The following is a 141,874-nucleotide window of genomic DNA, read 5'->3' as shown; positions in this document are numbered from 1 at the left end:
CTCACACTGAACTACATTGGAGACTCAGCCTGAAGACAAGGAACAGAATTTCCTGCTGTGAAACTTAAAGATTTCTATGAACATAACCCATGGCCAAAGCTTTGTGGACATCAGGTTCTAACCATGCCACAGATGCTTCAGGGGACTGAAATGCATCATTTTCATCCATGGCTTTAATGCATCTTCCAGTCCCCATGCAACAGTACTGCAGACAGTTTTAAAAACAAGAATACCAACATGAGTGATTTATCTTCTGCAGCCAGTACATCTGCCATAACCATTCTGCAGCTTGACACAAAAAAAGGACCCTCAACAGACAGCCCTGGCACTCACGACTCCAAACAGGCAGAAGAAAAGCAAAGGTAAATCTCCCTTGAATATTTCCAAAGACCCATGTTCGAGTCCTCTGTAGCCAAAAACCCTTCCTGTGGCAAGAAGGGAGCCACTGGGCCAGAAGGACAGTGTGTGTGATGCTTGAGGTCATGGTACATGGGTTTGAAAACATCCACCAGGAGCAGAGTGGGAGTTGGATGGATGTGGACCAGAAAGCAGAGAAGAGGAGTCTGGGAATCCTGAGTGAGAACAGGCCTGAGGATGAGGTGATGGGAAGGAACTCAGAAGGGTGAGGGATAGTATCTGTGCTGAGAATTCCACACTGCTCTTCATCAACAACAGAGCACCTCAGGAGAACCGGTCCCCTCTCCCTCAAGATAAGAAGCACGTGCTGCAGCACCCATGGTCCCCCCCTCCATGTGACCCCAGATGCCACATCCTCCCTCCAGGCTCTTTCCTTCTGAGGACAGCAGACCTGCCCACGTCCAGTCTTCTCCATATCTCACCCTCCCTAGCCTTGACCTCCCCCAATCCTCTGCAGACTCAGATCTCTATTTCAGCCCTCAATTCCTCAACCAAGATGGTACCAGAAGGCAAATTCTTTCCACAGCATTAAAAGATAGTTTATAGAAATAATGTTCCTTTAATTAAAAAAAAAAAAACTGCCTAGAATGATACAATTTTTATAGCACATGACAGAATAAGAAAGGTCCAAGCTCTCAGAGAAAAAGGAATCTCTCCCTCTGCAGTATATTCCATGTGATACAACCTCCTCGGGTGAATATAATATATTGACTTGGAAAGTTTAACTTGTAAGGTAATTGGGCCAAGCCAGCCACTCATTCTACTCCAGAGCCCTCCAAAAACAAGCTCTTTCGGCCCAACTCATAAATATGAAGGCAGGAAGAACAAACTTGCTTCGGCTGCTTCTTCATCTCTCTCTTTTTTTTAATATAATTAAACAGTTAGTGGCTAAATTGCATTGTAATTGATTGCAAAATTGCTTTTTTAATGAGATTTAGATACTAGGAAATCGCTTTTTTTTTTTTTTCTTCAATATGCCCAAAGTGAACTTGGTCATTTGGACAACAAATTGTCTCCCTGACTGTCTCCTTGGCTTGTGGGACCCTGAGTCTTAGCAGAGAAGAAGGTACTGGGCCAGGCCAGCTGACCCTCTCACCTCCAAGAGGGTGGTACTTCAGCAACACCCTCCTCCCAGGACCCTCAAAGTAACTTCATCCCCTTCCTGACTCCACCCAAGGTACCTGGAATGTCAGAGCTGGGTCCCTAGATTATCCTGCCTGTCCTCCTCTTTTTTCCAGTGCTCTTTTTTTTTTTTTCCATGCTGCAAGTGGAAGGAAAAGCATGTGCAAGGGCCCTGGGGAAGTTTAGGGGAGAAGTTACAGCAATCCCATAGAACTGAGGAAATTAGGAAGAGGAAGGCAGAGACCCAGAGTGGGGCAGAGCCGCTCTGGAAAGAAGATTTGTCTCTACCAGGAAGGAACTTAAGATGGGAAGATGAGAGTAATGTAAAAGGTCTGTACCTAGAAAAGACCTCCCGCTGGTTTTTGGTGTTTTGTTTGTTTCTTTGCTCATTTGGTTTGTTTTTTATGTGGGCCACTTTTTTAAAGTCTTGCTAAATTTGCTACAATATTGCTTTTTTTATGGGTTTTGGGTTTGGGTTTTTTTGTTTGGTTTTGCTTTGTTTTGTTTTGCCTCAAGGCATGTGGGATCTTAGCTCCCTGGCTAGGGATCAAACCTGCACTCCCTGCATTGGAAGGCAAAGTCTTATCCACTGGACCTCCACAGAAGTCCCCTTACTCTGGTTTTTGTAGAGAGAAGACATTTGAGGGAGGCCACGGGATGTCGTGAAGACAGGCAGGAAGGCTTACAGAGCATCCAGACAGGAAGGACAAGGTGGAGGTGATGGAGGCAGGAGAAACAGACAGATCTCAGAGGTATTTGGGGGTGAAATGGACAGGACGTGACGTGATTGGATCAGGTAGGTGGTGAACAGGAGGGAGTGCGGATAGTTCTGCCATGGGCTGCTGGAGGAGTTGTGAGCAGCACCACTAGCCTGGGCAGTGATTCCCACCCCTCAACCCTGGGCTCCGTGTCCCCTTTGTATAACCAGCACCCTGCCTCCAAATTAGCCCTCCAACCAAGTTCTTTAGCAGTGGAAGTCATTTATTCCTCATAACAACTCCAGAAAGTAGGTCTGTTATTACCCCCATTTTAGAGATGGGGATACAAGCTCAGAGAGATGAAGGAACTTGCCCAAGATCACCCAGCAAGTGGCAGGTATGGGGTTCAAACCCAGGTTGTCTGAGTCCACAGCCCATGTTGTCACCTGCCTCACACAGGTCCTAGGTTCAGCTCCAAGTCCCAGGAGGCCTCGCTCTTCTGCCCTCCTTGTCCCTGAGTTACTGTGTGATCCTCATCTCTCTCATGCCCTTGGGCATCCTCTCAATGACCCTCCCCACAACACTTGAGGCACGTTAGTTTTGTCTCTGTCCCTTACCATCTGTGGCTGAGATGGTGACTTTGGGAAATCCATTCTGCACAGATTGAAATAAAAATTCATCAAGAGGTCTGAAAGCAGTTGCCCACCCAGCATTCAAAAATATAAAGCCCTGCGTACTTCCTACATGGCATGGGGATCAATTAGGGTAATGCTACTTGCTGCTGGATAACACCAAAAATGTAAGGGCCTAACACAATGAAAGATCATCTCTCACTTACCTAAGAGTCCAGTGTGAGTGGGTGTCCCTGGCTGGCAGACAAATTTCCTCCACTTAAGGATTCAAGGATCCCGGTTCGCTCCATCTTGTGTCCCCACCATGCTACAGGGCAAGGTTCAGCAAACATTTTTTGTAAAGGGCCAGAGGGTAAATATTTTAGACTTTGTGGGCCAGACTGTATCTATCACAACTGCGGAACTCTGCCATTGTAGGGAGAAAGTGGTTATCGATGACATCAAATGAATAGAAATGGCCGTGTTCTAATAAAACTTTATTTACAAAACACATATACAAATGAGAATAACCATGTTTCAGTAAAACTTTATTTATAAGAACATGCAGCCGGGCAGATTTGGCCCATGGGCTATAGCTTGATTCCTACATCCAACTGGCAAAAGGGATAAGGAGCCAATAAAGGAATGCCTGCTTCCTAAGCTCTTTGAGCTAGAAGTGTCACACATCACTTCCATGTACATTCATGTGTCGCTGTGTGTGTGTGCGTGTGTGTGTGCGTGTGTGTGTGCGTGTGTGTGTGTGTGTGTGCTCAGTAGCTCAGTTGTGTCCAATTCTTTACGACCCCATGAACTGTAGCCAGGCTCCTCAGTCCATGGAAGTTTCCAGGCAAGAATGTTGGATTGGGTTGCCATTTCCCCCTCCAGGGGAATCTTCCTGACCTAGAGATCAAACCCACCCCTCTTTTATCTACTGCATTGGCAGGCAGACTCTTTACCACTGAGCCACCTGGGAAACCCATTCATGTGTCTCTACCTAGATGGAAATGTAGTCCCTGGCTGGGCAATCACTTCCCAGCAACAATGCTGCACTGTGGGAGGGAAAGCATGGGTCTTTGGCAATTGACTAGACAGCCATCTCTGGGAATTCAGCTACATTCAACTAATACCAAGCCTCTACTATGTGACAGGCTCTGTGCTCCATCTGGGAACACAAGGGTCCACAAGATACTGCTCCAGCCTTGAAAGATTCGGAGTCTAGTTTAAACTGAAAATGCATCTGTTTTTAAGATAAGGTTTCAGCTCTTTTTCTGAGGCTTCAAACAGGTGCTCCAAATGCCAGGCTGAAAACTATGGTCCTACCAGGGAGCTGATGGGAGAGGCAGAGAGCTAATGGAGGCCTCACAAAGCAGGGACCATTGTATGCATTTAGCACGGAATCCTGGAGCTCAGCACAGGGCCTGGCACACAGAGGAGCCCCAGTACTTATTGAATGAATGAATGAATGAACCCCTGGCTCACTCATTTCTAGAGCTAGACCCTGCAAGTTTGGGTGGAGGGAACAGGCTATTTCTCATACTTCACTGGTTTATCATCTACACCAGAAAATCTTAGATTAGCGTAATGTCCAAACATCAAAGAAGAAATTTTCATCCAAACGAAAAAAATAAAAACTTAGATCCATCATGTAGACATTTGGTCTAGGAGAGAAATTCTAGTCTTGCTGAAACCAGCAACCCTAAGACTCTGTGACAATAACAGCCAGAATTCAATACAAATCTTTACACCTGATAAAATGCATCTGTATCCATGAAGTCCTGGGAAAGCCTAATAAATGATGTGAGGTTGACAAGGCAAGCTCCATTCTCCCCATTTTACAGAAGAGGATACAGAGGACCCAAGAGGTGAAGCAAACCCTCCAAGTTCACACAGCTAGAAGATCCCCAACACCAGGTCTGGAGGCCAAGGCTGATTTTGAAGTCAATGAGGATCTATCCCGTCCCCTTGCCTGTGGCTCTGGTTGAGAACATAATATCAACAAAGTACCAATTTCCAGAATTAAACTCATTTTTTTAAAAATGGTATTCCGACTTGTATTTTACCTAAGAAAAGTGGTCTTGAATATGTACATATTTCAAATACGAATAGTTTTAAGAAAGTTTATGGAATGTAGTGCCCTGGGGCATGCCTCGCAAATGAGACTGGACTTACACAAAACCAAGAGACAGGAGGAGGGAGGCACTCTTTTACTATGTGACCTCTGGCAAGTCACTCCCTTGCTCAGGAGTTTGATCTCCTGCCCCCAAGAGGGGCAGGATCAGATGCTCTCTGGAGTCTTTCCCTACTCAAAGAAAAGTGCTATAATCAATTCTCTCCAGGCCTTAGGCCAACACCTTCACATCCCCTTGATAATCCATTCTATAAGCATAGGAGGGAGACAGAGGCATTGGGCGTTCACTTGAAGGAGGCTGGAGTGATGTCCCTTCAGGCAACCTCTGGATCTGAGCATCCAGCCAAAGAGATCTGGAGGGTTGGGGGCAGCTGAGTCTCCACGGCCACCCATGAGCCAGGACATGTCATAAACCTCTCAGGCGCTGGTGCAGGCAACCTGCTTTTCCTCACCCATCACTCTGCAAGGACTCTGACCCTGGATAGCATCCGTCTCTGTCTTCATCTTCAGAAAGTGGTAAGTAAGGTGATTATGAGCTATTGACATAATAATAACGAGCTTAGAATGGAGTGCCGCAGGCAGCAGTGAGGGAAGCCAAGTGGCTGATTCCTCACCCAGACTCCTCCGGGCAGTGGCCGTCAGTCCCCTGCACATATCCTCTGCGGAGCCACCTGGCTGAGAGGGGCGGAAAGGAAGCAGGCCAGGAGCTGGGCTGCTGGGTATTTTCAAACCAGAGCCCGTGCTCCGGTGAAGGAAGCGTTTGACAGAACTTCTCAGGGGTTTGCTCTGAATAGTAATAAGTGGCATGCTGAAGTCAGGATTTGTATTTCTTATTTTTCAAAAGCTGTATTGATGGGAGCGAGCTCACAATACAAACAGTGGTGATTGCAATCACTTGCCGTTCCCATGGCAACAGACAAGATTAAAAGGGCAAACAACGGAGCTGGAACTCTCTTCAGATTAAACTCTCCCGATTTTAATTGCCAGGCAGCACGCTAACACATGGAGTCCCTGGCTCACTGTTTAACAGAATGAAAACCTCCCCTCAGGAACTGACTGGGGACCCTCCAGGTCCATCACCCTGGCCCTCGCTACTTCCATCCACGGCATAAAGCCCAACAGAAGCCAGCTGATAGCTTCTGGATTACCTCCAGGGACAGGGAGCTCATTCCACCACTGGCTGGATATGGTGCCCTTCATTAGGCACCCTGCGTACATGTGTGCATGCTAAGTCACTTCAGTCATGTCCAACTCTTTGCGACCCTATGGACTGTAGCCCACCAGGCTCCTCTGTCCATGAGATTCTCCAGGCAAGAATACTGGAGTGGGTTGCTCTTTCCTCCTCCAGGAGATCTTCCTGAGCCAGGGATCGAACCCGCATCTCCTGCAGCTCCTGCGCTGTAGGCAGATTCTTTACTGCCAAGCCACCGAGGAAGTCCCACTGGGCACCTTCATAGCAGCCAAAGCCCTGGGCTCAGGCTGCTGAAACAAGTATGCAGACAACAGTTGACAACAGCGTCAATTTTAATCAAAGCTAACATTACACACTGTGCTAATCACGGTATTATCTTTGACCTTCTCTAATCCTCACAACAGTCTGCAAGAAGCATTATTATGATTCTTACTTTGAAGGTACGGAGACTGTGGCTTGGGGAGATGAAGGCCAGGGTCACACAACTAGAAGCAGCAAAGCCCAAGCTGAAACTCAGACACACCAGATCTCAGAGCCCATGCCTCTGCACCTACTTCAGTGGAAGGAATCAGCTGGATTAGGAAACAGTTGCCTGCAGGGGCAGGCAGGGGTGAAGATGTGAGGATGTGGGGACAGCTGGGATAGAAGGCACTGGCCCCACCTGCGCCACGGTCTCTAAGCCCCCCGCCTCCTGAGAGGGGAACGCGGTCCTTCCCTGTCTCTGGCTGTGCCATTGTGTCCGCTGATTCTCTGGGGTCTGGTCTGTGGTTTCCAGGGCTTCCCAGGGGGCACTAGTGGTAAAGAGCTGGGCTGCCAATGCAGGAGACACAAGAGAGGTGGGTTCAATCCCTGGGTCGGGAAGAGCCCCTGGAGGAGGGCATGGCAACCCACACTAATATTTTTGCAGGCCACAGTTCATGGGGTCGCACAGGGTCAGACACAGCAGAAGCAACTTCGCATGCAAACAAGCACGCTGTGGTTTCCAGGGCCCCAGGCTCAGCCTGCCTCCAGCCTCCCTCTCCCCTGAGCCTGTGTTCCCTCCTCATGCAGCTGCCCAGCATTTGATCAGCCTGGTTCAAAGCAATCTCCATGGGCCCTGGGAGAAGCAGATCTTTGGAAAAACAACACTGAAATAAAACAAGCATGAATTCACAAAGAAAATGACAATTAAATATGCCACCCCGGGGCATCTGGGGTTGAGCCACAGATAAAAAAGATCTGTTCCCAGACTCAGTCCTTCCATTATTGATTCACCTCTTAGTTATTTATTGTATACCTACTATGTGCCAGGCACTGCTCAAGGCATTGGAGATTCAAAAGGGGTGTGACTTGGATCATCCAGAGTGGGGTCAGGGTGGGAAGAGCTGGCAGACGTGGCCACAAATCATACAGAACAAGGTAAAAAGTGACACAGGCTGCAAGAATGGCCTGGGTCTTTGCCACTGATGCTGAAAGAGGAAGAGGGACGTTTTCTTGGAGGAAAGGGCCTTTTCAGTCATTCATTAATTCCCCCATTGAGCAATGTTTTCGGAGTCCCCGCAGACCCTCTGGTAGGAGCTGGGGATAAGAGGACAGGCAGAAGACCCATCCCAGAAGATGGGATCATAGGCTAGGGGAGAAGATGACAGTAAATGATTAAATGTACCATAAAGTGCCCCAAAGGATAAAAAGAGAGTTCTAAGAATGAGTAGAACATTACACTGACCTTGTCTTGGGTGTTCACACGAAGCGTCCTAAAGGGAGTGACATTGGGCGGAGACCAGGATGATGAAAAGGTACTAGAAGGATTGGGGGTGGGGAGGGGAGGCTGATCGGCGGGGTCTCAGCTGCAAACACACAGTCCTCTCACGGGACAATGGAGGAGCCTGTAATGAGGGCCATTTACAGAGTGAGGGCAGGATGAAGGGAAATGAAGCGGCAGATCATGGTACCCAGGGCTGGGGACAGCAAGAGGCTCTGACCATCTCTGGACCTGAAGCGGGGAAAATGGTCACCAGGATCTGGAGAGAGGAAGTGCAGGGAGGCCTTCATGATGGGGGCTGTTACTTTCAGCCAAGACACAACCAACCCAAGTTCCCCCGAACTCACTCTTTTGCCACAATTTGAACTCCTGCCAAGGCCTCCCACTGGTCAAACCCAGCAGAACCCAGAAAGCAAGGGATCCTCTTGACTTGGCCCCTGTGGTCAACCTCTCAGGGCATGAAGAGAAATAGACCAGAGCTAGCGTGGACCCAGAGGGACAATGGGAACATCTTATCTTCTAAGAGAATCACTCAAGGGTTTCCCTGCTGATGCAGTGGTAAAGAATCCGCCTGCCAATGCAGGAGACACAGGTTTGACCCCTGGTCCGGGAAGATCCCACATGCCACAGAGCAACTAAGTCCATGTGCCACAACTCTTGAGCCTGTGCTCCAGAGCCCCAGAGCCACAGCTACTGTGCCCCATGTGCCCTAGAGCCTGTGCTCCGCAACAAGAGAGGCTTCTGCAATAAGAAGCCCACGTGCCACAATGAAGAGTAGTCCCCACTCGCCGCAACTAAAGAAAAGCCCACGCGGCAATGGAGACCCAGAACAGTCAAAAATAAATAAACTTTAAAAAAAGTTTTAAACACAGATTTAAGAAATAAAAATAAAGGAATCACTCCAGCTGCTGTGTTGAAGTAGACCATCAGAGAACAAGGGCAGAGTAGAGAGACCAATTATGGGACACAGTGTAAAAATCCAAGTGAGAGGAGCTTATGATGGCCCAGACTAGGATGGTGGCAGACGGGGTAAGGAGAAACAGGTTCTGGGTGTGTTTTGCAGGTACAGGTAACAGAATCTGCTGAGACTGGAATTGAAGTATCCAGAGAAAGAAGAACATCAGAAGGACTCCAAAATTCTTAGCTGATAGCTTAGCTGTAGCTACCTTAGCTGTAGCTACCTTAGCTGTAGCAGGATGGGGTGACCGCTCACCAAGCTAGGGAGGAATACAGGTGAATGTGGGGTGGAGGGGAGGGCAGAAGGTCAGATAAGGGGTTGTGTTTTAGACACATTAAGACTAAGAGCTTATTGGATGTCCAAGTGGAGATGTTAAGAAGGTGACTGGCTATGAAGTCTGGAGTTCAAGGTAGAGGTCAGGGCTAGAGACAGGAAGGTGACAGTCATCAGTATAGTCTTGATGGTCAACACCATGGAGACCAGATGAGATTCCATGAAATACAATGAAAGCAAAACGTCAAACAAGGATGTAAAAGGAAGCAGCATTGTGTCACACCTCTAGCTTGGCACTGAAAACATTTATACAGTCATAATAATGCAAACACAAAATACTGATTTACCTAAAACTATGATTGAACTGTGTTAAGAAGGTGGACAAAGTATAGATCTTGGGATCTACAAGTGCTTAAACCCAGGATTCCCAATAGGACAAAGATAACATGTGAAATCTAGAATGTCAGACTTGGTCATAAAAGATATTCCTGGTTCAGAGTAATCCGGAAGTTGCCCTAAAAGAAAGTACCATTTTCTTTCCCCACAGCAGCCCTGTTCAGTCCCTTGTTTGGTCAGATCCTGGGAAAGGAAGGGCAGAAGAGTTCCAATTTAATAAGTGGCACATTTCTGGAAATGTGACTGTGTGTGCCCAGCAATCACTCAACAAATGCAGCTTCAGCACCATGTCAAGATGCTGTGTTTGTTCAATAGCCTGATATCACTGTTGGACACATAGCTTAAGTAATTAAACTGGAATGAATGTTTGAATATGTGTTCTGAAGAATACTTTTAATTTAAACATGCTCTTTCTTCCATTACATGTTGACTGCCAGGAAGTTCATTCTGGAAAGAAGCATGGTTTTCCCCCCCAGTAATTCTGGGCTTCTTCAAGTCTACAACGCTTCAGCTAACAAACAATTCTACAAGGGGAAGAAAAAAAACTTCAGCACTGTCTGATACAAAATGCTATTATGAATTGGACTCTCATTAAGATGAAAGGGGGATGTGTGATTTCAGGTTTTATCATCTTAAACCATTTGTTGAATGGATTCTTTTTTCCCTTGGAAGACACAAGGCTGTGACCCAGTGAGCCCACGGCGATAATGAACAGGCGACAGATAACTCGATTCTTTCACATCTGCTTTCCAGTTTCATGTGTCTCTTTAGACAGTTTGTGTTTTATTTAGTAATTTCACCTTTTCTTTACTCAAAACCAGGGTGGGTGTTTCTTCCCCGAGAAGATTTTAATGCAGTGGCTGAGGGTTGAAGAGAAAAAAAAAAAAAACAAAACCCACTGGTGAAAGATGCTCTATTAAAGTAAGAGTGAAGCCAAAATTGAAAATTGAGAGCTAATCTTTGCATATCTTTGGAATAGAAGTATTTTTAAATTGCCAATTTAAAAAAGAATAAAATGGGCTGGAATAATACAGTGCACGTTGGGCAGTAGCATTACAATTCTAATTAGATGCATTCCCCTGTTTGAGATTTACTTACAGAACAATCTCAGTCTTAGCGGGAAGAAATTCTTATTGATGAATTTGATGGCGACTATGGAATTGTACTTGCCTTGTGGTGGGCTCCAAGGGCAAGTCCGGTAAAACGTGGACTTGGGGATGAAGGCATAGCCCTTCTTCCTTGGTAGTAACCTGAACTCTTATGCCCAGAATGTAATGGAATTTACTGAGAGAGACTAAGTATCTGTGCTTCTGTTTCTTTATTTCAAAGATAACCAAGAGTTCATTTGTCACAATATTGAGGGACTATCTGAATTTTCCACTGGAGGCAGTGTTGCCAGATCTCCCACAACTTCATCTTCATCCTTAGGAACTTTACCAGCTCTGCTGATCCGATTCTTGGCAGTGTGGGTAGATATATATGGATTCCCCAGAAAGTATCAGTATATTGAATGGCTTGAAAGTCAGGAATCTCATACATAATAGGTAAAAGTATTTTACAGGAGGCAATTGAGAAGTGAAAGGCCAAGGCTAAAAATAAGAGGAAGGATGAAATGAAAAGACAAAAAGAGATGGCATCCTGGTTACATAGTTCATGGAGTAAGTGGCTTCAGGGACACTTGGGCATCATCATTCGGCAGACAGGAAGGTGACCATCAGAGAGTTTTAGTGGCAAGCCCAGGAGCAGGGCACATTAACTCCATCCCCATTCCACTGCCCTGTGCTCATTCAGGCACATGAGCCCATCTGACTGCAGGTGGAACTGTGATGCAGGCCAGCTATGTGCCCAGAGATAAAAGAAAAGACTTTGGTGACCAGCCATCTGGTCCATCACAAGGCTTCTTCTACCATAGTTCTAGGCTCCCAAGCTGCTTCTAACTGTCCCCAGGAATAACCAAGTTACTCATCGTGCCTGATGAGGGCTCCTCATGGAGGAGAGAAAGCATTGAAGTGGCACACTCTGACGATCCCCAGCTCTAAATACCCAGCTAACCTGCCCATCCCATGCCAGCAGCCTTCCTGGGAAGCTGGCTTCTGCACACCACCAGAAATCAGTTCTCATCGAGGGCAGCTGTTCTTAAATTAACCAAAACAAGGCAGAGAGGGGAAGGAGCATTTGGAGAGACAGCTGATGGCTTCATTGAATCAGAGGAAGCCTCTTTGCTCCTGCTACCCTGCTGCCAAGCCTCCCCTCCCGGTGGGCCAAAGGATGTCTTTCAAGTTCCTTCTTCAGATCTGAACTCAGGGCTGTTCACCCAGAGATGGGGGCTTCTGATGCCAGCCCCAGGAACTGACAGGACAGCTCTGAGGGGCCAGCTAGAGAAGCAAAGTCCCAGGAAAAGAAAAGGCACTTCTAAAGAGATACAGGCAAAATTGTCAACAGGATGAATAGAAAGTTTTAAGATCAGTGTCGCTTTTCTTGCTAAGAATTCCCCAAACGAGTCCTGAAAAGTAGCTGCAAAAGAACTGAAGATTTGGTGTTGGCCGCCTGCAACATTTATTACAAAAAAGAGATGTCCGGGCAAGGTCACACCATTCACGTTGGCACAAAATATGCAGCAGGCTCCCTGAGGCCACGAATCCCTCACTTCCACACTGGCAGGAGCTGCCAGGACTACAAGACGGCTGTGAAAATTCACACTCACCTAGAGCCAGGCAAGGGTAGGTGCTTCTGCCAGAATGCAGAGGGCACCAGAGCACAGGGCTTTCCGAAGGCAAACATGAGGCTGAGACTGCTGGGGTGTGGCCAAAGGGTGTGCCGAGGTGACCCTGAGGTGACAGCATGGGTAATAATCAGAATAAGAAAAGCAGCCAGCAGGGTTAGTCACTGTCATGGTCAGCCTTTGTAAGTACCTCAGAATGTGTATTTACAAATGTACTCCTACCAACCACCTCGTAAGGTAGCAACAATCATAACCTCCACTGTACAAATGAGGAAACCGGCTCAGAGAGGTTAAGTAACTTGCCCAACATCACACAGCTGGTAAGTGGTCAAACTGGGTTAGGAAGCCAAGCCTGTCCAGTTCCAGAGCCATTGCTCTTGACCTTCATCCTGTGCTGACCTCTACTGTGGCCCTAGAGTGGTAGCAGGAGGGATGATTGCTGAGATGATCTCTGAAAGACCCCAGGAATGATTTTGGCCAATGCACAACACTCATGGTCAGCTTTAACTGGACAACAAAACTGACAACAGCAATGTCCCAGTGTCATATGCAGGAGGACTACCGAGGGACCTCCCCAGTGGTCCAGTGGCTAAGAGTCCACCTGCCAATGCAGGGCACACAGGTTCGATCTCTGGTCTGGGAACTAAGATCCCACATGCAGCAGAGCAACAACGCCCGAGTGCTGCTGAGCCCAAGCGCCCTAGAGCCGGTGCTCCACGACAAGAGAAACCACCATGGTGAGAAGACTGTGTGCCACAGCTGGGGAGGGAGCAGCCCCGCTCGCAGCAACTAGAGATAGCTCATGTGCAGCAACGACGACCCAGAGCAGCCAAAAATAAATACAATTTTTTAAAAAGAGGACAGCCAAGAGGACCACTGAGGAGCAGTCGCCTGTATTTTATGAAAATCACTACAATGCCACCATTCAGACAGTGAATGCCGAATGGATGGAAAAATTCCAGGCGAGGCTACAGGAGTCAGTGACTGCAGGCGGGAGAATTCTGCCCTGAGATCACAGCTAGTTCTGGTTCAAACCCCAGCTCTGCCATGACCTCACCAGGCAACCCTGGACAAGTTAGATAACCACTCCATCTCTCAGATTCCTCAAAGATAAAATGGGCATGGGCAGGGAGGGAAAGAGAGAAGAATTCACCGCAAAGATGGTTGAAAAGATTACATTAACTGAGCAGGTGTGTCATCCAGGGTTTATCAGGGATCCAATAGTGCCCTCAATTTGGGTAATTTGAGGAAAGTTTTAAAAGGGGACTTTATAAAAGTGAGGGCAGGATATAGTGAAACCATATATAACAGTGCAGTATCCTAGACTAGTAACAGCCTCAGGCCATTCCTGCTCTGGGCTTCCCTGCTGGCTCAATCAGTAAAGAATCCACCTGCAGTGCGGGAGACCTGGGTTTGATCCCCGGGTTGGGAAGATCCCCCAAAGGAGGGCATAGAAACCCACTCCAGCACTCTTGCCTGGAGAATTCCATGGACAGAGAAGCCTGGTGGGCTACAGTCCATGGGGTCGCAAAGAGTCAGACACAACTGAATGACTAAGCAAAGGAAGTGGGGGAGGATGTGATAGCCGGAACTCCAAGAAAAGTATGGTTAGCAGAATAATGATCCCCCAAAAATGCGCAGGTCCAAGTAAATCCCAAAACCTGTGAATGGATTACCACACATGGAAAGGAGGACTTTGCAAATGTGATCTTGAGGTGGGGAGATATTGCAGAATTGTTGGGGTGGGCCCAGTGTAATCACAAAAGTCCTGGGATTTCCCTGGTGGTCCAGTGGCTAAGACTCCATGTTCCCAATGCAGGGGGGCCTGGGTTCAGTCCCCGGTCAGGAAACTAGATCCCATGTGCGGCAACGAACACCTGGTGCAACCAAATGAATAAATAAAAATAAATATTTTTGTAAAAAGATCCTTATAAGAGGGAGACAGAGAATCGAAGAAGATATGATGACACAAGCTGGGGTGGAGTGATGTGGAGCCACAAGCCAAGGAGTGCAGGCAGCCTCTGAAACTGGAACAGGGAAGGATGGAATTCTGCCCCAGACCCTCTGGAAGGAACACAACCCTGCCAACCCCTTGACTTTAGTTCCCTGAGACTCCGTTCAGGCTTCTGACTTCCAGAACTGTAAGAGGGTACATTTGTGTAGTTTTAAGCCACCAACTGTACAGCAATTTCTTAAAGCAGTCAAGGGCAACCGATCCATTTGGGGTTGGATGCAAGAGGGCTGCCCTGAAGAAGGTGTGGCCTTCAATCAGTTGGGTCAAGAAACCCCCCCAAGAAACAAAGCAGGGGAAATAAAACTCTGATCTCTCTCCTCTGAAGAAGAAGCTGGGAAGAAGTCAACTGAAGCCAGAGGGGGCTATGTCCAAACAGATCAGCCTCTGTGGTTGAGCACAGAGAATGGAGGTGGGGACCCATCTGACGAGATGAAGAGGTTCTCCAGTAACATGGAGACATGGAGAAACTCCACACGGGCTCACATACTGTACAAGAGGCAGGGGCCACCTGTGAGTCCTGAAAAAGAGCAAATGCCTGCACTCCAGCTGGGAAATAGGCCCACCCAGAACAGAACTGCAGCAACACAGACTCAGATCTGAGGTGTGGAGGGTGGAACTCCTTCCAGAGCTTCCCCGGGGGCGGCAGGGAGCGGGGGAATGCCTTCTATGATCTAATAGGAGGCAGTCTGCAGGGGTGGTCAATTCAGAGCCCACCACCCCTCCTCCTGCCTTAACCACCCATCCCAGCCCTGGCTACCCCTCCCTCATGCTACACCCTTCAAGGGTGAGATTCTGCTGGATGGAGAGGAAAGCCCAGGGTCCCAGGCACTGGCGGTCCCTCCTAGCCTGGCTCTGGCCAACTGCTACTGCCCACAGTACCAGCTGGGGACATCGTCAGGCCCTACCCTGTGAAACTAACATTCACAGGCCAGCTTAGCTGAAGTATGCAGCCTGGCACTAGCCAATAAGGCAACTGTGCAGATTAAGACACTTTACTGTCATCTACTGGGATCTGTAATAACTGCACATATCCAAGACAGCAATGAAGTAAATAGCCACCCCACTCCCCCAAACCCCAAATTGTGCAGTGTACAGCATGCACAATGGTAAGTGCTAGCCCTGTAGATTTTGATAGAGTTCTCAGCACAACTGGATGATAGTGATTGTGGCCTTTTTTTGATTTGTTGTCTGTTCCCCCCACCCCCACCAAAACCATCATCAGTGCCCTCCAGCAAAAACCTCTTAGAACATCCCTCTTGATGAATACACTGGTCTATGCACTGTCGCAGTGAGAGAACACAGTGGAGAATATACTGTTGGGTCACATTTCTACAAGGCTTCTCAATGGCAAAAAATCTGCCTGCCAATGCAGGAGACACAGAAAATGCAGGTTCTATCCCTGGGTCAGGAAGATCCCCTGGAGATGGAAATGGCAACCCACTCCAGTATTCTTGCCTGGAAATCCCATGGACAGAGGAGCCCGGTGGGCTACAGATCAAGGAATTGCAAAGAGTCAGACATGAATGAGTGACTATGTATGCATGCACACACGCATCATTCTACCAAGCTCAAGAATGAATAAAATTAATTTACAGGGTCCAGGGTCTGGACAGGAAGGCGGGTATATTCACTGTCAATACAGTAGCCACTAGGGACTTCCCTGGCACTTCAGTGGTTAAGACTTCCCCTTCCAGTGCAGGGTTGCAGGTTTGATCCCTGGTTAGAGAGCTCAGATCTAACATGTCTCATGGCCAAAGAACCAAAACATAAAACAGAAGCAATACTGTAGCAAATTCAACTGAGACTTTATAAATGGCCCACATCAAAAAAAAAAAAAAAAAAAATCTTAAAAACCAGTAGCCCTTACCCATGTGATGACTGAGCACCTGGAGCTCAGCTGAACTAGGATGTGCTGAAAGCATCAAATATACGCTTCAAAGACTTAGTGAGAACCAGAGCGCAAAGCATCTCATGAATGATAACTGATAACACTCTTGACAGATTGGGTTAAGACATTGTTGCTCAGTCGCGTCCGACTATTTGCGACCCCATGAACTGCAATTTCCTCTTTTATATTTTTAAGGTGGCTACTAGAAAGCCGTAAACTACCTTCACATAAGCTACCTGGTGACCTGTACTATCTTTTGTTGGACCAAGCCCCTCTCAGTCCTTTATGCCTGTGCCTCAGACCTGGGCTGAAGGTCACTCCACAGCAGATCCTTGTGAACTGGGCATCTGCCTGCTGGCTGATCCCACCCTGCCCTTCCTTCAGGAGGGTCTAGTGAGGCGCTTTGAAGCATCTGCAGAAGGTCTGACATTATTAGGACACATGGGTGTCGCACACGGGGAATCAGATCTTAACAATTCTCTCTTCTTTCTCCTCCTCCTCTCTCTTCCTCTCCCTGTTATCTTCCTACTCTTCCTTGCTCCCTGTCTCACCTCTCTACACATCTTTCTCAATCCTCTCTCCCTACCAACTTTCTTCCCTATTTCTCAGGCCACAAAGTGCAAGACAAGCTGCCAACTCTACCCAGTGATGCTGCTCCCCTGTCACCACCGGGAGAGCGATCCCTCTGCCTCCGTCTCTGGGGGTCTCTCTCCCAACTCATCAAGGAGCTGGCAGCCTGGCTGTGGTCATGTCCTGCCCTGGGCAACCAGCCCTGCAGAGCGTAGGACTCCTTCCTTCCTTCCTAACACAGGCTGGGAAGGTGAGACCCACTGGCAGCCCTAACTGGGGCCCAGGGAAGCTGAGCCCATCAGTGAGGAAGCAGGCAAACCAGGGGCCTCATAAGAAATTTGGGAGAACAACAGAGTGTGGGTGGAGATTTAAAAAGAGAGGGGAATCCTAACATGCCACCCAAGAGTAGAGGAAAAAAATTAGTGAGGCAGAAAGAAAAATGTTGGGATGCAAATAAAGCTGCAAATTGTAAGTGGGCTGGTGGAGAAGAGGCTGCTTGCAAGTCGACACATTTCCTTCCAGCCCTGGATCCATCACAGACTCACTGTCGTGACCTTGGATATGCCCCTTCTTGTCTCTGGCCCTCAGTTTCTCCATCTGCCAAATAAGCTATTCAATGATTTCTGAGGGTCCCTCCACATGCAAGAATGGAGTTGTGTTTTTCATAAGGAAATGGTATTTCTGAGCCAGTGGTACAGGGCAGGCGTTATTCTAGTTACTGGGGATGCAGCATAGAACAAAGCAGACGAAATTTGCTGCCCTCCAGAAATTGTCACACTCGGTAAAAACTGCCAGCCTCAAGACTGCTGAGGAGAGACAAATGCTCCACTACATCTTCAGATGATATTTTTATTGGTGGCAGGAGGAAAGGCGAGATTCTTTGTTCATCAGATTCTCGCACTAATGAGAATACCTGGAGTAATGGAGCAATTGTAATTAGGCCAGGAACTCTGCACACGCACGACGGCCATAAATAAGAGCGGGGCTGTGCCTAACCTTCCCTTGAAAGTCCTGGGAAATGGAGGGATGTGGGGGGAGAGGCTGAGCAGGGGGCAGCCTCCCCCAAAACAACAGGTACTTGGAAGTGGTCAAGGTGATCCCTCATTCACAGGCTGATTGACCAACATGAAATTCAAGACTGAGTCTCCAGGAGGAGATGTGGGGAGCCCAGGGAGGAAGAGGGAAAGTGAGGCATCCAGACGGCAGTTGTCAGAGGACTCAGACCCGGGCTGCCAGGCTGTCATCACATGGACAGTGGACATGGGTGAACCCAGGGCTCTGGCACTTTCTATGAAGGGTCTATAATTTGGGGGGAATCAGGAGTCAGGGGAGACCTGAGTGACCTCTCACTTCCCAGCTCTCTCCACCCTCACCTGCTCCTGGACCCCACAGGAGCAATCCTCGCAGGAAATGAAATGTCAGCTCCGCTATTGAGTTTGGCTCATCCTCACCAATGCCACTTACTGAGTCCAGCTGTGAGGCCAGACCAGCCAAAAACCCCTTCCTTAGCACTCCCCCCCACAACCAGAGCTGAGGTTCCTCTGCCAAGGGGCACCAACACTGTCCACCATGAAGCGGGGGTGAAGCACTCAAACAGGGGCACTGATTCATCTCCAGGGCTCATGCCAAGCCTCCAGGAGAGCCCGCGCTGTTGAAGGCTGAACTCTTGGCTAAATGCATCTGACTCAGGTTGCCTAGACAAGGAAGTGGCTTGGCCTGTGACAAGCAGTAACTGGGCATGTGTTATAGCCCTTTGCCAGGCCATCAATTTCAGGACACACAGCAAACCCTCAGATGACCCTTTTAGCTGAGCCCATCTCATGGCAGGGGTTCTGCCACTAGAGGGGTCTTCACTCCTACAAGGGGGCCGTGCCCAGTGGGGCAGGAAAATGCTGACTCTAGTCCCCCTTCATCTGAGCTTGAATTCAAATTCCACCCTTGACTAGCTGGATGGTGCAGCACGTGTTTCCTTACCTCTCAGCTTTCCTTCCCTCCCTCCAGTCTGGAGGAGACTTGATACCTCATCAGCAGCATCTTGGCAGAAAACAGGGGGCCCAGTTGAAGGTACAGCCATAGAGAGTTGAATAAAGGGGCAGGTGAGATGAGGAAACCAGCAAAGAATGAGGGGCACCCGAGGAACAGCAGGGGAAGGACCAGGGGAGGCGCCGCTGCTCTGGGAAGTGGTGGGAGCTGTGGCCCAGAAGGGCTCCTGACCCCCATTGTGACCATAGGGTAAAAGGCACAGATGCTGCTAAACCACAGTCAAGCAAGGAGGGGTGGAAGAAACCAAGACCCAGCCTGACTCTCCTCCCACCAGATCTCCTGCTGGTGCCTCCTGTTTGTCAAATCCAACCAGAGGCTGGAAGGCCAGGGAGCTGGGCCACACCAGCATGGTGAGCTTCTCAAGGGACAGAGCAGACCAGAGAACAGATCTGGGGACAAAAAGAGACCGGCTGACTGTCGAAGGCTCTATAATGACCCCCAAAGATGTCCACATCCTCATCTCCAAAACCAGTGAATAGGTTATCTTCATTGAAGAAAGATACATTACCTTAACATGTGATTAAGTTAAGCATCTGAAGATGAGGAAATGATCTTGGATTATCCGTCGTCATTGTTCACTCACTCAGTTGTGTCCGACTCTTTGAGGCCCCATGGACTGCAGCACGCCAGGCTTCCTGTCCTTTACCATCTCCCAGAACTTGCTCCAGCTGAGCCCAATGCATTCACAAGGGTGCTTGTAAGAGGGAGGCAGAAGGTCCACAAACAGAGGGTGTGTGATAATGGAAGTAGAGGGACATCGAGAGAGAGAAAGTAAAAGATGCTCACTGCTAGCTTTGAAGACAGAGGATGGGGCCACAAGCCAAGGCACACGGTGGGCTCTAGAAGCTAGAAAAGATAAGGAAATGGATTCTCCCCTGGAGCCTCCAGAAAGAAAACAACCGTTCTGACCCATTTTAGGACTTCTGACCTCCAGAACTGTAATGGAATAAATCTGTGCTGTTTTAGGTCATTGTTTGCGGCAATTAGCTACAGCAGCAATAGAAACCTAATACACCTGCACAATACCCAGGGGTCCCTCTGCCCAGCCCGCAGCCCTCTGCCACCCTCTCGGATCACTCTCTGGCCTTGGATCCATGTCAACCCCAGGTAGACAGAGGTCAGAAGGGTGGTGCATGCCTGGGAGAGAATGCCTTGGTTCAGCAGTAATGATTCTCAGAGGGAGGGAGCAGCTCAGAGTGGGTGTCATAGAGAACAAATCTGACTCCACAACTGCTCCCAAACTAAGCCTGAAGACATGCTCTGGGTTGCTCTCTAATAGAAGTGTCATATTTTTCTCCTTTCATTAAAATAAAAAAAATACATCAAACCCTCATATGGACTGTCTGGTGAGAAAAGCAACATGATGTAGAACAAAAAGGCCCAGCCCAGAGGCCGGGAAACTTGGATGCTAACCCCAGGTCTTCCCCAGCTTTGAAGTTTAATCTACAAAGTTTCTGGGCTTCCCTGAGCTTCAGTTTCCCCATCAGTACAAGGGAGTGAGACTGAGGCCTGAATCTACTGGCAGGCTGACTCTATGGTTCTAAACACCTATTCCGTGTCGCCAGCCAGCCTGACCCTGTAGGAGTGGGGATGGTCAGGGCCCATGGAGAGCTGCCACCTCCCAAGCTCTAAGCTTTCTCTGGAAAGTCCACTTACTGGACCAGGAACTACAATCTGTTCTCTGCTGCCCCTTGCTGGCTGCTCAAGAACAAAGCTTTCCAGTGAGATCCCTTGGAAACTGTCAAAAGGGACCCTCAGGAGATGCCCCTGCAGTCTCCTGCATCCACTCCTGCATCCATCCACCTAGACCTGGCCAGCCAAGACCTCCTTGGAGGCACAAGGAAGCCAGTTCAAGGACCAAAGGTCCGGATGGGGAGGCTGCCTGCTGTGGGGCACAGAGTCAGCTCTCCCCATTTCTGCATTCCACGTCTCCAGCACTAGTGAGCTGAAGTATGAGATGCTGTGGATTCTGAAAAGTGGTAATGTTTTCCCATGTGCTGCCTTTGGGTGATAGTAACAAGAGGATAATGTGTCCCTGTTCCCTCCCCACCCCCACCCCACACACACGTATTCACCCAAAAGAAGCACACAAATAAGTGTGCTTTACAAGGCAGAAATTAGCAGGGGGAAGTCTACTGAGAAGGCGCCAAGAGGGCTGGACCAGGAAAGAAGAGAGAGAGTGCAAAAACCACAATTAAGAGGCTATGTAAACCCGAAGTTATGTCAAAGGCCAATTATGATTTGTGCCCCCCATTTAAAAAGAAGCTAAGTGCAGATGAGGCTGGACAAAAGCTGGCTTTGAAAGTCATACACCAAAGTGTGGCTTCATTTTAATCCATTGGATGGTGTGTGAGAAGGAACTACCTGGGCTTTTGTAACAGAAATGTCCCTAACAGCTGCTCCAGTTTTTCAGGGAGGGACTGGGGTCCCGGTTGTTTGAGGTCAACACCCCCTCCAATACTAATGCCAAGGTGTCTCTTACCACACTTCTTGGGGGTCCTATGCCTATTCATTTTTCTTGGACTTGCAAATGTCCTAGGGCATCAGGGGGGAAGACTTCCACGCAGGATGCTTTGGACTGGACCACACAAGGTCCTGCAACACATCCAGGCATCAGTCCAGCTGGGAGGACCAGAGATGGATTGAGATCCTCACTGTCCCCAGGAAAAGAGACAGCGATGGAGACACTGCATACAGAAGACAGACAAGACAGGAGGCTAGCAAGCCTGCAGGCCACAGTGTGTGTCCTCAAATAATGCCTCTACCAGGCTCTTCATCTGTTCTGAGCCGCCTCTGAGATCCAGATCCCACCCAGGCCTTTCTTCCAGCGCAGTCAGGAGCTGGTGAAGGTCCCTTCTGCTCCCATCTCCCAGCACCCGCCCTCCTCCTCCTTCTCTAGCTCAGAGCCTTCTTTCCAGCCTAGGACGTTCCCTCCTTCCATCTTCTGCAGGTCATGATGTCCCGTTCCTCTGACTGCCGCTAACATCTCCACCTGGTTTTCGGACAATACACCTGGCAACCCATCAGACACTGAGCCTGAATCAACCAAAAATCGGTCGACCTTTTTCCTCCACAGTGGAAGGACTTAAACCTCAAATCTTCCCAGTGCCACAAAAGGAAAGAAAAGGAAAAAAATTTCCCACGTTAAGATAGACACTGCCACTCCTGAAACCAGGAATATCCTCATTTTACTGTCTGAGCCACCTGGGAAGCCCTCTGGTGGTCCAGGGGTCCTGAATTCAGAACCACAGAAAAATGCAATCACATTGCACAGCCATATTCATGTAATTGATGTCTATTGATTTGCAAAGTTGAGAGTCAACCAGTGGACAAAGCACAGAAGACTTAATTTGGTGACAAAATGGAGATGTTAACAGCCAAGATGATCGGAGAGTAAAGGTACATCGGATCGGTGAGGGAAGAAGTGGGAGATAGGACGGGAGGTTGCAGCACTGCCACCCTCATCCTACACATGGGAGAGTCCCTGCAGCCCAGTAGAGAGCTCTAGATGAAGTGTACCAAGTTACAAAAGTAACCAAAGAACTAGCAATATAACTCCCCAAAATTAGAAGGAGAAGGAAAGAAGGTGATGCTCTTGATCCAAGAGCATCAAAGCATTCAATTCTCACTTTTCACTAACATGTGGGGAAACTGATTTATACATATTATTCGGAGCCAGAGAAAACTACCAAAATAGCGAAAAAACAAAAACAAAAGACGGGGTCCATTAAAATTGCTGGCTCTAAGGGATGGGGGAGTTTGGGCAGGAAATTTCAATTTTATTCATAAGCTCTTCTGTGCCCTTGGGTGTTTTTTGTTTTTTGTTTTTTTAACCCTGGTCATGTGTCAGTAAAAAATGTTGTTTGCCATATCAGTCAACATAGGTTGGTGCAACCAGCAGACACTACAATCGCCTGAACAGTGAGCCCTGAAGGAACTAAAGATGGAGGCAAACGGACTGCTGACGGCCGGCAGCCGACCCCAGTATGCACCCACAGGGGATTCAGGGTGGAGAAAAGCAGGATACTGCGCCTATGTGATTAAGGTGCATCTCGAAGGAATGATTTTACTAAGTCCAGACTCTTGCATATACATATGTATACTCTCCTATACATAGAAAAGTGCTAAACTTGTTAACTTGGGATATCTGACTTTCTCTAGTTAACATCAGTCTTTTGAAATTCCCAGTACCTGGTCTTTGTTGCAGACGCTCTTGTATCTTGGCTCCTCCCTTACCTCTTAGGAGCAGTCCCTCGAGCTATCTGAGAGGCTGTCTTCTGGCGCGAGTCCTTAGAAAGTCCGCTGAATATAACACAATTCTCAGCTTCTAGGTTGTGCATTTTTTGTCAGTTGACACATGATTTTGATTTTTTAAATTAATTTAAACGTTGAAAAACTGACACTGAAATCCTGACCGACTGCACCAGAATGTCCAGTACCCTGCTGTTGGACTGAGCCTGCAGGGGGACAGTGAGACTGTGGGGTGGGGAGGGTGGAGGTGGGGGGGCCGGGTGGAGGTGGGGGGCGGAGGCACGAGGCTTGGCGCCTGCGCACTAGCCCAGCATGTTCCGGCAGCGCAGTCGCTCCTCCTCGCGTTTCTCCTCCAGGCGGTTCTCCAGCAGCCTCAGCTCCCTCTGCACTGCCTTCTTCATGGACGGCTCCAGCTCCAGCACTTTCTCCAGGTCCGCCTTGGCCTCCGCCTCATTCCACACCTCGGCGTGAGCCCGGGCCCGCACATAGTAGGCCTTCACGATGCCTGTGGGGAAGATCCTGCTGTATCCGCCGCCTGGCCCGGGAGGCAGCCCTCACCTGACACGCGACACGCGGCTGGACTTCACCAGCTAGCGCAACCTTTAACCTTGGCCATGTTGACCCTTAACCTCTCTGTACCTCCGGAGCCCGGCCCCTCCACTATAAAATACGGAGGACTATAATAATCGCAGTACCCACTCCCCTCCCACGGACCCTTCCAAGACCCGGTAACTAATTTTATATTCACAACTTTTTAAGTCTTTTCTTATAGAGGCTCCCCAAATGATACAAGCTCCAGGTCCTATCCCTAAACCTGACTCTTACGGTCGTTATGAGAATTAAATGAAAGAAATGCAGAGAAGTGTGTGGCGCAAGGTAAGTGATCCTGTAACATTCTTCAAACATCGTCTTCACAAATATCGCCATATCCCCCCATCACAGATACTCAGTTCAGTTCAATCGCTCAGTCGTCCGACTCTTTGCGACCCCATGAACTGCAGCACCCAGGTTTCCCTGTCCATCACCAACTGCGGGAGTTTACTCAAACTCATATCCATTGAGTCGGTGATGTCATCCAACCATCTCATCCTCTGTCGTCCCCTTCTCCTCCTGCCTTAAACGTTTCCCAGCATCAGGGTCTTTTCAAATGAGTCAGCTCTTCGCATCAGGTGGCCAAACTATTGGAGTTTCAGCTTCAACAACTGTCCTTCCAACATTTAGGACTGATTTCCTTTAGGATGGACTGGTTGGATCTCCTTGCAGTCCAAGAGACTCTCAAGAGTCTTCTCCAACACCACAGTTCAAATGCATCAATTCTTCGGTGCTCGCTCAGTTCAGTCCAGTTCAGTCGCTCAGTCGTGTCCGACTCTTTGCGACCCCATGAACCGCAGCAGGCCAGGCCTCCCTGTCTATCACCAACTCCTGGAGTTTACTAGGATGTACTTAATATTGTTCTCTATACTGATTGCCCCCCCCCCCCCCCCCCACCTTTTAAAACCCATTGACTGCTCCACACAGGTTTGGTGACTTATTTGTCCTAATTCACCGTAAAATAAAATAACCTCCCACAACACCACAAAGCACCGTTCACCCATCACCTGTGACACCGTTACAGGCTTGGGGAAACTCTGCTGGGTGGAAGATTTGAAGTCTTGACCGGGATTGGACCCCTGCCCCGCCCACACCACCTAGCCCATCTCGCCCCGCCCACACCGCCCCGCCCACCTCGCCCCGCCCCGCCCACCTGGGTGGTGCCGGAGGATGTCACTCGTGTGTTCCAGCACCTCGTAGTACTCCTCCTTCTTCAGCAGACACTGGCAGTAGTTCAGGATCAGGGTGTTGATCATCTTCTCCAGCTTCAGCCACTGCACCTCCCAGGGCTTCTCCTGTCGGGTGGAGAAAGCTCTGCTTCCGCCGCGCCCCCACCCTTCCCCACCGCGGCCATGGCCGGCGCACCCCGCTTCCCATCCCCACTGGCAGGCAGCCTCCCACCTTGGTCTGCAGGTTCCTCAAGCAGACGATGGCTTCCTGGTACTTGCTGGAGGCCTCCTCGTAGCGGCCCAGCTTGAAGAGCCGGTTTCCTTCTCCATGGAGGATGGGCACCGCCTGCATCTTCTCATGGTTATTCAGGTTCCAGGTCTCCCTCTGGTACTGGCTCGGGGACTCGACCTGCTCCAAGAGCTGCAGGTCAGTGACGCAGGGACTCTGGGTGCCCGCAGCCCAGTAGGGCAGGCCCTTTCCCCTGCAGGGGACTGGAGACAGTTTGATCCAGAACATCTCGCTAAAGTCAGCTCTGCATTTTCCCCAGTGAGGATTGGTGGGCAGAACCATGCTTGCTGGCCAAACACAGGCAAACAGGGAAAGGAAGCAAGTGCTGCCTCCCCACCACCGTGGCTTTACCCTAAATCAGAGCCTTTGTGCAAAGTAAGAAAAGGTAATTTGTCAACACACTTTACTGATGATATTCAGAAAATTGCCATGACACTCATTTTGTTAGAACAAGACACTTTATTGCCATCTACTGGAAAATCATCATTATAAAATCACAAATATATATTGTCTCTAATGAGCACCTTAGAGGCGATGCCCTTGTGCAGTGCACAAGCCATGCAACTGTTCAAGCAGACCCTGAAAAGGCCCCTTGTTGATGCAATTCTCTTATTTACTTGTACTCACCCATGTAACCCTCAGGCTGAACCTCAGCCTTGGCCATTAGCTGAGTCCTGCTCTGGTTCGATGCTCTCCCACCACCCCACAGACAGGGGTCATCAGTCACACTGAGGTCCGAGGGAGACAGTATGGATGGTTCCATGCAGTTCTCCCGCTGTTGGAGAACCAGATCGGAACCCACAAACCACAGGGACTGGGGGCTGAGGATGTATTTCTAAGCTTTTGAGGGGAAAAGGAAGTAGATAACCAATAGAAATAAAATGCATCCAAAAAGAAAAAGAATAACATTTTTTAAATGGGTCTCAAAGGGGCTTTTCCTTTGGAAAAGGCAAAGGATGGTTTTTTGGTGGAGTGGGAGGGTCCAATTCCAGTTCTCCCATGGTTTAGGAACCCTTTCTGGTTTTCTAAAGAGGATCTGGGTGATGTCCAGTGACCCGTGGAACTGGGCTCCCTTGATGCTCACTGGCCCCAGTTGTTCTCTGATGTGGGGACCATCCCTACCCCACCTCTCACATCCCAGGGTCACACCTGCAGCAACTCGATTATGAAGATCAGTGGCTGAGGCTCCTTCTGCAGCTCATCCAGATCCTCGTAGCCCAGCGTGTGGTAAGCAAACATGTTGGCCAAGCCACACGTGTGCACGTGCCACTCCATGGGGTCCTTACCCTCCGCCATCTGCCGCAGGCTCCGGGACAGGATGGGGTAGACCCCTGTGTGCTGTGGGGAAAGGTGGGCGGATGGTATCAGGCTGTCTGCTCAGAGCCAGCTGGGCCACAAAGAGCCCATTCTGGGCATCCCCCAGAGCAGAACCCCTACCCCCCCACACACACACACTTGTCCCATGGCTGTTACTATTCATCCAATCACTGCACCTACCTGTATGCAGAATGCTCTATACCTGTTAGTACTTTTAATCCTTAAGATGACCCAATGAGAGGGGCACTATTATTCTCCCTATTTTATAGATGTGGGAACTAGAGCCCAGAGAGGGTAGGTGATTTGTTTAAGGTCACACAGCTAGCAAATGACAGAGTCAGGATTCAAACCCAGCTCCAGGGTCCATGCTGTAGCCACAATGCTAGGCTGCCTCTTGCCAGCCTTTGTGGTCGACTTTAACAGGTTTCTCTCCCAAGGAAACCCTGAGTCCATGGAGCCTGTGACTCACAGGGGAGCATGGAAAGTAGTGGAAAGACCAAGGTTCCACGTCCTTGAAGGCCAGGTTGGTGTCCTGATGGCACTGCTGATTGGCAGCGAGCCTGGATCACTGCAGCCCCGTGAGTTCCTGCCCCCTGGGCTGCACCAGTCTGGTACTGGGGCTGTTGCAGGGGTTAAATGAGATGGTGCTGAGGTAAGGCCAGCTCATCACAACCTCACCCAGCACAGGAACTGGGGTGGCCACCCTCAGGGGGTGGAGATGGGCTAGGAAAATCAGCTGCTTGTCCTCAGTGAGGACAGAGCTAGGATGCCCCACAGACGAGCTCCAAGAACTGCTCTCCTGGGGCCGGGTCCTCAGATAGCCCATCTCAGCCTCCAGCATGGCAACTCCAATAAAGACACACCCCAGGAAAGTGAAGGGGCAGGAACAGTTCAGCTTGGTCTCCAAGCCACCAGTAAGAGGATGAAGGTCACCCCACCCCGCCCCCCATCAGCCAGGATTAGCCCAGAGTAGCTTCGGCGTCCTCATGAGCAAGATGACCAGATGGCAGTTAAGCCTGTTGAGATTAAGCCTGGATGAAGGGAGGGAGGGGCCCCCGAGGAACAGCTTGCTGCAGGGAAGGCTCACTCCCGGCCCACGCACAGCAGCCGCCAGCTCCCTAGAAAGTCAGCGGGTTAGTGCCAACCATGAGGCTGCTTGGACATGACCGCAGACCAAGGCTGGGACCTCAGACCAGTACCACTCTAGTGCCACCAGGATGCTAGTCAGCATGCTGGGCTGTGGGATGCCACCAGGAGTGGGCAGAAATCCCAGGAAAAATATAGAGGCCAGAATTCCATGGCGCCACACCCATCTCCGCAGCACCTCCACTGAGATTGGCCCTGGGGACCCCAGGACCATGCCCCTCTCTGGGACTTCAAGGCCAGAGCCTGGTTCTGTCTGAGGGGCTCTGTCTATTACTATCTGGAGATTACAAGCTGGCACTCGGGAGGCCACATTCAATTCCCAGATTGTTTTCGTTTCATCCTTCACATGGTGGGGTTTTTGTGTTAATGAGTCGCCAGCACTTAAGCATTGAGAGAGTTCACAGACTAATGCAAATTTCTGGTGTGTGTCCAGAGCTCAGACTATCCGGCCACACCAGACCTGCCCCTTCACACAGCAGCCATCTAGTTGGAGATAAGGAGAATCTGCCCCTGTGAATGGAGCAGATAACCTTCAGTCACCCAGGGGCCCTGGCCCCTGTGGAATTTGCATTTGTAACCCCTGGCCTTGGGTTTCCCAGGCAGCTCAGTGGTAAAAAATGCACCTGCCAATGCAGGAGACTCAAAAGACATGAGTTCAAACCCTGGGTCAGGAAGATCTCCTGGAGTAGGGAATGGCAATGCTCCAGTATTCTTGCCTGGAAAATTCCATGGACAGAGGAGCCTGGTGGGTTACAGTCCATAGGGTTGCAAAGAGTTGGACATGACTGAGCAACTGAGCACGCACACACACACACACACTCACACACTCACACTCACATACAACCTCTGGCCTCACTGGACTGGGCGCCAGCAGCAAATTTAGCATAGAGACCAGTATGCTCCCTGGGTGGAAGGGGAAGGCACTGCAATTTAGGGCAGAAGCTCCCAGAGCCCCTGACCGCCCCTGCCTCTTCACGCTTCCTGGCCTGGATGCTACCTCACTCCCCACTTCTAAGCCTGGTGAACTCCTATTCATCCTTCAACACCCAGATCAATGTCATTTTCTTCAAGAAGTTCCTGCTATGATCCTCAAGCAGTTAGTCACCCCCTTCCCGTGGCTCTAAATCCCTCTGTCCTCACTAATTTATATTGTGGTGCCACCTGCCCTGCAGTGTAATTGCCTAGGTGTCTGCTCCTTGTCCAGAATTCAAGTTCCTTGAGAGATGGGGACTTTGCCTGTTTCGTTCCTAACACCTAGCACAGGCCAAACCTGGTGCCCACTGAATGTTTTCAGATAGACAGGCATACAGATAGATGATGGCTGGATGCTTAGTGATGAAAGGATGGATTATGAATAACTGGTTGAAGGGAGGGATGGATGAATTGATGCCTGAGTGAATGGATAGAAAAGTGGATAAAAGATGAACACGTAGGTGAGCACATAACTCTAGGCTGCCCCAGTGGCTCCGTGGTATAGAGAAGCCACCTGCCCATGCAGGAGACGCAGGTTCAATCCCCGGGTTGGGAAGATCTCCTGGAGGAGGAGATGGCAACCCACTCCAGTGTTCTTGCCTGGGAAATCCCATAGACAGAGGAGCCTGGAGGGCTACAGTCCATGGGGTCACAAGAGTCAGACACTTTGTAGTGAGTAAACAACAGTTACAACAAAATAACTCTGGGAAGTGTGTGTGTGTGTATACACGTGCATGTGGGCATGCGAAATCATAGTGGCTGTGAACTGGGAAGAGATGGGGGGTGGGGCTATTGGAAAAACCAATAATCTTTGTGGTGTAAAAATGACCAGCCTGTGAGATGGGCACTCATGTGCATGATGTAGCCAAAAGAACACAGGCCCCACAGGGAACCAAGAACCATGCCCACATTACAGGAATAACAGCAGTTTGCGGTTCTGCAAACAACAGATCAATCAACCAATCAAGAATTTATGGACAGCTCTCTGCACTCTACACTCCTACATTAGCAAACATGCATTCTATGGAGAAGGGGCCCTGTTGGTGACCAAGCTTGTCTAACATATGGCCTAAATGACAAGCACATATGGGTCTAAAAAAAGTACAGGAGCTTTGTAAGCAAAGTGAATAAATACCATTTTAAACTAACTGAAACCACTTAAAAAAGCCGATTTTCTGAAGACTTGTTAAAAATAAGCCATCTTTTAAAAATTAAAACATCAGGATAAAGATGCTCAACTAATATTTGCTAGTGTGAAAGTGAAAGTGTTAGTTGCTCAGTCCTGTCTGACTCTTGGTGACCCCGTGGACTGTAGCCCTCCAAGGTCCTCTGTCCATGGGATTCTCCAGGCAAGAATACTGGAATGGGTTGCCATTTCCTCCTCCAGGGGATCTTCCCAACCCAGGGATCAAATCTGGGTCTCCCGTATCTCCTGCATTGGCAGGTGGTTTCTTTACCATCTGAGCCACCTGGAATATTTGCTGTGATGAAGAAATGAATAATTCCTTGATTGGGACCTCTAGTGGTAGAGAACGGCATTGCAGCCTGTCTAATAACCATAGCAGCCAAAAGAGGATACTGTACAAAGTGGGAACCAGGGATCCATCCCTGATCCTGTTTCCGAGATGGTTTGACCCAGAGCAAGCTACTTTCCTTCTCTGAGTCTTATACCTCGTCATCAGTGAAACAAGGGAGTTAGTCTCTAAAATTCTTCTTAGTCAAAATAATAGCTCCCACTTCTCAATTGCCCCATACCATGGTTTGCCCTAGTATATGTAATATCATGTAATCCTTTCAACCGCCCCCTAAAATGAGGATTTGTTCATTTCTAAATGAGGAAATAGAGTGCTAGCAGGGAAAAGGGGCTTCCCCAGGGTCACACAGTGTCTCTCGCATTGCAGGCGAATTCTTTACCCTCTAAGCCACCAGGGAAGCCCAAAATGTGAACAGTTACTGGATATTAGATATCATTAAGAAATTGTTGAGTTTAAAAAAATATGATAAGGATATTGAGGTTATATTTTTAATACCTTTCTTTTTAGAGAAAGATACAAATTATAGTATTTACAGATGAAATGATACGGTGTCTGAAATGTGCTCTAACCATGTGGGATAAGGAAGGAAAGTGGATGGGCTTAGATGAAATAAGACTGGCCATGGATTGATGGTGCCCGGCATAGGATGATGCATGTTTGGAATTTGATTATACTTTTTGATGACTTTTGTATAAGTTTGAAAGTTTCCACAAGAAATGTTTGTTTAAAGGTAAGTCAGCTTTGCCATTTCTTATTTGGGTCACAGGTCAAGAAGACTGCCTTCTCCGGGTGATTGTTAAGAGTGCCTACATGAGAAAACAAGTTTGTAATGTCAGTAGGAATGGAGAGGAGGGCAGAAAAGTGACCTGTGGCCAAAAATCTCCAGTATCCAATAATCCTGCACACAAGTAAGGGCTGTGAGGTGGGCCCTGCTCCTGTATCCTACCAGCCAGCCTTGACACCGATTGTCATTTTAGCAGCACCTGATCTTATGGGGATATCCTTCTCCACCTTTGGACTTCCCAGGTGGCTCGGTGGTAAAGAACCCACCTGCCAATGCGGGAGACACGGGTTTGATCCCTGGGTCAAGAAGATCCCCTGGAGAAGGAAATGGCAACCCACTCCAGTATTCTTGCCTGGGAAATCCATGGACAGAGGAGGCTGATGGGCTCATGGAGTTCATGGGGTTGCAAAAGAGTCGGACACGACTGAGCAACTAAACAACAACCACCTTCATCTTTACAGTGGCTGAGAAGGAGGAGGCAGAAGTCTCCCGGAAGAGTGTCATTTCACCCTCACTTTCCTGAGACACAGCCGGCGTGCACAGTGCGGGTGGATGGGTGGGGCCTACTTACGATGGTGTCGCACCAGAACTCGGCCACCTCGCTGACCCGCATGGACGTCAGCAAGATCTCCCAGACCTCCAGCTTGAACATGTTCCCGATGATGATGTGCATGGGGTGGCCCACCTGCTTGCTGTCATCTATCACCGTCCGCTCCTCGTCACATTTCATGGTTCGGAAATGAAAGGTCACCTGGTCATCAAGAGAGAAGACCCTGATCAAGACCCACCTCCTAAGACCCCCCAGCAGCCACCCATGTCTCCGATTCCCTGAGCCATCCTCGCTCAACTCCCACCAGCACCCCCACCCAGCCGGTGCTCCGCCTCCTAAAGGACCCCATCCCACTCTAGGCAGCTCTGCAGGTCAGGAGGTCCTTCCTTCAAAACACCCCAGATCTGAGGCCACTGACCCAGACATTCCATCATCCAGGAAGCCCACCAGAGACTCCCGGACAAACACCCTAACCCTGAATGCCCTTCCTTCTCACTCAACATTCGGACTTCAGAAAATTCCCAAAGCCCCCCCCTCACTCCATGCTGAAGTTTAATTTGAAAAGTGTCAAAAACACCCGGGGGACTTCTCTAGTGGTCCAGTGGCTAAGACTCCACCCTCCCAGTGCAAGGGGTCTGGGTTCAATCCCTGGTCAGGGAACTAGATCTCACATGCCAAAACTAAGAGTTTGCATGCTGCAACTAAGACCCAGTGCTGCCAAATAGATAAATATTAAAAAAAAAAAAAAAAAAAACGGGGAGTGGGCATCAATCCAGAGCTACCCAGATGCCCAGGGTGGGGATGAGGGCTGATAATTCCAGGGAGGGCCTCCTGGCCATTTGTTGACAAAACAGAAGAAGGGTGTTTGCAGTGCCCTGTGACCCAGCTAGAATGCAGAAGGCTGCTAGAATGCAGAAGGATTTTTATCTGGCCTGGGGGGTGGGTCCCACTCACTCGGGCTCCAGTGATGAAGTTGGGGAGATCCCCTGTGCCCCCATGCAGGATGGTTTTCTTGATCCCTTCCACATTCAGGAGCAGAGTGGCATCCATGGCTCCAGGTGCAGGGAGATGTCCAGCCCGGCCGAGATAATCTGCTATCGGAGGGTACTTAGGGCTGAGAAGTGGGGATTTGCCCTGCTGGGCGGGGTGTGAAGAAGAGGAATGAGGTGGGGCCACTCCTGGTAGCCTGGGTTCTGCCCCAGCCTCTGCTTCTAGCAGTGAGGCAGGGATCCTGCCTGACATCCACCGGTACCGCCTCAGCTTCCGTTCTGTACCCCCGACCCCAAGAAGGAGGGAAGACAGATGGAGCTTTCTTAAAGAAAACAGGGACTCAAGAGTGAGCAGGAGAGAGGCCACAGGCCAGGAGGAAAGGACAGGGGGCCAGAAACCCCCTTTGCCCTGTCTGAACCTGGGACCCTATCTCAGACTCTTGGTCTCTTTGGAGCCCAGGTCGGGGCCTTGCAGCCTTTGCCGTCCTACTTCCCCCTTCCCTGTCACCCTCTCCTCCCCGAGATCTGCCCACCAGAGGGTGTAACATAAGTGGCCAGAGGGGAGGGCAGGCAGGTTCCTGGCCGGTGTGCTGTTCTTGGTCGCTCAGTTGTGTCTGACTCCGCGACGCTATGGACTGTAGCCCGCCAGGCTCCTCTGTCCATGGGGATTCTCCAGGCAAGAATACTGACGTGGACTGCCATTTCCTCCTCCAGGGGATCTTCCCAACCCAGGAATCGAACCCAGATCTCCCGCATGGCAGGCGGGTTCTTTACCTTCTGAGCCACCAGGCTTGGGAGAGCCCTAAAAGGGAAGGGGGCCAGGATTGGAGGAAGCTGAGGCACCCCACCAGCCCAGCTCCTGTCTCCTCTACAAGGTCTGGTTGGGGGCAGTGGGCCCTCTCATTGGGAACTTCTCAGCCTCGAGCCCTGGAACCCGGACAGAGCTTATTCCCAGCATTTAGGGTTTAAAAGTGAGAAATGATGTGAAGGCATGGTGTTTGGCGCCACCTTGTGGTCAACTTAAGTTGTCATGCTCTGGCTCCCTGAGGCCTTGAGTGAGGGTGAGAGGACCCAGAGCAGCAAAAAGCTTTCTCTTCTTGACCAGAGGCTGACAGGTTACAGGAAGAAGGGACTCGGGATCCTGCCACAGGGAGAGATGAGAACATGGCACTAGAAGCCCAAGAGCCGCGTTCAGAGGGTTGATTCTCTTATTCTCTGACCATGTGGCCTTGGGGATCGCCCTTCCTGTCTCCTTTTTTCCCAAATGGGAAAATCAACCTCTCCTGCTTCCTTCTCTCTGAAATTAAGAAGCCTCCCCCTAGAGAGTGAGTGGGACCCAAAAAACCCAGCACCCCTAAAAGTTTTGACTGCCGTGAGAAACCACTGGCTTACAGGAGGCCAAACCTTGGGCCAACAGGTCTGGGCCATGAACCCAGCCTGGGGCAGCCCAGTCACCCCTGCAGGACCCGTCCCTGAGTGCTCAGAACCTCCCCCTCCTCCCGTGGGTCCAGCTCCATCCTTCTCTAGGGGCAGGAGTTAAGGTGGGGTGGGGGTAAGGCAGTGGCCCTTCTTTTAGTTCCATTCTTTCTGCAGCTACACAGCAACCTAAAGCAGTCCACCTGCAAAGGAGGTAAGACAGGTATTTAGATGGTAAAACTACAAAGGAAAATCAAGGAGATTTTACCGTAAAAGTCAAGGGAGGGAGGACAGAGAACCGGGGCAGGGCGTTGCTTCTGGGGCCTCAGCAGCGTTGCTTCTTCACCCAGCTGATGGTTACATGGGGGTGGGGTTTAGAAGTATTCGTGCTACTAGGCTTTACATTTTAGGCATTTTCTGTCCCTGATATCACTCACAACAGGAGAAAAAGTTCTAACTGGCTCTCACACTGTTCACTCCCTCTGTTTCAGCTATTTTGCAGACAGTCAAAAGGCACACACGAGGATCTCCCCATTGTCCAGTGGCGGGGACTCCACACTTCCACTTCAGGGGGCACAAGTTTGATCCCTTGAGAAACTAAGAGCATGCATGCCAAGCAACACAGTCGGAAAAAAAGGCACACACTGTTGGCTACAAGACCTAGGGGTCCAACTCACAGGTTTGGCCCATGGTTGGTCAGACCGGGGGATGCAAGGGGAAGGGGTTGTTGAAGCTGATGCCAGAGGTTTCCGTTTCACTGCTGAAAAGGAAGAGATGCTCAGGCCATAGCCTCTAGATGGACCTTAGTCACTGCTTGGCCCCCAAACTAACTTCCAAATGGGCTTCATAAAAACAGAACTCTAACAATCCCAGTTCCCTCTGAAAATTCAGCAAAGGCTCCCTACTGCCATCAGGATAAATTCTAAGCTCCTTCCCCAGCCAATGGGATCCTGCCAGCCCTGCTCCTTGCCACCCAGCCCCTAGCCTCTCCATCTTGCTTGACCTTCCTCTGCTCCTAGAACTTGGTGGTACTCTGGCCTCCTGAAATAGACCCCTCTGTTGGAAAACCTCTTCAGTTTTGCCCCCCTAACTCCTCAGCTAAAACATCATATGCTAAGGGAAACCTGCCCCGATCCCCAATTCCTTTTATATCTTCTCATCATCCCCTAGCATCTCACATTCATGACATTTGGCAGTTTAATATCTGCTTCTTCCAACACACTGGCAGTTCCAGGAGGTCAAGTTTACTGGAGAAAGTTTTCTGTTGGACAGGGAGCCCTCAGGGCAAGGCAAGGCTGGAGCTCCTTCTTTTCCTCCAACCTCCTCCCCAAGGGTCATGGATGGAGCTGGACCTAGAAAACCTCAGCCTGGGACCATGGACTGGCTTTTACTTCTTGTGGGGAGGACCAAGAGCCTCTGCACCCACCACTCCTTTCCCGGGAGCCTGCTCCTCTCCGTGCATCTTCCTTCCCACTCCTACGCTCCACCCTCCTCGAAAGGCAATGAGAGAGGCTCCTCATTCAGAAGAAATTGTTTCTTCCTTCTCTCATTGCCATGGAGACTGCTCTGTTTCACCTGCCCTGTCAGTCACGGAGCTGAGGGAGGGGGACCAAAAGTTCCAAGCAGGAAGGGCCTCTGGGGCATCGCCTCCATCCTGACACTTGATGAGGCCATGGAATCCAAGGTTAGGAATTCAGGTTTCAGAGTCAGATCTCCAGGATTTAAGTTGCAGCCCCACTCTCTGTTCCATCTTGGGCAAAACACCTCACCTGTCAGAATCTCAGTTTTGTCATGTATAATGGGAATAAAAATAGCTCCTACTTCATAGTGTTGCTGTGAGGATTAAGGAAGAATAAGAAAAGGAAATGCACTTAACACACACATGTAAGGGCTCGACATATATAAGCTATTGTATCAATGCCCGTGATGTATGTGCCAGGCACTGGGACAGGCAGACAGGCATGGATGGACAATGGTGAAAGATAATCCAATCTGAGAGGTTTTGTTTCCAAGTGCGTCATCTTCCCTGAGTCTTTCCCACACATTCAACTTAGTTTCCAGAAAAATAATAACTCTTTCTTTTCCCTTTCATCTTTCACTGGAAGAGGACATGAATGAAAGTTGCTAATTACAATAACAAATTCAACAAGCATACCAGAAATGTGGGAACAAACACTTCAGATGCTTAGGAAACAACTCAACTGGGAAGAAGTTGAGCATGCAAAACAGATCAGCGTTTTTCAAACCACAGCTCAGAACTCTTAGTGAGCCTCTGAAAAATGAACACAGCAAGTTGTCACCAGCATTTTTAAAAAATGAAATACTGAATAGAAGTTATGTCAAAGCACCTCACACATTGTCAAATATTGTTTCAGGAAGCTTTTGTTTCAGTTACACATAGGTGTGTGTACTAGGGGGGTCTCACCTGGGTCCTGGGCCCCCCAAATATGATGTTCTTTGTGCAAGAAGATCCCTGCCCCCAAATACACACATACACACACACACACATATGTTCTTTGCTTGGTGAACTCATTCTGTAGGTCTCAGCTTTAAGTGACATAGTTTTTGTGTCATAATTCTCTTTGATGAATTGAAGATTGGTTATTTGACTCATCCATGTCCATCTCTCCCACACACAACAGGTTTGAGCTAGTTCACCAAGTTAGTTTACCTGTTTCATTCACCTTTGTGGATCATTGACAGCACAGAGCTTAATCTATCAGACACAGGTAAATAATTGGAAGGACAGGTGAGGGGAATGAGGAAGGAGAAAAGGGGGGTTGAGAGACACCAGCGTGACCTTGTTGGAGCATGTTGGTTTAAGGTGCCCACAGCACCCAGGAGGAGGAGGAGGAGGGGAGCCAGGTGCCGGTTGGATACAACTGTGGGGAGAGGTGCAGGCTGAGGACAGGCCATGTGCTATGCTGGAGAGGCTCATGGACCCTGGTCCCAGGGTGACAGAGTGAATCCTTGCTGCATATAAATGGGAAAACTGAGGTCCCTCCTGACCTCCCCACACCTCCATTTCCTCATCTAGTCCTAGGCTGCAGCGAGGGGCTCTGGAGTCCCTCCTGTAAAGTGCTGGGGACATTAGTGCCTGGTGCACACTGCCTGCGTGCGTGTGCTCAGCCGTGTCCAACTCTGTGCTGTGCTTAGCCGCTCAGTCGTGTCCCACTCTTGCGACCCCATAAACTATAGCCTGCCAGGCTCTTCTGTCCATGGGATTCTCCAGGCAGGAACACTGGAGTGGGTTACCATTTCCTTCTCCAGTCTAACTCTTTGGGACCCCATAGACTGTAGCCCTCCAGGCTGCTCTGTCCATGGAATTTTCTAGGCAAGAATACTGGAGTGGGTTGCCATTCCCTTCTCCAGGGGATCTTCCCGACCCAGGAATCGAACCCATGTCTCCCTCCTCTCCTGCACTGACAGGCAGATTCTATGGCCAGGTGCATAGTAAGTGAGTCGTTTGGATCGGTCTCCTCCCATGGGGAGAGCCCCTTTACCAGGGTGTGGGGGAGATGACACAGAGGTGAAGAACGGGGTTAAGGACTGACCTTCAAGGGACCCATAAGTTGAAACTCGGGAATGGGGGGGTGTGTGTGTGGGGCAGGGGCTAGGTTCCAGGTGAGCAGGGCAGTGAGGAAGGCAGTGGGGAAACGGAGCAGGGACTACTTTGAGGGGGAGGGGGCTTTCCAAATTTTTTAGCTTGGATGCTAAAGGGAAGGAGGGAGGCACTCAGCTGGATAAAGGGGATGGTCAGTGGGACAGGGTTGGGGGGGAGGGTACTTGGAATGGGGGTAGGGACTGAGGGTGCACGCAGTCTGTCCCCTCTTCCAGGATGGGTTTTCCTGGGGGATCCGTGCGGGTGGCAAGTTTGGGGAACTGAAGGGCAGTCTCAGGAAGGCAGAGGGTCACGAGGGAAGTTTGAAACAAAATTTCCACAGCAACCCAAGGCTCCGAGTTCCCAGCCCAGGCTCTTTCTGACAAAACCACTGAGACCTTCAGGCAGGATGGGAGGGACCCTTAGGAGCCGGGGACCCCGCCTCGCCCCGCCCAGTCAGGCCAGCCAGAACCCTTTATAAGTTAAGGATGGGGTCCAGTGGCCAGAGACTGACCGTCAGTAGGTGGCGCCGGGGCTGAGCCGGCGCGGGCTACGGATTCTGCAGGAAACTCGGCCGGGACCCGCAGATACAAAGGGTCCTCTACGCGCGGCTCCCTGCCCAGAGGGCCTCCAGAGGATGAATGGGGATGGCTGGGCCAATCCGAGAGCAGGATTCACAGCCGCTGGCGCAGGGGCCAATCGGATCCCTGGCGTGGCCGCGAGGCGGGGACAGAGCCAATCAGCTGTGAGGACAGGACCAGGGGGGCGGATCCGCGCGGTGTTTCAAATCGACTGGATGGGCGAGGAGCGGCTGTGCTCGTCGTCTGGTCAGCCTTGGGAGCTGTTGGGTGAGTGCGGGCCGAGGCGTGGTGGGGTTCTGTTCAGAAGGGACGGGAGCAGGTGGGATGGGGGACCTCTAGTTAGGACGGGCACGGCATGTGGGGCTTCTGGGTATAGCCGGGTGGACATCGGGATGTCTGGTCAGCCCACCGCCGCGCACCGGGTCAGGGCGAGCTCGTGAAAGAGTCCCTAGACCAGCCTTGGGCCAAGTGCTGAGGTTCAGCGATGGCCGGCGGGTCCTGACTGCCTCCCTCCCAGCCTGAGGCAGATAACGGAAAGTAGGCTGGGAAGAAAAGACAGTTGATTCAGACACTTAGAGCAAGGGACTTGCTGGCCGGCCTTGTCCAGACTCTGCCCTCTCCCAGGCCTCGCTGACCTCACTTCTAGGAAAAATAACTCCTTCCTGCACCCACGATTGACAAGCGCCCCACCCCATGGGCCCCAGGACGGGAATCTCTTCCTTGGTACCCAGTGTCTCACTGGATCCTGGGAGTGGGATGGGGGAATACCTTGCTGATCTCCCATTGATCTCCTCCCCAGGGTCTGTGGGAACAGAACAGACTCTTGGCCAGTCAGATGGCTTCTCGGTGGCCAGCCGTAGGGGTTTCCCTGCGTCGGAGTTCTCTCCAGAACCAGGAGCGGTTGGAGGAGAGTGAGGCCCTGCAGCCTGTAGCCGGCCACCCGGACACCTCCAGCGGGGCCCTGGGCTCCCTGTGCAGACAGTTCCAGAGGCGGCTGCCCCTGAGAGCAGTCAGCCTCAACCTCGGGGTGGGCCCCTCCTGGAAACGCCTGGAAACCCCAGAGCCAGGGCAGCAGGGCCTCCAGGCTGCAGCTCGCTCAGCTAAGAGCACCTTGGGTGCCATGTCCCAGGTAATGCTGACCATGTCCAGGTATGGATGGAGGGATTCCTTGATGCTGAATAATGACTTCCCCCAAAAAGCCCCCAAGAACATAGACTCTGTGAAGACAGGGTTCTTGATTTATTACTGTGTCCCCAGCTCTCCAAGCAACTCCTGGTACACACTAGTGCGTGCGTGCTAAGTCACTTCAGTCGTGTCTGACTCTTTGTTACGCTATGGACTGTAGCCCGCCAGACTCCTCTGTCCATGGGATTATCTAGGCAAGAATACTGGAGTGGGTTGCCATGCCCTCCTCCAGGGGACCTTCCCAATCCAGGGATCGAGCCCACCTCTCTTATCTCTTCTGCATTGGCAGGTGGTTTCTTTACCACTAGCGCCATCTGGGAAGCCCTTGGCACACAGTAGATGCTCAACAAATAGCTGAATGAGTGAATGAAAACTGTTGTGGAGGAAACAGAACATCACGAGACAAGATGATAGAGCTATACTGTGATAGGAAATTGCATGCAAAGGGCTAATTGTGGGGGAACACCAAAAACAAGCTTAGTCAGTGAAGGCTTCCCAGAGGAGGTGACCCCATGGAATTCGCCCAGGAAAGGGGAGATATGAGGAGGTATGAGGAGTGTACAAGACAGGTGAAATAGTCCAGACCCAGGGTTGAAGGAGAGCAAGATGCTGAAGAGAACTGGCAGGAACTTAGTCTGGGTATGGCTGGAGGACAGAGAGCAAGGCAGGGCTTGAGAAGGTAGGGCGTGTGCCAAACATGTTTAGAATTATTTCACTGTCTCCTTGGGGTAGGTCTGGTCTCCCCCAGGCCTCCCCTTTGAGTCTGGGTCAATCTGTCCAGAAAGAGGGTTTGGATTTAGACCAATGCAGGCTCCATGAGCCAGAATGGTTCTGCTGCTGCCCATGCACTTATCCCTGGGGGCCTGAGCTGGGTCCCTGCCATGGACCTGTGGCCTCATGGATTCATTTGCATCCCTCACCCTGAGCCTAAAGGCTTCCTGGATCTGTAGGACCAGCTGGTGGGCCGAGGGGTTGAGGGATGCCCTGAGGAACCAGGTAGCTCACTCCTGGCTTGTCCACACTGACTTTTCCATGTACCGGTCACAGAAGATCCAGGAGTCCTGCCAAAGTGGCACCAAGTGGCTGGTGGAAACCCAGGTGAAAGCCAGGAGGAGGAAGAGAGGGGCCCAGAAGGGCAGTAGCCCCCCAGCTCGCAGCCTGAGCCAGAGGAGCACCAGGTTATCTGTGGCCGCCCCTGCCCTCTCAACCCTGGATCCCTGGGAGAAAGAGTACCACCACCTCTCTGCCCAGATGGGCCCCCATGCCCACCCTTGGCGACGGTCCATGAGGGAGGCTGCCTTCTGGAGCCCCTACTCCTCGGCAGAGCGCCTCTGCTCCCCTAGGTAAGTGGGGTAGTGCCTGCCCCTCAAATACTAACTGGTCCCTGGGGGCTGCTGAGCCCCTCCAGGACACCCTGAGCTGAGCCACATCCATGCTCTGGCTCAGCTCTGCACCCCACTATGGGGGACCTGGGGAGGTCCTTCTGGGCCTGAGTTTCCCCACCTGCCAAAGGAAGAAGTGAGCTTAACTCTGAGAGTATCACAGTCACCCAAGCTCCACCAAAAGTTTTTGAAGCCACCTGGTGGGGGCAGGGGGTGGAGGCTCACCTATCTGCAGGATCATCTACCCTTGACAATGGCCTCCAGCTGTTCTCTGGCATCTGCTCCAAGCCTCTCTGATGACACTTCCTGGAATGGGAGTCTGGGGTGATCAGTTCCCAGTCCACACTGGTCATCTCTGGGGCCTGTACACCAGGTACCAGTCCTGGGTTAGAATAGGTTCCTGCCACAGGTTTCCAGCTAGTGACTGATACGCATGGCTTTTCCTTCTGTCCAGCGAGTCTGACAGTGACCTGGAGCCCCTAGGGGCAGGAATCCGGCATCTCCAGAAGGTGTCCCAAGAGCTAGATGAGGCCATCATAGCGGAGGACAGGTGAGCCAGCTTACCATGCTTCAAAGGACATGGCCAGGAAGGTCCCCTGCGAGCCAGGCCACTTTTTCAGGCAGGTCTCTTGTTCAGACTCTGCCCTGCTGTGTGAGTCTAACCATCTCTCTCCCTCTCTGAACCTCTGCCACATGCCTTGGTCTCCTCCTTGATCAAATACTTAGGCTGGGGTGGTAGTTAAGGACATACCTGGATGGATGTGGCCCCCTGGGCCTTGGGCCCCAACATGTGTCCATCACATGTGACCAGGTACCCGGTTCCTGAAAGATCCACCCTTCCACCACTCACTCTCCGTGGTTCCTCTCCACCATGCCCACCCTGGAACTGGGGAAAGCAACGTGGCTGCTATGAAATGCCTGGTCTGTCTGCTTAGGACCCTGTCCTGGGCCTGGAGCTGCCCTAACTAGGGTCATACATACATGGCTATGATAGGCTCTGAGGCGGGTCCCCGCTGGCGCTGACTACATGCCAAGTGGGCAGTGTACCAGCCACACTGCCAGGTCTGGTCTTGTCTAGCCTGGGTGGGGAGGGTCCCTCAGAGCCTGCAGAACCCAGGACAGACAGCAGCACCTGTCCCCACTGCTTTCCCATCTCTAGTGGCGACATGACTGTTTCTCTCATCCGAGACTGAGGACAGCGCCCTTCAGGTAATGCCCTCCTTCCAAGCCTCTTTCTCAGTGTCTTTCTTCTCCTTCCCCCTCCTCCTCCTTCTTCTCTTCCTCCATGAGCTCGTAGGCATATCTGGAGGCATGTTAAGGAGCTGAGTCTTTGCTGGAAAAAGATGCAGAGTGGATGGGCCCTGCAGAGCTGAAAGCATGCAAATCCTCTGATCTGCTGGGAGCCAGGGCTGTTGGCTGAGCCCATCGCTGATGGAGCACACATGGGGGGCACCCCCAATAGCCACAACCACCTTCCAGAACCTCATTTGGGGGGGCAGTCTCTGGTGTTCCCACTTCCCCTGGGGTATGAAGGAGCTCTGTCTTGCAGGAAGCAAGCCATAGCTGACCACCACGCCCTCACACCCAGGATCCACACCTCCCGGGAGTTCCTGGAGGACCCAGGAGCTGGTGGTGCCCCTGAGCTGCCACAAACAAGGACGTGACTCACAAGGCCCCAGGTGGGGGCTGCTTGGGGGCCTCTGCTCTCCTGCTTCAGCCACCTCCCGGCCCGCCAGGGACCACCGGTCACAGCCTGCAAGCAACTCAGGGAGATCTCGGAGGGGTGGGGGGGAACCATCCATTCTACTTCCCTTTGGGGCTTAGGAACTCAACCCACATATGAGCTTTACAGTTGCGTCGTTTGTAACATGAAGTGCAGATGGCAGGTAATATTTGAGAGCTTGAGCTATGTATCCAGGAGTGGGGTCTACAAAGAGTCAGGCCATATTATCACCAGTGCAGGGGCTCTTGAGAACCCAGGTGTAGCCCTACATCCCACGCAAGAATCCCAGAAGGAGGGATGGGAGAGGTTTCCAGGCCCCAAGATCCTGGGTCCACAGGGACCTATTCTCATTCTCAGCACAGGGCACTGTGAGCATAGAGGGCACACACTATTTAATAGTGATTTCTGCCCTTTGTAAATTATTTAAGAAATCTGTCATTTTATTAGAAAGAAACCAGTGCATGACTTTCCTGGATAACACTGCTTTTTCATAATAAAGACTCTTTCTGGCATCTGTTTGTTATCACCCACCCCGACTCTGAGCCAGCCTGCCCCCAGATCAGGGGGAACACAAGCAATGGGAACGGTCTCTCAGCTTGGTTCAGAGCAAAGCATGTTTTAAAGGCAAATAAGGTTTTTATTTAAGTGACAACATTTGAGAGTTAAAAACCAGCTCACATCAAAATCAAGACCAGTTGTAAAAATCTTTTTAACTTCATAGTGCTGTTTTTGTCTTGTTAGAAATCTCGTATTTTACATTTTCTTTTCTAACGGATTTTTGTACAAGGCAGCCATGAGAAATAGAATAAACCTTTTTCACCACAGAACCATCCACCACAAATAATACTGCGAGTTACACACTTAGGAACAGTCAGACAGACAAGATCAGATGGGCTGCCATCGCCGAGTAAACACACACAAGGACAGCGGGGTCCGAGGGTAGGAGTCCCCACCAGCCCGCCGCCCTACTGTCCCACCCCTCCTTGATGTCACCTGCCTCTCCTTGTGTGATGAGGGTGGGGGACAAACTCTTGATTTTTTTTTTTTTTCCAATCACCCTGTTGGTTTCTCAGCCAGGAGTCAAGGACCCAGGCCATGCCTCGCTGCTTAGACTGAACCCTACTTAGGATTTTTAAGAAAGTTGCCCCATGCCCGGGGTCAGGGGAAGGGGAGGGGACGTTTCTTTTGGTTGAGCCAAAAGAGAATAGGTTTCCAGAGCACTTGGCACCCCAACCCCCCGGGGATTCTGCAGGAAGGTTGGTCATTTAAGGCGGGGTCAAGTTGAGGCTCCGCAGGCAAGGCACCCCTCCCGGGCGGAGCTGCACCTGGGCTGGGTGGGTGAGTGTCCCCGCAAAACCGGCACCACCTCGTGACCCATTTCCACATGCCTCGGGGTCCGGCTTCCATTGAAACATTGGTGCCATGTTTTGTCTGCAGGGTACTTCCAGGGCGTGGGTCTGGGCTCCAGAGTGGTAAAAGTACAGTTTAAAAACCACGAGATCCAACCTCCCCTCTTTCCTAGAGCCCACCCCCAGTAATGTCTGGAATACTGGGGTTCAAAACTTTATTTTCTGTGGCCCAGCACCCAGACTGGAGGGCCGTTTATACAAATGCATGAAAGAGTCTGACTTTTTTTTTTCAATGTATCTGTTGCGGAGCCTAAGAGAGGAGTTGAGATCTTTAGAAAAATGCCATGAGGCTGGAAGAGCAGGCCCTAGCTACAGATGCACCCTGAACCCCCAACAGGGCGAAGGTAGGGAAAGGCAGCAGGCAGGCCATCTATCGGGATAGCCCCCCAGGACTAGGAAGAACAAACATGCCACACAAGAAACAAGGAGCTTTGGTCAGGCGGGAAGATCTGTTTTCCAGCCCCTGGGAGCAGGCACACCAGGAGCCGGAAGGATTCTCTAGAAAACAGCCAGATTGGGGGTCACAGAACTACTCCGGGAGAGGCAGCGGCAGCCCCTCCAGAGAACACAAGTTGGTTCTTTGTTTTTCTCCAACTCAACTGGATGGACAAAAATCAAACAAACCACTAGCAGAGAAAGTGCATATTGGTCACAGAGTTGCCATGAAAGCAGTACTGAAACGAATCTGATCACTATACAGAACCCCACGTACACACATTCACACACACCAACTGCAGCTCCCAAAGCACTGTGTTCAGAATACCTCATTGTACACCTTCCACATCAAGGTGCAAGTCGTCAGAGCCCCAGAGCTCTGGAAGGGAAGGGCTGTGGGCCCTCCTGCTGGGGCTCACGTCCCAGCTCTGACCCCCCACAACCATAGAACCCTGCTCCCCCAGACTCCAAATTCTTCAGGGTCCCAGCCTCTCTTGCTCCCAGGCTGGGGTTCTCAGAAAAAAAGGGGTAGAGGTACTCTTACTGGAGGAGAAGTATCTCACGCTAATTATTTCATCACTTGAGAGTAATACATCAGTGGCTTCTGCAAAAAGGAGATGGATTTCAGAGAAGCAGACTATGTCTGCCTGAGTTTAATTCGGGGTCTATTTTGGAAAGGAGGGGAGAGACTGGCTTTGGGGTGACTATGCCATAGGAGCTGGTGCCCAATGGACAGCCAAGAAGGATGAAATGTTAAAGGAGGGATGGGCCCGTCATGAGCCACCAGAAGGCAGAACCAAAGAAGAAGCTGGGGGTGATCACCCTTCCCTGACAGACTTGCCAGCAGCTCTGAGTTTGGGTGCAGATGCAGCGCTGGAAGTGGAGCTGGAGAAGACAGTTCTCGTAGGGCAGGAGTGAGGGCTGGGAGCCCGGATCCCTCCAGCCCCAGAGGGGCATCGAGCGTGCCAGGTGATTCACAACAGCAGGGCCAGTTGCCCCCACCAGCAGCTGCCACTGGGGAGGACCCTGGCCACATGAGAGCTGCGAGAGGTAGACAGCAGAAGCAACAGTGAGCGACACAGGTGCCTGCTGGGCATACAGACGTCTGGGCCCTGGGGCAGCCCAGCCCCCAACACAGAGCCCGGCTGAAAGAGCTGGACCAGCCTCAGCGACAGCCCGGAGGGACTCAGAGGCGGCCCGGGAAGCACCCCACACGGGCAGGCGTGGGTCTGGGCCAGGGAGCAGGAGAAGTGCAGGAGACCAATGCCCTGGCCAGGGGCTCAGCAGCAGGAAGGCCTGGGCAGAATTTGAGGGAACCCCAGGAGAGCCAAGCCCTGCCAGCCTCAAGGGACGACCCAAGAGGAGGTTATGGGCATTAAACCAAGCTGAGTGGCTGGGGAAAGGGCAGAGAACACAACAGTTTGAGCCAAAATTACATGAACCCCCGGAGCTCTGGGACCTCAGCTGTCTACCTTCCAGGAGCCAAAGAGGGAAATCACTCTGAGCCGAGCTGGGGAAGAGGAGCCACGCCAGGGCCTGCTGGGAGATGTCTCTGTTCCTGGGACACCAGGTTTGGGCATCAGTGCAAAGCAAACCTCTCCACGGAGCAGGGACCCCCCTTCCCAGCAACCCCCGCAGAGGGGCTTCCTTGGAAGTGGTGGGGCAACAGGCCCCCAGAGCCCCTCTCTCAGTCTACGGGGAGGGTATAGATCACTGGGCACTCTGAAGGGCTCTTAGGCCTGAAATGCCGCAGAGGGCAGAAGTGCAGGGCAGCCTAGGAGTCAAAAACGCCCCACAATCTCAGCTGGGGAGACCTCTCCAATTACAGAAGGAAGGCAGGGCCCAGCGAGGGCAAGCAACAGGCTCAAGGGTTCCCGGCCAGCCCAGCTAGGCCAGAGCCCAGGGCCTCAGCCTCACGGCAGACGGCACCAGGCAGGACTCCGGAAAGAGGCAGGAGTGTCCTCCAGGGCTCCGGGAGAAAGGCGAGGATACGGAGGACGAGAAAAGGGGGACAACAGACAGCTGCAGGAGGACAGACCGTCAGCACCAGACCCCACCCCCAACCGTCTGTGGACAGACAACTCAAACACAGGATGAACCTACCGGACATCCTCTCACTCCCAGAAAGTGGCCACTTGGCCACAGGAGAGCCAGGCCCAGGATGGTGACCTGGGATGTCGCCAGCGGGCGGGCACAAATGCCACTTGCCCCCCCTCCCCTCACCCCAGCAGGCAACCAAGAAGCTGCATTTGCCAGTGGCTTTTGGTCCCTGATCCGGGGGCGCCTCCCTTTAGGGCCTGCCAACCATCACTGCCGAAGCCTCCGGAGCTCAGAGAGAAGGTCGACTTTGTCAAACACTCGGGCTCCGGGCAAGCCTGCCCCCGGGGAGTCACACAGACATCCACCCTGACTGGGGCTTGTGTTGCAGGCCTAAGGGAGCAGCAGCGACTGCATTGAGACCTCTGGATCTCACCCCTTTGCCGCCCAGGGAGCCTCCCTGCCAAGGCCAGGCAGGGTCCCTCCCGCCTCGCTGGTTGGACACTTTGCTGGACAGACACGGGAGGGAAAAAGCAGGAAACAGCCTGTGTCTGCCGGGGACAAGGCAGCCCCTCCCGTCCCCGCAGGCAGCCCTGGTGGGCCCCCCACCCCCTGCTCTGCTGCACCGCCAGGCCCTCAGGGCACCGACTCGAACTTGGGGGGCCCGCGCGCCCAGCTGAGCGCGGGCAGGGGCCGCTCGTGGTCCTTGTCGGACTCGGGCTGGCTCTGGGCCCGCTCGGGCTTGGGGTTGGCGGGCGGGTCGGGCTGCTGCACCGACATGGTCCGGCGCAGGTGGTTGCGCTTCCGCAGGAACTCGGGCTGCGCGTGGAGGCCGAAGCTGCCCTTGCGTAGGATCATGCGCGAGCTGTTCTTTTTGGGGCGCGAGCGGTGGCCGGCCTCCAGCGCCGCCAAGTGCGCCGCGTAGCCCTCGCTCAGGAACTGCGGAGGGGACAGGCGTCAGGTCAGCGGGGGCGGGCGGGCCCTGGTCCTGTCTCCTGCCCCTGCCCCCACCAGCCCCAACAATGCCCCTTCCCTGGAGCACCTAGCTTCTCCCGGACCCAGGTTGCTCATTACTCTTCGAGGCTCCCTGCCTGGCTTGGCACAACTGAGTGCTTCAGTCTGACCCATGGGTCAAACCTGGGATTCCCTGGATTCCTGAAGCTCTGTCATCCTTGTCACTTTCACTAAGGTCCCCCAAAGGTAAGTCTCTCCCCTCCTCCAGCTTCTACCCCAGGAAACTTCATCGATGTTTTCCTGGCCCCCACAGTGGCCCTCCTGGCCAATCCCTTCTGCTGGGCCTTTAGAACCTTGCTACTTGAAGTGTGGGCCGTGGACGAGCAGCATCTGCAGGACCTGGACGCTTGACAGGCAGTCAGGCCCCACCCCAGGGCTAGGAATCTGAATGTGTGTTTTAACAAGCTCCCCCAGTCATCCGAGCGTAGGTTAGAGTTGAGAAGCCCTGCTCTAACGGTCCCCACTCTGAGGTCCCACCGTCTCTGCCCTTCTACCTGATGCTCACTCTCAAGCACCTCCACTCAACATGGTGCAAAGAGATCATTATCACCTTCCCATCAATCGCCTGCTTCTCAATCCCAGTAATGGTACTACCTGCCTGGTTACCCAGGGCTTCCCAGGTGGCGCCCGTGGTAAAGAACCTGCCTGCCAGTGCAGGAGATGTAAGAGATGTGGGTTCCATCCCTGGGTTGGGAAGATCCCCTGGAGGAGGGCATGGCAACCCACTCCAGTATTCTTGCCTGGAGAATCCCATGGACAGAGGAGCCTGGCGGGCTACAGTCCATGGGGTCACAAAGAGCTGGACACAACTGAATCAACTCAGCACACATGCACCTAATCTCCCAGGTCAGAACCAAGCGCCATCCTTGACGTTCCGTTTCTCCCATCCTGAGAATCTGATCCCTTCGTTACCAAATCCAATCCATCCTGCTTTAGGAGTGCCTCTCAAACCCCTGTCCTTCTCTGCCCTGCCGCCACCCTACCGCTGCTTCCCTCCCCCTCCCCTTCCTCTGATGCCCCCTCCAACCCCAGCCTGAAGGACCTCTCTAAATCACGAGCCAGACACACAGGCCCTCCGCAATGCACCCCTCCAAGCCCTGCTCCCTCCCACATGACCCTTAGCCAAGCTGAGTCACTTGCAGTTAGTTCCCAGAATTTACACTTGCTCTGCCACCTCCTGACCCTTCATTTTGCTGCTGCCTCTGTCATAACGGCTCCTCCAACCTCAGGCCCTTCACGGACAACTCCTTCCAACTTTCAAAAATCAACTTTGTCCCTGAGTCGGGGTTAGCTGCTCCTCTTTAGGGCCCACAATTCTTTGCACCCCCCTGTCATTCATTATGGCTACTGCCACACTGCACTATCATTATCGGCTAGTTTTTCCATCTCCCCATCTAGACTGGGTGACTTGACATCCAAGTCCACCTACACCCCACACAGGTACCCAGCTGTGTTTGTTGAATGAATGAATGAGCAAATGAAAGAACGAACAGGTGACTGAATGAACAAACAATGGAATAAACCACCTTCTCCCCCTCTCTGCTTTTACTGGCCCCACACCCCCACTTCCACCCACCTGGCACTGGGTTTGGTACTTCTTGGTGGGCCGGCCCACGATGAAGATCTGGGAGGGTGGCAGGCCCAGCACACTGTAGACGGAGATGTCCTTCGTGGAGCCGTAGGCTGCGCTGATTTTGATGAAACACTGAAACACAGGGTAGCTGATGCGGGTGGGGGCAGTGCATCTGCCACGAAGGATTCCTAGATGTCCCCTCGGGGAGCAATGGTGGGGGACCCTTTTTCTGCACACAGTCAGACTCCAGGGCACGGGTCCACCTTGCATCAGGGGCCACTCCCTGCAGTGGCCTCCCCTTCCTAAACCCCACCATTCTCATCCATCAGTGGAGATGGAGGAGATACACACCTCGCTGGGCAGTAAAAGGACTGATGAGATGCACGTGAATGTGCTTTGCCAACTGGGCATCCGCTTGAACAATCAGAGGATGTGGGGTAAGGGAGGGGCTCCCCCAAGGTTAAGGGAGGAGGAGGGGCTGGGGAGGAGGGTGGCCAAGGACTCACCCCTCCCCGGCCGAAGCCTCTCCCCCGCTGGACACTCACCTCCTGCATCAGGTTGCGCAAGAAGATGGCCTTCTGCCGCAGCGGGTCATGCACCAGCCCGTCGGAGAAGAAGATCATGCCCTGTGGGAAGTTGTGCTGGGACAGCCATGACACCACCCGCTGTTTCTGCATGTCCGGCCGCCCCGTGATGTAGAGGATCATGTAGCCCAGGTCCTGCCAGTGCCTGGCGAGAGGATATTGCAGGTTCCAGCCCCTGCCCCGTGCAAGCCACCCACTGCCCGGCAGCTCACACCCCTTGCTTTCCCCCATATTCCCAAAAAGCTGGAGGAGCTGTTCCAGGGCATGGTAGGGGAAAACAAGGGGGACCCCGAAATCCACACCCTGAGTTGAGCCCTGTGAGTCCTAGCCATCTCCCCCAGATGGCCACAGGCGCCAACCGCATGCCCACAGCCCAGCTGGTCCCCCCACCCCTGCCCTCTCTGCTTGGGTCCCCTTCTCCCTGATGCCACTGTCATCACTCAAGTTTCTGGAGCCAGAGACAAGCCACTTGGGTTTCTCCCTTTCCCTCGGTCTCCTTGCCAATCAGCGAGCCTTTGATTCTACCAAGCAGCATCTTCACTCCACCCTCTCACTTTAACTCCACTTCTGAGCCTCAGCTCAGGACTATTAAACTGGTCCCCAAGAACTCCCAGGACTGAGATCAGTCCACTTTTGGCACGTGGATGACTCAGAGTCCTGGAGGACAGTTTCTTGTGCCCATGACTTATTTTCTTCCACTGGACTGTGAGTTTCCTCCAACTAGGAGCTCTTTCTGCATCAGTGCCAGAGCCTGGCCCAGAACCGGCCTCGGAAGATCAGACGGAGGCAGATAGGGAGGGAGGAACTCAAGTGGTACCTCTTCTGTTTTTCTCTTGGCAAAATCCTTTCACACCTCTCTCTGCAGTACAACAGCCCTGGGAGGTTGTTTCCAGCCACACTTCCCACCCTGTCCTAACCTGGCTTCCATCACCCAATGGCCCTGAACTTATCCCTACACACTGTCTGTTCTTGCCTGTCCTCACTTCCTTGGCCTATCAAACTCAGTCCTGTATTTTCTTCCTTTGGCCTTTCTGTTTGTGCTCATCTTTGTGCAGTGGCATGGATTGAAATATATATGCACCTGTCCTTCAAGGGCTGACTCAAATGCCACCTCTCCCAGGAAGCCCGCTCTCCTTTCTCCGGTCAGCTATAAAAAGTCCAGTCTCTTGATTGGCACTGTGTGTTAGCTAGTCTCGAAAGATGGGCCCCCCCAGTGAGCCATGTGTCCCAGTAGTCACACATTTATGTGTTCCCTTCCTCTTTGAAACTGGGCTGGTCCTGGGATTAGCTTAGAACTAATAGAACAAGTGTAGTAGAAAAGACACTGAATCCCAAGGCTGGGTACTAAGAAGGCTTGTAGCTTCCAACTGGGTATCTGGGAACCATAGTAGGCCAGTTACCAGCAGGGAAGCCCATCACCAGGTACCAAGTCTGGCTAGTCTGAAACCACTCAGGCTGGCCACCTGGAGCAGCCACTTGGAGAGAGAAAAAGACAGACCCCAGCCAAGACACAAGATACATGAGTTCATCACCCATCTTGAACATCTTGAACATCCAGCCCTTAGATGACCCCTAGCCTAGACCACAAGCTGACTGCCATTTCTGGAGAGGCCCCCTCTGAGAACCTCCCAGCAGAACCTAATCAATTCATGGAACGATGCCATAGAATAATAAACTACTATCATAACTCACTAAAAATGGAGCCATTTGCTCCATGGTGATTGGTAATCAGAACATAACAATTTTATCCTGATTGGGATCTGAACGCAAGAGACCCATCCTGATTCACTGCGCAGAATGCTCTGACAGTGTTAGGATAAATGGAGAGAGGGAGGCAGGGAGGAACAGAAGGCTGGAAGGTGGTGGAGTTTCTCAAGAACCCTCAGTAAATTACTCCTGCAGGTGAAGTTAGGACTCCTGGCTCCTAGCCCAGAGACTAGTGGAATTCCTAGAGGAAACTAGAAAAACACAGCCCACCTCCCCCACAGCCACTGGTTCCTTCCCCAGAGGATGTGTCCTCTTCAGGAAGGAAGCACTCACCGGACAACGTCCACTGCCCCTGGCCGGACCTTGGGGTCACTTCCCATGATGGACACGCTGGCCGCAAAGGAGCCATCGATGCTGAAGACCACGCACTCCATGCCCCGGGGCAGCACTGTGAGGTAGCTCATCGCGCAGGTCTGGTCGCCCCTGAAAGGTGCCCACCTGGGGGTTAGCTGTGCACTCAGGGTCAGGTATCAGCTTGAGGCCAACATCAGCCCTTGGCCAGGGTCACAGCTCAATCGGGGCCAGGATGAGAGAAACTGGGTGGCACCTCCTGATGCTAAAGCTATGACCACATCCATTTTCCTCTCTCCCAGCAGACAGGGATGGGGCCCAAGACAGCATCCCCAGGACCCCATCTTCTGGACAGACCTGGAAGGGCCATGGAATTGGGTGAAACCACTATGAGAATGTCCCCTGGATCTGACCTGACGACCATCTTGACGGGGTAGACGCCGACCCCCAGGCGCCGGGGCCTTGGCACGCTGTATGTGATGCGCCCACTGCTGTTGGTGATCTCTGTGTCCAGGTGCACCCAGCGGCCGGAGGACGGCTCTGCCATCACCAGGATGTCCACCTGCAGGTGGCGAGGGGGCCAGGGGACTCGCTGAAAGCTGGGGAGGGGGCTGGACTTGGGAGCTCTCTACCAAGACCGCAGAGCTTGGGGTCCCCGCCTGATGCTAGTTCCTGGCTCCCACCATCCCTTCTCTCTCCATTGCAGCCACACCGGCTTCTCCGAAGCACCCAGTCCATCCCTCACTCCCACTCACCCTCCCTGACCCGGGTGAGCATCTCCCACCTCGCGCAGCCAGCCCCTCCCCGCAGCCCTCGGCCCAGATGCCGTCTGGTACCCAGGAAAGGAGGGCCCAGCTTCTGTACCTTCTCGCCGGTCAGAGCCACCATGTCGAGGGGCCCGTACATGAACCTCCCCACCAGGACCTGGGGGCCATCTTCAGCAGCAATCACGTCGTTGGCCCGGTGGTTGGCAGTGACATTCTGGAAGGACAGAAACCAGCTCCACTTCTGCAAGGGGACTTGACCTTGCTTTTTCTTTACAATGTCCTTAGGATGGGTTGGAGGTATGGTCCCCTGTGAAATCTTGCCTTTCTTCCTTATTAACCCCATTAAAGTTTCCAAGACGTGTCCCCACAGAACCCCTGAAGAAAACAGACCCTTAAAAATTTCATATCATCTCCAAGGAGTGCTAGACTCCCACAAATGAGCATCCTCTGCTCTTAACGCTCCCCATGGCCTGGAGCTAACAGCCAGTCCTCAGAGCCTGGCAACCTTCTAGAAGGCCAGACTGGAAACTACGAGTCACCGTCGCTTCTTGCTTCCACATCACGGCTCATATCCAGTAGCCATTTACCATCCATCTTCGCTTAGTGGGCGATTTAAATGTCAAGAGTAGGGAGAACAGTGTAGGAAGCCTCATGTGGCTGGAAACCAGTCACAGCCCTTCTGGCTCCCTTCTTCCTCTGCAGGATCCCCCACCCCACCCCTGACACACTCCAGATTATTCTGGAGCAATTCTGGACATTACATCATTTGTTTGTAACTATATCCCAGCACCCCCCTCCTTCTTCATGCCTGGTTTCAATTCATTCCGTAGCTCCCAGCCTGTACCACCTACCACTCTCAGCCTGGCTCCAAGACCCCAGACCACTGAGTTTTTACAAAACTGCCTACATCGGTGTCTTTGCCCACACCCCAGGTACGTCTCACGTGGACTCTGCTAGTAGTATCTTAAAGGAGCCCCTTATTCAAAACACGGCCCCCATGGCAGATTCATTGTCTTTACAAAGCACAGAACTTTTAAGCTCCTGGCTCCAAATCCTGAGCCTGGCATCAAAACTTTGCTGGGAAACCTTTTCAGTGCCCCCTCATGCTGCTGCCCTTTGAAGCCCAGCTGGTTCTTTCAGGTCAGGCTCTGCAGAGAGGCCTCAGGGCCTTTGCTCACATTGATTCCCCAAACCCCCCTGCCCCCTGACTCTCCACAGCATCCCTGTTCCTCTGTCTCCACATTCCAGTCCATCCACTATGACCTGACTCAACTTCGTCCTCTCCAAGAAGCACTCGGGGACTCCCCAGACACAGTCTCTGCCTCCTCTCAATTCCCACGGTATTTTAATTCAATAGTTCAACAAATATCTGCAGGCACCTCATCCCTGCTGGTCCCTGGGCTGGGCTCTGGGTATGCAGAGAGGAACCAGTCATGGACCCTGACCTGGAGACACTTAGTCAAGTGAGGAATGCAGACCCCCTAACAAGAATTCTGATGACAGAAGATTCCATTCATGGAAATAAACACCAGGAAAGATGCCATAAAATGAAATTAAGTACTGACACAAGCCACAACGTGAATGAACCTTGAAAGCATGCTCAGTGAAAGTAGCCAGACATAAAGGACCACATATTGTATGATTGCATTACATGAAATGTCCAGAATAAGTAAATTGATAGACACAGAAAGATTACTGGTTGCTCAGGGTTAGGGGTGGGAGTAAGGGGCTGTGGAGGGGGATAGTGGCTAAAGCGTAAAGGGGTTTCTTTTGGAGGTGATGAGCTGTTCTAAAATTAACTGCAATGATAGTTGCACACAGTTGTGAATATACTAAGACACTGAATTGCATACTTTAAGTGGGTGAATTGTGTAAAGTGTGGTTATAGCTCAATAAAAATGTTTACAAAAAAGAGTTGATTCATGGATCACCCTCTACCATTTAAGACTATTCTTGGGGTTCATGTCTGAGGTTCCCACAAGACTAGAAGTGCCCACCATAGCAGTGGCTGTGTCTGTATATTCCTGTGCCCCACCGCCTGGCAGAAGGCCAGGGACAAAGTGGGTATGGATGATTGTTTGCTGAGTAAATGAATGTATGTGGACCGAACTCCTTCTCATACTTCAATACCTTGCAGAGGTGACACTTCTTCAGGGATGACCTGCACAGCTTACCCTGACAATCCCTCTCTCCATCTTCTTCCTAATCTGGGCCTCCCTCTACGTCCTGGCAAATGCCACCCCAGGCGGTGAGCCCCATGGTTGTGGGGAGAACTCTTTCCGACTCATGTGCACATCTATAGAGACCTGGCATACAGGTCCATATTCGGCATCTCATCTCCATCTTCAGCGCCCTGGACCTGCACCCACGGTGCTCCTGTGGAGGCAGGCCATGGGGAACCAGCTCACCCATCTCATCTGCTCCGCACCTCCACCCCCACCTCTACAGCAACCATGGGGGCCTTGTCTAAGCATGAATCCCAGCATGTATCGGCATGGAGCTCTATAACCCAAGCCCTTCCCGGCCATGTGGATGCCCCATCCCCTGGGGACAGCCCCACCTCCATGATGCCACAGCCCCAACCCGTAGGCGCCTCCGACAAGCACATACCCGCAGCTTGACCTGGGTCCTCTTACGAAGCCACTTCTCGCGGGGGTTGGCGGGGCTCAGTGCCGCGGGGTCCAGGCCAGCGCTCTCCTTGACATTCACGCTCTCATAGCGCATCACCTGATCAACAGCCCAGCAGGACTGCCAGTCAGGCCGTCTGAACCACTCCCCCTCCTCCCCCTGGTGTCAAGGTCCTCCCACTTACGGCCAGGCCCTTCTCCAGGCCTCCCCACCTCCCAGCCTGGGACCCTCAGGGCAGCCTTACTGCCCACCTGTCCTGACAGCTGGGGCCAGACCACTGTCTCTCAAATGCTCTGGCCCGGGAGCAGCCCCTGCTCTTGACGCCCCAACCCAGGAACCACCTGGGTCTGTACCCATTCACTGCCTTCCCCCCGCCCCCGTCATGGTGGGTGACCGTTATCAAAGGCCAGCTGGAGCCCTGGTCCCAGCTCCACCCACCTGTTCAAGAACATGATGGAGCAAGCTCCCCTGTCAACCCTGCATCACTGGTTAGCCCCCCACTACTGGCTCATTCTCCTTAGCATCTAAATTAGCATCCTGTCTCCTTAGCATCCCATAGAGACTTTGCTGGCGGTCCAGTGGTTAAGGCTCTGTGCTTCCAGTGTAGGGGCTGTGAGTTCGATCCCTAGTCAGGGAACTAACATCCCTCAGGCTGCACGGCCTGATCAAAAAAAAAAAAAAAAAGAAACAAATAGTTGTTTTTTTTCTTTTTTCCAAAAATCTAACAAATAAATAAATAGTAAACATATGTTCTAGTGCCTCTTTCTAGGCTCCATCTTCAACAACCATCACCTGTCCCTGTTCTCCTTGACAGCAACAGACCACAAAAGACTTGGCCTGCACTATCTCCCCTTCCTCACTGCCTCCTCCCCTCCCCCAGCTCCAGGCAGGCTTCTGACCCAGTGGCTCCGAGGAAGCCACTCTTGCCAAGGCCCTGTGACCTCCATCCTGCCCCACTCAGAGGCCCCTCCCGTCTAGTCTATCCACTCTGATCCACCTCTGACCTCAAGGGGTGTCCTCCTCTTTCTCTTTCACTGGCCCCTCCTCTCTCCCCAGAGGGGCTTGGGACTCCTCCCTGAACTTCTCTATCCACAGTGACTCCCTCAATCTGTGATACTGCGATTTTTACTAAGAAGTAAATGTTTCGTCTTTGTCCAGCTTCAGGCACAAAGCTCCTAAAATCCTCGGAATTTCCTAAGCGAGAGGTACAAAGGTGTCTTTTGTTAGGTTAATGAGGTGAGTTGCACCACGTCTCAGGATGGGGCTGGTTGCCAGGAGAACCAACCTTGTAATTACAGCGACTTTCAGTCCCACCCCCACCATCACCACCACCTCCTGCGAAGGGCTGGAGGTTGGAGTTCAATGATCCATGGCCATGATTTAATCAATCGAATCTATGTACCGAAGGCTCCATAAAAACCCAAAAGGACGGGGTTCAGAGAGCTTCCAGGTTGGTAAGCCGTGGAGCTAGGGGACAGTGGTGCCCTCTGAGAGGGCATGGAAAGCCCACCTCCTTTCTCCACACCCTGTCCTTTGCATCTCTTCCATCTAGCTCTTCCTGAGTTAAATCTTTTATGTGCCCAGTCACTTCAGTCATGTCTGACTCTCTGCAACCCCGTAGACTGTAGCCTGCCAGACTCCTCTGTCCATGGGAACAGTAAAGTGGATTGCCATGCCCTCCTCCAAGGGACCTTCCCAGCCCAGGGATCGAACCCGCATCTCTTGTGTCTCCACCTCCTTGGCCATGGAGGGTGCATATGCAATCCAGCCCCCACCTCCCAGGCTCTCTCTCAGTCACTGGCCTCTCTGCTCCACCTATTTGACAGATGAGGACACTGAGACCCACAGGAGAACCGGCGTGATGACTCCAATCTCCAAGTTGAAACATGGGCACATTCTCCTACATGGCATCTATTTAATTTTCTAGAAAGTGCCATGACATTGACCAGAAGCCATATTCCTTACGAAAACGGTTGTCTGTCCAGGTCACTCCCCCCTCCACTTGCCATGCTCCATGTCCAATGTGACCGGCAAGGCAAGCGTTTTCTCCCCGGAGGCTTCCCAGGCAGGGGCGGTGTACCTGTCTCAGGATGAAGGCCACCACATCCGTGGACTCCCAGTAGCTGGCGTGGAAGAGGTGGGGTAGGGCCACGGTGGGGAAGGCCGTGAGGACGTCAGGGCAGTACAGGGCGTAGTCGATGCGCTTGGAGCCCCACCACTTGGCTGTGACTGTGGATCCGAGAGGGGGGTAGGACTGAGTGGCCTGCCCCAGGGCCTTGACCCAAGGGGCAGTGCGTGTGGGACCCCTAGGGTGCAGATCCAGTGGTGGACACGCCACTAGGGACACGAATTTGGAACCAGAGCACTCAGCTCAAAATGAGCTCTAGGAAATGAGCCACTCTTCCTCCAGCTTCAACAACCCCGCAGCCCCCTCGCCCACCCAACTGGCCTCCAGGTCGCATGCTGCAAACTGGTCCCCAGAATGGGGGCTGGACCCACGGACATGTAGAGTCTCACCCCAGGGCTGCTGGTCAGAGGGACTCCATGGGGGAGACTGAACGTTGGGATTAGGGCTCTGGCTGAGGTCAGAGCTCAGACCACTGTCAGAGGTCAGGACCCCTGTCCAGGTCAGAGGTCACAGTTCTCTCTGAAGTCAGAGCTCAGTCTAGATGTCCTGTTCCCCTCCTCCCCGGTCCTCAACAGCCCTGGCAGGGAACCAGTGCCCACCCGGAGGAAGCCCCTCTCCCTCGAGTCCAGGCACAGCCCAGGAGACCCTCACTCACTGCGGGAGGCACCCATGGGGGCCAGGCTGTCCGAGGACTCCGAGCTCTCGCTGGAGCTGCCCTGGCTGATCCTTCGTGCCCGGCGCTGGGATCTCGGGGCCTGAGGGGGTGAGGCAGGGGCGTCCAGCAGCGGCGGGCTGCCCCGGGAGCTGCCCTCCAGGAAGAGGGCACTGTGGGTGTGCAGGGCATCAGCTGGAGGGGGAATTTCACAGTCAAGTCTGCATGGTGGTGGTTTAGTCGCTAAGTCGGGTCCAACTCTTGCAACTCCATGAACTGTAGCCCACCAGGCTCCTCTATCCATGGGATTCTCTAGGCACGAATCCTGGAGTGGGTTGCCATTTCCTTCTCCAGGGGATCTTCCCAGCCCAGGGATCGAAACCTGGTCTCCTGCATTGCAAACAGATTCTTTACCAACTGAGCTACGAGGGAAGCCCAAAATAGAGGATAGCACGCCTGAACAAGGACTTGAACCCTGGACCCTCAGATTAAAATTCTGATGCTCTACCAACTGAGCTATTTAGCCCCGCCTCAAGACCAAGTGGTGGGTCTCAAGTGGAGCTGCCCGGGCTGTGCCAGCCCCATGCTGGGTGACAGTCTGGGCACCTGGGGAGGAGCCCGCACTCCTGACTGAGACCCCTTCACCAGGTACCCATTGGTTTCACATCCTCCAAGCCATGGGCTATACAGGCACAAGTCAGGGTCCCAACCATCACGTCCAACCCCAACAGAGCTGCCGAGGGTGCCTCTGGGACACTGCACCCAAAGCCCCAGCTGAGGTCACAGGTGACAACCACATGCTTTGTAGCACACTCCTCTGGGAGCCTCGGAGGGTTGCGGCTGAGCCTGGACATAAACAAGCCTGGGGGTAAGGGTGCCCTTTGGGGGCAGGAGGATGCCCTGGCCAGAGATGGTCACACTTTAGGATGCCCTTCTCCCTGGTGACTCAGAAAGTAAAGAATTTACCTGTAATGCGGGAGACCTGGGTTTGACCCCTGGATTGGGAAGATCCCCTGGAGAAGGGAATGACTACCCACTCCAGTATTCTTGTCTGGAGAATTCTATGGACAGAGGAGCCTGGCGGGCTATGATCCATGGGGTTGCAAAGTTGGACACGACTGAGTGACTTTCATTCTTCTGTCTACAGAACCCCTCTATCAATAAAAACTCCTGACAAAACAGGACTTTGGAAATTAAGTTTCCTTTAGATGAGGCAGGAAGGGGTAAGCTGGGTTTAAGTCCTGAATGAGATACATGTATGGCAGCACCCCCACCACCACTCCAATCTGGCCCAAATATCTGAACGGGATCTGGCTAAACTTTCAAGGCTCTGATCTCCAAGTCCTGACTGTCCATCCCAGGCCTCCCCTTGGCCGTACCCCAGTCCATGCCCAGCTCACCCCATGTGAGCCCCAGAGGCCACTGGCCCTCCCCCAATCCACCTCACTTGCTCTTGCTGTTCCTCCACCCAGAAGACCCCTCAAACCTCACCCTCTAGCTCTTTTCCACCTGTACAAATGCTTTGAAGACCCCCTCTTCCAAGATGCCCACCAGAGTGACCCACTCCCTGACCTGCACCTCTAGAGTCCAGGCACTGGGAATAACACTCAGCGAGGATCCCAGACTTGCAATCAGGTCTGACATCTCAGTATGACGCAGCCAGGATTACGCTGGCCCCAGACACAGGAGCTAATCAGGGGGCAGAGCCCCAAGCTGCCTCCTGCAGATCAGGAGCTCGCACAGGTGGGCTGCTCCAAAGGCAGGTGAGGCAGCAGTCTTCCTGTCCAACCCCGCCGCCGCACCCCCTCAAGAGTACACAGACTTTGCTCAGGTGAGTCTAGCCACTCTGACACCTGACAGCTTGGAGGGGCTGGGCCAGGCCCCACCTGCGTGGAGCCCAGCCTCCAGCTCAGCACACTCCGACACCCCTGAGCGCCTACCGAGGAGGAGGGGCTGTCCGTCACCCAGCGGGAACCTCTGGTAGCGGGGCACGCTGACAGGTGGCACCAGGTGGAACTTGGGCTCCAGCAGAGGTTCAAGCCGGGAGGCAGAGGGGTCTGCGCAGTGGAAGAAGCTGTAGATCTGACTGCAGGCAGGACGCACCTGGAAACCTTGGAGGGTTGGGGGAGGACACACAGGAAGCCCCTTGAACACCTGCTGCCTCGGTCCTAGGAGGCTCCCTCGACTGCAGCTTTGAGAAACCTACTCCTCTGCTCAAGAACCTGCCATGGCTCCCTGCTACCAACAGGATCAGAGCCACTTGGTTCAGCTTGACCCTCAAGGCCTTGCCAGCCTGCCCCACTCGGAAGCACGACTATAGGCACCCAGCACTAGGGCCGTGATGGACAGCTGCTTTCCATTCTCTATGCCTTTGCTCAAGCTCCCCCTGCTCTTAGCAGGATGTCCTCCACTATTTCCATTGATCAAACTCCTTTCAATTCTGGCCGTCTCCTAGTTGCTACCTGATCTATGAAGCAGACCTAGGGCCCTTCATTCAGGATTAGCTACCTCTTCCTTCTGCCCAGCTCAACTCCCAGACCCGGGGTAGTAAGTAAATTTAGTCTGTCAGAGCCGGCAGAACATTTCTCCCATTGACCAGCAGGTGTCTCCACTGAGGCCTCATCGCATCAGTTCGCCGCCCTGTCCGTCTCAGTCAGGGCGCTGGACCGTCCAGCATTCCGGGAGCCCTAGGTTTCTTTAGCAACGTTAACAGCGGCTGAGGGATTCTGCCTGTTTCCCCTACTTCTATCAGAGCCCCTCCACCCCCGACTTTGTATCTGCGATCAACAGCCGTAGTGCAGGTTGTTGGTAAGCTTTGGGACAAAAGAATTTGGAGGATCCCTGATCCATTGTGCTCTGAGGGGCCTCCAGCCTCCTATATCCTCAGAGTCATTGCTAAACCATCTTCTGGGGCAAATCACCTCTGGGAGTATTTCAGAGGAATGAGGGAGGGGCATTCAAGGCTGTGGGGACCTTGAGAGCAGGGGCGCTGAGGTGGAGGGGCCAGATCTGCAGGTGGCAGTAAGACTGACCTGGCTGCAGGGGTCCTACCTGGGCATTGGGGAAGGAGCGGGAGGGTACAGTAGGGTTTCTCTTCCCAGAGAGCATGACAGCCTGGCAATGGGGCCTGTGATAGGGAGTGAAATCCATTGGGGAAGTTGCCCCACTCTTCCTCCTGCCCCCGCGCCTTTCTTCTTCTTCCTCACCTCTCTTTCCATCTACCCCCAATTCTCTGGTCCTCCCCACCCCCACTCTCCCCAGTTCCAGGCCCTGACACAGTGGCCTAGTGACCCAAAGGCATCTCAGGCCCCAGCGAGCATCACACCCACCATCCAGTCCGGGCAGCACCGTCCTCCGCATGGCCAGGACCAGGCCCAGGGGCGAGCCAAAGAGGAAGAAGTCGGACACCTCAAAATCCAAGCGGCCCAGGCTGACCTCGGGGACCTGGGGGCCCCCAGCCGCTGGGGACTCGGCTTCATCCTTCAGCACATTGGAGTGGATGCTGGCCCAGGGAGGAAGATAGGGGAGTGCAGGTTAGGGGAGGACTGAGCTTACAGAAAGCTGAGCACTGAAGAATCGATGCTTTTGAACTGTGGTGCTGGAGAAGACTCTTGAGAGTTCCTCAGAAAACAAGGAGATCAAACCAGTCAATCCCAAAGGAAGTCAACCCTGAATATTCATTGGAAGGACTGATGCTAAAGCTCCAATACTTTGGCTACCTGATGCAAAGAGCCAGCTCATTGGAAAAGACCCTGATTCTGGGCAAGACTGAGGGCAGGAGGAGAAGGAGGCGACAGAAGATGAGATGGTTGGATGGCATCACCGACTCAGTGGACATGGGTTTGCACACTCTGGGAGATGAAGGTGAAGGACAGGGAAGCCTGGTGTGCTGCAGTCCATGGGGTCACAAAGAGTTGGACATGACTTAGCGACTGAACAACAACAAGCCTGAGGGAGTGAGCACCTAGCAGGGCAGACTGACATCTGAGTTTCAGCACCCAGCCCTCTATCTCTGCGACAGGGCTCGACCCACGACCCACTTGCCTGATCACCAACACAAATTGGTGACCATCTCAGCATCTGCCACCAAGGCCTGGCCAACATTTGGCTAAGGCAGGAGTCAGCCAACTTTTCCTGTAAAGGGCCAGATGGTAAATATTTCAGACTTTGGGGTCCATATTGCCTCCATCACATCTACTTCACACTGCTGCATGGCACTTGGATGATACGTGAATAAACCCATGTGACTGTGATCCAATAAAACTGTCTTCCTTAAAATGGACTGAGCACCTGAAAACCTAAACCTCCTGCCCCATCGTGTTAGTCTTATGATGGCCACACTGAGAATTCCTGCCCTGTCCAGCAGAGAAGCCCAGCCTGGCCAGACAGCTGGGTGATATCGGTCCTGCCAGGATGAGGGCTTTCATGGTAACTCATGTTCTAGGCAACCCGCAGACACAGATGCAAACAGCTTGGTCTTTCCTCCCCTCCAGCTCAGAGGAAACTGAGCTTAAAGAGAAACACACGAGCCACACAAAATTCCAATAGTTCCCACCCCAGGCACCCGTTGCCTCAAAGAGCTCAAGTTGATGTGCAGACCCAGAGCAGGCTGCCAAAAATAGGCAGGAAAACTGGGGACCTCTGGAAACTTTCAGCTGCATTTAGGTACCACTCAGGGTTTCAGAAAATCCAGTGGCATAAGATCTATGAATACATTTTTGTTATTGTTGTAGTCGTTAAGTCCCAGCCGACTCTTTTGCGACCCCATGGACTGTAGCCCACCAGGATCCTCTGTCCATGGGATTTCCCAGGCAAGAATACTGGAGTGAGCTGCCATTTCCTTCTCCAGGGGATCTTCTCAAACCAGAGACTGAACCTGCGTCTCCTGCATTGCAGGCGGATCCTTTACCACTGAGCCACCGAGGAAGCCCCATGAATCCATTAATGGAATGCAAATTCCACCAAAATACGCAAGTTGGAGGAAAAAGGGGATTTTAGAAATAACTTTAGTAATGTGTGCCAGTCCCCCATCGCCTGTGGGCGAGGGTCTGGGCAGTTGAATCTGAATCCCCGCACACCCTCTGCCTCTTGCAATGTGAGCATCTTGCAGGGAGGATGACCACCCTGCTGTTTAACAATTCATATTTCATGTACAGCGTGGTCCCTAAACACATACCAACTACTTAATTGCCAGAGAAACAGCCATCTGTCCCTACACCAGAGGGAAGAGCTAGCTGCACTGGACCAGCGACTGAGAGCCTCCAACTTCACGTCATTCTCCAAATGTGGGGCTTTCTTAAAGGATTTTTCAAGGATGAACCAGAAATGTTATGATTTTACCCTGCAACCTGACTTGAAATGTAGCTACTTCTCTCAAGAATAATCTTTCAGAGGGCCTTTGAATAGTTGGAGATTTAAATATGCAGAGCCTTTGACCTAATAATTCCTCCTCCAGGAACCCATCTGAATAAAATAGCCCTAATACATACCTAAACATTTATGCACAAAGATGTTTCCGGACTGCTGTTTATAATCGTAAAGAATTGGAAAAAAGCCAAAGTGTCCAGTTACTGGGACTGTGCAAGATATCATCCATTCACTTAATAAAACATTATTAAGAATATTTATCAGTATTTTTCATTATATGGTGAAAGACCATAATGTAAGAGTTTTGTTTCTTTTTTCTCTAAGTAAACCCACAGGCAAATCTTCCCTAGTGGCTCAGACAGTAAAGAAATTGCCATTAATGCAAGAGATCTGGATTCAATCCCTGGGTCGGGAAAATCCCCTGCAGAAGGAAATGGCAACCCACTCTAGTATTCTTGCCTGGAGAATCCCATGGACAGAGAAGCCTGGCAGGCTACAGTCCATGGGATCACAAAGACATGACTGAGCTCTCAGACATGACTGAGCAACTAACACTTTCACTTTCACAAGCAAAGCATGTTAAAAACATACTGAAAGGAATTAATACTCCAAAGTGTTAGCAGTGGTGAGAGGATACATTTTCCAAATGTTGTGATGACCTGGTCCTACTTATCATTTGGGTAGAAAGGGAGGAAGGAGGATGGGAGGAGAGAACTGAGGAGAAGGGGGAAAAGAAAAGAGGCATTCCTTCTCACTTGGACTTATGTTCAATACTCATATGAATCCTGAAGAAATACTCATATGAATCCTGAAGAAATACTCATATGAATCCTGAAGAAATACTCATATGAATCCTGAATAAATGGTTGGATGGCATCACTCAATGGACGTGAGTTTGGGCAAACCCCGGGAGATGGTGAAGGACAGGAAAGCTTGGCGTGCTGCACAGTCCTTGGGGTCGGAAAGAGTCGGAAAGACTGAACAACAACAAATTCATTTAACCAGTGTCCATTAACATGTTCCTTCTAGAAAGTTAAACAGTGGGCAGTTCCATGGAGGGACCTGACTGGTCTTTGAATAAAAGTGCATTGCTTACGGCAGAATCTAACACAACGTTGTAAAGCAATTTACAATTTACTGGATGCCGGGTACTGGGAGACCCCGGTTCTCCAGTAACTGGTTGTGTGATCCACAGAAAGTTCCTGACCTACCTGGCCTTTGCTGGCCCATCTGAGAAATACCAAGAACACAATACTAAGAAATACAAAACCCACCTATTTCTGTTCTTTCACCAGATTCTTAAAACCATCAGTGAAGTAGGCTGGGCAGCATCCACCCACTTGGTGAGACCACCTGTCCCATCTCTCTGCAAGCTGAGCGGGTGGGGTTGGCAGGCACAGCGTGCAGAGTCCCAGGTCTGTGTGCAGGGTCCGTGGGGAGTGGCCTCAGTTCCAGCACTTCAGTGCTGGTCCCTGGGCCCCCCCATAGAAGAGCCTGGGGCATATGACTGGTCACAGGCCTCCCAGATGACTCTGGGCCGAGGACGCGGTGCTGGAAGGCAGCGGGGCAGGCCCAGGGAGCAGCTACCTTGATAGGAAGGCGTGATGCTGGGTGATGGCCTCGCAGTCATAGGTGGAGGAGTCGCTCTGCTTCCGTGGCAGTGGCCGCTTGGGCTCTTCATCCTCCAAGGCGCTGGAGACGTCGATGCTGCTCTTGCTGAGGCGCTTGCTGCCGGCCAGGCTGCACTCCTCCTCCACCAGCACCGAGGCGTCCTTGGGGGCCGAGCAGAGGACAGGAGGGCGCTGCGGTCACTCTGGGGACCCAGGACAAATGGACCCCCTTCTCCTAAGATGCTAGAGGCAGTACTTCTTCCAAAAGGAGCGTGGGAGCCACAACACCAAAAAATGGTGGGATTTTAGGCACAGGGCTGTCCCCTAAGTCCAAAGGGCTGACTGGAGGAACTTTCCTGACCTTCCAGTGGTTAAGACTCTGTGCTTCCACTGCAGGGAGCACCGGTTCGATCCCTGGTTGGGGAACTAAGATCCTACTGCCACACGGCCAAAATAAACCCAGAAAATTTCTTGAACTGAATTTAAAAAATGAAAATACAAAATATCAACTTTTTTAAATTATAAAATAAAAAAAAAAAGCAAAGGTCTCAGCAATCCAGTGGGACTCTGGAGAGCTCTCTGGGGACCTAATGCTAAAAGAGCCTTCTCCGGGCTTCAGTTTCCTCACCTGTGATAGTAATCTCCCACCACTCTTGCAGGACTGTGAACACTTGGTAACCTGGATGTCACAGCACCAACCAGGGCTAACACTGCTCCCCCACGAGAGGCCCTGCTCCCTGGGGGGGCTCCCGAGGACATCCCCTCCCCCACCCCACCATTGGGCCCGCACCTGGGTGCTGCTGAAGCTCCCCTTCCGGCTGCTGCTGCCAGGGCTGTCACCCGTGGGCCCCGCGCTGTAGCAGATGGCATCGAAGGCCAGGAGGCCCCCCACACAGTCCCCAATGAGGCACACCTGCAGAAGGCAGAGCTGGGACTGCGGGCCTGCCCACCGCCGCCCCCTCGCCCCACACCCAGCCAGAGTGCAGGCAGCCGGTCCCGGGGCAACAGGAGCCTGTCCCAGGGAGACCCTGAGGACCCCAACAGGGGGACGGGAGGGTCAGCTTGAGGATGGGAACCAGGCTACAGTCAGGGTCGGACTTGGCCACGGATCAGCATGAGCTGAAAATCAGAACTCAGGGAGGGGCTGGCTTCAGTTTTCCTATCTGTAAAATGAGGACAGACCCAAAGATCTCAAATGCCACTCAGGACGTCAGAAGCTAGGGCTGCAGAGCAGCCTGATCTAGCTCTCTCCGGCAGGTCCCAGCCTCTCTCCCGGCAGGGACCAGGTCAGGGAGGTGAAGGCAGGCTGTCCTACCTGCCCACTGAAGCCAATCCCATCGGGGGATTTGAGGAACTCCGCGTACACCTGGTTGGCTCGCTCGATGACGGTGGCAACCGCATCCTGGTACTGTGGGGAGGAGATGGCCAACAAGGGCAGGGCGGCCAGAGGGACTTGGTCCTGGCTGTTGCTGAGACAGCCTGCGTCGTGGCTGAAGGGGTTCAGGCTGCAGACAGGAGGCCAAGGTAAGTCCACCTGGGACCAGGCAGGAGGGTGGGCTTGGAGTTGTGGACGGGGCGAAAGAGAGCACGCACTGACCAGAAAATGGGCCCTGGGGTCGGGGGCTCTTCAGGGGGACCCAGGCAGGAGACAGAGCACCAGCAATGTGTCCCAGGGTGGGGGGCGTGGCTAGCCTGTGATGACTCCCCCGTGTGTCCATCCCGTCCCAGCCATGATATGGCCCCTGGAGTCTCCCACGACAGCAGTGCTCTCTGCACTTTCTTCGCAGCCTCAAAGGACACACCAGTTATGAGGAGGCCACTGGTGTGGGTCAGAATGTGGTATGTCAGGACTTCCCCAGTGGTCCAGTGGTTAAGACTTCATGCTTCCACTGCAGAGTTCAATCCCTGGTGGGGAACTAAGATCCCATATCCATGCATGCTAAGTTGGTTCAGTCTTGTCCGACTCTTTGCGACCCTATGGACTGTTGCCTACCAGGCTCCTCTGCCCATGGGATTCTCTGGGCAAGAATACTGGAGTGGGTTGCCATGCCCTCCTCCGGGGTATCTTCCCCAACCAGGAATCAAACCCACATCTCTTAAGTCTCCTACGTTGGCAGATGGGTTCTTTACCACTAGCGCCACCCGGTGGCCAAAAGGGGGTGGGACTATGGCATCATGGCAGACTTCCTGGAGGAGGTGGGGTTTGATCTATGACTCAAGGAAGTCTTTAGGGAAGCTAGAAAGAGGAGAGAGGGTGTGCCAGGCATAGGGCTCACACACCAGCCATGAGGCTGCGTGTATGGTATCACATCTGTCTTTCTGGGAAGGGGATCCAGAGCCTTCATGAGCTTTGCAGAAAGGTCTGTGACCCCAGAAAGGACTGAGAGAGCCTGTCCTGCAGCATCCCCCAACAAGTTGACTGACTGTCAGCCCCTCCATGGGCTCCCTCACTTCTCTGCCTCCCCCTCTCTGGGCAGCTCAGCTTCATCTGGGACCAGCTCCCAGTGGCCCGTGCCTGCCTGCACCCTCACCCATCCTACCTCTGACCCCAGGGGCATCGGGCCCAGTTGGCTCAGAGGTTCAGCAGAGGGGGCAACTGTACACCCCCCCCCCCCAAGAGCCTGCCCTTCTCCCAGAGTCCAAGCTCAGGCTGACCAAGGACCCAACACTGAACCCAACAGGAATCTGATAGAAATCGCGGAAGGTGACAGGGTGCAGGGCACCCTGGGCAGGTGACAAAGATCTCCTGCTGCACAAGACCAGACTAACAGCCATTCCTCATCTCCAAAAAAACACAAATTAGAGGAAACAGCCCTCAATTGCAGCCGGAGAGATTTTAATTATCTGAGAAAGAGCTCCCTCCCAGCAGTGATTAGGGCTGATTGATGGCCCAGGCAAGATGCTGCCTGGGGGAGCGCTGGGCTCCCACTTGCTGGCCCCTCCAGTGTTCACGGGCCATTTGTCTTCCTGGAGATCAGGCCTGGGCTGGGTGACCCAGCTCTGGAGGTCAGATGTCCTGGGGGCGAGGGGGTTGCTGGGGGACTGAGATTGATTGTGAAGGAACACAATTAACTCCGACTGTTGGAGTGTGACAGACAGAGCCTTCATTCAGCCCAGCTTCCCAAACTTGCTGCAGAGCCAAAGCCCAGAGGGAATCAGGATACAGATTCCAGGGCTCCTCCCCTCTGGATTCTGACGCCCCAAGGGGAGGCCTACCGCCTAGCAGTTTAACAAAAATCACACCCGGGATCTGGGCCATTAACCACGTTGGGGAAATACTGTTTCCTTCCTGAGCTAATCTCCTTCCTTGCAACTCTGATAGAGATCTGCCCAGCCCGTGCTCTGGGAACACAGATGACTCTAGAAGCAGAGGAGACTTTCCTTTCTCCCTCATTGGGGATGTGTGAGACTCCTGCACATCCTCCCCGTGCTCCCACCCCAACCAGCGGAGCTGAGCCCCTCTCCTTTGCCCCTGCTCCACCCCCCAGGGAGTTGGCACCAGGCTGCAGGGTCCCTTTCTACCCTCCCCAAGAGGGCTCCTCTTTGCAGAGGCTGTGAAAGGGGGTAAAGCCCAGGAAAGCGGCACACTGGCCTCCCTCTCACTGCACTACAGAAAGTTCCCGGCTCCAGTCCCAGCCATCCACCACCCGTCCTACCTCTGTCCCCAGGGGCATCAGGGACACATTAGACACTGCTCTGTAGGTGCATCCAGGGCTCCCAACTGGCTGCAGGCACCCCCTTCAACAGGGAGGGCATCTGGGGAGCACTGGGCTCCCGGATCAATGGACAGAATCTCCCACAGGGCCTGAGGTCCTGAGGGCCCCCGGTTTCTCCGTCTGTCCTGCAGAGGTTCCAGGGCAGGTTTGGGTGAGGAGCCAAGGCCCTGAGAGCACACTGCCTCACTCCCAGCCAGTGGGGTTCCCTTCTCCCGCCCCGGCCCACTGTCTGCCGATGGACAGTGCTCCAACGAGGCTGGTGACGCGAGCCACAGCCAATCCCTGAGGCCTACCGAGTGCTTCACACATACTAGCACCGAATCCTCACAAAAACTCTGAGACATGGTGGATATACCATGATCATCCCCACTTTACAGATGAGGAAACAGACAGGGAGAGGTTAAACAACTTCCTGCCCTTCCCACCCCACCCCCAAGCCTGGTTACACAGCTGGAACTCAAGCTCAGGATGACTGAAGAGCCCACGCCCCTCACCAGGTTACACTACTCTCAAAGCATGCCCAAAAATCACCTCCTCCAGGAAGCCTCCCTGGCCTTCTCTCTGAGTGTCCACAACGCCATGTGCCACCTCCATCAGGGCACACACCTCTACTGGCTCTGACTGTGTGTCTGCCTGGCTTTGACTCCTGGGTCCCTGGGCTGTGTAACCCTGGAGGAAACTGCTTAACCTCTCAATGCCTCAGTTTCATTATCCGGGCCAACAAGACCAGGGTCTGCTGAGCACAGCAAGGGAGTCTGAGCTATCTATCACAGGGCACCAGCACCACCCAGCCCTGGGCGGAGGAGGATTCGGTGCGTGTTAATCTCTTTAGACTCCTGCTGACCACTTCCCTCCAGCGATGCTCATGGTCAGTCAGGATCTGACACCCCAGGGAGGCCTTGGCAGGCACCCACCTGCCCATGTGGCAGGGGCAGCCCCTCTGCTTAGGCAACCCCAACCAATCCAGCCAGCCAAAAGAAGCAGAAAGGAACTCACTTGGAGACAAGCGAGAAAGCCTCGGAGCAGATGGCAGGACAGGGGACGAATTTGACGAGGATGTGGCCCAAGGCCGCGGGGAAGTGGGCGCGCGTGACCTTCTCCAGCACGGAGCTGAAGGTGTGGATGTCGGCCACCTTGCAGGATGGGTCCCCCGAGCCCGTGTCCAGGACATTCCCCCCGTGCAGCACCAGCAGGAGGACGTGCGTCTTGCAGGAGCGCTGCGGGCAGCCTTCCTGAGGGGGACATCAGTCAGGATAGAGAGAGAGACAGGCAGTGGGGTGGGGTGGGCAGGGAAGGCAGGGGGCACGCAGAGAATCACACACACACAGGGGACTCTGATGGCACCTCCTGTGCGTTCAGAGTGCTGCCAGGAGGGCAAGTCCCTCCGTGTCAGTGTGGGATGAGTCCCAAAAGACTCTTCCTATTTGTATGGGGGCTGGAAGCCCAAAGGACAGTATGTATTTGGTCGCTCAAGCATATCTGACTCTTTTGTGACCCCATGGACTGTAGCCCACCAGACTCCTCTGTCCATGGGATTCTCCAGGCAAGAATACTGGCATGGATTGCCATTTCCTTCTCCAGGGGATCTTCCCGACCCAGAGATCGAAACCCTGTCTCCTGCATTGGCAGGTGGCTTCTTTACCAGGGAAGCCCAGAGAGGGACAGAGGCCAGCACCAGGTCACACAGAAAGTCCAGTGAGGAGCTGGGGTGGCCAGTCTACCGGCTAGGGACTCTTCCCAACTTGTTGACCCCAGAGGCGGCCCAGACAGCCCCAGAAACCCACCTCATTGTCTTCATGGATCTCGATGCTTCCTTGGGCTGGGAACCTCTGTCTTCTCAAGGAAACCCGGTACAATTCTCCTGTAGGGCGAGGAATGGAGGACTCAGCATCTCCAGGCCTCCCTCACAGAGACTGGACACTTCCTGGGCCCTGGCTGGCCCATGGCCTGGGCTCCCAGGAGAACTGGAACGATAGCATCTGGAGCTTAGAAGGGCCACGCCGCCCAGCCCCCCACCTCCTACATCAACACAACCTAAAACCTTTCTCCTCCTCGGGAAAGGGAGGCCAGCAGTGAGGCCGGACATGAGGTCCCTGAGGCCAGGAGGGGTGTCCCAGAAGGGAACTCTCCTGCTCTTTCTTCCTCCCCAGTAACTTCAGCAGCAGGATAAGTGTCATCTCGTGATTCCCAGATGTGGATGGAAACTTGAGCCAAGCATTCTCTGAAAAATAACTAGAAGAGCTGGATAAACTATTTTTTAAAGATCTGCTTGAAGCCTTCAAAGTGACTGCAAAGCCTTAAATGATGGGACCCCGGTGCAGGTGAGGTGGAGCCTCCAAGAGGCAAAGCCAGCATCTGGAACCATGCATGCTGTCACTCACGAGCTTTGGGGCCAACCACTGCCAGGAATTTTCCTTGCTTCTCTCAGCGGCCACCTCCTCCTCCAGGAAGCACTTCTGAGCATCCCGCCCTGCCTGAGCTCCTGTTCTTCTACATACGTGCAGGACTCCGGACACGACAGCTGCGGACCAAGTCTGGCCCACCGTCTGTTTTTGTAAATAAAGTTTTATTGGGGCACAGCCGGCTCTTTCATTTACGTGTTGTCTGTGGCTGCCTGTGCCACAGTGACAGAGTTAACTGGTCATCACAGAGTCCTTACAGCCAGCAAAGGACTATCTGACCCCTTACAGAACAGTTTGTCTGATCTAACACCCACATTTCTGAAAGCCACTGCACTGGACTCTCAGGTGGCGAGAGGCCTTTAATACATCCAATGGCTCCCTCACAGCCCATCCAGTGATGCCAGCCACAGAGAAATCCTCACCGCCTCTCCTTTCTCCCCATGAGAAGGGTACTGTTTCCTCTGTGTGGCTGAACCACACGGTTGGACTGTGAGCCACTTGTTTGCCTCCAATGACTGGGAACTCACTCACCACTAAAGCAGCAGGTCCTAGACAGGATGGCCCTCTCTCCTTACCACTCCGCCCCCTACCCCCTATCGCGAGCCCACAGCACCCACTAGGAGTCACATCTGGGGAGCAGCCTTCCCAGGGGCTTTGCAGGCAACCCTGTGGTGAGTGGGGGTGAGAGCCCTGGCCAACACGTTTCTGAGTCAACATCTCAGCTGCTTCTGGCCCCAGGGGAGGGCGTGTCTGCAAAGAATTCCAAGTGAGAAGCTTTGCTCAGCCGGGAAGTGCATTTCTGAAATATTGTGTCCTCTCGGACACAACTCTGGTCTAAGGGTAACTGCTTTATGAGCTTGGAGCTGCTGCCCACACAGACAGGAAATCGTTTCCCCGATGATGGAGGGGGTTGCCTTGAAGGAGGAAGGAAAAAAACTTGTTTTGAGGCTGGACTCTGCCCAGCGCTTACTCAGGCTCCTTCAGTGGCTCAGGCTCTTCTGCCTTATTTCTAACATCCTGTAGACCTTGCCCTGGGCTTGGCTAAAAGAGGCCTGCACCCCGTCTTTAGGATAGGATCATAATAAAAGACATCAGTAAAGGACGAATTTTTATTGAGCACATATTATGTCCCAGGCATTATGAGCTTTACAGGTACCATCTCATATAGCCCCCACAGTTAGCCTCTGAGCTGTGGGCCACTTCTTATTAGCCCCATTGTACAGATGAGAAGACTGAGGCTCCAACAACCAAGGTCACTTGCCCCAAACCACACACTTATTAAGACTGAGCGAGCTGCCCCACACTTAGTGGAAGACAATATTTGACAAAGTGGTTCCTCTCCCATCCCCCTGAACTCCACAGCTTCCCAATGAGGCAGTTATGACAATCTCCTTTCTGCAGGAGAAAAAAACAGGAGCACAAAATGTTAAGTGACACCTTGAAGACCAAAGTCCCCAAGACCTCTTCCCACTGCACTTGAAACAGTCTGCATTATTGTAAAGTAATTAGCCTCCAACTAATAAAAATAAGTGGAAAAAAAAATTGTCTGCTTGTGGGAAACCCCAAGAAAGGACATGGGCTGTCACTTCCCCAGAATGAAGGGACCATGTTTCATAGTGCATGCATCCTCGTGCATGCGGCTCTGGGGCAGGTGAACCAGGAGGAACTGGGAGCTGGGCAGAGCTGAGGTCATGGGCAGGAAGCCTGGAAAACCCCTCACTTCTGGGGCTGGGAGAGACCTAGTTGGGACCATGGACTTTGGAGCCAGAATGCCTAAATACAAATGTAGGCTCTTTTTTTTTTTTTTCTCCAATTTATTTATTTGCTTGGCTGCACCAGATCTTTGATGCAGCACACACACACACACACACACACACACACACAGGCTTCTCTTATGAAACGTGGGCTCTAGAGCTCACAGGTTCAATAGTTGTGGCACTCGGGCTAAGTTGCCCCACAGTACATGGGATCTGGGTTCCCTGACCAGCAACTGAACCCATGTGCCCTTCATTGGAAGGTGGATTCTTAACCATTGGACCACAAGGGAAGTCCCCAGCTCTGGTAAGAGCTGGTAGGCTCTTACCATCTGTGAGTTCTGTGCCTCAGTTTCCTCATCTGGAATATGGGCATAATAATAGAAGCTACCTTATAGAGTGGATGATGAGGATAAAGGAACCCATATATACAAAGTGCTTAGGACAGGGCCTGGAACATGGTACGTGCTATAAAAGTGTTAGTAGCTGTTTATTATTATTACTGTGATCCAGAGTGCATCAGGGTGGGTGGGGGGTGGGGCACAGGGCCAGGGCCACAGCTGACACAATGGGGCCAGAAGCTGATGGGGACATCACCGCCTCCACGCTCCTGCTCTGCCCCCAAGTCCCTCCCTGAGACCTGGCAGACTCCCCAGTCTCACTGGGCTGGATGCCTGCTTGCAGTGTGATTACAGAATTAAATACTGTGATTGCCACAAATTATCATAGCGAGGCTATAAATAAGTTGCAGGGAAGACATGAGGGTCCTGCCATCTCCTGGGCACCATGCCCTCTGTTAGGTGGGGACCGCATCCTGTACCCTTGCTGATTACACAGACCAGAGCACCTGCATCCTTGATCTTCCTGTGGTCAGCTCCCTTGGGGCCCACATGATGCTCTGGGCATCAAATCTATGCTGAGCCCTGGACGCAAACAATGCTGAGGCAGTTCCTGGCTCAGAGGAGACAAGAGACCAGCAGGGTTGCCCTCACCATCCCTCACCCCTTCTCTAGCTGAGGGGAAGAGTCTGACCCCCCCCAAGCTGTTTGAAGACAGAGACTTGCTTCCTTTTAGTGCACAAAAGTCAGAGATGCTTTGCTCTAGGAGAGGGGAGGAGGGGAAACTTCGCCTTCCAGATCGGGATTCTGGCCCCTTGAGAGCTGACTAACAGGAGCAGGGTTTCCCCATCTCTAGTCTTAGAAGAGGCCTCTGTAGACAAGCTGAAAGGCAGTCTAGTACCCGTCTGCTGGTATCTTGCCCACAAGGGTTCTGCTCCTCTGAGAACCAGACATTCCTACCACAATGATTGAGGCTACTGGCTCTGAATCACCCAAAGACACAGCTGTCACTCTTCCACACCTTTGCTCATCCTAAGCCCTCTGTCTGGTAAGGCCTTCCTCCTCTGCAGACCAGCAAACTCCTACCTAACTTCCAAGACCCCACTCAATTGTCACCACCTCTGGAAAGCTTTCTGAGATCTACTCAGAGATGGTTATCTCACAGTGTGTGTGTGTGTGGTGGGCCTGGCTTGTTGCTGTGAGATTACTTGTCTATTTCCTCATCAGACTATGGACCACTGGAGAGCACGGCTTATCAGTGGTCAGGACCTAGCATGGCATTTTTGTGAAAACTTATTGCGAGTGAAGATCCCAGGGTGCACATGACCTAGGAGACATCTCTATGCCATCAGCCCCCTAGGAGAAATCAGGATCAAGGGAGCATCATCCACTGGGAGGTTCGTTCCATGGAAGTCTCCAGAGGAGTGCTATCAGGGAACCTCTGGGAATCCTAGAGCAGTCTGGCCTGGGCCTTATCACTCTGCCCCTAGAGGCTGCCCCAGAGCCACTGGTGACAAGAGCTGGCGGCAGGGGTTCCTGGGTGGTGGGAAGCCACATGCCAGGGGCCCCAGGACCTCATTGTCAGGCTGCCTGTTTCTTCCCACTTCCTGTTCATTTCTGTTTACAAGGCCTTACTCAGGCTGGGTCCCTGCCGTGCCCAGATTTGGGGCGGGGTGAGCCCACAGCTGTTTTTGTGACGATGTTTTGTGATGAGCTCTGAGGCAAGCCAGCTACTGCTAAGCCTATGCTCGGCGCCCTTGCCAGCGCTGGCACCCGGACCAGTGGCCCACCCAGCTCACCATGGCTCCTCCTGCCAGTTGAAGAATAGAGGCTATTTTTGCTTAATCACAACCTTGGAAAGGCACGAATCGTGATCATCCCTTCTAATTACCAATGTGCTGCACTGCTCTCGAGACAAAAGCCAAGGTCATCACCCACGCGCTCGGCACCCTAAGCAGAGCGTCACCCGGGTTGGCCGAAGAGTCTGTCTCCATCTCCCCACCCGCCAGTGGGGACCCACAAGGAGTAGATGCTGGCAGTGCCCTCAGGCTAAAGCTGACCACTGAATTTTACCCTCCTTCTACCAGCCCTGACAGTTGCCCTCTCTCTCTCTTAAGTCACCCCCCAGGGTCAACTGAACAGAACTAGGCCCAGCTTGAGACCACATGGCAAGTTCTGAGACATGCCTGCAAAAATATCTAATCCTTTAGAGCACGTTGAAGCACACGCATGGGCAAACACACACACACACACACACGTTTTTCTGGATGAGCCCAGTGGCTTGGCTGTCCCACTCTGATGTGGGAGACAGGAGCTAGGTCTAGAAATGTCTGGGAATATCTAGAGCTTCATTCAGCAGCAAGCAAGGGGTTCAAACTGCAGCCACCCTCCTCCCTGGTGCCCCAGTCTTGGGCTTTATGCAAAATAGCAATCTAGGTGGAGGGGTGGGATGAAGGGCTAGAGGCCTGATAGTGGAAGAAAACACAGAATGTTTATAAGTGGTTTTCTCTGGATGGTGGGACAATGTGTGATTTTTTTTAACTTTCTACTTTTCTCTGTTTTCCAATTTTCCTCTAGCAAACTCGTTTCTTTTAGTTTAATACTATTTATGAATACATCAAATGAATGCAGTACAAGTATGTGTCATATTTACAATAAGGACATTTTCAACACGCTATCATGCAACTCCTGATTCTACTAAATGCAAATACTACAGACAAAACAAAATGAAGTGCTCTGCCCTCTGGGAGCCAAGAGCAGATGAGGGAACGCAAAAAGGAAAAGAAATGTTATGGAAGGAAGGAACAAATGGGAAAGCTGATGAGTGAGTCACCATCCTGCATTTGAGTTAAAAATTCAACTTGATATCACTTGCCAATTCCTCTTCCACTGGTTATTGCCCAAACCTGTGTCAGGGCTGAAAGTACCAAGATGAATCAGATATACAGCAGGTGACTTCGAGGATCTTTTAGTACTTGAGGGTCACATGATCAAGGCCAGGTCACACAACAAAGATCTATGTCATGTGACCAAGCCCAGTCTCGTGACCAAAGGCTGCAAACAGTTTGAGCGAGGGTAATGGGACCCCCTAAAGGTAGTCAGCCTCTGAGGCTGCACACATTAGAGACTTTGGAATGAGGAGGGGTCATCCCTGTTTTGTCTCTGCAGCTCAGGCCACTTTGAGGACATGTTTGGAGCCCAATAACTGGGAAGGAAAGTTAAGGAATGAAGACCAGCCTGGGGAAGAACAGGCTTCATAGGACACAGTGGCTGCCTGCAAATCCCAGCTGAGCTGTGTTTGGGTCATGGAAGCAAAGGTGTGGGATGAATGGGGGTGGGGATAGTTTCTGGAAAGTTCCAAATCAGCACAACTAAGGACATGTTTAACAGTTCAAGAGTGACCCAAAGGCAGGACGCTGCCTGCCCTTCAGGAGGTTGTACAAGTAAGAGTGTAAGTGGTCACTCAGCAGGGGTGCTGATAAGGATTGTTCATCCAGGAGTGGGGGATCTAGAGGTCAGGGCCCCTCCTGTAACTTCTCAACCCTTTCAGGGTCAGAAGCCCCATCCAGTCAGCCTGGATTCATCTGGAGAATGAGGCCAAACCTCCAGGGATACTGGTCTCCACTAAGGCCTGACCCTTGCTAGGGTCTGGGTCCCAGATCCTAACTCTTGAAAACACACTTTTGGCCACAGCAAGGGAGCTTGGGGATAGCTCTGAGGAGCCGCTCCCCTGGGGGAAACCAGTGTGGCCATCTTGAATCGGGCCCAGGGAAGGTTGCAGACATACAACCTAAGAGCCCTTCCTGCCACTACACAGCGATGCTAGAAGAGCTTGGCATCTTCTCTCCTAGGGACTCTCCTACAATAAACACGGTCTTCCTCAAATGTGTCTTAAGTTTCTAGTCCTCATTCAGGCAAACGTCACATTCATCCTGAGGTGTTCTGCCCATTTTACAGATGAGAAAAATGAGGTTTGGAGAGGTTAAGAGAAAGGGTGCGGATATAAACTCAGGTCACCCAGCAAAGACTCTTTCATCCTCCTGAAGCATCACCCCCAAAGGAGAGGGTAAGAAAGGGGTGTTCTTGTCAGTCTTTTAAATGCCTCCACATGGACTTCCCTGCTTGGTGCAGTGGATAGGAATTTGCCTGCCAATGAGGCGGACACAGGTACGATCCCTGATCCAGGAAGATTCTGTATGCTGCTGAGCAATTAAGCCTGAAAGCCACAATTACTGAGCCAGTGCTCTAGAGCCCAAACTGCACGACAAGAGAAGCCACCATAATGAGACGCCTGTGCAACGCAATGAAGAATAGCCCCGGGACTTCCCTGCTGACCCAGCAGCTAAGACTCCATGCTCCCAATGCAGGGAGCCCGAGTTTGATCCCTGGTCAGGGGACTAGATCCCACATGCCACAACTAAAACTGGAACAGCCAAATAAATAAATAAAAGAAGAGCCCTTGCTCGCCACTACTAGAGAAAGCTCACATGCAGCAACAAAGACCCAGCACAATCAAAAATAAAATAAATAAATAAAATGCTTGAATGCCTACACACCACAGCATGCCTGCAGAGCAGCCCCTGGCAGGGAGGAAAAGAGGAGCGAGGCTGTGATCAGGAGCGGAATCCTGCCTGAACTTTTGGGTCCTACTCTCTAACGGACCCCCGTCAAGCCAGCAAAGGAACCCAACAGCACACTCCCCCACGGTAATCCCTTCATACAGAGTGAAGTCAGAAAAATACCATTCATTAATGCCTATATGTGGAGTCTAGAAAAATGGTGCAGATGAGATTATTTACAAAACAGAAATAGAGACACAGAAGTAGAGAGCAAATGTATGGACATGAAGGAGGGAAAGAAAGGGGTGGGATGAATTGTGAGGTTGGGATTGACATATACATACTATTGGTGCACGCACGCGTGTTCAGTCGCTTCCGTGGCGTCTGACTCTTTGCGATGCTATGGACTATAGCCCACCAGGCTCCTCTGTCCATAGGATTCTCCATGCAAAAACACTGGAGTGGATAGCCATGCGCTCCTCCAAGGGATCATCTTCCTGACCCAGCGATCGAAACCACATCCCTTGCGACTCCCGCATTGCAGGCAGATTCTTTACCACTGAGCCACAGGGGAAGCCCCACACACTACTGGTCTATGTATAAAATAGATAACTAATGAGAGCCAACTGCATAGCTCAGGGACCTCTCTACTCAGTTCTCTGCCATGATCTACATGGGAAGGAAATCCAAAAGAGAAGGGATAGATGTACACGTGTAGCTGATTCACTTGGTTGTGCAACAGAAACTAACAACTCATTGCTGGTGAAATCGAAAACCAGTTCAACCTCTGTGGAGGTCAGTGCAGCAAGGTCATCATTCCAGACACAGAATGCCCTAGACCCAGCAATTCCAAGTCCATGTGCAAGATGACGTGGGTACAACACTAACCATCATCACAGTCTTTATGGTATGGACAAGAGACAGAAAGCAACCTCTGTGGGAATTCCCTGATGGTCCAGTAGGTTAGGGCTCCACACTTCCATGTCAGGGGGCATGAGTTCGATCCCTGATCGGGAAACTAAGATCACAGAAGCCACGTAGCTCAGCCAAAAAAAAAAAAGAAGAAAAAAGAAAAAAAGGAAAGCAACCTATGTGCCCACCAACAGGGGCCCGGTTCAATAAAGCAGGCCACAGTGAAACAAAGAAGGATGCTCCCTCGATGTATTCAATAGTCAAATACTCCAGATACGTTATCGTCTGAGAAAAGTAAGGTGCAGAGTGGAAGGCACCGGATGCTACCATCTGTGTGGGGTATATATAAAGCTATATGTAAATGAATATTCATGGAGATGCTCGTGTTTGCAGAGAATATCTCTGGAATGTTCTAGAAGAACGTAGTCACAATCGTGGCTTCTGGAAAGAGGGAGACACTCTCGTTACCTTTGTTCCTTTAGAATTTTATATTTTATACCATGTCTGTGTGCTATCTACTCTAGAGACAGATTAAAAATAAGAATTCTTTTCAAAGGGCACAGAGCAGGATGTTTTGGGGTTTTTTTTTTTTTTTTTTTTTTTGCTTTTTTTCTGAGATACCAATTTGTATGTTCTCCCCACTCCAGCTTCTTTGCCTCTGGGGAGCTTTGTGGCAGAGCTTCCCAGCTCTTGTTTCCAAAAGCCCTTTTGTTCTCAGGAGAAAGGGATTTGAGGAGACAGAGGTTCCTGGAGACTAAAAAGAGATCACCACCCCCTGCCCCAGGCTGAGGGGAGAAGGCAGACCTAGCAGGTGTGCCCACCCAACTTGGGGGGCTGCTGCAAGTCCAGGAAGATAGAGAATGATCTGAGGGGGTCTGACGACCCTGTGCCACAAGGAGCCTGGCCCCTAAGCCAGGAGCCACAGATCAGGACAGAAGGGGCTGGGGCTTGGAGCCCCACAGAGGCCATGAGTGTGGACAGAGAGCTCCAGCACACACATGTGTACCCACACGCTGTTCCCCCGCCAGGGCGGTGGGGAAGAGCCCTGGGGGCCTTGGAACCAGGGCAGGAAGAGGAGGAAAAGGGAAACCCCTGGAATCACAGAGTGGGGCTGTCTCACCAGTCTGGCTGGGTGGGTCTGCAGAGTCAAAATTACAAAGTGGCTTCTAGAAAAACAAATAAACATCCCTGTCTCGATACTCAAACAGCTTTAAAAAAAAAAATAAAGGAAGGGGTGGTTCTTTCACAAGTAAGTCAGTGGACAGTGCAGTACGGGCTCCAAGTTCCCCTCTAGCTTCCCCCTCCCCACTCGCCAATGAGGCTCCCTCCCACCAGATCACCACAGGCCGTCCCTCCACGGCCCCTCTCCTCAAGGCCAGGCTCTGCAGGGTTGGGGGTGAGGACTTTCCACACAGTGACCTTCAGAGCTGGGAGAGGCCCAGGGCATCGTCCTCTGCCCCATGGGTTTCCTCAACCAGAGAATGAAGTCCCACCCACTAGACTCTCCTCCAGTCACGCTGCTTGAGAGCCTTCCTTTTTCTGCTGGAAACCCCCGACAGAATCATGACTAGACTCTAACTGCCCTATAGAAATCTTGTCACGTCAGCCCCCACTGTCCTCTCCTGCAGCTTCCCCCATCCTGACCACAGCCTGTGTAGTCCTCCTGCAGGCCCCATCTCCACCTACCTCTCCACCACTCATCTCACCCTCTCTGAGCTCAACCACAGCAGCCTTTTGGCTGTGTTCAAGCATCTCCTGCCCCTCTTGCCACAGGGCCTTTGCACATCCTGTTCTCTGTGTCTGGACTCAACCTCTCACCCTCTGTGCCCAGATAGCCCCTACAGAAACCTCAGTGTTCCCTCCTCCAGGGGGTCTTCCCTTCTCACTCTCTTCCTCCCAAAAGCACCATGGCTTTCTGTTTCCTGGGACTAATCCTTATACTTTCAGTTTTGTGGTTATTTCACTTGTCTTTCCCTCCTCCAACACCCAGCAGACTGTAAGGTCCTTCAAGGCTGGAACTGGGTTTGTTTTTGTGCCATTTTATCCCCAGAGACTATTAAGGTCCTGGCATATAAAAGAGACTCATTAAATATTTTTCAAACAAGCAGATGAATGAACTAATCATTTGTTCCCGTTTTGTGCCCCTCTGTGTGTCAGAAGCTGCACACGTCCCAGGCAAAGCAGAAACAGCACACAGAGCCTCGCGTAAATGACTGCATCGGTGCTTTGACACACACAGGGCTGCACACTCACAAATGCATGGGCACACGTTTCCCTGCGTGCACACACACACACACACAAATGGACCATGCCAAGCATCGGCTTACGCACACGCACGCAAGAAAAGTGCTCCCAAGGCGGACGTCTGCCACCCTGAGCTCATTAAAGCCGGCTAAATATAGCCCGTCTGCAGCTGTGCTCAGCAAGCTGCCCACACAGGCCAGGAAAAGATACCAGTTACCAGGCAGAGAGTGGGGAGGCCAGCCGTGGGCTGGGGGCTTCATGCACCACACCTATGTGGAATCCTGGGGGTGCCAAGGGGATGAGGGTACGCAGGATGGATAGCCCTTTGGTGGCTGGTCTGGACGTTCAGAGCTGTTCCTTTAGTCCCTGATCGCAGGCAGTGGGAGGTGAAGTCAAGCCACGTCCCCATGACAGCATGGTCATTGTCCCCTCTCCCTTTCCGGGATAATCTACGGGCTCTTCTGATAGTTATTGGGGTCAACGAACCAAGGTCAGCCCCAGATCTGGGACTGGAGCCAGGACACAGCCTGGGACACATTGGGACTTTGTCAGTGTCTCAGGTAGAGGCTTGGTCAGGATGAAGATAGAGGGATGGTCTGGGACCAGGACTGGCACTCAGTCCGGACCACTGTTGGGGTCCACTGAGTTCAGAGATCCATGGCTCACCTTGCTCTAACAAGCAGGCATGGACATGGGCAGACCCACCCCACGCCCCGGGCACTGCCTGCTGCCCTGCAGTGGCCCCAGGAAAGCCATTTGATGACCACAAGTGCAGGGCACATGAGCAGGTCACACTGTACTCCACATAGACTGGGTCCAACTCCAAGGGCACAGTAGGAAGTCCTCCTGTCTGCCTGCCCCCTCCTCCGACCCCCACAGGTGCAGATGAGAGAGAGGAAGTCCCTCCAATTTGCACTTTTCTGTGCACATCCTGGACTGCACCGTTTTTGGGGGGTGTTTGTGGAGCTGGCTCTTGGAGAGGGTATGTGTGTGACACAGGGGATAGCGGCGCACTTCTCCCAGTACCTGGGGTGACCACAAAGGGGAAAAACAGGAAAATGGGAGCTCAGACCAGACATGAGACTAAGCTCTGGAGACAGAGGGGTGAAGAGATCTGGGTTTGAGAAACTTTGGTGGAAGTTTGTCTACCCCTGAGCCTGGCGGGCTACAGTTCACAGGGTCACAAAGAGTTGGACACGGCTGAAGGGACTTAGCATACATGCATTCATCTTCTCAGTGTGACACAGTTGTGATGACTGCAGCCCTTCTCAGCATCCAGGTGTTCATAAAGATCCATGTAGAGCGCCCGGGGCCTTGTGAAGCTGCTGAGAGGGTAAGGGAGGGGGGATGGAGAGAGTGATCCAACCATGGGTCTCCTGGGAGAGTCATGCTCCTCCCTGGAGTGGGACCTGGTGGGCAAGGGAAGGAGAGTTACTACACCCACCAAACCAATGGCTGTGCCCCCAGGCTCCTCTGTGACGATGGTAAGTTCCAGCAGGAAGTGGGTAGACCCGCTCCCTGATCCAAACAGCTGTGAATGGACTAGAGGGCAGAGGCCAAGAGGGCTGGGTCCCAAAGGAATCACTCTGGAAGCCTAAGTCCTTCCTAGCATCTCTTGCTAGCATCTGCGAGCATCCCCTCCAGGGGGCTGGATGCACTGCTCCAGCTTCCCATCTAGCTTAAGAGAAAACTGTGCTTGGAGCTCCTTTTAGAAGTCAGCGTGGAAAGGAAGGGGAAAACAATGTAGAAAAGGTGGGCAGCTAGGTCATGCTGAGGAAAATCTCATCCCTTACTGGAGAGGAATCACGAAAGGGCATCGGGGGTGTGAGTACAAGTCTGCCAGCTCTGAAGGTCTCTCTGACACTCTGGAGGAAGAAGCAAAGTGGGAAATACAAGAGGCAGGGAGGCCAGCATGGGGGGCTGGATTTGTCCAGGAGAGAGACGATGGTGGCTTCAACTGGAGAAAGGATGGGGAAGAGAGCAGGTGGAGGCATTAACTCTCCTGGGGTCAGAATGGGTGCTCTGGGGGTACAATCTGGCTCTGGAAGGTGGCAGAGAAGGAGAAGTCTAGGACCCCCAGTTGTCTGGCTTGAGCTTGCAGAAAATGGTGCCATTCACTTTGTACAGAAGAGTGAGGTTCAATGAACAGGTAATAAGCTCACCAAGTCCTTGAACCCAGCACCACGTCAGTGCCAGAAAGTTTTAGTCACTTAGTCATGTCTGAATTTTTGTGGCCTGATGGACTGTAGCCCACCAGGCTCCTCTGTCCATGGGATTTTTCCAGGCAAGGATACTGGAATGGATTGCCATTCCCTTCTCCAGGGGATCCTCCCGACCCAGGGATCGAACCTTGGTCTCCTGCATTGCAGGCAGATTCTTTGCCAGCTGAGCCACCAGGGAAGCCCTTGGGTGCCAGAAGCGCTCTGTAAATGTGGCTGCGCTTCAGGGCAGTGTGAACACTGCAGGACAGCAAGACAGCCGGCAAAGGAGACCCGGAGACAGAGACAGCCGCAGAAAATCAGAGAGAGCAGGAATGTCAGAGTGGGAAGGGGCTCCACGTACAGCCAGGCTGGAGGCCAGACACAGGCAGAGGCGGGGGCTGTGCAGCAAGGCGGTGGGTGGTGTCGGGGGGCCAGATCTCCTGCACCCCGACCTGAGCACCCGTCTCTCCTCTACCCCTCCCTGGCCCCCCATGCACTGGCCCCCTAGGCTTCCTCAAGCCTTGTTCCAAAGGGCAAGCACAAGCCAGAGGCAGCCAGTAATTGCCAGCGCATCAGTGCAGCTGCAGGAGGAAGGCTGGGCTGCCTGGCAGAGGGGGCAGGATTCCAGAACTCCCCTCAAACCTCCCCCCAGGATCACTGAAGACAGGGCCTTACCTCCCGTACCTGCACGGGAACTGGGGCCCACGCAGGCCCATTCCCCAAACTCCTCCCAGTCTCTGTGGCCAGCTCAGGAGGGTTCCCTGGGAACTCAGACTGTGAAAGTGACAGCAGAGCCCACCACGGGACCAGCTAAGATTCAGCTCCTACACCTGCACCAGTGTTCTAAACTCATCCAAAAGCCAATAATAAGTGAGAGCCAGGAAACACTTCCTAGGTGCGGGGTGCAGACCCTGACACCCACGTATATTACCTCTATGCCCATGGTGACTCTAGAAGTAAAGTAGACATTGTGATCACCTTTCCACAACTGAGCAAACCGAGGCCCAGAAATGTCAGGTAACTTGCCCAAAGCAGCACAGAGAGCAAATGAAGCGGCTGGGCTTCAAATCCAGGTCTGAACCTTTAAAGCTCAGACGCATGAGTCCCAGGGTTTTCTGACTCCTCATGCAGGGCAATTTGCACCACCTCCCACCTTGTTTTTAGTGAGGTTTTGAAAAACCAAATGGAAAAATTAAATAAGATAATATACACAGAAGTAGAACATAAATGATAGAGCATGCTATAAATGTCAGGCATTGCCATTATTCTGTTTTTATTCAGGGTCACAGACATTTATTTTGCCGCAAATCACCATCAACTACCACCATCATATCATAAAAGAAAAGGTATTTGAATGTCATAATGTGTAGACAGGACAAAATTATGGAATAAAAATCCCGTTCTCGCAACTGAATGGGTTCAACATCACAATAAAACACATTACAGAACCGTCGTTTTGTCTCATTGTCAAAAATGTTGGGTTTGTGCTTGGGAATTACTGCCCTCAATGACCATTTCAGCTCTGAAATTCTTCCACGCATCTACAGTTTTTTTTTACTAAACAAAAATATGCTTCAGGAGCAGACGTGGATGACAACCTTCAGCAATATCATTCTGACTAAAATCTATAAGCATGGTATAAAAAAAAAGGCTTTGCCTCTCCTTAAACATGCATTTTTCCAACCAAGTCCGGAAGACACCAAACGTCTGATCAGTGTATTTGTGTCAGTGCAAAACAGAGCTGTGGCTGGCGTCGTGGAGACAGCCCCACGGCAGGTGGCCGTGTTTTTTCCCTTTGAGGATGTTGTGGTTTCTTCCTCCCAGAGGCCCAGGAGTGATCTGGGCTTGGTTTCTCTCTCACATTCCCGATGAATGTGATTAATCCTTTGTTTTTATTCTACGATATTTTGACATCTCCAGGGGAGTCTAGCTGGCCAAGGAGAGACTGCCCCTCCCAGACCATGCTAATTCCTAGAGATAATAAACAGCTCACCCTAGAATGTGCCTTTCATATGCAAACCAACCAATCGTGGGTCCTTCCCCAATCACCTCCTTTATCTAACTCTCACCCACCAAGCCAGTATCCACCCCGCTGCCCAGGAACCTTAGAACTAGAGACTATCCTATAGCCCAGAGCCTGCGACATTATTCAAACCAGCCAGTCCTCAGCTGTCTCCTCTGCCCTGCCATGCCTTTCCTATGGAAAACACAACCTGGGCTCTGGGCCATGCATTCCCCACGCTCCTTCTGCCTCCTGACCAACCTGGTGCTTCCCCCATGGTCCCTCCCCTGGAGAAGTGTAAATAACAAATCCTTCTGTCAAAAGCACTGATCTCTCTGGTCTTCACTCAGTCACCTCTATAAATCAAATTTCCATGGGTAAGGACTTCCCTGGCAGTCCAGTGCTTAAAAATCCCATGTTTCCACTGTAGGAGGCACAAGTCTGATCCCTGATCAGGGAACTAACCCCAGGGAACAGCATCCCATATGCTGTATGGCGTGGTCAATAAAATAATAAGCGTACATATCTTTTTTTTTTGCTTCCTTTTTTTTCATTTATTTGTATTAGTTGGAGGCTAATTATTTTACAATACTGTAGTGGTTTTTTGCCATACATTGACATGAATCAGCCATGGAAGCGTACATATCTTAAAAAAACAACCTTGGGGGGACTTCCCTGGTGGTACAGTGGATAAAAATCCACCTGCCAATTCAGGGGACACAGGTTCGATCCCTGGTCCAGGAAGATCCCACATACCATATGCCACAACCACTGAGCCTGCTCTCTACAGCCCGTGCTCCCAAAAATCAAAAGAAGCCACCGTAATGAGAATCCCATGTACTGCAATGAAGAGTAGACCCCACTCGCCACAACCAGAAAAAAGCCTGTGCAGCAATGAAGATCCAGTGCAGCCATAAGTAAATAAATAAAGGAAGCTGTTTTAAAAAAAAATCCTGTGGGTACATTTTAACACAGACTCCCTCATACAGGGCTTGGTTCCTCACATCCTGTAAGGACATGAGAGAGAGAGAGAACTGCCCACTTTCTGCATTGCCCCTCCCCTTGCCCCGTGAACTTTTTGGCCTGAGCCTTGATGGGGTGGGGAGGGGGCACCCCTCTCAGAGACACCCAAGCCTCCCAACCCCTGAGCGGCTTCATCTATGAACTGCCACTGGATGTCAGGTGCACAGAAACCCTCTCGGAGACCGATGCACCTACTCGGGACAGGCCATGGGAAGCTGGTGCTGTAGGTACCCCTCCTGTGACTGATGGATGGAAGAACTTGGAGGAAGAAAGACTTCAGCCTGGGGGACAGGGTGGGCAGAATGGGCTAAGCCCCGCAAAGTTGCAACCGCAGATCAAAAGAGAGCAGGAGAGAGAAGGAAGGAAAGTTCTGAGCCCAGACTCCCCCAGACACACACATACCCCCGCTTCGTGTAAAACTCAATACTCTCAACAGGAAAGACATCTGCCAGTCCACTCCAAACCTCCAAGAAAGATGCCCTGAAGTTGCTGGGTCAGAAATGGACATCTTTACCAAGTCTCTCCTGGGTCTAACCTTGTGCTCGGCCTCTTGAGAAAACACTGGCAGAAGGAAACTTGGAGGAGTCTGCATCATTGGAAGGGCCATAAGCACCTGGGCGGCCCCACTCTGCAGACACGGCCTCCGAGTTGATGGGACCTAAGGGTCCTGAGCCCAGGCACTGCCTTGGTTACTGTGTCACCCACTGTGGTTCCTGGAAGTCGAGTCACCCGAAAGAGCCGATCTCAAAGGTTCAGAGGGTTTGCTCCCCTTTCCTGTTGCCCCCACCCTCTCTGCCCACAAGCAGAGCCCACACGAGGCTTCCCATGGTCCCACCTGCTCTGCTGGTCTCCGCCTCCTGGCCCACCCCCAGCCTCAGGCTCCGGGGACAGACAGTGGCCCCAGCCCTCTGGTCCCGCGCAGTAGTGAAAACCCTACCACCCAAATGGGTGAGGGAGCTTGGACCCTTCCAAGAAGAAGAGACTCCTGGGGAGTAGTTGGGGGGCACTCACGCTGCTTCTCCTGGAGGAGGCTGGAAGTGCATGGCGTGCTCCCTTCTCCTGCAGAAGAAAAAGAGAGAGGTGAGTGGACACCCCATCACTGTTGGCCAGACACAGGGAGGCCATGGTGGCCGCCTCAGCCCCTCCTGTCTGGCTGCTCCCTCCCTGAGCAGGGGGTGGGCAGAGGGATTCCCCCAGCCCCTCATGCCCTGCCCCACCCCTGCCACCCCCAGATCTGGGCTCTTTATACCTTCATACATGACGAAGCAGGAACCCTGATGCCGCTGCCTGGCAAGGCGGGTCCTGGACACCTTTTTACCTTTGCCTGCTCACCTTCATAGAGCAGATGCTTACGTGGGTTGCTGTCTGCTCTTACTCTCACCCATGAGGGTCACCATGGCCCTGCAGACAACCGGAAAGCTCTGCCTCTAGTCCAGCCTCTTTCCTAAGTCCTTGATCCACATCACCTCCTGGACATCTGTTCATCAGATTGCCCACCAGCACCACAACCACAGAGTGGGTCCTGGGACTGCCCCTCTCCCCAAGTCTCCACCTCAATGAAGCCACCACCTTCTCACCAAGCCTGGGAACCACCCGTGACCCCCTCCCTGTCTCATCCCCACATTCAATCAGTCACAGAACGCGGGGGCTCTGGCTCCTTCTCTCCTCCTTACCCTCTCCTATTTCACCAGACTGGCACTCCCCAGTGGAAGGTACTTCTGTATTGTGCACTGGAGTGTCCCTAGGCCTAGAACTGTGTGTCTCAGTCAATATTCGTTGAATGAATAAATGAATGAAGCACGCGTGCGCTCGCACACACACACACTCCCTAAATATAGAAATCCATCCTGTCTCCTTAAGCTATTGCAATAGCTCCTGCCTTTTTTTTTTTTTTAACATTTTCATAACACTTCAACATTTAATAGAAACTATGTACAATAATTTTTATTGTATCTTACATAAGATAGCCACTACAGAAATTTACATAGGTTAGAAGCACGATGGATGGTTTAGCAAGGCCCAGTCCTGTGGGCTATTTTCTCAGAGGCTATGGGTCAGAGTTCATTGAGGAGAGGAGCTTCGGAGTACCCAATAAGGATGAGAGGCGAGGAAAGGCTAAAATACAGGCTGCTAGACAGAGATAACCAACCACTGGGTCCCTCAACATCCCAAGACTTGGGAAACAGCATTACAAAAACCTCTCTTCACTTAGGCACAGTCTCCAGGACTCTCAATCCCAGCAGCTCTGATGGGAACCACCTACCTCTCCCCCTTGCATGGAGTGGGAAGACATCCACAGCTTGTACACACAATTGGTCCCTGCCCTCAACATTTGTTTGACTGGAGCACTCGATAACCCAAAAGAAAAACAAGGCAGTCTGGGTTGTCCTTTATAGTGAGAGATGGGTCAGAAATACTTGTTGAAAGAATGAGAAATACAAATCCTCCAAAGTCAACTGGTTCCCAGAACAAGCCATCAACTAACAGAAGGGGGTTCCGGCTTCCCATTTGCAGTAGCCACTCCACTCTGAGGCAATGGTGCAAGGGCTTTCTCAGAATTTCGAGGTCCCTGTGATCTGCACCCATCTCCAGCCATCTGCATCTGGCCCAAAATATCCACTGGGCCTTCAGCAATTTCTTTGACTGGATGATCTTCAAGGGTTAGTGAAGGATCAAAAAGCAAGGGTGAAGGAGGGCACTACATACCGTCACCCACAACATCCAAATCCTGCTCGGGCTTATACATCTGAGGAGGCAACTGGAAATGCAGTGGGCAGCAAGGATCCTCAGAAAGGCTTACAGGAACTGGTTTGTTGCAGGGTACCTCTTCAGATCCCTGGCAGCATTTGAAGAGAAGCTGATTCGTGTCCTGACAAATATGGGTAAGGCAGTGTCTGGTCATTGGAAGAGACTGATTGGAACAACGAACATCATCCACAAAGGCCAAGCACCTCTGACTGGAACGAGTAGTATGGGCCTGTTGGGCGGCACCATCTGTGGCCAGCATTCTGCGCTCCTTCAGCTGCCTGTGTAGTAAGGCTTCCACTCCATAGCGCTGACGATACCGCCGAAGACATTTTAGACGCTTTAAGTTTTCTCGTTCTTTGGCCAGAAGTCCCTCCGGGCCAGTCAGGAGACTACTACCTAGAGCTTCATGTTCCACTTTGCGATTGTGTAAGTAACGTCGCTTCTTCTCTTTGAGCAGATGCTGAAGTCGTTTAAACTGATCAATGTACAAAGATTGCAAACCAATAAGCTTCTCACGCATAATCAGGGCCACTTCTTCTGCTGTGTAGACACCAGCATGTCCAGAATTCGGCTGGCTTCACTGCGGCTACTTTCTGGAGTCTAAGACCCCAGCTCTGTCTTAGCGTATGAGCTCAGCTGGCACAAGAGTGTTTCACCCACAGGCCCTGGATTGGTCTTTTTCATTTGCGCATGAAGTGCCAGGGCATTCCTACGAGCATGTTCAGCACAGAAGGATGCCCCATCTTTCTTCTCAAGCTTTGGGGCAGCACTGGGACATCTTTTTCCGTTCTTCGTCGATACATAGCTACACTGCTTGAAAGGCGCATTCTTGTCTTCAAGGATATGCTTAATGCAAAATTCCTGCCCCTCCAGACGAGGCTGCGAACATGGACGATGAGTAAACGAACAAGACAGGGGCTCCTGAGATCTGGGCACTGGGGTGATCCTCCCCCGATTGGTCGGCAAGACGTGAATCCGAATCCTGTTCATACCAAAACCTCTGCCGCTGCGCCGCGCCACTCGCTTTCTGGCCAGCTCCTGCCTTTTGATGAGAAGCTTTTTTCTATAATTATGAAAGTAATACAAGCTCCTTATGGAACATTTGGAAAACTCCAACCAACATAGAAAAGGGAAAAGATTCCTTATAATCCCACAACTGAGGGAAAGCTGGTTCCATTCTATGTCATTCTTTCCAGGCTTTTTTCCATACACATTTTCTTGGGGCCAAATGAGATCATATCAGCCCTCTGTGGGCAGGGATTATGTCATTTATCTCTGTATTCCCAACAGATAGATGAATGGTGGTTGGCTCTGAAAGGTATCATAGATAATAAAGAAGCACTTCAAGTGGAAGCATGAATAAATACATAAAGCTATGAAACCTCTGTAAATATCACTCCAATGGCTTTTGAATCTCCTATGGAGAGCCTACATCATTGTTGCTGTTTAGTCGCTCAGTCGTGTCCGACTCTTTTGCGACCACCCTCAGCATTGACAGGCAAATTCTTTACCACTGAGCCACTTGGGAAGCCCAAACTACATCATGGTTGACTTTAAAATTATCGTATTAGCAATTCATCCCCTCCTATGCAAAGGGCACAATATCATTCCTTTTTTAAGTCTGGGTAATATTCCATTGTATAAATGTGCCACATCTCCTTTATCCATTCTTCTGTTGATGCTTCCATGTCCTGGTTATTGTAAATAGTACTACAATAAATATTGGGCTGCATGGATCTTTTGGAATTACAGTTTTTTCCAGGTGAATTGGCAGATTGGGATTGACATGTATACACTACATGTGTGTGAAAGTCACTCAGTCATATCCGACTCTTTGTGACCCCTACACAGTTCATGGAATTCTCCAGTCCAGGATACTGGAATGGGTAGCCTGTCCCTTCTCCAGCAGATCTTCCTGACCCAGGAGTTGAACCAGGGTCTCCTGCATTGCAGGCAGATTCTTTACAAGCTGAGCTACCAGGGAATCCCTGTTGGAAATGTATAAAACAGATAACTAATGAGGACCTACTCTATAGCTCAGGGAACTCTCTTCAGTGCTCTGTGGTGACCTAAATGGGAAAGAAATCCAAAAAATGAGGAGATATAGGTATACCCATGGCTGATCCACCTTGCAGAAAATAAAACAACATTGTAAAGCAACTATACCCCAATAAAAATTTTAATTAAAAATAAAAATAAAATTATCCTATTGGCAGAAAGTTTCAAAATCTCACCATTATAATTACTGCTGCAAGGACATCTTTGTATTGAAGCTCTTTCTGCATGTTTTATTATTTCCTCAAAATACAGCCAAAGGAGGACAATTCTGGGTCAAAGGGCAGGAACCTTTTTCAGACTCCTGGTGTTTATTGCCTGATTTCTCTCCAGAGAGGTGTATGTACTGATTCACACACCCAGGCGCAGCAGAAGTAAGGGCAACTCTTAACAGACCCTCACCTTCCTGGCATTTATATTGGTCTGTTGGATTTCTCTGCCTCTGACTTCACCAGATTAATCTTTTGAAAGCTGGCCTTCCCAAGCCACTCTCTTGCTTCAAGCCCTCCCATCATTGAACTCTGAGCCTGGCAAGAAAGCCTCTCCTTAAAGTGGCCCCCGCCCACGTCACCAACCTTTGCCCACCCCTTCCTGCTTCACCTCCACCAGCCAAATCACTGGTACACCATTACGGTTCTTCCACCTTTCTCTTTCAAAGGCTCGGTATTTTACCAACTAGGTTGAGAATCAATCCCGGGGCCACCTCTTCCATGAAGGCTTTGATCTACATTGCCTGCCCCTCAAAGGCCTGAATTCTCAGGACCTCTGTCCTCAAAGGTCATCTCTGCATCCCAAGGGCCTCACAGGGTCAGGTTCAGCAATGGTCAAATCCCTTCTGTCTGAAATGTCCACTTGGAGCCCACCCTACCTGACTGGAGGCTCAGAAAGGGACCTGAGCCAAACCTCCAGGAGCTAGAAAACTCCCTGTAGCCAGAGCGAGGCTGGATTCTGAGGACAGGAGTCCCAGGTCCTCAGCCTCAGCCCACAGGGAGCCCTGTCAGTCAGCAGTTCCATCTGAGCCACCCCCACCCCCAAGGATCTTCAGCCAGGAGGAGCCCCTTGGCATCAGGAGTCTTAGCCCTGGTTCTCTGGCTCCATGTTTTGGGGGTTCAATTATACACATCTGTCCAATGGAAGGTCTCACTCTGCCCTGCTGAAGGGTGCCCCTGCTCTGCCAGGACAAGGCTCTGTGACCTGGGGGACAGCACAGAAGTGGTCAGATTGCTGTGTAGGGTGCAGGGTAGGCAACACAGAGGTCACACCTCCAGCTTGAAATCTCTAGCTAGAAGCAGAATCCTGCTGTCCAGGTAGGACCCTCTCTTCCGACCTTGATGGCAGAACCTACAGACACCAGGTCTGGTATCCCCAGCTTCCTGAGCAAGTCTGAGTTAGTTCTCTGAAAAAAATGTGTCCACAGCTTCTCCCAAAGACTCCAATTATCCAAGGAAGATTCTGGGACACAGAGAGAAGCCGCCTCCAGGCCTCTCCTGGGGACCCCTCAAGCCCTTCCCCAGGCAAAGTTGCAGGTCCCTTCCCTGCAGACTCAAGGGTGGCTCCCGTATAGGAACCTCCGCCACCTCCCCACCAACAATCCAGGAGCTGATGGGCGACTCCCTTCCAAGTGAATGAACCATCCCAGCTGCCATGCACCAGAATCCATCACCCTGTTTCTGCAGCCCTCTGCCTGCCAGGGCTGCCTTCTCAGCTCACATCACCTGAATCCCAATCTGTCTCCCTCCTTCATGGGATCAGAGCCCCTGGGTGCTCTCAAAGGCAGGAGTGGAGAGTGGAAAGAGCATAGAGGTGGAGGCGGGAGGTTGAGATTCCCTTTCAGGCTCCCATGGACTCGTTGTGTGAACTGAGGCAAGTCCCTCTCCCTCACTGAGCCTCATTCCCACAATCTAGTATGGGTCCTTTCCATAAGGTTAATGCGGTTCTCAAGGCAAGAATACTGAAGCGGTTTGCCATTCCCTTCTCCAGTGGACCACGTTTTGAGTGACGAAGAATCGATGCTTTTGAACTGTGGTCTTGGAGAAGACTCTTCAGAGTCTCTTGGACTGCAGGGAAATCAAACCAGTCAACCCTAAAGGAAATCAGTCCTGAACATTCTTTGGAAGGACTGATGTTGAAGCTGAAGCTCCAATACTTCGGCCACCTGATGAGAAGAACTGACTCATTGGAAAAGACCCTGATGCTGGGAAAGATTGAAGGCAGGAGGAGAAGGGGATGACAGAGGACAAGATGGTTGGATGGCATCACCAACTCGACAGACATGGGTTTGAGCAAGCTCCAGGAGTTGGTGATGGGCAGGGAGGCCTGGCGTGCTGCAGTCCATGGGTCACAAAGAGTCGGACACGACTGAGCGACTGAACTGACTGGCTGAGTGAGTGTGGGTCCAGTGTTCTCTGCGGACCCTATAAGTACTGAAAGCCCTTGGGTTATACTGCATTATGGTTAAACACCTGGATTCAAATCTTGGACACGTACCCTTGGACAAGTTAACCTCTGCAAGCCTCAATCTTCTAATCTATGAAATGGAGATAGTGGTGCTCCTACCTAGAGAGTTATTGTGAAGATCAAATGATCAACGAGTGTAAAGTCTTTAGCACACAGCCTGGCACACAGCAGCCATTCAAGAAGTGAAAGTAAAAGTGTTAATCGCATCAGTCCTGTCTGACACTTTGGTCTGTAGCCTACCATGGATTGTAGCCCACCAGGCTCCTCTGTCCATGGGATTCTCCAGGCAAGAATACTGGAGTGGGTTCCCATTCCCTTCTCCAGGGGATCCTCCCAACCCAGGGATTGAACCAAGGTCTCCGCATCTCGGGCAGATTCTTTACCATCTGAGCCACCAAGATTGGGCTTATTGTTGGTTCATTATCAATACTTTCAACAGCTGGTTCAAGGTTTTGTCTCTTCTGTCACTAGCGTGACCCCAGATGGAGTGGGGTGGAGAGACTCAATGGTTAGTGCGGGATGTCAGCTCACAGTGTTCCCCAGGCCAGGGGTCATGTGCTCTAGAGAGGAGACCCAGGTGGAAAAGAGGCCTGGGCACCCTCTCAGAGTGGCCCCCACCGCCAGCATGACGAGGTGACTGCAGACCCCGCATCTGATGTCAGATGTATGGGTCAGAGCTGAACACGCACATGTGGACTGAGAACAAGCTGAGTCCACAGGGCAAGTCGGCTCCCTCCACCCAGCAGGACAGAAGCCTCACATGGAGATGAAGACACTTACTTACAAAACCCCTTCTATTCATCTCTCTGCCGAGCACTGTGCCAGGGGCTGTGGGGGATGCGGAGATGAGAAAGTCAAGGTGAGATGACCGAGAAGGAGGCAGAGACTCACTCTGACCCAGGGACCCCAAGGAGGGTGTGGCAGAGCCACAACTTGAGAGCCTCGGGGCAAAGAGAGCTTTGACAGGGAGAGAGAATAGGACTGTGTCTGCTATACATTGAGCCCAAGAAAAGGCAGGTGTCGGGGAGCAGGCGCTGCAGCAGAGAAGAAAACTGTGCCTGGAGAGGCAGAGGGAGTCGCTAACTCTTCCAAACCCGAGTCTCCTGCCATTTCTACTGCACTCCAAACTAGCTACAGCATTAGCAGGGCCCAGTGCAAAATGAAAATGCAGGGGTCCTCATTCAGAAAGAAAGAAAAACTGGGAATTTCCTGGTGGTCCAGTTGTTAGAATTCCATGATTTCACTGCCAAGGGCACCGGTTCAATCCCTGGTTAGGGAACTAGGATCCCACAAGCCCTGTGACGTGGCGAAAAAAAAGGGAAAAGAAAAAAGACTATTAGAGCCGCTAAAACATAGAGTTTTTCCCCTTTGTCCTCTCTTGACCTGTCTAGGCGGCTTTTATTTGCTATTTAATGTTATGCTCTCTCATGCACAGGGATACTCAGGAGGTGAGTGTAGACACTCACAGGTGCCTGGGGGCCCCGCTCCTCAACTTGGCCCCCAAGCCCAGCGGCCACCAGCTGCTGGCTTCCCCCTCCCAGCAGCTGCCAGACCTGGGGACTGTGCCATGACTGAGAGCAAGGAAGCTGGGCGCCTCGCGTCCACCCTTCCCACTGCCTGCTGTCCCACCCCCCTGGGCAGGCAGGCGACTCCCAAGAGTACTGCAGCCTCTGCCTCAAAATGCCTTAGGTCCCTGGGTGGGTGGGTGAGAGTCTGAGTCACCCACCGAATGCACTGCAGCCCTGCCAGCCCCTGGCGGGGACACCTGCTCTACCCTGAGACACTGGGATCTATGCCTCTGACCCCAACGCTCCCGGCACCCAGGCCCCTGCTTGGGGAAGACAGTAGCTCTCTGTGGGCAGGGACAGGGAGGAGGAGGCTGGGCGGGGCCAGGGAGCCAAAGGGCAGGAGAGCGGGAGGCCAAGAGCTCATCCTGGGAGGGAGGGAAAGGGGGCTTTCTAGAGCAGAGGCTTCCGGCAATGGCTCAGGCCGTGTGGACAGCACCACGTGTGAACCAAGCTCCCAGCCCCCGGCACGTGCTCCACTGTACATCAGGTGGCACTTACAAAGCACAGATATGAAGATAAAATCATTCAGAATTGAGATCATTCATCCCAAATCCAGGGACTGGTGCTGAAGATGAAGCTCCAATACTTTGGCCACCTGATGTAAACAGCCGACTCATTAGAAAAGACCCTGAGGCTGGGAAAGATTGAAGGTGAAAGAAGAGGACAGCAGAGGATGAGATGGTTGGATGGCATCACTGTTTCAATGGACATGAACTTGGGCAAATTCCGGGAGGTAGTGAGGGACAGGGAGGCCTGGTGTGCTGCAGTCCATGGGGTCACAAAGAGTCAGACACAACTTAGCAACTGAACAACAACAACACCCCAAACCTGGGGCTTTTCAGAGCACAGGTCGCAGCCCTGACCACAGCACATACATCTGGTGTTCCTCCAGGACCTACTCTCTGCCAGACCCTGGGGAATGGGGAGGCGTCCAGCCGAGGGATGAGCTAGGTCTGATCCATCCCCTCCCTGTTCTCATGCCAGGCCCTGGGAGCGACTTCCCTGGATGGTTTAAGAGATGCTGATATCAAGCAATATTTCGTTACCAGAAAGGAAACAGGATTTGTACCCCAGGCAGGATTTCAGTGGGCATAATGCCTGGTGGGGGAGTGGAGCTGGGGCATTAAGACTGGGGGCAGGAGTGGTGGAGCAGGGGTGCAGAAGTGGAAAGAAGCCAGGAAGGAGTGTCACTGAGATGCTGGTACGGATTCACACTGGTATCACCTGAGTAGAAGGAAGACTGTTAGAAAGGGAGGTCAGAGCTCCCCCCACCACGCGGGCTCAGTGGTGGAAACCAGAAAGGCTGCCTCTGGGCTGCAGGGGCTTTGTGGTCTGCCCATCACTGACCCACCTGCTAGGTCACTGAGATCTCAGTGTGGAAAAGGCCACCTTCACAGATAAGGAGACAGGCTCAGAAGGAGAAAGTCACTAACCCGATTTCAGATCTGGTCCCTTCTAATGCCCCACACCTGACGAAGGCTCTCCCATGACCTCTGCCTCCTGTTGGGGGGGGGGGGGGGAGCTTTCTATTTTTGTTTTTAAAATTTACTTATTTATTTGGCTGCACCAGGTTTATGTTGCAGCAGGCAGGATCTTTTTTTTTTTCCTCTTTTAGTTGTGGCCTGCATTGGAAAAGATCCTGATGCTGGGAAAGATTGAAGGCAGGAGGTGAAGGGGACGATGGAGGATGAGATGGTTGGATGGCATCACTGACTCAATAGACGTGAGTTTGAGCAAGCTCTGGGAGATGGTGATGGACAGGGAAGCCTGGCGTGCTGCAATCCATGGGGTAGCAAAGAGTCAGACATGACTGAGTGACTGAACAACAAATGCAGGATCTTTAGTTGTGACAGGTGAGATCTAGCTCCCCAGCCAGGGATGGAACTCAGGCCCCCTGCACTGGGAGCATGAAATCTTAGCTACTGGCCCACCGGGGAAGTCCCAGAAAGGGGCTTTCTAGAGCAGAGGCTTCCAGGGATGGCTCAGGCCGTGTGGACAGTACTTCCTGAAGTGAGGTGTCAGGGGATGAAGAGGGGGGAGCAGGGGGGCAGGGAGAAGGGGCTGTCTGTAAGGAGCGCTGGGGAGAAGCACCCAGAGGCTGGAGCCGACCTTCAGGGTTACTGAAGCTTGAATGCCTGAGCCCAGCGTCCGAGGGGCCTGGTAAGGCCACTGACCTGGACAAGAAGGAGCTTGCTGTGTGACAAGGAAGGCGTGGAGCCCGAGCAGCAGGAAGCTGGCCTTCCCTGCCCAGCCGCTGACTCTTGGCTCGGCTCTGTCTTCCCTTGCAGCCACCAGCAGCCGTGCAGAGGAGTCGGAGGCGGTGAAGCCGGCTTCCTGATTAGTGGGCTCCCAGGACGAGGGCGATTAACCAGATGTGCAGCTGTCTCTGCCACTGTCTAAATGAGACCCCACTTGGCCTAAGCTTTCCAGGGCCCCTGGGCCCAACAGCCTCGCCTTGGCTAGAGTTTTCTTCAAATGCAGAAACTGCCAGTACAACAGCCTACAAACACAACAGGCTACACAGAGAGGGCTGGGTACTGGGAGGGCTGGTCCTCTGTCACCCACGAATCCTGCCTGTCCCAACCTCACACACACATCTCAGCTCTGTCATCTCCTCCAAGAAGATGCTGCTACAGTGTTTTCTGCTCATGGTTCCTGAGTGATTTTATATTTCCTCTTTCCAATCCCTCTCCATCAAACTGCAAGCTCCCCAAGAGCAAGAGGAGCAAAGTGTGTGGGTAAGAACAGACACGCAATCACCAAACACCTGAATTGGGAGGATGGAGTGGCCACTGGGGAAGCAATTCAGGCAGATGGGCCTTGGGAAAGAAGGAATCAGGAATTCAGCTTTTGACATGTCAAAAAAGTATTTGGGAAGACCCCATGGAGCAGGAATATGAGCAGCTGAAGACCCGTGATCTGCCAAGATTTGGGGGTCTGAACCAGGTTCTGGCCAGCCTGGTAACAACTCACGAAGTAGGGCTGAGAAGGAAAAAAACCACAAATCTCCCTCCCTGCTCAGGGTGCTCCCCAGATGCTGAGGCTCTGCTGAGCTGCAGGGTCAAGATTCACCCTCCGGACTTCCCTGGTGGGCCAGTGGCTAAGAATCCACCTGCCAGTTCAGGGGACACAGGTTCGATCCTGGTTCCAGGAAGATCCGAGAGCAAGTAAGCCCATGTACCACAATTGCCGAGCCCGTGTGCAGCAACTACCGAAGCCCGCGAGCCCTGAACCTGTGTTCCGCAGCAGAGAAGCCACCCAATGAGAGGCCTACGCACCGCAGCCGGAGAGTAGGCCCTGCTCCCACTGCTAGAGAAAGCCCACCTGCAGCAGTGGAGACCCAGCGCAGCCAGAAAGAAAGAATATATCTTTAGAGAAAAGACTCTCTCTCATTACCTCTCACCTGGCCCATCACAATGCCCCCTACACTCATTCCTGGTCCCTCCTGTTACCTTCTAGAACGATCTTTCTAAAATGTGGCTTGTCACTCCCACTTAAACTACTCCATGGGTCCCCAGGGATACTCTTGAGAGGGCTTCAACTCCTCACCCTGACATTCAGGGTTTCATCTTCAACATCCCCACCCCTACCTCTTCTCCCAGACCTCTTGATCCCTTTGGCCACCACTCAGCCCAATATCCGGAGAAGGCAATGGCACCCCACTCCAGTACTCTTGCCTGGAAAATCCCATGGACAGAGGAGCCTGGTAGGCGGCGGTTCATGGGGTCGCTAAGAGTCAGAGACAACTGATAGACTTCACTTTCACTTTTCACTTTCATGCATTGGAGAAGGAAATGGCAACCCACTCCACTGTTCTTGCCTGGAGAATCCCAAGGACAGGGGAGCCTGGTGGGCTGCTGTCTATGGGGTCGCACAGAGTTGGACATGACTGAAGTGACTTAGCAGCAGCAGCAGCAGCAGCCCAGCATCTAGCATCCCAGCTTTCATCAAGGCGAACTGTATGCAACTCCCCGAACTTCCCTGCCTTCTCGTGCCTCCCGCTGCATCTTCACACCTGCCATCCCCTCCTCCTGCTGCACCCTGATGGGTCTATCCAGAGTCTCAAGAGGCCTCCTTCATGCCTCACGTCTCAGCTCTGGCTCCATGTCCTTCTCTGATCCCTCTGGACCTTATTCTCACTCTTGTTAGGGTAATTAGCTCACTGGCCTGTAACTGCCCCACCCCCAAGTCTGGGAGCCGGTCAATTCTGAGTCCATTTCTGAGTCATCACTGTGTCCCCAGCATTGACCGGCATAGGGTCCGACACAGAGTAAGTCGCAGTACATATGTTCTGAATACATAAGTGATGAAGAGAGGGCATGAATGCGTGATGAGCCCCTCACTGCTTCAGGTTCAGAAAGGGAGGCAGAGTACCGCCACCCCCACCCCCCCCAGAAAGGCACAGCTGTAAGCAGACAGGTCAGTACTACACGGCGGCCCAAGCAAGCTATGCTGAGCAATTGGGAGGTGGTCTGGGAGAGACTGAGCCATCAGGAAGGCTCCTTGGGGAAGGGCATAGAATTACAAGAGCTGGAGAGGAAACTGGGGGGAAAACAGGCAAGCTCAAGTGGGCTTGAGAGTATTTGGCTGGAACTCAGTGTGAATGGAAGAGGGAAGTATGGCCTGGAAGTCACAAACACCAAAGTAGAGATAACCTTGAGATTGCTAGATCTAGCCTTGACCTGACAGTCCCAATGTATTCATAATATCCTTCATGATAGACACTGCAGGGCTGTCTGACTCCTGCAGGGATAAAGACAATAGACAATGACAATTGTTAGAAGAAAGGATAGAATCAGGATGGGCTTACATGCCAGGCTGGGAGGATTTATACTTCCTTCTGCAGGAAACAAAAACTTAGTTGTCAACTCCATAGCAGAATGATACTCCTGGATTTATATTTTAGAAGCAGCACAGTAGGATTGGCTAAAGTTGGCCAACTGGCAAACTGACTCAGCCTTTTTCTCCTGGCCCAGATCCCCAGAAAATGACATTAACCATTTTATGTGAGTGAATCTTTAGTAGCATCCCTGTTAGCTCAGATGGTAAAGAATCTGACTGCAATGAAGGAGACCCAGGTTCAATCCCTGTGTTGGGAAGATCCCCTGGAGAGGGGAACAGATACCCACTCCAGTATTCTTGCCTGGAGAATTCCATGGACAGAGGAGTCTTGCAGGCTACAGTCTATGGGGGTCGCAAAGAGTTGGACATGACTGAGCAAGTAACACTTTGACTTTTTCATTTTTCACAGTGCTGTAAAATAGGAAAGGATGTCGTGGCACATTAGAGACTGTGAGGCACCCCTAAAAGGCAGAATGCAGAGGGATCAGATGGAGGGCAGCAGGGCTAGCTACAGAGTTTGCAAGACCCAGGCCAAATGAACATATGGGATTTTTGTTTAAAATGATTAATAATTTCAAGATGGCAACAGCAGAGCATAAACTCTAGTGTGAGACCCTTTTCTGCATGGAGGCTTTGTGTGACTGCGAAGGTCGAATGTCCATAAAACCAGGCCATGAGACAGGAAACCATAATCTCAGTCCCACAAAGGAAGGTCTGGAGCCAAAGGTGGAGGCAGCTCAGAGGGACAGGCAGGGTCACAGGTGGAAAACGCAGAAGCAAAAGGTTTTGCCACTGTCTGGGCTTCCATGGGAGAGAAGCCAGGTGATTGGACTCCCCCCCTCATCCCACTCACCAGCCCCTGCTTTCACCACGCAGAGGCATCCATGCGCAGGTGTGAGAAGGACTGAGTTCGAGGGACATGACAGCTTGGGAGGCTGAAAATACCCAAGAGGAGCAAAATACCCAGAAGCTAATGGTTCAGCTCACCCAGCAGCAGCTCCTACCCTCCCCAAAAATAAGATGGTGGAAGCTTGCAGTAAACAGACATATCACACCACTCAGAGAGAGGCTAAGGGGGAACTGCAAACAGAAAGCAGAGTATGTATCAAAATATGACTAAATATTAGAGGAAAACCAATAGTGTAGAAGAAAGATAGCAAACTCAATGACTGAAGGAAGGAGAGTGCAGGAAAATGGATCTGTGGGTTCCTTCAACCAACTTAATATCATAATCATAAATGGCTCTCAAACATAGCAAGCACCAGAATCTCCCAAGGGGCTAGTTAAAACACAGATTCTGAGCCCTACTGATTTCTGATTCAATAAGTCCAAAGTTCACATTTCTGACAGCTTCCAAGTGACGCTAATTTTGTGGGTCCAGGGACCACTTTTTAAGAACTACATATCTAGAAATAAGGTTATAAACTAGAGTCAGAAGGTAAGTGGTAGGGAAAAAATAGCTCTCTGGAAAGCTGGAGGCAGAGAAATTGATCAAGGACACCTAGAGAGCGACTGCTCCCTTTGTCTCAATGAGAATGTGGCCTTGATGACACTAAGTTTGTTTCAAAACAAGAAGGGCCCTGATTGTAAAGAGTCTCTTAAGTGACAGCTCATAGACTATTAGTATAAATTAATCTGGAAGAGATATATAAACCCTGAGCATAAAAGATTAGTGACATGGCAAGATCCAAGTGGAATTTATCCCAGGAATGAAAGATTGTTCAATATATGAAAATCAACCAATGTAATACACTGAAGGACAAAACATTGTATAACAATCATTATAATAAAGGATAAAAACCACATGATCATCTCAATAGATGCAGAAAAAGCATTTGGCAAAATCTAACATCCTTTACAAAACCACTCAAGAAACTAGCAATTGGAGGGAATTTCAACAGCATAAAAGACTACTACTACAAAAAAAAAAAAAAAAAGAAACCCATAGCTAACATCATATTTAATGATGAAAGAATGAAAAGTTTTCCCCTATGATCAGGAACAAGGTAAGATGTTGGCCCTCATCACTTCTTTATTTATTTATTTTTGTTTTTGATTGTTGCTGGGTCTTCGTTGCTGCATGAGCTTCTCTCTAGTTGCTGTGAGCTGGGGCTACTCTCTAGTTGCGGTGCATAAGCTTCTTACTGCAGTGTCTTCTGTTGTTGCTCAGTATGGGCTCTAGGTCGCTCAGGCTTCAGCAACAGAAGCTGGTGGGCTCAATAGTTGTGGCTTCCAGGCTCCAGGGATTGGGGCCAGTAGATGTGGCACATGGGCTTTGTTGCTTCTTGGTGTGTAGAATCTTCCCAGATCAGGGATAGAACCTATGTCTCCTGCATTGGCAGGCAGCTTCTTTACCACTGAGCCACCAGAGAAGCCTGGTTCTTATCATTTCTATTCAGTATTATACTGGAGAATCTAGTCAGGAAAATGAGACAAGGAAAGGAAATAAAAGGCATCCAGATTGGACAAGAAGTGAAACTACCTCTATTTGGAGGCAGTATATATAGAAAATCCTAAGGAATCCCCCCAAAATAAAACCAATAAATGAGTTCAGCAAAGTGGAAGGATACACTACCAATTTACAAAAATAAATTGTATGTCTATACACTTGCAATAAACAATCTATTTTGGTTATAATAGCATCAAAAATAATAACACATTTAGGAATGAATTTAATAAGTGTAAGATGTGTACACTGAAAACTATATATAAAACATAATTAAAAGAAATTAAAGAAGACCTAAATAAATGGAAAGACTTTCCACGTTCATGCATTAGAAGACTAATATTGTTAATCTAGCAATACTTCCAAAATTGATCTACAAGATTCAACAATAATCTCTATCCAAATTTCAGGTATATTTTTTGCAGAAATTGGCTCTAAAATTCATATGGAAATGCGAGGAACACAGAAGAACCAAACAAACTTTCAAGAAAAGAACTTGTAAAATAAAACAAGTTGGTGGACTCCCACTATCTGATTTCAAACTTACTAAAACTGTACAGTAATCAAGACTGTGATACTGACATAAAGATAGACATATATATCAGTGGAATAGAAGTGAAAGTCAAAAAATAAACCCTTATGTTTATGATCAATTGATTTTTGACAAGTGTACCAGGATAGTTAAATGGAGAAAAGAATAATTTTTTTCAATAAATGTTGCTAGTACCACTGGTTACCCACATGCAAAAGAATGAAGCTGAATCCCTACCTCACACCATATACAAAAATTAACTCAAAGTGGATCAAAGACCTAAATATAAAAGTTGAAACCATAAAACTCTTAAGAGAAAACATAGGGGTAAATTTTTCATGATCTTGCATTAGCCAATGGCTTTTTAAATATGGCACCAAAAGCACAAACAATAAAATAAAAAATAAATAAATTGGACTTAATAAAAATTTTAAAATTTGTGCTCCAAAGGACATTAATAAGAAAGTGAAAAAACTATCCACAGAATGAGAAATATATGTAAATTATATAACTCATAAGGGTATAGCATCTATGTGAGATCTTAGTTCCTCAACCAGGAATCAAGCTGGTGTCCTCTGCAATGGAAGGATGACTCCCTAACCACTCAACTGCCAGGGATTTCTCAAGACAATCCAATTTTTAAATGGGCAAAAGATTTGAATATATATTTCTTTAAAGAAGATGAATAATGACCAATAAGCACATGAAAAGAAGCTCAACATCATTAGTTGTTAGGGAGATGAAAATCAAAACCACAAGTATGTACCACTTCCCCCCCACGAGAATGGCGGTAACCCAAAAGACAGACGATAACGAGTGTTGGCAAGAATGTAGAGAAATTTGAACTCTTGGTAGGGATGTGAAAGAAAATATGTTCACACAAAAACTTGTACACAAATATTTTTGACAGCATTATTTATAATAGCCAAGAAGTGGACACAACCCAAATGTCCATTGACTGATGAATGGATAACCAATCTGTGATATACCCACGTGTGTGTTAGCTGCTTAGTCATGTCCGACTCTTTGCAACCCCATGGACTGTAGCCCACCAGGCTCCTCTATCCATGGGATTTTCCAGGCAAGAATACTGGAGTGGGTTGCCATTTCCTTCTCCAGGGGATCTTCCCAACCCAGGGATCAAACTCAGGTCTCCTGCACTGCAGACAGATTCTTTACTCTCTGAGCCACCAGGGAAGCCACCTGATAAACCCATTCTATAGATTATTATTCACCCACAAAGTGGAATGAAGTACATCCAATGTACAACATGGATGGATCTCACAAAAAAACACATTGTTTGCCTCCATGTATACGAAATTCCAGGGGCCTGGGGGTAGAAAAGTGGGGAGTGACTGCTCATGGGTATGGGGTTTCTTTGTGCGGGAGGGAAGGGGAGGTGACAAAAATATTCTGTAACTAGATAATAGTGATAATTGCACACCTTCAATACTATATTAAAAACCATATAATTGTACACTTTAAAAGGATGAATTTTATGATATGTGAATTGTGTCTCAGTTAAAAAAAGAACTTGGCAAGACTGCTTTACTTGGACAATGTTAATGACAGCTGTGTGCTTCCTTAGACAATTAGAACCAAACTCGCTCCTGCTCTGTGTTATAATCTCACTTATGGATCTTTGGCTAATTAATCCAGTCTGACATGTGAGTGGTTTATTTCTATCCTCCTCTAACCTACCAGAAAACTCTGAAATTGAAAAGAACAAGGAGATAGATGCTCTAAAAAACATAGAATGAGTCCAAGGCATCCACATCAGGTTATTATGAAAAAGAATCAACCAGAGTGCATGGAAATGAAAAGATGATTGCTTAAAAACAAAAACATTATATAGAAGAGTTGATCTGAAGAAAGGAAATAGCCAAAGAAGAGAAAAATTGGTGCACTGTTGGTTAGCTGGAACCAGACTACTCCAGAACCCAGTAAAAACCAGAAAACATGAATAGACAGGGAAAGTTGAGACATGATTCCAGCATCTACCTAATAGAAGTTTTGGAAGGAAAAAATACAGAGAAAGAAATACTTGAAGAGACAATCGAAAGAAAATGTCACAGTAATGAAAAAAGAGAACAAGTTCAGACACAGCAAACAACAAAACCTCATCTGCAAACTTGGTTGTGACTTCAGAATGCAAAGAATAAAGCTTTTAAAAACTGAGTTTCAACAAGAAGGAAAAACAGATTACTCACAAATTTGCCTCAGACATCTGACCAACAACACTAAATGCAAGAAGGCCATGAGGAATGTCTTCAAAGATAGCTGGGAATATGATTATGGATGCAGGCAAACTTGCATTCAAGTGAGAAGGCCAAATGAACACATACTGAGAAATGCAAAGACAGAAAATGATTATCAGCAGTTCCTACTTGAAAGAATGACTTGAGGAGTTGTTTCAGTTAACAGAAGAAGTAAATCCAAGAGGAAGTCATGGAATTTAAGAAGCAGCAGTAAAAACTATACGTTAAAAAGGATGAATTTACCTAATGTAAATCATCCCTCAGTACACTTAACTGAGAAGAATGAGGAGGAAGGGGGAGGGAGAAGGATGAGAGGAGAATGGGGGAGTGGATTACAGCATCACAGTTGAGATCAAACAAGCCTGGATCACTCTTGCCACTCAGCATCTATCTGAAGATCTGGTGCAATGCAATGAATAATAAAAATAAGTAAGCTGGCTAAATATTGGCAAGGATATAACTGTTGAGATTTGTAAACAATCTGACACTCTCCCTAAAAAGAAAAAAACCCAAGAGAGTCAACTGACAAACTATTAGAGCTAATAAGAAAATTCAGCCAAGTGGCAGGAATTTAAGAGACAAATATTTCAAATCTATAGCAGACAAATCATTTATAACCATATTATAGGTAAAGCATTCCTAGAAACCAATAACCTGGGTTCAGTCCCTGGGTTGGGAAGATTCTCTAGAGAAGGGAACAGCTACCCACTCTAGTATTCTGGACTGGAGAATTCCATGGACTGTACAGTCCATAGGGTCACAAAGAGTTGTACATCACTTAGCGACTTTCACTTTCACTTTTAATAATAAAAAGACAATTCAATAGGAGATGAACAAAAGGCATAATTAAGAAACAGAAAAAAGAAAATAGTCAACACACTTACGAAGAGATGATCACCTCACTAGCCATCAAGTAAGTACAAAACAAGGAAATGTCTTCACCTGTCAATCAGGTACAATTTTAATGTTTGATAAGATTAAGTCTGGTGAGATTGTGGGAGAAATGGTTTACCTGATCCACAGCTGGATGTACATTCCCATGGCTCTTTTAGAAAACTGTTTAGCAGTATCTATTACAAGTTTCAACTGCTTATACTCTTCATGCATGGATCATTGTTTTAACGGTGAAAAATCCCAATGTCTATCACTGCACAGTGGTTAAATAAATTATGGTACATCTACTGTAGAGAATACTATAATACGGGTAAAAATAACAAGTCCCCCAAAAGAGTCAGTCTCAAAGACAGAAAGAACAACAAGGTCCTACTTTATAGCACAGGAAACTATATTCAGTATCCTGTGACAAGCCTTAATGGGAAAGAATATATATACATAACTGAGTCACCTTTCTGTACAGAAGAAATTAACACATTTTAAATCAACTATACTTCAATAAAATTTTTTTTAAAAAACACAAAATTCCTTTGGGGAAGCAGCAAAAAAAAAAAAAAAAAAAGCCATCCACAGACAGTGGGAGAAAACACTCACACATGAGTAATTAAAACTCTAAGCCCTTGCCACCTATGGGTGTAGGGTCTAAATTTACAACACTCATGTAGAATGGAAACAAACCTGTAAATTCAGCATATAAAATGTCCAAGATCAGTGAGATAGTCAGGTGCAGCAGAAACACAAAATCAATCTCTAGAAGGACATTTTCAAAAGCTGGGGGACACAAGAGTCCCATAAAAAAGAAAAGGGTGGGGTGCTGACCAGGATGAGTTCACAATAAAAAAATGAAGAAACAAACCTCATGGGGGACAGATAGCATGCATGCAGATACACACACACACAACGCACATACACATGTACATGCATGCACCAGAATTAGCACTCTCAAGAATTGGAGATAGCAGAGCAATCTGAACATGTCTATGCAACACAGGCTCTAAATGACTGAGAAGATCAAAGATGGGCTATAGAACATAATTAAGGTTCAGAAGGAAGAAGGTCAGCTCCATTTGGAATTTGTAGAATGGGAAGTGGTTTCAGGACATATAGGTGGAGCAAGTAGGGCACTCTTGAAAGTATGAGTCTGGAGCCCAAGGGGGAGGTCTTGGCTGGAGATGGATTTGGGGGTCATCACCAAGGGTAGCTGTGATGGCCAGGACATGAAGCATGAGCAGGGGGGTGTCTCTGGAGTGAGTCCTGCGTTTCAGGGCAGCAACATTGAAGGAGGCAGGGTGAGAGCTTGATCTATACCACCACATTTTTTTTTAATCGGAGGATCATTACAATATTGTGATGGCTTTTGCCATACATCAACATGAATTGGCATTAGGTATACATATGTTCCCTCCCTCTGAACCTCCCTCCCACCTCCCTCACCATCCCACCCCTCCAGGTTGTCACAGACCGCTGCGTCATATATCGAACTCCCACTGGCTATCTATTTTGCATATGGCAACGGATATGTTTCAATGCTATTCTCTCACATCATCCCACCCTCTCCTTCCCCCACTGTGTCCAAAATGTCTGTGTCTCCTTTGCTGCCCTGCAAGTGAGGACCGTCAGTGCTCTTTCTTGATTCCATATGTATGCGTTAATATACAGTATTTGTCTTTCTCTTTCCACCTTACTTCTTTCTGTATAAAAGGCTCTAGCTTCATCCACCTCATTAGAACTGACTCAAATTGGTTCCTTTTTATAGCTGAGTAATACTTCATTGTGTATACGTACCACAACTTCCTTATCCATTCATCTGTCGATGGACGTCTAGGTTGCTTCCATGTCCTAGCTATTGTAAATAGCTCTGCAATGAACACAGGGGTGCATGTGTCTTTTTCAATTCTGGTTACCTCAGGTATACCACCGATTTTGACTGTAGCCTTTTCCAGAGACTTCCTCTCCCCTAAAGAGTCCCCTGAGGCGCTCTCCTCAGGCCCCGGACTCAGCCTGTCTTACTACACTGTCGCCTTGACCACGACCCTCTTCCTCTGCTGTGAGCTCCTACAAGGACCACGAGGCCAGTCTGCTTGTCTTTATTTCCCCACCATCCTATGTTGAGCCCGTGTCTCGGCTCCAAAAGTGACTGTTGGAATGAATGAAATTGGCTCGTGTGCTCTGCAGTGCTGTGGGAATTCACATTGCGAGTCCACAGAGGGATGGGATTCAGAAGGAATGAAACAGGTTTCCCCTTCCTCATCCCCTCCTTCTCCCTCTCTCCTTCTTGCTCCCCGTTTCATACTGAGAGGAAACAGCATCAGTTCTCAGACTCAGGCAAGCAACTGTCTCGAATCCAACCTCTCATGAGCTCCACAAAGCATTTGCTAGAACTATATTTGTGCAAGACCTTTTACTCTTCTTCCCCATCCCACATTATAATGACCTGTCACTGAATGCACTTTGCAAGTATCAGCTCATTTAATGTGTACAATTTGTGTGCCAGCCCCATTCTGCAGATGGAGAAACCGAGGCTCGGAGAGGTGATGTGACTTTCCCGGCCACAAAGCCATGGAGTGGCAGGCAGGGCCAAGGTTCAAACCCAGACCTCTCAGTTTCCAGAGCTTCGGTTTCAGCCTCTCCCATCGACCTCCCTCGGCTTCCTCCTCCCCTGCCCTCCCAGCTCAAACTGCTTCTCACTCACCTCCTCCTTAGCTCACACTGCGTCTGAGTCACACATTCTTTGGCAGACAAGTACGGGCTGGGATGGGAGGGGATGGCCAGATGGGTGGTGAGTACAAGTCTGGGTTTGTCTTTTCATTGCTCCCAAACACCATCCTGGGGAAGCACTTGGAGGCCATGACCCCTTCTGGGCCCCTGCCAGGTTGTGGCGGTGGAGGAAAGAGCAGACCCAGGGTCTGTCTGCACATGTGTGGCTGGAGAGACAGGGAAATCGTCTCTGGCCTGGTCTTAGGGACCAGACTCAGAGCCCATCCTTTCTGTAAATGTGACAGTGGTCCAGGAGGGCCCTGCCTTTAAGACTCTGGGTTGCTTGGACCTGACTTTGCAGGGACTCAGAGCTGCCTTGCTGCTGTCGTTCAGTCAGTAAGTCATGTCCTGCTCTTTGAGGTCCCATGAACTGCAGCATGCCAGGCTTCCCTGGCAGGCTTCACTATTTCCCGGAGTTTGCTCAAACTCATGCCCATTGAGTCAATGATACCATCCAACCATCTCATCCTCTGTAGTCCCCTTCTTCTCCTGCCTTCAATCTTTCCCAGCATCAAGGTCTTTTCCAATGAGTCCATTCTTGGCACCAGGTAACCAAAGTATTGGAGCTTCAGCTTCAGCACCAGCCCTTCCAATGAATAATCAGGGTTGATCTCCTTTAGGATTGACTGGTTCGATCTTCTTGCTGTCTAAGAACTGCCCAGCTTGGTCCAGTTTTGGAGGTGAAGCCCTGGTCTCGGAATCAGGAGTCTAGCAATCTGAGGGTGATGCTGCTACTAGCTTTGAAGGACCTTGGGAAAGATTCAGCTTCTCTGAGCCTTGGGTGCTTCATTTGTAAAATGGAACAGTCATCCCAGGCCTATGCATTTCTCAGGATGGGCCACCTGCTTTGGGGAGGGCTCTGAACAGGGGAAGGAGGGATAGGGGGGTAAGAAAATGAAAAGATGCTGGGGCGAGATGGCCAGCACTAAGATGGTCATTCTCCTGGGCTGAAGCAGGACCATTTCACTGAATGCTTCCTGATTGGTAGCCCAGCCCAGACCATGACTGAGAAATTATGGGGTAAAGAGAGAAAGGAAAAGAGGAGATGGGGACGAGGGGAGTGGGAGGAGTGATATACTGGGGTCTGGAGGGACAGGAAAAGCTAACAGAAGCAGAGGCAGCCTGGATCCCAGATAGGGTTCTAGCCCCAGCTCTGCTCTTCACTCCTGTGTGACCATAATCAACCACAGCACCTCTCTGAGCCTCAGGTTCCCCACAAGTCAAACAATATTTTATGAACTCCTTGGTTCCATCCTTCACTTGCCTTTCAAAGCCTGGCTCTATAGGTTCAGTGTCAAGAACACTTCCTTGAGCTTCCTCTCTTGCCTCCTTCTAAAATTCCACCTCTCCCCTCTGACCCAATAACCCTCAGATTAAGGGTTGACCTCCACCCTCTATGTTTTGACTTACATTGCATCACATATCACAACACAGAAGCCTCAGTTAAATCACCTTTGGTACTTCCTGCATGCATGTGTGCTAAGTCGCTTCAGTCATGACTGACTCTGTAAGACCCTATAGACTAGAGCCCGCCAGGCTCCTCTGTCCATGGGATTCTCCAGGCAAGAATACTGGAGTGGCTTGCCATGCCCAGGAGATCTTCCCAACCCAGGGATCAAACCCATGTCTTTTATGTCTCCTGCATTGGCAGACAGATTCTTTACCACTAGTGCCACCTGGAAAGCCCATGGTCCTTTCTACCAAGCACATATACATAGTAGTTGCTCAATAAATATTCTGCTCATGGTGCTAACTGGTCAAATGGACAGGAGGGGTGGATGCCTGAAAAGATATGCCTGCTTTGCCTGCTGACTAAGCTCACGGTCAAAACTCCCCACCATAAAAAGGCTCTGGATTTATCCTCAGCCCCATCCTTCTTCAACAATTCAACCAAAGGAAGCAACAACTCCAACTGCTGCTCTTCTCCCCTGCCCATTCTCAAAGGCTCCTCCAGTGGTTACCCTTCCTTACCAGAAGATTCCAACAACATAGGCCTGGCAGTCCTAGGAGCCGGGACCCCACCACCTGCCCTTAACTACCCATCCTCCTGAATGATCATTCAATGGACAAAGGAAGCTCTGTTGAAGTATCCTAGAGCTTTTCTGCCATAGAAAACCCTGCAGAAGTCCCCATGAGCATTCCTGCAGGTCACAGATTTCAGGGGTTTTAGGTGAAGTCCCAAGAGAGACAGATGACTCTTAACAGAAAACCCAGGTTCTAGCCCCAAATTGCCATCATTTTGACCCCCCACCACCACTCTCCAAAACACACATAGGTATACACCCAGACCTCAGAGGAGCAGAATCTCACCTTGATGCTCCTCCAGTTTCCCCATGGTCTCCATCTGCTCCACCAGGTCATTTGAATTCCACTGGCTCATCCCGATAAGGATGGCATTCTTCCCTTCAGCCACCTCCTCTGTGGAAAGAAGCAGAGACGGGCGTGAACAGGCAAGGCTGTGTAGAGGTAGCCCTAACAGGAGCTTATATCTCAAAGGAGTGTTTATTTCTTCCTATGAGTTGAAGTAGATTTCAACTATTGAAGGTGTCTGTAGTTACAGACAGGTATAAGACATGCAGAAATTTTTCATTGCAAGAATGCATTGTTGTACCCTACAGGACTTCCATGTTACAGTAAAAGAAAGTAACAAAGAAACAGTTATGAGAGAGACTGAAAATTCATAGAAGTCTGCATTCCTAGCACTAAGAGTGGTATTTCTTGAAAAATAGTGTGTTTGGGAAGAAAAAGCAAAGCCCTGGAATTTCCCTGGTGGTCCAGGGGTTAAGAATCTGCCTTTCCATGCAGGAGACTCAGGTTTGATCCCTGGTCCGGGAACTAAGATCCCTCATGCTGAGGAGCAACTAAACCCACGCACCAAAACTATGGCACCCCCATGCTCTGGAGCCCGTATGCCACAGCTGGAGAGAAGACCTTGTCTCACAATGAAGACCCCACACTGCGGAATGAAAGATCCCATGTGCCGCAGGTAAGACCCAATGCAGTAAAAAATAAACACGTTAATTTTTAAAAAGAAAAGAAAAAGCAAAGCCTTGCCACTGGGTAGCAGTTTTTCTTTCAGTGAGTTACCGGACTTCTCTGAGCCTCAGTTTTCCCATCAGTAAAATGGGACTGGCAACATCTAATCATAGAGCTGTTGTGAAGATTAAAGGAGATAATGAATATAAAGGTCTTGGTGCATAGGGGGCTGTTTATAGATGGGAGATGTTAAGGACATTTCTTCACACAAGGCGGGAGATGCCATCAGTATTTGAGCATAACAAGATTTGGGTGGGGTCGGAGCAGCTTTGGAATAACTGAGAAGGCAGAAGACTTCTGCCTCTAAGCCTTGAGCTACATGGAAACTTTAACCCACATCTCAACTTTATGAACCTCTTAATGTTTCCATCCTCCCTTTAGTCCTCCCCTCAACCCTGTCTCTACTCTTGTCCTTTCCTGGTCTGAAAGGACAGGAATTGGTGAATTAGAGGTGAATCAGAGGAATTGGTGAGGTCATATTCCCTAACCACACTGAATACCAGCCCCTGGGTCCTACATATCAACTACACACATCTGGTGCAGTCTCTCTTCTCAATAAGGGACATTTCCTCGAGAATAAACCACAGGAATGACCCTACCCTCTCTTTAAAGAGTAAAGCCTTCCTGGTAAAGAGCTTTGCGCTTTTACTCATAGAACAGACATTAAAGGGTACTGAGAAGAATCCTCAAGCTCATCGTAACCGAGAAAAAACGGGTCTGATCTGACCCATTTCACTGCCAAAGAACTTCACAGAGCAGATGGAACCAATATGGCAGATCTGAAACTTGGGGAGCTGTCCAGAGTTCTGAATCCATAATCTATACCCCATTTCAGGCTGCAACACTTCCCCTTCCTGTCTTACTTGACATGTTTATTTGATCTATTTAATGACATTTATCAAATCTTTACTATGCATTGAGATTGTCATGTGCTTTACAAATATTAATTCATTTCATTCTCATAACAATGCTAAAAAGATAAAATTCTTATTATTTCCATTTTATAGACAAGGAGCATGGAATAGTTCAGTAACTTGCTGAAGATCACTGGCTAGAGCCAGGATTTAAACCCGGATATACTATTTCAAGAGTCCTTAAATCCTGCCTTCCTGATGGCTTGCCCTGGACATCCTGTATTGGCAGCCCAAGTGCCACACACACCCAATTTCCTGAGCCTGGGGTGTTCCATCTGGGCATGGTTTACACCTGTGGGCTGCATTGTGTTCTGGGAAGAACTCTGACTGAGTTTCAGTCCTGAGTAGCTCCAAGTGAACCCGTGCCTTTACAGATGGCCCTCAACTGTTCCTGTTTTCTTATCTCTTAAGTGGGAATAACACTCTGGTTCTACAACTCTTTCTAGCAAGCTTTCATGAGAACAAATGACATAGTAAATTTGAAAAGTCTATGCAAGTCAAAATGCTGTAAACAAATATCAGGTAGCATTAATATTGGGGAAGCAGGACCACCGGGGGTTTAAGAGTTCTATTCTGGAGTTAGATTGACTCTTTTCAATCCTGGATGCACCATCTGCTAGTGATCTGACCTTGGACAGTAACCTAGGCTTCATGAGCCTCCATTTCCTCATCCATAAAATGATATCATGGTAATGCCCATGTCATAGGATTTCTGTGAGGACTAAATAAGATAATGAAGGTAAAGAGTCAGTAAGCATCAGTAGCACACAGTAGGAGCACAGATGTGGATAAAAGCGCGGGAAGATGAGGTACCACCCCTCTCACCATCAGAGCATGCAGTGTTCTGCTCCAACACTTAGTTCTGCTGCTGTCTGACCCTAGGTCTTTCTGTCCCAGTTCCACAGTGGAGGCATCAGGGCCAGCCCGTAACCCACCTTGAGTGCCTATGTCTCCTGGCTCAGTGACCCAATCACACAGCTGTCTGCTTGTTCATTTAATATTCATCCTACAATGAATGGATTCTTGAGCAGTGCTATATGCCATGTGAGATGTGACCTCCATCCTGGAGGAAATCAGTTTAGTGGAAAAAAAAAAAACCACATGGGAAACTGACACAGTCAGGTGAGCAAGCTGGGGCTCCTGGTCTAGTGCTGGGTATATAGCAGGTGCTCACACATCCTAGCTTCCAGTTCTTCTGCCATGCATGATCCCTATCTCAGGCTGTCTGTGATGCTATCAGAACCCCGAGGTTCTGAGGCTGAGCGTGCACCATCCTTGGCATCTTTCCCCCTCTTCCTATTTACCTACCTGACCGCCTCCATCTTTCCCTCGTGGTCTTCTATCTGTCTTTCTAGGAAATGCATCTCCTCTCAGACTCCCCATGGTCCTCTCTGCTTGATGTCTGTCCCCTTCCCACAATCTCTGTCCCTCTGGGTCCTCATGTTTCTCTGTCTCAGGCTGTCTGGCATGTGTGTCCCTTCCCTTAGGCCTCCATCATGATGGCTCTTGGCACTTGATCTGTCTCTATCCCAGAACCTCTCTCCTCTCTCTGGGGAGATGTGTCTCTTTCTTGTCCTCTCTCCCTCTCTGGGTTTCTCTTTCTCTCTCTGGGTGCCTGCCCCTCAGGATCTCTCTGTCTCTGCGGGTGTCTGACCTCACTCTCTCCTTCTGGGTCACTGTCTCTCTTTCAGCTCTCTTGGTGTGTCTGTTTGTGTATCTGCATTCTTGCGTGTGTGTGCGTGTGTGTGTCTGTGTCCTTCTCTCCCATCCTGACTGAGTCTTGCCCTCTCTCCCTCTCTGCTTTCTCGTATTTTCCCTGGCTCCCTGGCAGTCTCTGCACGCTGCCCCCCACAACCCATCCCTGTCTCTCCAGCAGCTCCCCCAGCTTGCAGACAAGCTCTCTCTCCCTCTCCAGGCCAGTCCTCTGCCCCTGCTCTCAACATTCAGCCTTAGATCTTCAGTCTGGCAACAATGGGCTTGTCCCCTGAGTGGAAGCAAGAAACGCATACGCACACACCAACACACACACACACACACACACACACATACACGGAAATAGCAGCCAAGAAAGCTCCTTTTAGAGTCCTTTAGACAAACCAGGGAGCCATGTGCCTCAGCCCTGAGCCTCCGCTCTATTTCCCTTCATTGTAGTACAAGCTCCCAACAGAGGCCATGAGGCCACAAAGGGCCTGTTCAGACAAAATCCTGGTTATTGATTTCACTTTTCAACTACTGATGACTGCTCCCTGCATGCCAGTTCCCAGCCCTGGTGACCTCTGGTGTGGACACGGGTTTTGCGTGTACTTCACTGCTAGTGAACCCCAGTCCCTGCCCTGTCTAGGTGCCAGGCTCAGCCTCACCCCCCAGCACCATGACCCTGGCCCTGACCCCAGACTGACACCACCCCTGGCCAGAGCCTGGATACAGCCAAGGCCTTTCTTCCCGCCTTGGGGCTTCTGTGTCTGCTGGACCCTCAGGACTTCAGAGCGGGGAATCTCCTTGCCCTGTTCCAGGGCAGGCTTCACCTCCAGCTCATGGAGCCCAGGGCTCGGTCACTTCCCACCATCGGCTGGTGCAGTTCCCTCTACCACTCCTTGCCACAGACCCACAGGCCAGTCTTTCCAAGGACCTAGATATGCACTGCTCTGAGGCCTCTGGGACACGTGATCACTAACCTCCCCCGCTGTTGAATGTTTGCTCCAATCCCCCACCTGCAGCCATACCATCACCCTCTCTTCATCACATGGGGGTCCCCACTCAGCCCATTCCCAGAAGCCTTTGGGGCAGCTCCTTGGCATCTGCTTCTCTACTTCCCCTCCTCCAATGAAAGAGAGGGTCAGGGGTCAGCAACACACCCGGGCTTTACATCTCTGGGGGCTTCTTTATCCAGCTTCTGACAGCAACATCCTCCACTCCACCCATGAGACAAGCCCTGTACCCGTGCCACGCTCCAGAGGAGGGACCTGGAGACCAAGACTCGGGACACGCCTGAGGCCAGACAGCAGCCAGTCAGTGCCCCAACCCTGAGGAGAACCTGGCTGCTCTGAACCCAGACAACCTGTACCACTTTCCTCTGCTCCCAGAGATGCTGAGTTCTGAGTCTCCCTCCTGGAGGAGGAGCAGGGGTACCCAAGGCCACCCCAGAAACATATCCGGAAGGTACTGGGCTGGTCTGTCCTCACACAGAGCACTAAGCTGGTGCCCCCTTGCTCACTCGGGCCGCATCAGCCTTCCAACTCACCGCTCCGAGCAAAGCCTTGCACTGCCGCCCCCACTGCCCAGAACACTGCCCCAGATCCCCACACGGCTCATTTCTTGTTATTCAGCTCTCAGCTCAAGGCTACATCCTCTGGGGACCTCCCACTCACTCAGTCACTCTATCACAGTCCCATATGTTATATTAGGGGGCGGGGGTGCCTCCATTTTTCTAACAGCATTTGACACTCAATAAACTACTCATATTTAAAATGTACAGTTTGAGAATTCCCTGGCATTCCAGTGATTAGGACTTGGCGCTTTCACTGCCAGGGGCCCAGGTTTAATCCTTGGTCAGGGAACTAAGATCCTATAAGCGGCACAGGATAACCAAAAAAAAAAAAAGTACAATTTGATAAGTTTTGACATTTGTGCACACCCAGGAAGCCATCACCCCAATCAAGATAGCGTACACATATTCATCACCCTCAGAAGTTTTCTCCTATCCCTTTTGACCCCTCCTCCCCGTCCCCAGGTGACCATAGATCTGCTCCTGTTGCTATGGACTTGTTTGCATTTTTCCAGAGTTTTCTATAAATGGAACTATAGTATGCACTCTTTCTCAGCCTGACGCTTTTGCCTCCCCATGATTACTTTGAGATTCATCCATGTCGTTGGGTGTATCAGTTCATTCCTTTCTTGTCGGCGAGACTGAACACATGGATGTGTTACCATTTGTTTATCCGTTCACCCATTGATATACATTTGGGTTGTTTTTACTTTGAGGCCATCATAAACAAAGCATTGACATGAACATTCAGGGACACATCTTTAGGTGGGCATATGTTTGCTTTCCTTTTGGGTAAATACCTAGGGGTGGAAAGGTACTTAATGATGATCAAGTTTTTAAGAAGCTGCAATCTGTTTTCTGAAATGGCTGTCCCATTGTACACCCTCCCCCAGCAGAGTCTGAATGTCCCAATTCTCCACATTCTCATCAGTTGTCGTAATTAACCATTTAAACAGGTATGAGGCAGTATCTCATTGTAGCTTTAGTTTGTATTTTCCTAATAACTAATGATAGTGAACATATTTTCATTTTTTTCACCTTTCGTTTTTCATTCATCTACCTTCTTTGCTGATATGTCTGTTCCTTTGCGTTATTTTATTTATGGAACTTATCCATAGAACTCACTTGCATTCCCATCCATCATCACTAAACTGTACAGTCCAGGGAACTTCTCTGGAGTCCTGTGGACTCCATGCGCCCTATGCAGAGGGCATGGGTTTGACCCTCGGTTGGGAAACTTATATCCTGTGTGTCATACAGCATGACAGAAATAATAAACAAATGAACTGTAAGTTCTATGGGGGCCAAGATGGGGTCTACTTGCCCTGTGTCCCCTACAGGGAATACTGCCTGGTACTTGATGGACAGATGCTCAGTAATTACTTGAGAGAGGGAATGAGTGACTCTGAATTCTAGCCCCTGCTCTGCCTCTTTGTGTGACCCTGACCACGTTTCCCAGTTCTCTGGCCTCCGTTTTCCAGCCTGTAAAATAGAGTGGGGGTGTTGAACTCAAAGACCTTGAGGACCCCCAGCCCTGACATGATCTGGGTTTGAGGCATGTCACTTCTTGGCCACCATGGGTTTCCCCTCACTCTGCACTCCAACCTTGCCATGGCTGCCCAGCTCTCCTTGGACTCTGTCAACTGGATAGGGTATGGAGCCTCTTGTGTCAGGGCACCTGGACCCCATCACCCACCCTGCAGCATGCAGTGAGAGGTACCAGCAACCCTGAGGCCCCACGCCTGCTGCCATGGTCCAGGGAGTCAGCATCTCGCCCAGGGGTTGCTATAGACCCAGAGAGCTCCACAGTCCTGAGTGACTGCCCCCTAGTCCCTCCCCTTCCTTACACACACAACCAGAGCCCCCCAGAGCCTAAGAGTCTCTCCTTGCTACCAGACCATGATCCATGAGGATCTGCCATCCCCCCTGGTAAACCCTAGTGCTGGACCAATGGGCTGGAGCTTGAGGGAGAAAGAGAGGGAGGAGGGCCCCGTCTTCATTAATAAGTCAAAGAAAAAGGCCTGGCCTGGACACTAAGCTCCTGGCTCCAGCCCCTCTGCTCCCACCTTGATGTGTGATCTGGACAGGCCCCTTCCCTGCTCTGGCCTCTGTTCCTGACAGTGTGGCTCCATCGCAAGGGGAGGTGGAACCATAGAGGCAGCAGGATGCAGGTGGGGCCGAGACCACGACCAGGTCAGGCTCAAGCCTCAGCCCGGGTTGGAGGAAAGAGGCAGGGAGGCAACCCTTCAGAGCATGCCCAGAAAGCCGGACGGACACCCACGGCTGGACCCTCAATGCTGAGAGAGCTGGCCGGGTTGGCCTGAGTCAGCTCCTGGGAACAGAGAAGGAGGCTGGCTTCGCCTCTTACTGCCCCGAGCCAAGGAAACATGCAGAGGCCTTGCCCCGGGGACACCTCAGGGAACAGACAGGAGGTGGGGAGTTGGCAACTCAGAACTGAGGAAGGTTCCAGCAGCCTGTGGGCGGACCGTGCAACTGAAAGCTACAGATGCTCTGGGAGAGGTGACCTAGGAAGGGGAGAGCAGAGACGTGAGGTTCAGAGTCCGGTAGGCAGTGCTAAGAGGTGGAAGTCAGGCAAAGGGGCAGGAGAGTCTGCAATCCTGGGGTAGTGGAAAGAAAGAAAGATGGAGGAGGTGAGGACAGCGGGGAGGAGTTGAGATGAAGGAAGAGAAGGCGGGACCACTCGTAAGAGAGGCATGAGAAATGAGGCCAACTTGGGAGCTGCAGACAGAGCAGTGAGACAGTGGGAGCAGAGGACAGAATGCTGAGGGTCCACAGGGGAGGGCAGCAGGATGGAGCCACAGCCTCTCAGAGGGAAGACAGGTGTGCGGGCCGTTGGGATGGAGGTGGAGCTGACCGGCGCCTCGCGCAGATGCCTCCCGCTGTGAGCCATCCTCGTCATCTGGGAATGCAGAGCCCTGATGAACTGCAAAAATATTTTAAATGAAAGTGTTCTGAGCGTCAAAATATTGAAGCCGTTGTTGTCACACTGTGGGTTAGTTGCTATGGAGAAAGTCAGCCCCGGCTGCCACTCCAAGCAGACACCAATGGGAGACAGGAAAGAAGCCCCAAATGGGCTGGTGTGGGGCTGGCATCAGGGAGGGAACTTGGCACCCAGAGTCAAGAATGGGGGAGACTCAGGCTGGAACAACATCCCAACACCAACCCCACTGTGATTCCTCCCCAAATCACCTGAACTGAATATAGTCTCCATTTCTGGAGGCACAGAGCTGATAGGGAAACTGAGGCCCAGGGCAGGTGACAGACTTGCCCGGCATCACAGAACAAGTCAATGGCATGTTCTGTGATGCCAAGTTCCAACTGTCTGAGACCATGATCCAACTGTCCTGCTCTGAGCACAGAGGTCTTCCCAGCACATGCTGTGTTTCTCTTTTCAAGACCCCATTCAGCCAGGCATTTCAAAGCTGGTTCTATCTCAGGAGTAAGTCAATCCCCCAAATACAGTGACTTCCCAGAGGGGAGCTGAACTGGCCAAGCAAGACTTGAGGACCCTCCTAGACTGGGGACCCTCCTAGGCTTGTGGGTCTCACCCACCCCTGGACAGTTCAGGAGCACAGCTGGGAGGGTCCTCTCTCCTGAATTCCAGGCAGACTGCCTCCCACTGGTCCCCACACCTGCCCTGCCCATCTCCATCTCTGAGACTGTGCTCAGGTCGATCTCAGCCTGAAATGCCCACCCAATTTAGTGCCCTCTTCTCCAATCCTTATAAGGATTTTACAAAGAGTTTTTTTGGAGGTAGACCATTTTTTTTTTTTTTTAAGTCTTAGTTGAATTTGTTACAGTATTGCTTCTGTTTTATGTTTTGGATTTTTTGCCAAGGCACATGAGATCTTAGTTCCCCGACCAGGGATCGAACCTGCATGCCCTGCATTGGAAGGCGAAGTCTTAACCACTGGATCACCAGGGAAGTCCCCCTTATGATGCTTCTTGTTTTTCTGTCCTCACTTACATAGTGCCCCTTGCTACATCTGGTGTGCTGGCCAAGCAGCCAGCACTGAAATGCAGAGCTGATATATCCTCCCCTCCGCCATCTCTCCCCTGAACGTCTGCTATAATCCTTCTAACTGGTCTCCATCTCCACTCCAGCTCCCCCTCCCATCTGTAGGCTGACCTGGCATGTTACCTACCAGGTCACACATAGTCTCATCTCTCTTCTCCCCCAGCACACAGGCCTCCTTCAGTTCCTGGAAGGCCCCATCCTTCCTGCTTCAGCACCATCATACCTGCTATGTCCTCTGCCTAAGGCTCTTTCCTCTTCACCTAGCCAATCTTACCCTCAGTTCTACAGAAAGGATGTTAAGGACCTCCACCCTAAATTAGATATCCCCATCATCACTCTACTAACATTTGATTCTTCTTATTAAGAGGTATTTTTCCCTATTTGGGGTTTTTGTTAGTATGTATGTTTATTTGGTTTTGCCGGGTCTTAGCTGCAACAGGCAAAATCTTCCATCTTTATTGCAGCATGCAGGATCTTTAGTTGCAGCATGTGGAATCAGGTTCTCTGACCAGGGATTGAACCCGAGACCCCTGCATTGGGAACATCAGTCTGAGCCACTGCACCATCAGGGAAGTCCCTTATTCTCCATTTGTGATTGTATTTTCCTTCGTGTAATTGTTTGATGTTTGCCTCTCCCACTAGACTGTAAGCTTGACTAGGGCAGTGACCATGTCTGTTGGTTTACTGCAGTACCATGAGCACCTGAAATATTTGAGCAACTCAGTAAATATCTCAAAGAATGCGTGACAGGGTGCTAAGCTCCAGCCCTGGGGGAACGTACAGATTGGGCGATTATGAAGCAAGGAACTGCAGAGTCTGAGTGAAGAGAGATCAACTCCCAATAGCGCCCCTTCTTGGAGTTTCTAAAAAATGTCACCCAGCTATTGGTGGGAGGATGGGATTCACTCACCTCTAGCATCAAAGAATTCATCATCAGAGCTCTCCACCGAGTCGCTGAGGACATTTCGAAGGTGCCAGGGGGCACCACCACCCGGGGGAGGGCCACCTGCCAAAGAAAACACACTTGTTAGCCAAGCTTGCGACTGTGTCCTGGCATGAAGGAGGTAGACGCAGACCACCCCTGGACCAAGGTTTGGTCAGCATCCTGCACATCTCTGCCCTCTTGACTTCAAGTGCACTGCCCCTCACAGAGCCATCCCACTGCTACGCTTTCATTTAAGCCCCAAACACCTCTCTGAGATGGCTTGGCGGGGCAGGAACAAGGATGCCCATTTTACACACACCTGAACCAAGACCAGAGGCAGTTAAGAGACGTTGCCAAGGTGACACATGTATCAGGAAGCATCAAGTAAGTTTTGCTGTGTTCATAAAAGATCTTAAGACAATAACAGGGTCTTCCCTGATGGTCCACTGGTTAAGAATCCACCTCCCAGGGCAGGAGACTCAGGTTGGATCCCTGATTGGGGAACTAAGATCCCACCTGCCGTGGGGCAGATAAGCTCACACATTACAACTACTAAGCCCACGTGCTCTGGAACCCACATGCCACAACTAGAGAGAAGCCCTCGCACTGCAATGAAAGACATAGCCCAAAGTAAATGAATACATAATTAAATATTAAGACAATAATAGTTCATTTCTCACTCACACACAGGTAGGAAGGGGGCTCTGGCCACGGCAGTCACTCATAGCGGCCACCATATGATGCCAGCATCCCAAAAGGGGACTTCAAGGCTCTCAGAAGCAGGGGAGGAGAGCACAGAAAGTCATGCCCAGTCGTAAACACGTCTTCTCACATGCGACACACTTCTGCGCAGGTGTCATTGGCCAAAGCAAGTCACGTGGCCATGGCCAGCTTCAAGAGGGTGGAGGAGAGGAGAAGCTGACATTCTGATGGGCAGAAGTGATGTCTGCTGCACACGTGTGCAAACCAGGCTGGGACTGCAGCCTCCCCTGGGGAAAAAAGCCCCGAACTAAGAGAAGGGGGACCGGAACTTGTGTTCTGCCCCGTCTCTGCTACTTGCAACCTAGCGGCCACTCCCACTCTATAATGCAGCCTCAGTTTCTCGGTCTATAAAATATTAACAACAATCAATCCCAAGCTGGAAGGATCAGAAATAACGCATGCTCAGCGCCAGTATCTTGGGAGGCTCAGTGATGATGCCTACTATTATTATTAATACCTGCAGAGGCCAGGACGTAGGCTGGGGGGTATTCCAGAGCAGACAGCAACAGGCACATGCAGAGAATGTGGCCCCTGGGGGCCCCAAACTCAGCCCCAACCCACCTCCTGCCCCGGGACCAGGGGGAGGAAGGCCAGAGACACAGCTGGGTCAGGAGCCTCTCTCTCTCACCCCCCATTCTCAGGGCACTTTGGGACTCTCAGGAAACCAGCTGGCACCTGGCACATTCAGGAAGCCCTCCGACGGCTCCCAAGACACATGAAATACTGGAGACTGTGGATGAATCCCAGTCTAATTGTAAACACTAAAGCCATAAAAGTGTTAGGAGAAAATTGACCTGGTAATTTTCCCGAGGAAGTAATCAGAGTAGACAAAGATGGCAATAGACAGTTGATCATCTCAGTGTTCTGGTGATACCCACCAACCGGAAGAAATCCCAGTGTCCACCCACAGAGGACCAGATGTATATTCACATACAGTCACAAGGGAATTCTTTGCAGTTGGTAGAAAAATAAAGTAGCTCCTTATGTATTAACATGGAAAGATACCCACGGAGTATGGTTAAGAGAAAAAAAAAATGTACATGGGTCCCAGAACCATGTTTTTTTTTAATCCCATTTTTGAAAAATATACTCCTACTTGCATACTGAGGATATGTACCGCATGTTAGTTAAGAACTCAGGGTCTGAGGTTGGAAGAGGCCTAGATTCAAGCTCAGGCCCTCACCTCTTAGAGGCTATATGATGTCAGGTGAGCCTGCGCCTCAGTTTCACCAGCTACAAAGTGAGGAAAGTTCATACCTGCCCCCACGAGCTTGTTGGAAGAATGAAATAAAATACACTGAAGTACTTAGCACAGGGCCTAGCACATAGCAAGTGCTCACAATGATAATTATTATATAATTATACTTACAAATGCTCTAAAATGTCTGGAAGGACAAGCACCAAACATCAATAGGGATTACCTCTACAGAGCAAAATTTAATAAGAAGAGGCAGGGAAAACTCCATGTTTACACTACACATATAACTTCATATGACCGTTAATTTTATAAATTCATCTTATCAGTGCTAAGACGTGCATTTTTTTCCACACTTCAACAGCTTTAAAACTAGGGTGCGTCTTACGTGATGGCATGTCTTAATTTTGTTGGCATTGTTTATTCTTTCTTGGGGTATAGAAAATAGTGATGCATCTTACAATTGATTGCATCATAATTCAATGGAAGACAGTAAAATCACCCTGCACACAGGGTTTATCTTCCTCTGTTCAGCCCTGGCCATCTAGTACATGTGGCTTCTTGCATCAGCAATGCCCCTACTTCGGTTCCCTCATCTGTGCAATAAGCAACCTGACAGAGACTTTCCCCTGAAACTTTTCAACTTCGACTGATGCTTGAGGAGCTGATCTGGCACATCGTAGATGTAAATGAACCAGCGAGAGGTGGCATTCCCCCAGCCTTGGCTAGAACGCACCTCGTGACGCATTCCCCAGAAAACCTGCTGCAGCCTCAGCTCACCACACCCAGCTACCCTGCAGGATGCTGGCACCGTTCCCTGCCCTGAGCCCCGATCCCAGAACATAAACTGCTCCTGAAGGGAGAGGCCAGCACAGGTCAGCCCAGGGCCCCAGCCCTCCTGCCTGTCCTTCCTGCCCCACCCACCACAAACTCCCAAACACACACCCAGCTTGAGCTTCATGGCTTGAAGCCAAGCAAAAAGCATGTTCTGAAACACAGAAAAGGCAGAGATCATAGGGAAAACCAGCCTGGGAGTCACTTCTGGGTACAAATCTGGGTCTGCCCCCACACTCCCAGTGGGGACCCTCTAAGCTTTTCATTCTCATCCAACAGCATGGAGGGCATGACAGTCTGATCAGCAATTTCCTTCCTATGACCCCGGATTTATTGCAAGGGAGTTGGAAGAATCCAGACACCCCATAAGTGAGTATTTCTAACATGGCTATGGGACCGTTTCCCAAATGTATATGGGGGAAGTTCTGGCTAGTGAAATAAGATAAGAAAAAGAAATAAAAGGTATACTTATGAGAAAGGAAAAATAAAACTGCTTTTATTCTCAGATGGCATGATTGTTTATCTAGAAAACAGTAACTCTACAAAATCTACCAAAAAAAGAAACCAAAAACCCTACTGGAACTAATAATTGAGGATAGTAAGATGACAGGATAGAAAATCAAAATACAAAAGTCAGTTGCACTCCTGTATATCAGAAATGAACAACTGGAATTTGAAATTTGAAAAATAATACCATTTACAATAGCACCAAAATACAATAAAATAAAGAAGTGCATTAAATGTATGCGAAGATTTCTGTGGTTCAAAAAATACAATCACTTAAAATCCTTCCTGATTTTACATTAATTTTATATGTTTTCTCAATCAACAGATATTAAGGATATAAAGACTATCAGACATATGCTATGAATGTGCAAATATTCCTTGCTGTCAAAATCTATTCCATTTCTAAGAAAGCAAGAATCTGGACAGTCAGGACAGTCATATTAACCTCATCTATTTGGTCCCTGAGTTTTGTATGATGAACTGCAAGAGTTTAATTAGTGGTGGGTTCATCTAAAGATATATCTGTGTTGATTTGTTTCCTGAATTTAAATAGTGAAGGGTCAGCGAGAAGGGACTGGCTATGGTGGGCCTCCTACCCTTACAGTATCCACTTCACCCACGAACAAAGAAGGGCAATGGGATTCCTGTCAACCTTCGCCTCCTAAAGAGAGCTGGTGTAGAGCCTGAGAAAAAGAGGAGAGCTCTGGAATTTGTCCCTCCCTCACCACCCCCACCACATCCATCCTTGCAGGCCACCATCACCTTTGGTCATCGCAACACCCACACCATGTGATGGGCTGGACTTGGTGGGAGTCCCATTGGGGAGAGCCTGGAAGCAGGAAAGGCTGCAAGGAGCCTGGTTCAGCTCCATTTGAAGGAGATGTTCTTCCAGCTAGAGACGGGCAGAAAGGGAGTGGGGCTTTGGAGGTGTCAAAGGGAGCTGCCCATCCTGCAAGGCACTGTATTAGGTGCTGGGGACATCGAGGTGAATAAGAGGGATAGAGTGAGGCCCTCCCAAAGCTTACACTCTCAGGGGACAGAGGAGGCAGACCTAAAACAAGGAAGCAGCAATAATCCTTTCAGCAGTAGCAAGTGCTAGGAAGAAAGTAAAACCGTCCATTCCCACCTCCACTATGTCCTTTTTCCTCAAGTGTCTCTTACAGTGTCATCATAGCCTAGAGAACAGACAGGCATGAACGCGTGGATCTGTACATCCACCGAGGGATGATGACAAGGGCATTCGGCTCCACTGTCAAAAGAACTCTGTCACCTACTGAGTTATAAACACTGGACCAGTACTGTTTCTTCCACCTGAACCCTTCACCTGAGTGAGTCTCCTCTGTGGTCAATATCTACAGTTGATTTTCTCTTCAAAAAGCATCTTTTATCTGGTTTAGTGCTATCCTCTTTGTTTTCAAAATGCATACCTGCACTGGTTTTTAAATACGCACTCTAAGTTTGTTTAAACCTGCTACAGTCCTTCCCTCTTTGCAGACAGGCTGCTCAAAACGGCCTCTGGAAAGGTAGGTATTCAGTACGTAGGGGGATCTCAGTTATCTACCCTGGTGCAAAAAAGAACTTACAAGAACGGATCCTGCGGGCTTCCCTGGCAGCTCGCCTGCCAAGGCAGGAGACACAGGTTCAGCCCCTGGTCCAGGAAGATCCCACACTGCCATGGCACAATTGAGCCCATGTGCTACAACTACTGAGTCTATGCTCTAGAGCCCAGGAACTGCAACTGCTGAGCCCACACGCCACAACTACTGAAGCCCCGGGCCCCTAGAGCCTACACTCCACAACAAGAGAAGCCACTGAAGTGAGAAGGCCACGCATCGCAAGCAGAGAGTAGCCCCCAATCTCCACAACTAGAGAAAAGCTCGAGCAGCAATGAAGACCCAGCACAGCCAAATATAAAACAAATAAATAAAATTATTAAAAAAAAAAAAAAAAAGGACAGATCATGTTAAGAAGCAGCCGTCACCTGGCTTCTGGAGGAAGATGTTCCCTTCATCTCTTCCTCCGGTGCGCAGGTTTTTTTTTTTTTTTTTTTTTTAGCAAACGGCAAAGGTCATATTTCAAAAAAGGAAAACACTGATAGAGAGTCTTGGGAGGGCATGAGGGGGAGACTTCTCTGAAAATGTGGCGGGTCAGTGGAGACTTGGACGGTGAGAAAGAGCCAGACATTTTAAGCGCTGGTGTGTCCATCCGTGTGTGTGCACGCACGTCCCTGGCACACATGTGTGGCATGGACAGGCAGGGGATGAGAATAAGAGCCTTCCTGGGTGAAGGAACTGCAGGGGCAAAGTTACCTGTGAGGGGCAGAAAGAAACCCACGTGGCCGGAGCCAGTGACAGAGAGGGAGTCGGGTATAAGAAGAGGTGAGAGAGGAAATGGAGTCCAGGCAGGTAGGGCTCACCTGCCTGTCACAGACAGGAGCTCAGGACAGGTGGGTTTTAAGGTTCTTACCTCTATCCAGAGTCTATCACCTGCCTACTTCCAGAAGAGGGGACCCAGACGCCCAAGAGTTTCAGGAAGTCTCCCAAGGGGTAGGGGGTCTCAGGTCAGGTCACTAAAGGCCACATATGGGCTTGAGAGTCAGAGAAGGTGGGTGCCAAGATCCCAGAACAGCGAGAGCAAAGGCCCAGAAGCACAACCTCCAAGAGGTAGGTCCCTGTCCTTCACCTCTCTGCATTCTGTGTCCAGTACAGGGTCCCAGGCAGAAGACAATCAAGAGGTGTTTGTTAAACAAGCAAATGAACAAAAAAAAATGATCTGCTGGCAGCTTCACAGGTATTATCTAAAGTCATCCTAACCCAGTCCTATAGAGCAGGTGTCATGAATTCCCATCTTACAGTTCAGGAAATAAAGTTCAGAGGTGTGATGTCATTCAATTGCAGTCATAAAACTCATAAGGGATGGAGGCAAGATCTGAACCCAGGTCCATCTGACTCTAGGAGGTGCGGGTTTGATCCCTGGTCAGGGGACTAAGATCCCACAAGCCATCCAGCACAGACCAAAAAAAAAAAAAAAAAAACACTCTAAATCAGGATAAAAGAGCAAGGGGAATACCCCAATCCTTGCCTGGCAATCCAAAGAAACAAATGATCCTTCATACCCCATGATGCACTGGTCCCCCGGCAGAGCTCAGAGGAGCGGGGTACAGGGGAAGGGGCTGCGGGGAGCCATTCCTGCCCTTCTCCTGATCCATCTGCCCACCACCATCAGGCCCAGTACAGTCTCCCTGATGTCACAGGCTTGGGTCTCCCCAGCATCAGCACAGCCAGTGGTCACCCACTTCCCCACCTCAGCCCTGGCTCCCATGGACACAGGAATTGGAAGACGGACAGACAGATAGGGGACAACAGCGGGTGCTCTGCCCTCTACCAGGGTCCCCAGGGCAGCCCCAGCCTGAGGGTCAGCGCCCCCCACCCCAGAAGGGAGACACCACCCTGCTCTCAGGAGCCCAGTCTGAGGGGAAAGAGAGTCCACAGCGAGGAAAGCCCTGACCCGGTAAAGTGAGGGAGGCAGGCGGCATTGGCCAACTCCTCCTGGGCCAGACCTTGAACCAGATGCTGCCCAGGAGGTAGGAACTCTGACAAAGCTGAATGGGCTCAATCCCTGGCCTCAGTGCCAGCCTCGGGGCCCAGCCTACATGGCCCGGCACAGGGCATGGGACAAAGGAGGGGTGGGTGGCCTGGCCCTTGGGTGAAATACCACATCAACCGAGCCCGGAGAGGTATAGACAGCACCTCCCAGAGGCAGGCAGCCTGGAGGCCTTCCTGGAGGAGGAGGCAGACCTGAGCCTTAAAGGAAGTGGGGGCAGAGTTGGCCAGGGGGAGTGGGGGAGGGAGGAGAGACAGGGGTCAAAGCAATCTCTTAGGCCATTTCCTAGAGACGCTGGACCCAGAAATTTCTCCTCAAGTGTAAGAGCGAGGGAGGGAACATGGGCGCCTGCTGTGACCGCCGTGGCCCTGCAGGGGTTCAAGTGACACCGGCCAATGTTCAGGCCTCCAGGGAGTCACAGCACCTCTGAGCTGGCTGAAGTGGGTGCCCGGCACTGAGCCTGCTGCCCGTGACCGTGGCCACAGCTTCTGTGCCCAGTCCCGCCTGAGGACACATCTGAAACTGAGACCTGGCCAGCCTGCTGGATCCCAGCAATCTGTGCCTCGGAAGAAAAGGGCTCATTCAGGCAGGCCCCTTGTCTCTGGTGTCTGTCTCCTGTGTCCGCACACACACACACGGGCATGAGAATGGCAGGTCCTACAAGCACAAGCATCTGGGTCTAACTGCTGACCATCGATGCTGCTAAATCATCAGGCTGCCTTGAGGACAGCCGGAGCCCCGTGGACACCGACATGTAGAGAGCATGCACGCATGCTCAGTCACTTCAGTCGTGTCCAACTCTTTGTGACCCTGTGAACTGTAGCCTGCCAGGCTCCTCTGTCCACGGGATTCTCCAGGCAAGAATACTGGAATGATTTACCATGCCCTCCTCCAGGGGATCTTCCTGGCCCAGGGATCAAACCTATATCTCCTGCGGGTCTTGCATTGCAGGCAGATTCTCTACTGCTGAGCCACCTGGGAAGCCAGGACATGTAGAGTCCAGAGTCCAAATGTGGCCCACACAGACACACACACACCTAGAATCACACTTCACCGCTCCTCAGCTCTGACCTGAGGTCCCAGGGGTCCTTCTACATGCTGGACGCAGTGAGAGATGCACAGAATCTGGGAAAAGCTCCTACAGGCAGGCAGGGGTGCGAGGGGGGAGTAGGGGGGCTGGGGAGTGGGAGGGAGGGATGTGACCCACCTCCTCTCTGCCCCTCCTCCCGGAGCCCTGCCTTCCTCCCCTCTCACTGTCCACTCCTGCTCCCAGTAGTGAAAAGACAGGCTCTTCTGTCCATGAAATTTTTTCAGGCAAGAATATTGGAGTGGGTTGCCATTCCCTTCTCCAGGGGATCTTTCCGACCCAGGGACTGAACCCGGGTCTCCTGCATTGCAGGCAGATTCTTTACCGTAGGAGCCACCAGGGAAGGGCTGGTTCATATCCCAGCTCTGCCACTTCTCATGTAAGTGATTTTAATAAATGTCACTACAGCACGCTGTGCCTCAGTCTCCTCCTCTGTAAAATGGGGGTTATAACAGTCTTCCCCTAGAGCTGCTAGAAGGATCACATGAATGAATATTTGAGAAAGGTTTGGCAGAGTGCCTGGCATTCAGACAGTGCTATAAAAGGGTTTGTTAAATAAAATAAATAAATCATGATATCCACGGGGCTTTCTTTGATCCTTTCACAGTGGACGCTCCCAGGGTGGGCCCCTCTCCTTCTCCTCCAGCCCCTGGAATGGGAGCCCCGAGGGCAGGGCAGGAACTGCTCGCCTCTCCCAGAGGCTAGAATAGCCTGAGCTCTGACACTCTCAGGGCTGCTTCTGTGCATGGCTGGCCTCTCTCCTCTCTGCCGGCGCAGCTCCCTGCAGCTGTGTCTTGTCTGCCCCCCTTCCCCAGATCTTGAGCTACCTAAAGCCAGGACCTGCAATCTCTCTGAGCCCCACCACCCATCATCAGTCTGGGTTCCAGTAACATGTCACCACTGGGAAGCACCCCGGCTCCACCATGACATGTTCTTTCCCTCCAAGATTTTGCTCCTGAAGCTCCTGGTACCTGAAATACCCTCCCACCCCAGCCCCTCATCTCCCAGCTGAAAGCCTTCCTTGACCCCCATGCTGGTCCAGGCACCTGCCTCTTCTTTGTTTCATAACATCCTCTACCTATGCCCATCAGGGCACCTATCTGCAGCCTAGGCCCAGGCCTGCCTGCTCCACTGGGCTGTGGGTTCCTCCAGGCAGACACACAGTAGGAGTATCCTACCCAGGTCTGTAGCTTCTCCTAGCCCAGGACCGGGCACAGATAAAGTTCTTGTTATGCTCAGCATGGCCCAGCACCAGGTAGATCTCAGGAGGGTCCTCTCTCAGGAAAGCATCCCATAGGGAAGGTCCTCAGGCCCCCTCTCTGGGTCAGGATGAGCCTGACAAGAGCAGTCAGGGCCAACCAGCCCATGCTCAGCCTTCAAGGGGCTATGGGGCCACCCAGGGAGAAACAAGAGACCAGGAGAAGCTGCTTCCAGAAAAAGGCATTATTGAAGGAAACCAGTGCTGGTTGGGGGTTGGTTGCTATAGAAACCGGTCCTAACTATCTCCCAAACTGTTGTATGCACCACTGATGAGCTCGTGTGCTGGACTGTTTCAGGGGACATGTCGGGCGCCCCAGAAATGCCTGCGTGCTGGGGTACCCAGCACCTGAAGCCCAGATCCTAGAGGATCCAGAAGGAATACAGTCTCCAGGGCACCCAGGTGGCTCCATCAGTCCAGGGGTGAACTCAAGGATTGAGGACAAGACTCCAGGCTGAAGAATTTTCCTCAGACTAGCAACGGCCCACCCCTGACCTCAACCACAGCCTAACCTTGAGCTGTCCACAGATCAAGTCACAATCCCAATCACAGAATAACTGGGACCCAATCCCAAACAGGCCATGAAGCTGACCACAGGCCACGCCACAAACTAAGCCTTGACCCAACCACACATTCAGCAACAACTCAAAAAAAAAAAAAAAGCAATGCCTCTAGCCACCGACTGCGGCCTGACCCTGGCCATAAACAGCACTGGGCACCATCAAGGGGCTGTAGCATATAACTTCAAGGCTATTTTTGCAGCTAACACTAAATTCTGTGCGGCATTTTCCACCACTGCCAGGGCTTTGCAGGCACTTCCTATGGTCCCCAGGACAGCCCAGTAAGGTCAGTTCAGAGGAGCTCTGCTCCCTGTTTGTGATGACAAAGGGGGAAGCTCAGATGGAGTCACACTCCCTGCCCGGGGGTGCGGGTGGGGCAGTTGGCTGGCCTGGGGGTGGGATGACAAACCCAGTCTCCCAAGCAGGACACAGTTGGCCCAACTCGTTGCTCTGGGCGGGGGAGGGGAATGTGGTTTTTGAAGACCTGCTGGTGTCTCATAAATATGCCACTTAAAAACCCATTAATTACTTTATTTAGGAGATAATTAGTGATTAATAGCTTTGGCTATCTATTGTACTTTCGTTTTGCTCTGCCAATTCGGCTCCCAACAGTTTTGAGTTATTTGGAACAATTCTCTCCAGCCCCAGATGTCCCTGCTCTGTCCCACCAGACTCTTGCTCCATACGGGAGAAGCTTTCTCCTGCCTCTAACGGGAGCTCCCAGTGTCCCTGCCAATTCACCACTGATAGCTCTGCCACCTGCAGGCTCCTCAGAAGGGCAGGGGAGAGGAGAGGGGAGGCCCAAAAACCAGGACAGAGGGACCCCTTCCGATCACCCCAGGACCCGTAGTGTGGACCAGGGAACAGAGACCAGGAGGGACCCAGGCATCCAACCAGGACGTGGGGAGACCAGATTGGGGGTGGAGGTTGTCATAGACTCAACAAAGGATGCTGGGGGCTCCTTTAAAAGCCGCCCCCCCCACCACCTCAGTGAGCTGGCCAGCTTGTTGGTAAGGTCACCAAAGGCTGCCATCAGTTTGAATGGGGCAGCAGCCAGGAGAGTGGTCCCCATCAGCCAAGGCTGAGGTGACTCCACGGGACCCTTGGTGCCCCCTGCTATTCTGGGGTGACTATAGCACAGGGAGGGGGCCCAAGGGGGCCTCTGCCCCAAAGGTGGCTTTGCATTTGGTGCCCAATCACAGCACCAGGGAGTTGCCAGCTGGGACCCCGCAGGTGGGGCTGTGGAATGCTCTCCACACCGCTCCAGTTTACACTGTACAAGAAGCAAACAAAAAGGCAGCAAGGGATAAACAACCCCCCCACCCCCCACCCCCCGCACTGGGCAGTAATGGGAAGGCTGAAAATAGCTCTTTTTACCACAAGGGATGATTCCAGAGTCGGTCAGCTGAGACCAGCTTCACGGGAGGTGGGAAGTCGGGGGATGAGAAGGGAACAGGAGGCCAAAAGGAGCTCTGATCCAGACAGCAGTGAGCTGAACCACTCGGGAGCCGTCCAGGGAAGGTCAGAGGTGTCTGAGGGATGGGTGGGTGGCCGCAGCCACTCCAAACCCCCTGAAGACAGGCCCACGGAACAGCTGCAGCCCTGGAGCCTGAGCCCAGAGCCCGCACACCTAGATCCATCCCCAAGGAGGTCAGGAGCTCTGCAAACACTGCGCAAGCAAACACAGCATCAGCGGCAGACGGCTCAGAAGAGGCCTCTCGGATCCACCAGAACTCGATGCCCCTCCCAGACACAGAGCCCGACGTGTTTCTATTTTTGCTTTCAACCCTTGTTTGGCATCCCCGGCTAACAGACGGCCACTTCCCTCCCTCTGGAATAACAGGTCATCTGGGAAGGGGGAATACCTCCTCCCTGGCCTCCCCTGCCCTAGGTCTGCAAATTAACAGGCTGACCATCCAAAAGGAAGATGAGACTCCAGACACACACACCATGCCCCTGCCAGGATACCTGGAGAGAAGAGCTTAATGCCCCTGGACTCTGGCTTCCAGAGACAGCTTCATTAGCACCTGCCCACCCGCCCCACCACCGGGTCCCAGCCCTGGCAGCCCCACAGCCACAAAACCTTCCCTGAAGGTCCTGAATTCACCCCACGGACAGGTCACAGCCCAAGCCCCTGCAGCCCCTCCCCTAGTCTCCAACCAAGCCCTGATATGGCCATGCCTGCTTTCAGCCTGGCCCCAGCTTGAGCCGTGGTCCCATCCACAACTGAACCTCATAAAATGCCACCTTGGAGAGAGCCTGGAGGAGGTAGGGTGGGGGCTCCCCTGCAGGGACCCGGTTCCCACCCCAAAGCCTCTGACAGGCAGGGGGCACCCCACACATGTACCCCCATGAGGGCTGGTGGCCACACAGCTGTGCAGGCCTCCGCAGGCAGGCAGACGCAGGGCCCTGGAGGTGGCATTTACCTCCTGCGTGACTCACTAAGGCGCCCATTCGTTTGCAAAAGGGGTGCCGGGTAGCATTTTCCTTCTCTTCAGAAAACAAGAATTTTAAAAGAGGGAGTATAAAGAGGTTTGAGGGAGTGGGTGGGGAGCTCAGATCCCATTTGATTTCCAAACTCATTTGTTATGCATTCTCTCCTCCCCGCTCCCACCCCCAGCCCTTTCCCTGGGGGCCCTGGCCACCCCCTTCCACGAAGCTCCTGGCTGCAGATGTGGTGGTAGGCTGGGGTCCTGGGACCCCCAGGAGGCAGATTCTCTCCAAATGCCTGTCCTCGGTTCCCCATCTGTCCTCCCATCCCCACCAGCCTCTGGGAGGGTCCCCATGAGGAGGGAGATGGATGGAGGTAAAGGCACCGTAAAGCCACAGGAGAGAGGCTGAGAAGGAAGAGAGTAGTGTTTGAGCTAAAGCAAACTCAGAGCTACCCTGTCCCCACAACTTTCTTTCTCATTCCCCTTTTACAGGTGAGAAAACTGAGGCCCAGAGGGGCAGTTCAAGGGCAACCAGTGACAGGGCCAGGTCTATTCTTTGTTACACAGTCAAATTCCTAGGAATGCTGAATCCAAGAGAAGAGACCTAAGTTCTAATATGAGCTCTGCCTCTGACTTCATATGTGACCCTGGAATCAGATACTCAACCATTCTGGGCCTCAGTTTTCTCATCCATGAAATGGGAATGACATCAGCCCTACTTCAAAGAGATGCTGGCATGTGTTGGATAGGAAAGCATGTTGACTGCTACCCAAAATGAGCCAGATTGTTCCTAGAATGCTAATCACTGACCCTCTCCCAAGCCTGGAATCCCAGGGAATTTCTAGGAGGCACCCAGATGGAAAAGAAGCCCCCAGTCCTCAAGGCCTTACTGGTCTTGGGAGTTCACAGCCTCTGTTCTTAAAGACACCAGAGCTCAGAGAAAAACCTTTTGCCTTTTTGGCCTTGATCTCCCACCTTCATAATTAACAGGTAGGACCTGAAGATCTCCAAGACTCTTCTAGCCATGAACTATCACTGTCCACTAAGACATATATGAGAAAGCATCACACATTCTGGCCAGTCTGACACAGACAGGGCCCCAGAAAAGGGGGTCTAGCCATGTCCTCAGACTTTGTGTGCTACCACTGGACTCCCAAACACTAGCCAAGACCTCCACCAGGGTTTATGGGCCCAGGATCATGTGCTCATTGTGGGACTCTGTTTTATGAACTGTGCTGTGTTGACTCACCACCCCACACACCTCACCATAGGCAGGGCTAAGAGGCACCAAAGGGTCTCAAGCTGGGGCCTGCTGGGACCTGCCAGATTGACTGCTAGGACAGGTAACTCAGCAGAGGAACCAGAGACAGGCCCAAGCTCCAGCACTTCTACGGCTGCACAGGAGGCCGCTAAGGCTTCCTGGAGGCAGAGCTTTAGAGGGGCTTTGAGTTGGGGCACTGGTGTCTGATTTGCCCCTAGCCATCTCGTTAGGGGCTTCCCAGGTGGCCTGAGTGGTAAAGAACCCACCTGCCAAAGCAGGAGACGTAAGAGAAATGGGATCAATCCCTGGGTCCGGAAGATCCCCTGGAGTAGAAAATGGCAACTCACTCCAGTATCCTTGCCTGGAGAATCGCATGGACAGTGGAGCCTGGCAGACTGCAGTCCATGGGGTCACACAGAGTCAGACACAACTGAAGTGACTGAGCAAGCACGCGTGGCTCCCTAGGAACTGCAAAGGTGCATTTGCCATTACCACGTAGAATGATGAGGCCCTTCGGCAGATACACAGCAAAGCCATCCTGGTACCCCAGGCTCGGGAGTTTCTGAGTGGTGCCTCAAATCTCCTGGCTCTTCCCCAAAGTCCTGAGACTCCCAGAGCTGGTCCCTTTCCCAAGTTCCAAAACATTCTGTCCTCTGAGGGATCCGGCCACCTGCCCCGCCCCCATCCCCCCATACACACCACCCGGGGACCACAAATCAGAGGCCCAGGAGGAGGTCTGACTTTGGGATGGTGAGAGGGCAGCCGACACAGCAGAACCGGGTTCAAACCAAAACTCTGGAGACATAGGCTCTGGGCCCGATTCTGCCACCACCTTTTTCCACTGGGCCCCCCTCCCCAGGCCTCAGTGTCAGCTCCGGGGGAACGTTTTGGACATGAGTTTCTGAAGGCGTGCCCCCAGCTCTGCTCCTAAAGGATCAGTATTTTACTGACTCAAATTACTGGGTTTGATACACTCCAGCCTGCTGGCTCCTCCCCAACACCTGGGAGCAAATAAACTGGTTCCTCCAGCCTGGAAGAAGGCCCAGCCCTAGAGCCCCCACCCGGCCTCTCCAGACGGCAGCGCTGGCCCAGCCAGAGAGGTTCCAAGACCTTCCTGGCTCCTGCCCGGCTGCAGGGGCCTTCCACTTGCCCTGCCCCCGGGGTTGACATGCCTGCCAACCTGCTGAGGCCAGAGGGGTGTAGGGAGGAAGGGAGAGGCCCAGCGGCTGGCAGGAACCAGCGCAAACCCTTCCCTACTGAGCCCTGCCCGGCTGGCCTCTCTCTCTGCCCTCCCAGGAGGGAGCTGTCAAAACACCCAAACCTTACGCGTCCCTCCCATCTTCCATATTCTCCAGAGTTTCTCGCAGCCCTCTGCGTCCCTCCAGGAACCTTCTTCCCAGCCAGCCAGCTTTCTCCACCCCTGGGTACCTCTTCCCCACCCACCCCCTTCACACCCTCTACAGGCACATTTTTCCCATTCCCAAGACCAGGAGGTTTACCTGCACCTTGCCACCTTTCTGTCCAAATTCTGCCAGGCTTTAAAGGCCCAGCTTCTAGAGGAACTCAGACCTCACTGTTTCAAGACCCCATTGGCCTCCTCCCTGTCTGCAACACACTTGAGGCCTGCCACCCAGGTAGCTCTGTATTGTAAGAGGTCATTTCCCAGACCCTCCCCACTCCCCCACTCTCCTCCCTACAACAGACTTTCATCCCATAGGTAGCATCTCTCCTGCTTTGTCCAGCAGATCGAGCGCACCCTCAAGCCAAGACCAAGGGCTCTCCTTGACTAGCCTTTTCTCTCCAGGCTGGACACAGGGCACCATAACCATCCTGGTCTGTGTGATTGAAATCTTCCCATTTGGGATCTACCCTCTGCCGTTTATCCAATTCTGATTACCTGGGTCCTGCTGTCAACATGGAAGCTCCTTTCACTGCCTCCCTTCAGCTCCTGTGTGACTCCGTTGACACAGCCATGGCTGGTTGCTCAGGGTGTGCACTGCACAAGTCTGGGCTGCTCTCACTAGACTACAGTGCAATGACCTTGGAGTCAGGCACTAGGGCGGCTCTGAGGCCCTAACCTCTATCTCTAGTCAATGGCCCCCCTTGGCCAGATTTAGACAGAACACCTCATAGGCCACAGAGCAGACTCTTTCATTCACAGGCCAGATTCTCACAGCCTTCACCCTTCCTCAGTTCTAATGTCACCCCCAGGGTGAAGGCCTGATCATTTCTGACTATCAGTCTGTCCATCCACAGTAGATGGTCCTGAATAGCCACCCCTGTCTGTGTTACATCCCCTCCTTGGACCTCAGTTTCTCTAGCCATAAAGAGAAGGACCAGGGCTCCTGTCTCGGAGGAATCCCTCTGTTATAAAGCTCACCAGTCCATCCTCACAGACTTCAATCTCCATGCACACATTACTGCCTGCTGTCTTCAAGTCAGCAAGCTTAGAAGGCTTAGGAAGAGAAGGGACTTCTACAAAATGCAAAGGAGGCTGAAAGAGCTCAGAAGAAGAGGAGTAATCCGATCTTGCTAGGGTCGATCCCAAAGGCTCCTTGGGGTGGCAGCTGAGCGTGGGAGGGAGGAGCTTGGGCTATTGGACCCACGGAGGAGAAGGAGGTCTGTGCTGCCCTGAGGGAAAGGTTCGAGCATGAAATTGCAGCAGGAAAGATAAGATGTTAGAATAGCACAAGGCACTGGTGCTCAGGGCAGAGCAGTTCTTCACCTGTCACAGGAACAAATTCCCACAGACTCTCGGTCTAGAGACCAAGCGACCCACAGACCAAGGTGGAGGGGCTGGAACCTCTGAGGGTAGCAATGGAGAAAATCCATCATTAGAAGTCCTTACAGTCTGGCCCGACATCCAGGCTCTGCCCAGACCCCCTGGGCCACCTGGAGGGAGCTATTTCTTTGAGTTTCTGTTTGCAGATATTTTCAAAAGGGAAGAGTAACACTTCCTGCCTCCTGGGATGGTGGTGCACATAGCCTGGTGCCTCACAAAAGCAGCAATTGTTAACGGCTGTTGTGTTGACAATGATTGGGTGGGTGATGTGTGCAAGGGGTGCGCATGAACTTGCACACGCGTGCACACAGGGAGCGAGGACAGTGGGTGGGACACACACCTGCCATGTTCTCTTCGTGGGAGGAATGGGGGTGGGCAAGGACCCAGGGAGACCGCCTTTTCCAGCCCGATGGGTGTAATCTCCTGGAGCCTCCCTTTGGAGAGGAAAAGGGAGGGAAGTGAGAAAGGGAATGTTTAGATGTGTTCCTCACTGGCTGTGTCGCACACAACCAGCCCCACCCCTACAGGACTCCTGGGGACAGAACGGGAGTATATTCTCAGGCACCCAAAGCACACACCCAGCATATGTATAGAGCATCGGGACAGGCCCAGGATCAGGGCAGCATGCGAGGGGTGGCAGTGGATTTATACACACACAGCCCAGCAGAATCCACTCCAAGTGTGTGCAGAAGTGAACTCACACTCATTCCATCACTGCCACCACTGATGGAGAGAGGGTGGGGTTCATGTCAAACCATTGCTGAGTCCGAGGGGGTGCCATGGCACCTGCCAACGTCACAGGCCGGGTGTGAGTTCATGGCAGATTTACACATGCCAGCCTCGAAAGCGGCCCTGCTGAGACCAGGCTTGCTGCCACTCTCATTGCAGCACCCTCCCAAGGCACCCTCGGGCGAGAGAGTGCGAACAGGAGCAACGTCTGGTCCACCTCCTCATCCCAGTGCCCAGCTCTGGGCCTGGCACAAAGCAGATGTTGGTGAATGAACGTCTGGCTGAATGAATGAACAAATGACTAACGCCCACTCCCTCACACCCCAGACTACACGGCCTGGGTCTGGGGAGGGCAGAGCCCTGGGGACCGCAGAAGAACACCCACCCCCTTCAGACCTCGGCCCCTAAGGCTCTGCTTCCCAGGGTCCGGGAGGGGGAGGGGGCGGGACGGCTCACTAGCCGGTGCGGAGCGGAGCACCCCTCCTTCCCCAGAAGAAATCTGGGTCTCCTGCCTGAGCTGAGGGCGGGGGGTTGTCGCGTCCTGGATAGCGAGAGAGGCAGGACAAGGGGGCGCGTCCTGGTTGGCGCTGGGGGTGGGGGGGGGGGCGGGATGGAGCGGCAGCCGCGGGACCTCGCCTTCGGTCCCCGCGTCCCGGTCTGCCCAGGGTCTCGGGAGGGTGGTGATCGTTCCCCTCCGCCGGGCCGGGCAGGGGCGCCGCGGACCTAGCCCTTTCCTGAGGGGCGGTGGCGAGGGTACGCGGTGTCCCACGAGGTGACCGGGGGCGCAGGAAGGACGCGGGGCGCGCGGAGCCCCCTCTCCACGCTCCCAGGGGGCCGGCCGCGCCGCCGCCCGCTCAGCCCGCCCAGAACCTCCGCCCACCTGTGCCGGGGGCTCACCTGGACCGGCGGCCCCCCCACCTCGAGCCGCGCGAGTCCCTACCCCCGCCGGCGGCCCGGCCCTCCCGGCGCCCGCCCTCACCTGCACGGCCCGCCTTGGCCATGGCCAGGGCGGCGGGCTCCGGCGGCGCTGCGCGCGCTCCTCGCGGCTCCCAGCCCGGCCCCGGCCGCCCAGCCGCCTCCGGCCGCCAGCGGACTCCGAGCGCCGCGCCCCGCGCCCCCGCCCCGCTCGCCGCGGCCGCCGCCACCGCAGCCGCCGCCGCCTCGCCGCTCCCTCCCGCTCCCTTAAAGGCGCCGAGCGGCGGCCGCGCCGGCCCCCCCGCGCTGCCGGGGAGGGACTGACGGAGGAAGGCGCCCAACGCCGCCCCCGCGGGCCCGCACCCCCGCCCGGGGCCGCGGCCGCCGCTCCAACACGCTCCGCTCCGAGCCCCGGACGGGCGCGGAGACGCGGAGACACTGCGGTCCGGGCGGAGATGGGCACGCGGACCGGGAGTCGGGGGCGAGAGCCACGGAGACTGGGAGCTAGAGACACCTCTGGGGCTGGAACACCGACGGGAGAAGGGGAGAGAAATTCGGAGCAGACTCGAGACCCTGGCACCTGGAGAGTGACAGAGAGCAGAGAGGAGAGACAGAAAGGAAGAAGGGACCTGGGGAGGCTCCCGGGAAGCCAAGAGGGAGGTGGCTCCAGGGATGGGAGGCGAGATGGACCCTCCATCAGCCCCCACTCCATGGAATCGTTTTCTAGGATCCAGAACCTGGATATGAACTAGCCTCAGAGGGGGAGAGATTTCTGTACCCTTAGATCTAAAGGAAGGTGTAAAAGCACATGCAGAGCCCCCCTGGGATTCCAGGCTGGAGCAGTTTGGGAAGGCCAGGAGCCTAGGGGTGAGCAGTAGCCCCCTTTCGTTTCCCAAATCCGGGGGGCAGACATCCTGGTGAACAGGCCCAGCAGAGGCTGGGGAGGTTGGTGTTATGGCTTCTGCCTGGTGGTGGCCAGGGATTCACAGTCCAGCCCCAACAGGGGATGAGAGGAGGCCAGTTGTTTCGGTGGCACCTGGTGGGTAGCCAGATGGGAGGCCCAGGGGAGAGAGCTGTCTTATCCCTAGCCCAGGGCTGGGCCAGAGCCATGGGCCCAACAGATGGCTGACCAGGCTCTGGCAGCTCCCAACACCCCCACAGCCGGCTGCCTGGCTCTCTGCTGCTGGAGAGGGCTAGGGGGTATCTGCTCTCAGGTGACTTTTCAACCTCCCCCAAGCCAAGCTCCCTTAAGAAGATGCTGTCTGCTCCCTTCCGAGGAACTGGAAAGGGCTAAAACCCAGTTGCAACCTGTAGCCAAGCTCCCCACCCACCCTGTCCCATTCCTGCTGTCCAGGGAAAAGAATAATTCCATGCTCAGGCTAGCCATGGTCCCAACTCCAGGGTCCCATTAACCCGTCTACAGAAACAGGGCACACGTGGAGCTAAAAGGGTCCTCAGTGGGCATTCAGCCCAGCACTGACCCCTCACCCCTGGACTTTGTCTCCATCCACAGGATCCTCCTCAAGTGGCCCTTCAGCCGCTGGTTTATTACATCCAAGGACCAGGAGCTCAGTATCTCAAACAGGAGTTTTCCCATCTTTGGACACTGCTGATCGTGGGAATGTTTCCCCTTATTTTAGCTGAAATCTGCACGTTGTATGACCCCACCCCCAGTGGGTCCTTCTGGGACCTCACTCAACCAAACCAAGGACAATCTGTCCAAACTCCCTAGTGTGGCTTCACCGAGAGGGACCAACCAGTCTGATTTGCCAGAGACCCCTGGTTTTAGCACTGAAAGTCACGTATCCCAAGAAGTCTCTCAGGCCCCAGAGTGCTGGATCTTGGAACCAGACAGCAGTGCTGACCAATAGACAGAATTTCAGCAGCTCTGAGGTTGTAGCCAGAGCTCTTGGCCAGCATGCGCCATCCATCAGCAGCTGGGAGCATGTGAGTGAATCCCTGCAGCCTTTCGTCATTACTCAGGCGTGGTGGGGGTAGACTTAGCCATGAGTGGGCAGGCGGTATGCTCAGGGTTTTACCTATATCATGTCATTTAACCCTCAGGCACTCTCTATATAATATCCTCGGATGTCTTGTATTATGCCCAGTTTACACATAAGGAAGGGCTTCCCTGGTGGCTCAGTGGTGAAGCATCCACCTGCAATACAGGATATGTGGGTTTGATCCCTGGGTTGGGAAGATCCCCTGGAGAAGGAAATGGCAACCCACTCCAGTATTCTTGCTTGGAAAATGCCATGGACAGAGGAGCTTGAAGGGCTACAGTCTATGATGTCTCAAAGAGTCGGACATGACTTAGGGACCAAGCACGTAACACACATAAGGAGAGGGAGGCCGAGAAATTGCAGTGCTTAGTTTAGAGCCTGTTTTTCTGTCCCTTGGTCTCGACTGTCTTCACCCTTCCCTGCAGGTGGGGCACAGTCAGAAACCTGACTGCTTGGACTATGTCCAGGTTTGGCCACCTGCTCTGTGGGTGTGAGTTGTCACAGAGGAACAATAAAGTGGCCTCAGAGCGGACACACCTGGGCCTGAGCACCTCCCCCGGCCTTTGGCTCACAGCGGCAGCAGTGACCACAGTCTGGCAGGGGCCCTGCTTCCAGGCAGCACCTCACATGTGTGCGTGCACGCGCGCGCGTGTGTGTGTGTGTATGTGTGTGTGTGTGTGAATGCATCATGCTCCCTGAGGTGGGCACTAAGACCCCTCCCACCACTCCAGGCAGTCACCACAAACCCTTGTGGGGGAGTGTGGCAGGTAAGGGGATGCCCCGAGTTGATGGGAATGCCAAAAATCATCTAGCCAGACCCTCCTCCATGCCATTTCTCAGATGGGAAGGCAGTGGGCCAGAGGTGAAGGAGACTTGTCACATGACAACCCACTTCCATGCTCCATTCATGGCTTCCCCACTTCCACCCTCCACCGCAGTCCCAGCCCCCACGTGAAGATCAGTGTTGCTGTGTGGCTCTGGAGTCCAACACGGAATGTGGGGCCCTGGCCCCCCAGAGCAGCTCCCAGCTGTGCTGGCTGTGACCTGCTGGCCCTGCCTTCAGACAGCAAAGGACACAAGGCCATTAGATTAACCGGTGGGAGTTAACTTCCTGCGTCAGAAGAATCGTCCTTAATTGAAGAAAGGAGTAACTAGCAATTTAGAGACGCTGACCTCGGCTGCCTGCAGGAGAGAGAAGCTGGAGTCAGTCGGGGCTCCCAGCTCTGCGACTGAGATGGTGTCAGAGTTCCAGACAGGATCCTTCCCCTGGGACCTGCTGCCCAGGCCCTTTCCCCTGCCCACCATCTGGTCAGCTAGTGCCTCTGGACTGCCAGGTGCCCCAGGCTCAGCCAAGCTTGCCAGCCCAGAGAACTAGGGGAAAGGTGCAGATGAATTGGGGGCAACCAGGTGGGAGATGGTTGGGCCATAGGGCCACACTGGCTCTTGTTGGCAGTCACTTACCTGTCCAAGTGCCTTGGCAACCCCTGCCCAGGGTGGACACCCAGGTCTTGGGTCTATGGTGTAGAGGAGTCTCCCCAGCCAA

General features: G+C 51.5%; 3 protein-coding genes, 1 non-coding gene and 1 pseudogene across 5 annotated transcripts; 1 reads left to right on the top strand and 4 right to left on the bottom strand.

Annotated features, from left to right (window-relative positions):
- Positions 1-23,260: 23,260 nt before the first annotated feature.
- On the bottom strand, positions 23,261-32,459 carry AIPL1 (aryl hydrocarbon receptor interacting protein like 1). The gene is made up of 6 exons (XM_061141031.1): positions 32,332-32,459; positions 31,399-31,578; positions 26,223-26,411; positions 25,017-25,193; positions 24,769-24,910; positions 23,261-23,529 (listed from the first exon to the last, which is right to left on the bottom strand). Exons 1-6 carry the CDS (start codon positions 32,425-32,427, stop codon positions 23,327-23,329), a joined length of 987 nt encoding a protein of 328 aa, XP_060997014.1. The 5' UTR covers positions 32,428-32,459; the 3' UTR covers positions 23,261-23,326.
- A 5,710-nt stretch (positions 32,460-38,169) lies between these two features.
- Positions 38,170-42,766, top strand: PIMREG (PICALM interacting mitotic regulator). Of its 2 annotated transcripts, none has more exons than XM_061143184.1 (6): positions 38,170-38,231; positions 38,764-39,093; positions 40,197-40,492; positions 40,986-41,081; positions 41,691-41,740; positions 42,120-42,766. In XM_061143184.1, exons 2-5 carry the CDS (start codon positions 38,800-38,802, stop codon positions 41,722-41,724), a joined length of 720 nt encoding a protein of 239 aa, XP_060999167.1. In that variant the 5' UTR covers positions 38,170-38,231; positions 38,764-38,799; the 3' UTR covers positions 41,725-41,740; positions 42,120-42,766. The 2 variants fall into 2 exon arrangements, with proteins under 2 accessions (XP_060999167.1, XP_060999166.1); XM_061143183.1 differs by having other exon boundaries at positions 42,081-42,766.
- Positions 42,767-42,850: 84 nt separating this feature from the next.
- PITPNM3 (PITPNM family member 3) lies at positions 42,851-138,453 on the bottom strand. Its single transcript, XM_061143182.1, has 20 exons — positions 138,393-138,453; positions 120,389-120,484; positions 110,535-110,642; positions 86,679-86,726; positions 70,017-70,093; positions 69,229-69,464; positions 65,832-66,021; positions 65,307-65,429; positions 64,494-64,678; positions 60,869-61,041; positions 59,480-59,650; positions 57,543-57,734; positions 56,840-56,988; positions 54,742-54,858; positions 52,229-52,345; positions 51,778-51,926; positions 51,347-51,496; positions 49,268-49,451; positions 48,726-48,854; positions 42,851-47,074 (listed from the first exon to the last, which is right to left on the bottom strand). The coding sequence occupies exons 1-20, from the start codon at positions 138,412-138,414 to the stop codon at positions 46,772-46,774; spliced, it is 2,919 nt and encodes a 972-aa protein (XP_060999165.1). The 5' UTR covers positions 138,415-138,453; the 3' UTR covers positions 42,851-46,771.
- TRNAK-UUU (transfer RNA lysine (anticodon UUU)) lies at positions 57,993-58,065 on the bottom strand. Its single transcript has one exon. It is a non-coding gene; the product is annotated as a tRNA-Lys (tRNA).
- LOC133057091 (KAT8 regulatory NSL complex subunit 2-like) lies at positions 87,585-89,439 on the bottom strand (annotated as a pseudogene).
- Positions 138,454-141,874: the final 3,421 nt, after the last annotated feature.

The sequence above is a fragment of the Dama dama genome, chromosome 5 (assembly GCF_033118175.1).
Source record: "Dama dama isolate Ldn47 chromosome 5, ASM3311817v1, whole genome shotgun sequence".
NCBI lineage: Eukaryota > Metazoa > Chordata > Mammalia > Artiodactyla > Cervidae > Dama > Dama dama.
Note: the sequence above shows the minus strand (reverse complement) of the source record. Positions and strands in the feature narration are given on the sequence as shown.

Coding starts and splice junctions, on each gene's coding strand:
- AIPL1 (XM_061141031.1), bottom strand. CDS start 32,427: ATGGATGCCACTCTGCTCCTGAATGTGGAAGGGATCAAGAAAACCATC. Junction 26,412..31,398: donor AGTTCTGGTGCGACACCATC/GTAAGTAGGCCC, acceptor CTTTCCCCACAG/CACACAGGGGTCTACCCCAT. Junction 25,194..26,222: donor TCATAATCGAGTTGCTGCAG/GTGTGACCCTGG, acceptor CTCTTGGAGCAG/GTCGAGTCCCCGAGCCAGTA.
- PIMREG (XM_061143184.1), top strand. CDS start 38,800: ATGGCTTCTCGGTGGCCAGCCGTAGGGGTTTCCCTGCGTCGGAGTTCT. Junction 39,094..40,196: donor CCTTGGGTGCCATGTCCCAG/GTAATGCTGACC, acceptor TACCGGTCACAG/AAGATCCAGGAGTCCTGCCA. Junction 41,082..41,690: donor GCCATCATAGCGGAGGACAG/GTGAGCCAGCTT, acceptor TCCCATCTCTAG/TGGCGACATGACTGTTTCTC.
- PITPNM3 (XM_061143182.1), bottom strand. CDS start 138,414: ATGGCCAAGGCGGGCCGTGCAG. Junction 49,452..51,346: donor GGGGCAGTGGACGTTGTCCG/GTGAGTGCTTCC, acceptor TCCTCTCGCCAG/GCACTGGCAGGACCTGGGCT. Junction 47,075..48,725: donor AGTACCAAACCCAGTGCCAG/GTGGGTGGAAGT, acceptor TCCCCTCCGCAG/TTCCTGAGCGAGGGCTACGC.